General features: G+C 39.0%; 1 protein-coding gene and 1 long non-coding RNA gene across 6 annotated transcripts; both read right to left on the reverse strand.

Annotated features, from left to right (window-relative positions):
* Nucleotides 1-493: 493 nt before the first annotated feature.
* LOC147870713 (paired box protein Pax-2-like) lies at nucleotides 494-120,810 on the reverse strand. 4 transcript variants are annotated; one of them, XM_087342110.1, is made up of 4 exons: nucleotides 111,660-120,810; nucleotides 38,799-38,964; nucleotides 21,542-21,739; nucleotides 494-725 (listed from the first exon to the last, which is right to left on the reverse strand). In XM_087342110.1, the coding sequence occupies exons 1-4, from the start codon at nucleotides 111,739-111,741 to the stop codon at nucleotides 701-703; spliced, it is 471 nt and encodes a 156-aa protein (XP_087198236.1). In that variant the 5' UTR covers nucleotides 111,742-120,810; the 3' UTR covers nucleotides 494-700. The 4 variants fall into 4 exon arrangements, with proteins under 4 accessions (XP_087198236.1, XP_087198235.1, XP_087198234.1 ...); XM_087342109.1 differs by lacking the exons at nucleotides 494-725; nucleotides 111,660-120,810 and adding exons at nucleotides 13,079-14,304; nucleotides 82,525-83,789; XM_087342108.1 differs by lacking the exons at nucleotides 494-725; nucleotides 111,660-120,810 and adding exons at nucleotides 13,079-14,304; nucleotides 82,519-83,789.
* A 12,441-nt stretch (nucleotides 120,811-133,251) lies between these two features.
* On the reverse strand, nucleotides 133,252-144,085 carry LOC147870714 (uncharacterized). 2 transcript variants are annotated; one of them, XR_015533225.1, is made up of 4 exons: nucleotides 143,308-144,085; nucleotides 140,833-140,975; nucleotides 137,780-137,926; nucleotides 133,252-137,170 (listed from the first exon to the last, which is right to left on the reverse strand). It is a non-coding gene; the product is annotated as an uncharacterized LOC147870714 (long non-coding RNA). The 2 variants fall into 2 exon arrangements; XR_015533224.1 differs by lacking the exon at nucleotides 143,308-144,085 and adding an exon at nucleotides 142,207-142,297.
* Nucleotides 144,086-144,179: the final 94 nt, after the last annotated feature.

The raw sequence follows: 144,179 nt of genomic DNA on the forward strand, positions 1-144,179 counted from the left end.
TGTAATTACTCTACGAAGACCGTTGATCTATAATTTAATTATCGTCCTTTAACTACAAATACAAATTATGAACATTTATTTAACCTTTATAGCCTCAGTTCATACATAACTAACTTAATATGTCAGAGTTCAAAATAAAAATGCTTTGAGCCCTATTTTATAAGATAGTGTAATTGCGTCATATTGTGAATATTATAACAATTATTTATTTTAATCCGTCTTATCACAATATTTAAAATTTCTTATAATTAAGATAATAAAATATCATTGATGTTCCATATCGATTGATCGATTTACATTTCGGAACATTTACACAACATGTTTCAGTTTTTATAAAACCATCATCAGGTGTAAAATATCTAAGAACTTAAAACTCAAATATGATTCCATTTGGTGAGGTTTTCATTACGTTTGTTTTTCCATTTTGAAACAATCACTCCTACATCTTTGGTATGTTTTATTTTAGATTTACTTTTATTTTATTTCATTTTATTTTTATTTTATTGTTACTTTCTAACTATAATTTATATATTTTGCATTTTATTCTCTAAATTCTTTTATAAATTCTTTCAAATTCTTTAGTGTTTCTTTCAATCTTCTACTTACAGACCGATATGTACATCTAATAAAAACTTAAGAAAAACAACACCTTCGCCCAAAAATGGAAAATGGGTCCGTAAGATTCATCACAGACGCCACATTAGAAAACGAAACTGGACTCCGTTCTGGAACAAATGTATTCAGTCTATAATCTCATGCCCGGTTTCCTGTACTCGTAGGAACATTTTAATATTATACTGCAATCTACATCCAGGTTACTCAAGTGATATCTTCCGTTGAGGTTTTCGTGCCGAAGATGTAACTCATTCTTCTACATATGTCTCTGGTGTGCTACATGCTTCTCCTATCTTATCCTTGTTGACTTAATTAACGTAAGAAATAATAACGAAATAGACTATTATAACTACGGCTTCATGTAACAGGAATTTAATATAAAATCATGTCATTGATTTGAACGCACCTGTTGTAACTTATATTATCTGACAATTGTAATCGCGTGTCGTAATTTAATCACGATTTCATCCACTCTAATTATCCACTTGTTCACCAATCTGTCTGTCACCTGTTGACTTCCGCTCACGTGTTGGGCACCCCTAACATCTGTCCCACCCCCACAAGCACGCACCAATGCGTGATGAAAGGCCTTAGAAACGAGGGATTTTTTTCTGAAATTAAGCTCAGAAATAAGGATTGCGTTGAAAATTCATAGGTCTAGCACATATAACCATTCAAAACTCCGAAGATCAGGGTATATAAAACATTAGTTTTGTCGGGTGTCTTGTATGGTTATGAAACATGGTCTCTTACTTTGAGGGAAGAATGTATATTACGAGTGTTTGAAAACAGGGTGCTCAGGAGGATATTTGGACCTAGCAGGGATGAAATAATTGGGGAATTTAGAATATTGAATAAGAAGAAGCTGTGTGAATTGTACGGGTCACCTAGCATAGTGAGGACAGTGAGATCTAGGAGGCTCCGATGGGCTGGACATGTACCACGCACGGGGAGAAGGCAAGGGGGTGCACACAGGACTTACGCAGGGAATTCTTCTGGAAAAGACCACTGGGAAGACCAAGGAGGAGATGGGAGGATAATATGAAGATGAGCTTTAGGGGGGTGGACTGTGAGGATGGCAAATGGATGGAGTTGACTCAGGGTCGTGTCAGGTGGCGGGCTTTGGTGCTGTCGGTGTTGGACCTGCGGGTTTTGCTACCAGGGAGATAGTTAATACGAATAACCTAAATATTACAATACTACACAAGGCCCAATACATATACAACGCAGCCCTTGCAGACATATACCGAGGCGTGTGTTCTTGGATTCCCACGAACCAGAGATTGACCTTGAAGTTCAATTATCCATCTAAAGGTCTTTACTGCTATATAATTTTATACTCGAAATGTTACGTAAAATGATATATTAAAACGACAAAATAATCTGCAAGTCAGTGTAGCAAAGGAAATGATAGTTAGGTTTAATTAAGTACATAGTACGGTAAGGTAAATGTATCATGCGAAGCTGAGATTCATGATTCCATTTTAGGTTATGTAATTTCTCCATGAAATCCATGAAGTAAACTCATAAATTAAAAGTTAAGTCTGTCCGTCTGTTGCATGTTTTGATCTCCGAAAATAACAAAGGAATTCTGTGACTAGACTGGATTGATGTCCCAGTAATGAACGACCTTTGATGGTTTCTTGTAAACGTGGTAATTAGCAGAGAATTTCTTAACAAGTTGAGAAACTAGTAGATTTTAAAAAGGATTTTGTTCCTTGGTGTTGGTTGGATATTTATAATACTATATGCGTATACACAATATGTTTGAAACAAAAATTGTATATCTTAAAAAAAAAACTGTTTCCTACGTCATTTTATCTTACGCCTTCGTTGATAAATGAACAGTTTTTATACAAGTCTTTGTTCCAGATTCATTTAAAGTAAGTAGTATGTGTACTTACTTAAAATTAAGGAAACATTTTTCCGATTAGTCCCAATTAAAAGTTTCAAAAATCACAAGGTTTAGTGTTTTAGACATTATTCATCACCTAGATTTGTTATATAAAGAAACATCTTTGGAAAAATGGATTTTAGCATCACGAGGCGTTTATGAGAACAGGAGCATCCACCTTCTCTGACTGGACTAACAGCTCTCAGGAGTAGCGTGAGAGGGAATTTGTTCTTATAAAAAAATATTATGGGGAATCCCCCCCCCCAAAAAAAAATTATAAATTGTAGTGCACTTTTGTCAAAATCAGTCACATACTTTTAATCGGCCACATTGATAGTTGTTTGCTCTCTTTAGAAACAATTAAGTAGGAATGATGTGAAATTTATTCCTCTTAAATTTAATCTTGCAAAATCTGAAATCGTGATTATTTCTGGGGGGCGCGTTAAATCCGTTCATCTACAGGGATTATACCATTCGAATTCTGATGACGTTGTCTGCTACCAGATGTTGATACTAAGCCTGTACACTGCACAGTGGCGTCTGGAGCGGACGTGGAGAAATAGTGAGGATACTAAATTAGAATATTTTTATATAAATGTGCCGTGTTTTATTGGCCAGTGCATTGTTTCGGCTCCGAGCAGGCGAGCAGTGAACCGTTTCCACGAGTGTTTTGTTTAGCTGTTTGCTGTTCCGCTCGGTTCAAAGTTTGTAAATTTCAAGCGTCATTGCCTTCCTTTCTACCCCTCCCCCCTTGAACCCCGACCCCAATATTTTGCTCATTACCTATGCCTAATTCAACCGATATTATATTACAACGAATACCAAGCACAACGGCGAAAACCGTTTAAGTCACAACGTAATCCTCCTCCAAATTTCTATGTAAAATTCAGTCACACGTTTTCAAAAAGACAAACATTTATAAAATAAAATTCTTCCTGCTGTTTTGTATGGGTATGAAACATGGCTTTTCACTCTGATGAACAAAATATGAATGTGCGCAGAATAATATTTGAATCTAAGACAAATTAAGCGAAAGAATGAATCAGAAACTTCCACAACCATCAGCTTTCTTCGCGTAGTGCTGTTAGTATTATGACTAAATCTAGGAAAATAAGATGGGGAGGACATGAAGCACGTACAAAAACTTGAAGGGAAGAGATAGCTAGGAAGTAAACGGGATGATAATATTAAAGTGGATCTTAAGGACCTGATTCTTTTGACTCAGAACTTGCGAACATAGTAACGGATCTTGGAGAGTTTCATGCAGAGGAGGGGATTTACAGTTCTGACCACGTGAGCGGCTGTGAGGGTTTCAAGAAAAGAATCTGTCACAAGACGTGAGTTAGTAAGCCGGACAGGATTCTATATTTGATGTTGTCTTTTAAAAATCTGTAAATATAGCGACATGTCACTATACGGGTCAAAGTTGCATTACAAATTTCAATACGCTTACTATGTTGTGAATATATAATTTTCTTCCTTAGTAATTGCATGTATTTTGCCTAAGAGATGCGACATAACCAGTGCAATTGATATATCGTCGTTAAAAGAATAATTGTTAATAAAATATTTTCATGTGGAGCATTCTGTTCGTTTGATCCTGGAATCAGGCGAATTGTACGGATTCTATTTCCTAAAGGGAAGCATATCTTTTTAACGACACTGTGTCAGAACTGATTCTAGTGAATATGGAGCCCCTATCGAGCCTCTTTCTCAAAATCAAAGCAGTTGACTTTGAAAATACCGGACGTAAGTTCTTCGCCAATTGTTTGTATTTACCTAGCATTGCTCAGCAGTAATTATTAAAACAGACAACCGCTTCTATGGACACTTTACCATCCAAAACAACAATATTAACATCGTTTCGTGGTGCAAAACGTCAGCAGCTGATACGATGTCATGAAATAGTCTAATACAAAACCAGGATCCCGTACAACACACATTTATTCTGAATTTTGAAATGGACAACGACATGTGTCGCTGTTACGCCCAGTGGTCTATTAATGACATTAATAACTTTTAATGATCGATGTGGCAATGTATCCTGGCCGCATGTAAATTTTCAACTTCCCACGCACAGAATCTTCTCTTCCCTTCACCAACAGTTGATTTCCGTTTGCATTCCATTACGTATCGAATTCGCATAAATCATTTCTCTACACTGAAGTACAGAGTCCGTACAAAACAATGGAATTTGTGTTATCTGCTGGCTTTTGTAATCTGACAACAACTTTAATACATTCAAATCATTCAGCTAACAATAAAATTAAATTATTATAAATTTCTCATTATTTGTATAATATATGACTAAATATATTGGATGCATTTATTCAGTAAATCCAATAGATTATAAATATCAAAGCGAAATTACGTTTCAGTGAGAGATATAAGGAGAGAGTGTGTCACATTAATGGACAACCAATTTTTGCTCTGTTCGTATTAAGCCTACTCGTATTTCATAAGAGCACCAGGTTAAACGTTAGAACAAAGGGTTATCAAACCACGGCCAACCGGTATGATTTATGCTACCCGCGTACATTTTTTTTAATATTGTACGACTAGTATAGTGAAAAATAAATAGTTCTCACAGAAATTTATATTAATTTTAAGTGTATAATAAATATAAATTAATATATAATGGTGCTCAAATTAATAACTTGTGTTGGGTAAGGCCGTGGTCTAGGCATCACGGAGTTTTCCTCCGGGGGCTTCCCCGGTTTCTCCGTGGCATCCCAACAATTACTCCACTCACACACAGAAGAAGGCAATGGCAAATCACTTCTGATCATCTCTGCCAAGAATGTATATATGTATGAGCAGGTCCCTGACAACCTGAAGAGGTTGGAAGGATCCTGTTCATAATATATGGACCTGTCGTCAGACAGAACACTACAAATAATAAATAAATAGCAAATCAACAAATTTATTGAAGAAAATTATATCCATATGTTAACCTGTTTGCGATTGTAACACACAGAAGTATTTTTAATAAATTCAAATAATGTTACAATAAACTGGAATAAACTAAAATAGATGTACAAGTAGCGACAGTGAGTCGTTAAGGGTAAATGAGATATTTAGGAACTTCATTAAAAACCACGTCATGAAGACATATGGGGGGGAGTGGAGGTAGCCCATAACTCCACGAATTTTTAACTTTGGCACTAGATGTAGGTGAGTGTTCAGCTTCAAGCCTCCGCCTCTAGGCTATGAGTTGGTCGACCGGGGTTCGATTCCTGATACGAACAGCGATTAAATTTAAATTTAATATTTTCGCTAATGTTCTCACCCCTCCTCCAGTCCAATGATTGGCGACATCTCTTTCTCTGATGATAAAACTGGAAGAGTACGGTGGACTGCCATTAACACGTGCGACTACCGCTCCAGTAATTCCGCTCTGTCAAACTGGTTGGAATACCTACACTCTCCTCGAGAGGAACCCGGTTTGAATATTGGCTTGGTTATTGGTTATCTTGACAAGACTTCTGAGGATCTATTCAACTCTCTTTTGTGCAAATTCGCTGTCGGAACGTTTAAGTAGGCCTACGCCAGAATCGCCTTATTAAAAGCCTTTTCTACGTGCTACTTCCAACTCGATCTACCATTCTACTCGCATAACAAAGTAATCTTTAAATACTTCAGATCGACTTTTGGAGATGATAGAGTGTCATTAAATAAAATAAAGTTGTTCTATCACCTTTCCGGGTGTAGAATTCGCTGAGATGACTGTTTTTATACGTAGTTTCCGAATACCCAGCGAGTAGAGGGCCCCTGAAATTGCAAAAGTCGACAATCTAAAACCCGAGGATTGTCAGAAGAATGTGAGAAAGCCAAGAGTCTTAACGCCAAGTGGGTGGCTTTGGGGGGGAGATCAGGCGAACTTGAGCGTAATGTTTCCCCCCGGTGCTGTTTGGGGGGGCCGATATTGTTCCCCCAAGTCTACTCAAGACTCATCTTTTGGCAATACTTCTCTTCCTTTCGCGTGAAAGCAAGAAAGTAAAGTTTTGGCTATTCGCATATTTCACCATCTCAACTGCCTGTGTTACAACTCGAACGAGAACGGCTTGAAATTAACGGTTCATGGCCAATGATACATTTGAACCTTCTATTAACATTCATTAATGGAAAAGCATAATTGGTGTCTTTAACCTGAGCTACACTCATTAATTTTATACGGTCTTTGCACAAAATGCGTAGAACGAAAACAGGACAAAGAAATTAATTTTCATCCATTTAGTCTATTCAAATATTTTATCTCGATACTTAACAAAATATTTCGATTAAATAAGATACACGGAATCTAAATGCTTCGGGGACAATTTCACATTTGTCTGTATTCACAATCAACGCTTCTTATATGAAACTCAAATCCAATTATATCAAATTTCTCCAAAAACTTTCGTTGTAAAACTGCAAGACACAAGTTTGTCATTATTATACATATCCCTTCTATTGAAAGTTTTTTCGACGTGGTATAATAGTGGCATTCTGTGAATACTGTGATGAACTCAAGAACTTTATGGCTAGTAAAGCAACTGTCAACTGCTCAAAGGTAAGCGGTTTCATGCAGACAGGTCCCAGTACAATGTTTACTTAAACATCTACAGTATTTTAAAAGAGGGCCTTTCCACATGTGAAAACAAATACATAAGGGACACAATGGAGCAGCGTAATTTCTGAGAAGCTGATAGTAGCTCGAAAATACCCCGACTTTTACGGAAACCGAATGCTCATTGCAGTCTGTCCTTACCCTGAGGCAAATTAATCAAATTCACATCCACTCACTGTGCTCCCCTAAGTTCCATTATATTTCCGTCTACATCTAGGTCTTCCGAATAGTCTCTTTACTTCAGGATTTCCAATTAAAATATTGTACGTATTTCTCACATTTTTATAAATCCCACATGTCTCTCTCAACTTATCCTTCTTGATTTGATCATACTAATAACAAAGAGATACAAATAGGACTGTTTTAATATTATATTTTAAAATTACTATGATTGTCCGCTGAACTGAAGTTAGCTTTTTATAACGGTCATAGCTAAACAGTTATACTCCACATTTCTTCACACAGGACGGAAACACATCCAGTTTCCAAAAGGTGTTACTTCCAGAACACTTGACGATAGACAAAGTCCAGAAATCCAGCAATATTAAATGTAATGTACGCTTACTACAGCCAGAAAACTTTAGAATTAAATTCTCTGTTGTTACAGGATCCAAAGATTCGCTATCGTCATCAAAAAAACCCATTAACGAACAAAGTCCTAACATAATACAAACCTGTCCACGTTTTCAAAACTTCATTTAACATCAGTTTCAATATTTCCATTGGAGCAAATATATTTTGTTGCAGAAATCCCGCGCATGCAAAGATGGTGTTGCAGGAAGAACAAAGAGAGACTGTAATAATTACGCAATTATGAATGTGACAATGTTTTCCCAGCATCTACAGGGCACTCCGACTGGCCACTGTTTGCTTTGGCACTTATGACGGACGACGAGATAAAAGTGACGAGGCTTTAGGTAGGGAATCTAGTTAGCTACTTAGCAAGCTAACTAAGCTCAATTCTAAAGCGTTGTGACGATGGTGGATTACACTTTAAATTATGGAATATCTGGGCTTTTCTCAGTGACGGAGACTAGCTCTACCCAACGGACCCAACTGAATAGATAACTCTCGCCTGAAGACGGAAACAGAGCCAGCCTCCGAAACGTCGTGTTTTTTTTATTTTAAACAAGGACTATAGAAAAAGTCCAGATAGTGCATAATTTTAAGTGTACCTAAGCTTACTTCCTTGAAAAGTTAATAGATAAGAAGCTAGTTAAAAGTACGTGTTTATATCTGAAACACTGTCATATGATATGATGCCATCAAAACGCGCGCAACTCATTCATATAAATCAGGTATCGGGATTAATAAACACCTGTTCTGAACAGGTTTACAGCTGACGAAACAGGAAGACCGATCAGACAGGATTTTACATATATTACTGGACACGGCATGTATGGTATTTGTTTAAGATCGGTGGCGTTCTAACTGGAGCACCCTGTAGAATAAACAATGGTTGTGATTTTTACCAGAGCTTCAAAAATAATTAAAGGTGATCTGCAGTGATCAGGCTTCAGACTGTCAACTCGTCGTCACCCAGAGAGCGACATATGGTTACCTGGCTGTTAGCTCGAAGCGCTGTTTGCTAAGGGCTAATCAAACAGCTCATAGCTTTAATAACAGCTGATGGGATGCCACCTGCAAACTGACAGCGGACACAGAACTCTTCAGGTTCTTACGAATATTTCAGGAAATGAAAGCACAACAGGGAGGGGTAGCAGCCGTCAGTTCGAGCTTTGTACGCTTACATTTCCACAAACTACTAAACGGGATTCAAATAAATATATTATTGAGGCTCTACACTAAGATCTTCCGGGAGAAATTAATTTTTATTCATATTCACAAAATTAGTCCTACTTAAAAAAAGAAAGAATTTGTGTGTGTTCAATACGGTATAACATATAAAACTGATTGAGCTTGTTATATTACATTACTTCTATTTCATTTTTCAATGAGATGATCAGGGTGTCTTATGATGGAGGCAGCAAGGACCTCTGAAACGTCGGTAAACTTCTACGAGACTACACGGCGCAACGACCCAGAAGACAGAAATCTTCGGACTCACCGCTGTGACAACTTCAAATTCTTCTAAGGGTAAGAACAGGTTTCACATCACGCGTTTACGTAAGGCGTATGAGGTCTCCATCGGACAGCTCCATGTATTTGTAACCTCGACACTAGATTGATGTAAGTGACCGGCTTTACCTCAGGGGAGGAGCTCCAGTACGTAAGGTTGAAATGCCCCACATGGGCAGGACGGCTAAAAAAATGCCTGTAACCCACGTAAACCGAGAGCTGATCAACACATGGCCTGTTTACTTACCGACGTCTTCCGGCTCCATTACGCGAGTCGTGCAGTTTTAAACAGTTTATATTCCCGTTGATTTTAACGGGTTTTGAAACATGATATATGCCTACTTGACTTGTCTATTAATTTAAAACACGATTTTTTTTTTTCTTCTAGAAGGCTAGCGGCATTTCGTTGGGGACTGAGCAGGTACGTAAACCCCCAGACGATCTGCACATTTCAATGTACCAAGGACAGAGGATAACAAAGCTTTTCTTGGTGTACAGTCCCCAGAGACACCGTACCTGCCTTTTGTACTATCAGCTCTCTATTCTTCGTTGTCACCTTTAAACGTTTTTAAAATGTTTGTAGCCAAAAACCATTCTGAAAGTCTTACATGGTTTCCCTAACGCAGGAAAGAATATACCGCTTTGTTAAACACATAGACATTCTCATAATCGCTTAAGTCCATTTCGTCCTTGCACAAAGATAAAGTGAAACAAGCCAGCAGGTTCAAAGTTTTCACATAAAAGAGAACCCTTACCCCAGAGTAGACTCGTATTAAGAAGCTATCTGAGAACAAACTTACTTCTGCAAATAAATCTCTACCTTCCTCGCAGCGAACAGAACTGAATATTTTTGGGGGTAATTATCGTTCTGCTTTCTTTGTGTTCTTTCCTCTGGTTTGTCTGTAAGCAGTCTTCTTGCAATTATTCACTCCTTACATCCTCCAGCTCTCTTTATTCAGCCCGTCCTTAAGAATAGGTGAGGACGATAAGAGACCAAACCAAGATGTCGATGGTAAAATATTATTACTTTTAAAGACAAGAGAACATGCAAATATCAACACGACGTGGTTTTCTTAGAACCTGTGACCAAATAAACTAAAACCAATTTACCGTAACAAGTAGTAGATATAACCCATTACATCTGCTTCGTTAGCAACCTGAGGTACACGGTCCATACACGGTCCGCAATGAAATTATACCAGACCATTCTGCTGGGGGATACTTTCGACCGAACCTATTAAATTACAGAAAAGCTGCATCTAAAATCCTCGCAAAGGAGGAAGGCAGGGGTAGGCTATTCAGCCATTTACAGCTGCCCCTGACTGAGAGACCCACGGGGCCGTGAAGTCGAGTTCATCAATTGCTTGTTTGATGGATGTACTTCAGGTACAACAGTCAGAGGACAGTCGGTTCACGTTGAAAGTAGTACTTAAATGACGGTGTATTCTATCAGAAGAGCACTCTGCATCATCGGATAAGGTAGTACCAGCTTACAAGACAACATAAAAACACTTTCAGGCAAAAAGTAGTATTATAATACTTGAAAACCGTGTAAAATTGTAGGGGTATATTGCACAGGCTAATGCTGACAGATATTTATATGACCAGAAGCTGACAAGCGAAGAATATTTATGTAAGTAGGCACTGAGAGTGGTCTAAGAGACTTAAACCAGTCTGCGACGAGGTTTATAAAATGATAAGTGTTGATAGAATTAAAGCTCACAGACGTCATGAAAAGAGGTGAATCATCATTAGCAAAATCATCGTCATCAAATTCAGGCAGTAGACGTACCAGTTCGGTGCGACGCCAAAAGAGATTTTCCTTTATTCCTCGCTTTTCATTTGGAGGGTACACACAGAATAATTCTGTGAATCGATATTTCTCAAGATTATGATGATGAAGGTGTGCGAACCATTCGCCGGCAACGTTCATTATTAATGAGGTCATCATTATCAGCTGCTGGAAATTCTCGCCCATGTGACCAGTTTCAGTGTCCAGGGTACTCGTACTGATACTTCCATCTCTTCGATGGTCGATCTAGTTCTCGTATTCCTTTAAGGTGGTAGTTAAACAAATATTTAAACAACGGTCTGATATCAGATCGCAAATATTTAACACTGCTAACACAAACCCAACAATTTTATATGATTCTGAGCCATCCCAATCCAATCGACGTACATCAACAAAATTTGTTCCCTTAAGAAGTATTTAAATATTATGGTCATACGAGGTGCGATCGGAAAGTTTCAAGACTGCGCCTATAAAAACCCGTACACTTATCTCAGGTATTAAATTCATCCATCACCCTCGAAGTAGTTCCCCTGGGAGTGAACACAACGATCCCAGCGCCGCTGCCAAGCCTGGAAGCATCCCTGGAAATCTTTCTTTGTCAGCCTGTCAAGCACCATCTGCGATTCTGCCTGAATCTCTTCTATCGTCTCAAATCTCCTTCCCTTTAGCTGAATTTTCATCTTTGGGAAGAGGAAGAAGTCACACGGAGCTTAGAAAGGAAGTTGGGGTCGGTTCTTGCAAGATCTTTGAGCTCCTGACAAACGAGAAGTCGATTCTGCTTCTGGTCCTCAGACAGGATGCGTCGCATGTGGAGTTCTTCCTTTAGAATCAGCTGACAGGTCCCATAGCCTATCCCAACAATGTCGCACAAGTCGTTGATGGTACGACGTCGATCTTCGTGAATGGCCTGCCGAATCTTCGTAACATTTTCGGGCGTTGTGCTCGAAGATGGTCGTCCAGAACGCTCGTCATCATCGACAGAGATTCGGCCATTTTTAAAACGTGAATGCCACACAAAAGTTTGTGCACGACCCATTGCGGACTCCCCAAATGCTTGCTTTAGCATTTCATAGGTTTCCGTAGCCGTTTTGGCGAGTCTTTGGCAAAATTTGATGCACACGCCATTCCGAAATCGCAGGAGGGTCGGTGTAATGCACTACCAAAACGCCCGTAACTAAGAAACAAATACTAATTCGATGATGCCGGCTGGCACACTGATTCACTATGAATGTAGGCCGCATCCCCTAGCGGCAGAAGCTCGTACTACATCCGGTTCGCCCTCTATTGACACAGTCTTTAAACTTTCCGATCGCACCTCGTATGATAAGTAAGATTTCAGATTGTAGTCTGGTAAAAGTTTACAGACGTTTCAGAGGTCCTTGCTGCCTCCATCGTCAGGGCGATGAGTATAATAAAGCATAGTAAATTTTTCGGGAGATATTTGGGAAGGTCAGGTATAGCATTCTCGAACAATAACCCCGTATTGTAATTGGAAGACGACTGCGTTCTGAGAGGCTGAGTAGCCCTGTTATACAAGACATTGCCACGTTCTCATACATAACCAAGTGACGGGGTGGGTCTGTCCACTTTCATTTAGGCAATCAATAGATCTACGGCAGCTAAAGTTGCGCTGGGGGTGAGGGGAGGCCTTGTTGTTTCCATTAATTAATTTCGATGGGACCTGCTGCCTCTTATCGCTAGTGGGGTAATATGTTGTGACATTACATAGCTTGCTTACACGTTGGGGCGGGCTTTCTGCGCCAGATAAGGGGATTGGATTTTGCTGCTATTATAAAGCCGCTCGGTACACAGCGAAGCTGTAATCTTGTTCTGATCACTTTGCTTCAGGATACACATTACGCTTGTTATGTATTAATCAGAGTGAATCATCGACCTGAACTACACAAGTGGACCGATAGGAGGACGTTCTGATGGTAGCCACAGAACTTCGACGCACACGAACAAAGAGGAACGCCTTGTCTTCGCGAGTCAGGCGACGTAATCCCTGCACTTGGCGCAGAATCTACTTTTGGATTCCTCAGGTTTACGCGGATTTCTGTCATCCAACCTTCGCCCATTCTATCTTCACATCTCTTCGTGGATGTGATATCTTAACCCTTTAAGACCCCAGTGGTAACTATGTGTACCACACAGTTAATAACTCAGCGTTTTGTATGTTTGGGTTTCGGATTGTTCTCAGAGTAGAAAGGGATTATTTCCTTAAACAGCGTCAACCACTTGCCATTTGTAATGGTGAAGTGTAGTGTTTTCTTCGCGGTTCGGACTGATTTATTAAATAATATTTAGACGAGCTTCGGCTTCAAAGGGTTAACTAGTTGATATTTGTAATGGTGAAGTGTTGTGTTTTCTTCGCGGTACGGATTGATTTATTAAATAATATTTAGACGAGCTTCGTCTTCAAAGGGTTAAACTAAGTTATGTTATCGACAGGAAGTTTATAGCATTTTGTGTTCGTCTAACCGTAAATCTGCCATGGGTTTGCAATTTCTGTATCTGTCATTCTGTTCCTCCTCTGTCCTTTACAACTGCATGTCATAACTAGAGAACTACAGTTTAACTACGTATTCCTCTGTATCAGGTGTGCAAGTTTTTGATTGTTTTGTAGATACGTAATTTGATAGCAGTGACAAATTAGTGAAGTGAGTGACCAGGTTGTGAAAGTCAGTGCTTCGATTCGTGTCGAATAGTTGACATTGTCTAATAACTAAAGCTGTGGTCGAGATTCCTTAAAATTTATTGCGATAAGTCGTGGGATAAAGATGGTTGGGCGTACGATTAACCTGTACATCTACACAAATAAAGATACTAATTTTTAAAAAAAATCTGCGTGTATAGAGAGACATACATACATACATTAATAGAGAAACTGAGATATAGAGAGGCGGACAAAAAGGCAGATACTGAAGACCTAACAGAGATGAAAAAATGTAATCGACGAGATTGGGCCCATGTAGAAAGAAGTCTGACTGAATTTCGAAGCCCAGCCCGTGGCAAGTCCTTCCCTAACTTTGCCGTGGTTTAAAAGCACTTGAAAGCAGAGTAATATATGATTCTGGAGTCAAGTAACACATTCAATAGTTTTTCAAACCTTTAGAGCTTTATTTGGATGGAAACCGGTCCCAGTCAAACGCAGACAGGAGGCGACATCTGTCGCTGTGCCCTTAACGAAATAAATATGCAGCTGGGACGAGGAGGTTCTCGTGTTCAATGTACTAGAAGTAACAGTGCCGGCTTGGAGAGGGTACCAGTAAGTGCACTGGGGCGCTGGCCAAGTGTTGACGTCTGCATTGACCCCTGTGGAATATTATAAATGATTGCCCATCTCTGCCAGTGACAAGTGAAGCAGAAATCAAAGTTCTTCAACATGAACACTTTGTTAAACGTGACGACAAAAGAAACGTTGATAATGGCTCTTGTGTGCTATTTGCACAAGGTGCATAAAGTGAACGCATAATATGGAGTTCGTGGCTTTATTATGTCCGATTTACTGTGTCTCTTGAAGGCTGTGACGTTTACTTTAAATATAATTATAATTTAATTTTATAGAATTCTACAAAAACTGTTAACGATACTTTGTATAATTTTTATACAAAACATACACATGCCTTTGGGATTCCTTATATTAATATATATATTTTAAATATCGCCTATTTTCATTTCCACTTGCAAAGCCATTGAATTTTACCTCTTTTGAAACATAAATTTCATCCAAATCATATTTAAAGACAATTAGAAAAGGTCGAATGCAATTCAACGTGAAATGATATCTTTCGTATCTCAATTCATTATCCCATTTGTTCCCTTAATTTATACCACTTCCTATTTTATCACGTATTCCTTTCCCATACATTTCAATTCAGAGCGAGAGGAGAACTAACATCCACAGTACTTGATACGTTGTTTCAAAGTTTTCGACACACATATTTTAAGTGTTCATAAAGGCACCTGTTGACAGCAAAGCTTCTAATAGAGAACACTTTGCCTAGTAACGCCAATGCAGAGAGCTTTAGGCCTTGTAAACTAAACGAAACTTGCATCAAAGTAAGCAAACATCAAACAAGTGTTCTTTTGTGCAATACAAGTTTCATTCTTACCCCCAAGAAAACACAACGCATCTCTTTAACACAAACCAATCGGTCAATTACCGTTTATACTTATTTTTTTAAATAAAAAGTCACATATAAAACCATTCCATGATCAAAACGCCAAGTAAGTGAACCGAAGACTAAGTAGAAACTGTGGTGAACCCGGCTACACCGGAAAACCTGTCTTCAACGGAGTAACGTTTCGGTATATGCGGGTTCCGTTATAAGCAGGTTTTTGTTTTGCAGAATCGAGTATGAAGCTGAGGGTCACCCGGTGGTAGGAATGGCAGAGTTGCTTCAGGCAAGGAGAGCAAACCATTCCCAGCAGACCGACTATTCCAGCATTGCCATGATCTGACTTCTCGCCATTTACCCCGCTAAGAACCTCTTTGCGCCATCTTCTCAAGTTTTACTCTCGTTTCATTTTATTCCATCAATCCGCGGTCGATGTGGGAAAGGAAACACGCAGGAGAAGGAACGGGATATTTTAAGGTGTCGGCGTAACTTCTATCCCGAAGTTTCAATTCCGAAGTGAGCGAGAACTGATGATAAATGAATGTGTAACAACTGATCCCGACTCGTCTTGAAATCTTTCGAGATATGCAGTGAAGGTACAGACCAGCTGCTAGAGAAAGGACGCCGATGAGCTCGTGCCGAGTTGCAGAACGCGCCAAGTTTCAAATTATTCTTAAGAGTTTCATGCAAGGAATAAAAGAAAGATTTGTATCAGATTTGAATATTTTATAAAAAAGGGTATAGCATTATTTCAAAATACAAACTAAATATTTCGGAACACAAAGTCACCAAGGCAATCGAAAATAAGTTATACGAATTCTTTATGCTTTAGACCAGTGTTATTCAACCTGGGGTACGCGAAGACATCTTAGGGGGTACGTGAAATTTAAAAAGAAATATTATTTTATGATAAACACTGAATAATCAGTAATGTAATTTATTTAAATTATTTTAGATGTAGATTATATACTATGTATAACTCGAATTATACACCAACAACTTTGGGGGTACAAAGTTGAATAGAAATTATATCTGGGGGTACGCGAAGACATCTTAGGGGGTACGTGAAATTTAAAAAAAAATATTATTTTATGATAAACACTGAATAATCAGTAATGTAATTTATTTAATTTATTTTAGATGTAGATTATATACTACGTATAACTTGAATTATACACCAACAACTTTGGGGGTACAGAGTTGAAGAGAAATTATATCTGGGGGTACGCGAAGAAAAAAGGTTGAATACCACTGCTTTAGAATAAGCGAAGAATGTTTTATGGACATATCCTATCCGTCCGTCCGTGCGTCTTATCTTTCAGCCGAAAATATCGCACTGCCCTCTATCAATGACCGTATCGGTTACACAGTAAAGGAGGCTTTTAAATCTCTTCTGCATTTCTGCACTGCATTGTACACCTTATCAATATTGTTATTAATAATTATCGCTCATTCCCTGCTGTTTTGTCCGAAATAAAAAAAACAGTAACAAAGCAGTCAACGATTCTGACTTGTATTCTAAATGTATCCATTTCGAATCTCGGTGGATTGAGTAGTTATTTTATTTAGTTAACCATTCATAAATAAATTCTCATCCAATCCATGTCATAAATGTTCCAGTTGAAACAGCCCAGTAAAATATCCCATCAGTTATGTACTAAATTTCAGCGGGGTGCCATATCGGATACATTTTGGGGGCTGTACGTGAACCAAACCTCGCGTCAGGCAGCTGCAATATCGGCTAGATTATAGAGATGGGAACTACAGAAGCTTCCAAAGCCTCCATAACCCAACATAAAATCCCTACAGAGTTCTTCTTGAAGCCAAGGAGGAAACCTCCCCCCTCACGACGTCTGGAGCGCTCGGAAGGGCAGGGGGAGGGGGTGAGAGGATCGATAAGAAGGAAGGTTTCCTGTAGGCTGCAGGCAGCCACTTCGCTGTAGCCGTAGACATCAGCTACCAAGGTACAGGATAAGCCAGTCTACAGTTCATTCACAGAGGCCAGCAATTCCAATAGCATCGTACCTGGGTCCTTCTTTAGAAACTTACAGTCGCTTACCTCGTTAAAAAGTGTAACTCGAAGGTTCGTTATCGTTTTCACAACACTCCGAAATTGGACCGTATTCTAAGCCAGCTGAATCCACTTGTTTCTATTTTAAATGCATTTATTTTGATATCTCCCACTAGACACTACCAATTATTCTAAACATCTAAATTCCCAACTCGTGTTATATGTTCCGCTCATCTCACATTCCTTCATTTCATCTCTTTAGCAACATTAGAAATGGATACAAACTATGAACGTCCTGATTTGAACCTTTCACGGCGATCTGATTTAATGCGTAGATAAATAACTGCAAAGTTTTAATGAAGAATCTGTTTAGTTAACTGTTTCATATCAAACTTTATAACGCAACTTTTTTGTTTTGTAGTGTTCTGTCTGACGACAGGTCCATATGAACAGGATCCTTCCATCCTTTTCTCTTCTCGGACTGGGACCTGTTCATATACGTTCTTGGCAGATGATCCAGAAGTGGTTTGCCATTGCCTTCTTCTGTGTGTGAATGGAGTAATTGTTGGGATGCCACGGAGGAAAACTCCGTGTTGCCTAGACCACGGCCTTGCCCAACACAAGTTATAAATCGAACCCGAGACCCCAGGATTACAAGGCCAGCGTTCTAACCGCTAGACCACCTCATCTTATTATTATTTAGTGTTCTGTCTGACGACAGGTCCATATGAACAGGATCCTTCCATCCTTTTCTCGGACTGGGACCTGTTCATATACGTTCTTGGCAGATGATCCAGAAGTGGTTTGCCATTGCCTTCTTCTGTGTGTGAATGGAGTAATTGTTGGGATGCCACGGAGGAAAACTCCGTGTTGCCTAGACCACGGCCTTGCCCAACACAAGTTTTAAATTCGGGCACCGCCGGGGATCGAACCCGAGACCCCCAGAATTACAAGGCCAGGGTTCTAACCGCTAGACCACCTCATCTTATTATTATTTAGTGTTCTGTCTGACGACAGGTCCATATGAACAGGATCCTTCGATCCTTTTCTCGGACTGGGACCTGTTCATATACGTTCTTGGCAGATGATCCAGAAGTGGTTTGCCATTGCCTTCTTCTGTGTGTGAATGGAGTAATTGTTGGGATGCCACGGAGGAAAACTCCGTGTTGCCTAGACCACGGCCTAATTTAAAGTGAAATTCCAACTAATATTACACTAAACATTTGGTAAACGTGGAAATAGACGCAACACTCAGCCTTAAACCGGAGATTTTAATACACAGACCGATAAATAAAAAAGATAGAAACAGCTATAATCTAACGAACGAAAAGCTGTTTTAGTAAATGAGATGACGAAGGAAACCGAACAAGGTCTTGATACCACCAGACTCTGTGAACTATCGTTAAGACTGCGAAAACGCAATGGAATTAAAAATATTACAGAGACAGCCGGTTACGAATCAGAGGACATAGACTAGCCTTGCGGTTGCAGAGAGGTCGCTGGGGTAGACAGCCGATGATGTAGGACGTGAGTGTACCGCGTAAAGTGGTGTACGATTCTAAGAGGATGAGTCCCTTCAGGAGAGGCGGAGATAGAATGGAGACGTGGAGGAAGGAATGCAAAGCGCGGGGGAGAGAAATGCAGAAGCAGGGGGTGAAATGGACGAGGGGGTAGTAGATCCATGATGAGGTAAAGGCGAAGGAGGGATGAATTTTCTTCTTTAGGGAGTAAGAAGAAGAAGAAGAAGAATTGTGCCGTGCGACGCCTCGCCCCCCCCCCCTTCGCCGCCGCGGTCGACATTTCACTCGGTCGTCGCCGTTTCGCTCGTTTGGGTTTCTGGAACCACAAAATGGCGGTCTACTCGTCTGCCTGTAACGCGGATGTGTGTGAGGTTTACGAGTGCCTGCTCCAGCTGCTTCTTGCAGAGTTCATAAATCTGCCACCACAAAGTTTAACGTTTAATAACTTAGTATTTGGCCCACACTGTTACCTGCCGCGTTCTTTACGCAAAGTGGATAAAACGAACACGTCATTTTGAGGTTATGTCTAAACCAACTGCATTGACTGACGGATGACATTTCATGTTTGTGGATTTACACACTGAACGTTGTCGTGCGAATTAATTTTGGTTAAAGTCATCATGGTCCCTGAGAATCTGTGAGCATTTTTCTGGACTTTGTCTATAGTCTTAGGGGGTACGTGAAATTTAAAAAAAAAATATTATAAACACTGATTAATCAGTAATGCAATTTATTTTATTTATTTTAGATGTAGATTATATACTATGTATAACTTGAATTATACACCAACAACTTTGGGGGTACAAAGTTGAAGAGAAATTATATCTGGGGGTACGCGAAGACATCTTAGGGGGTACGTGAAATTTTTAAAACATATATTATTTTATGATAAACACTGAATAATCAGTAATGTAATTTATTTTAGATGTAGATTATATACTATGTATAACTTGAATTACACACCAACAACTTTGGGGGATACAAAGTTGAAGAGAAATTATATCTGGGGGTAAGCGAACAAAAAAGGTTGAATACCAATGGTCTAAATAACAAATAGAAATAAAGATAAAATATGTTTCGGAAGCTGTAACTCCTTCCGTCTTCAGGTAAAAAGGAAAGGATAAAAAATCTCATTATTGGGCCCTTTGGTTGAGCTACCACGAAAGCTAGGGTTTCAACCCTTTCCTTTTTATCTGAAGAGGGAGTCGTATTTTATTTTATTTCTATTTTATTTATTTATACCATAGACAAAGCCCAAAAATATTGATGCTAATTAATTTTGTTGGTTTCTGTAACTGCGTGACTGTTCTGAAATCCGTGAGCATCACGGCGACTAGACGTGCAATAACGTTACCATATTTCAAGTGAACCAATCACATCCTATTAACATATTTGTAATCAAAGTACAAGAAGAGCTTTTATGCCCTTCCAAATGTGCCCTTCCCCAGGGTCCAGTACTTTCCGTACAAATGTTCTCTGGGGACAGGCTACCCCTTGTATGTGCAGTGATGGGGGTAGAATAACCCCCCCACCCCACCCTCCTGACACCTCCGTCACATGTAACATCTGTGATCGCGCCCTTTACAGCTGAAATCGCTTTTAATAAACTTAATCATTTGTAGAAGCACTACAGATTTACCCGCTGATGTGGCGTAATAGACTGGTGTCTTGGGGATTTCAGATTTTCCAGGCTTCAAGGACGAGATTAAAACACATCCAGTCAATACGCAGGACTCTAATGAAAATTTCAAATAAATCGTTTCAGGATCTACAATTTCCGAATGAGTAAGTAATTCCGTTGAACAAACTGTTACTTTTTCCCTCGGGGTAAAGCGGCCGGAGCGTAAAACACACAACTTACCTCCATGTTCAGTCGAAGGTTTGTCACCTTCCCGTTCCTAAATGGTTCCCTGGCGTGATTAATATTTAGGATATTTTAATATTGCGACTCACAGAACAAGGCTGTTGGAAATGTAGGCTAACACGGCGTAATATATCTTCCTTGAACATGTAAAATTCAAAAGAAATTCTTCCATGAACCCTAATCTAAAATACTCGTAGCTGTGTCCCCCCTCCACCCCGTATGATTTTTGAAAATTCGTGAAAAATAATAATGTATCTTTGCAAATGTACTGAGGGAATACAATTACCATGAGAGATGAAAATATATCAGAAATTTCTATCTCAAAAATAAATACATTCAGTGGACGGTTCTTTATTAATTAACGCAGATTTGAGAGACAAATATGGTTTCGTTATAATAATTCTTGTTACGTCAGCTCCGTTGAAGCAAAATATATAATACATAAATATATATATTTTATTATCCACTAGAAACAATCTCAATTTTACTCATACGCTGGATCATAGAGGTAATATGTTGCAAAGATAATCTAAGTTTATTACCCGAAATGTTTTGTAGTCATTGTCATCATCAGGGGCGGCTTATACAATTTCCCGAAATATTAAAATAATTCCGGTATTCCTTATAGTTCTTAAAACATGTATCACTGTTTGGTTGACGGAATCGATGCCAAAACATGCTGGAAAATCTTAGATAAGTTTTGAAACGTATAACCCTGCGAGATAAACATGTAAAACTGATATTGTACCTGGCAGATGATGAAATATATGGACATGTGTTAAGCAATTCTGTTATCCCATCCATAGTGATACGATATAATTTGAGGAAAATATACGATTCGACACTCCTGCTATTTCATAATCAACATTTTTAGAACTTTACAACATGCAAGCCTTAACGAGTCTTGAGGGACACGTAGAGACTTGTTAATTTTCTACTATGTCTTGTAGCAAGGTACGTATTCTTTGACTCTTAACAAGTGACTTCTCTACCATCGAAAATATATCCTTCGTCCTTTTTATATTTACAGACTCACCTATTTATGGAGGAGACGCTGGGAACATTGTCTTGCGAACAGATGCCTTCAGCCAGGAGTCGATCCCGAATCTCCCACGCGAACATGGTGGGATTCTCACGCTTGTAGTTCGCAATGGCGTCCACTACAAGAGGTGTCGCTACTTTGGGCTTGCTTCCGCCGATGACGCCAGCTTTGAAGCTCCCCGTCTCATAATATCTGCAGGTCGGAAACAAACAATCACGGCTGTAGTTTCGTGTCCATTTCATTAACTGGATTAAAAGAGTGCAATTAATTTATTTATAAACTTGACAACGGCCAAACAAATGAAAGTTGAGGACAGCACTAAAAAAGAATAGTATAATATAAAATAATGTAATAAAACCCACAAACGGCGTATGAAATCAATAAATAACATTAAGAAACAAATGAAACGCAGTCCGTATGTAAAATACAAAATCTACATATTATGAATAGAGGAAATTTAAAATTAAATTGGTTGTATGTAATGTTATAAAATGTCCGGAAATGAAATATAATATTTATTGTAAATGTCCTTACAAAAGCAGAAACACGTGTACTTAGTTAAGGTAGTGACCTTGAAATGTGATTTACCATAGATGTAGAGTCGTCTCTAATTATCCTACTAGATATAAATATATGAAATTATAATTATTGTTATTATTATTCATTTAAAATGAGTTAATCTCATTTTAGTGCCAGTAACGAAGCAGTTGTCACATTTAAATATATCAAGACTGTGTCTAAAATATAAAAAATAAAACTTTAATTAAAAAAGTAATTTTCTTGCTGGTTTGTTAAATTCCATGCTGTCTGGACAACGGAATATGTATCTGTACCAAATTTGGAAATTTTAATGTCACAGGCCTACAGCCACGATCTTCTTACTTCAATTACATTTTCTTTTGAGACTGTTTGCCCTTACGATTAGAAAATGTATTTTTATTATTTTATTTGTAGTGTTCTGTCTGAGGAGAGGTCCATATGAACAGGATCCTTCCATCCTTTTCTCGGACTGGGACCTGTTCATATACGTTCTTGGCAGATGATCCAGAAGTGGTTTGCCATTGCCTTCTTCTGTGTGTGAATGGAGTAATTGTTGGGATGCCACGGAGGAAAACTCCGTGTTGCCTAGACCACGGCCTTGACCAACACAAGTTATAAATTCGAACCCGAGACCCCAGGATTACAAGGCCAGCGTTCTAACCGCTAGACCACCGTGGCTAGAAAATGTATACATATTTATATTTATGCTCTCCTCGGTAGTAGGTAGTTCTTTCCTCCGGCCGCAGATAAAAAGCAGGGCTTTAGCTCCTGATACGTTTCCATGGAGAGTCCTTGGACAAGACGTTTAATAGTATCCTACCATCTCTTTCTTATTCTAAGCGGCAGTTTTAAAAAATCTGTGTTTCTTATTCGAGATCCAACCAACGCATTTGTAACCGATACAGCGTCTTTAAACAACCTTAAAAACTGCTGAGTGTTGCCGGTTAGCTCAGCTGTACGTCTGAGGAAAAGGGGCCGATCCCTTCATCTGGTTCCAAAGCGGCGAAGACCAAAGGAAATCTCGAAGCAGCGGGAATCTGCCTTAATTACTGCGTGACAGGATCAGTGCACAAAGGCAGCGTTCACAGACAAGAAAGTCGTCACATGTGGCCATTGGGGGGGGGGGGGGGGGCGAGTGTGACAAACATTTCCGATGTATATTCAAAATAGCCCCACACACGGCTGACACCTACCTGACTTACGCGTAATCAAATTTACATGCTATTCCTGGTTTCCGAACGTACGTTCCGAGGTATCACTGAGTTTTACTCAGTTGCTCCATATGAATGCCCACAGGATCCTTACTTACATTACGACAGTCTCCTTCCAGATCCTTATCCAGTAAAAATTCTTGGCTATACTCACGTAGTTCTCGACTATTTATAATCTTTTCAGTTGTAACAGATTTGGTGCCTGGTAATGAACTGATATGATCTGGCTGTTTAAAAATAATATAGTCAGTAACTTTTAGAATGCGCTGTTAATGTATTCACGAGCAGGACTTTTTGAACGAAACCATTTCGTGGCTTAGTTAAGTTGCCAGTCAGGCGCGGCCTACACCACAGTGCTTAGGCCGGCATTAGCTTCAATGATTGTACGAGAAGTCGGTTTGTTCCCCAAGTTTCGTGTCTTGCTGTGTTGTTAGACCAAGTTTCTGTTCCGGCAACATAATTAAAGTTAATGAAACGTTAAAAAACAAAGTATTAATCGTCTCGTCGAGCAATTACAAACAGAGTGGTGGGTCCCTCGTTTAACCGCGGCTTCACCTAGACAGAAAACCGGGCGGCATTCAAAGGGAATATACACGAAGTAGCACAATGACGTTCGTGTTACTGGAAACTGGACGATTTTAGTTTTTTTTTTAAAAAAATTATATGAAAACAAGTTAAGGTAAAATTATCCCTGATATTAACTGCGACGATAATGAAGACCTGTGGAGGAGTTGTGTTAAGGTCGGGCGGGCGTGGAGACGAAAAGAAAAAATGTCTGCCTCTGTCGCGAATCGAACCCCGGTTACCGGGGCTTAATCAGCCCCTTGATTGACTCAGATAGACAACCACGGCTTCCATAAGAGCAGGGATTACTTGATATTCTGAGTAATAATCAGTTTTTGAATAAAGTCTCTGTATACCAAATAGCTCGCCACGGTGGTCTAGCGGTTAGAACGCTGACCTTGTAATCCTGGGGGTCTTGGGTTCGATTCCAGGCGGTGCCCGAATTTTTAACTTGTGTTGGGCAAGGCCGTGGTCTAGGCAACACGGAGTTTTCCTCCGTGGCATCCCAACAATTACTCCATTCACACACAGAAGAAGGCAATGGCAAACCACTTCTGGATCATCTGCCAAGAACGTATATGAACAGGTCCCAGTCCGAGAAAAGGATGGAAGGATCCTGTTCATATGGACCTGTCGTCAGACAGAACACTAAATAAATAATATAATACCAAGTAGGTAATGCTAGATTGTTAATTATTTACCTAGTTTTAAGTTGAGGCGAGAACTTTCGTAGTCTATACAGATTAAATATGTCATTGACATATAATTTCTTATTTACGTTCCACATTAAGTTGATATAAATTCCAAAGACTATGAATAAGAAAGAAACCACAGTTTTAACTAAGCTAAACCAGAACAATTAACAGTGCGCGTCCCATAACATGAGTCTTCCTCGTCTAAGTCCACCCGAGTCTGTATAAGAATGGACGGCGTTGTACCCTTGGCGGTATAATACTTCAGACTTTTTAACTATTCCTTTCTTTTTTTCTTATTAACAAAATGGAGCGTCTCCACCCGAACATTCCTCGCGTTCTGGGCGATAGTCAGCAGCGCAAGTGGCCATGAAGAGACAGAAAGACGTAAGCTCTGAGAACAATTAAGAAACTACCGAAACAAATGAACGTTGTCGTTAGCATCTGTGTCCTTCATATGTCGCAACGGATTTATCCGCGAGAGTTAAAACAGTTAATACTGTGCACGCCACTGAAACAACTCACTAAATGGCCTCCAGACTTCGCTGTGCAGTTCTGATCCGTTTCGTATTACGCTGATTTCAGATCTGAATCTCTCCCCGAAAACTAACAATCCCGACGCGGCCCATTATCAATTCACACACATATAAGAAGACATTTTTTGTGATAGTACCTTAAAGTAAGCCACAGCCTTCATAATTCATTAGTCACTTATCTTACTGTTCTATACTACATGTCAATAAACCTAATCGAAGCAGTTTAAAAAATAACATCGTTAAACAAACAATTAAACGCAAGTAATGAATAGTTGATGAGTATTCATTGTAGCGGGATGTATTCAATTAGCAGATTCATCACAGTCTTTACAAAATCCTAATATTAGGACATACCCTGAAGACTATAAATTCGGTTCACACATACACAACATTTGAGTAATATCCTTCCATCTTAGCTTTGTTCTTAGAAGTCTTTTTCGTCAGTAAGACAAAGTAATTGTATCTCTCGTGTATCTTTTGTGTGTCTAAACTCAGAATTTACCACAATTGTTATCGTTGTAGGAAGCATGTTAAAATGAAGGAGATGCTTCCTTTGGATTGACTTCAATGACGCCAGATAGCATATTGTTCTCTTAATGCTAGCAGAAATTGCACAACGCCTAGGAGAATGTACGATGCTTATATTCTGTAACCCATTGTCGTCCGTCACGGTAAATTCAAGACCTGAAGCGCTCGGACTGATCCAGCGTTTCAAATCGAGAAAATGGAATCAACTCATTTCGCTGACAAAGGTAGAAAAGGGATTTTGTTTGTAAACGTGAAAGATAAATCGTAAGATCTGTTAACAATTTTACAGTCAGTGCACTGAAATTTTTTTTATATATTTATGGAAAAACGGGAAGGTTGAATTTAGATGAAGGAAAAATTTATTCAACTGCGAAAAACATGATTTACACTCACGTCCGTAAACGCCATTATGATCCTTAATAATAAGTTCATATCAGTTAAATTAAAGGATATTTCACGGCGTTAGGTCATTTATTTTTGCAATAAAAATTACTGGGGAATGACAATGTAAAATTCCATAATACGAAGCATTTAAAATCTTCCTGACTGACAATAATAAATACATATTTCATTCTCCAGTTGATCTCTGTACTTAGTAATGACATCACATTCTCTCTAAGTATAATATGACTCCTGACGTAAAAAAAATGCTACCATGGGATTAGCTGAGGTACGAATACGAGCTCAAAGCTACTTCTCTCAAAATATCGCGTATATTGATAGGATTATCTGTCCTTTGCGTTAAAGGTTTAAACATGTCTTTAATGATTTGTAGGGTGAAATTGTGACAAATAGTAGTCTAACTGAGTAGAGACTGTCTTCCTAGTACATCGGGAGGAATCGAGGAGATAAAGGTTCTAGGTTCTGTACCAGGATGGGTAATAAAGACTAGAAGGAATCTGACGAAACACCACAATCACCGAATGAGATATGAATCTGCTACGGTCAGACAAGCTGCAGTTCAAGGTATTAGTTAATAACCACCAGTTTTTGTTGACGACCAAGGCTACGAACTGATGCAGCAGACTTCGATAAAATCATCCATTTCCTTGAAATTTATTTTATGATGTGCTATTCGCTATTCTGAAAGTTTGACTGAGTACTTTTAAATGTATTTAATATTTATTCAAATAATTCTAAGAATGTGCGCTATTATTCGGTTCAAAACGTATGTCATTCTATTTAAATCATTTACAAAAAAAACTGAGAATTTGAATAAATAACACAACAATTTTGCAATTTATTTTAAATGATTGTAGAATATAAGTCACTTTTTTGAAGGGAAGAACTTAAATACGTTTCTGAAAGCAAAGTCGTCAAAAATAGAAATTTGAGCCGCAGATGGATCAAGTCAGCACAGGACAAATACTAAATGGCGATCTACAGGGTTACCTGGAATTTTTATTGTAATCAAATCTAAGACATAACGGGATTTGTTTAACTGTGTATCAACATATGTCTCTCGGAACAAGGAGGAAGATAATATTAAAGTGAACGTTTAAATAAATCCCAGGCTGTTAATATACGAACACGAACAGAATCGAGTTAAAGTATGGACTATTTTTATTAGCGGCGTTGAAATTTTAACTTGTGGTAAGAGACAATTATATGCATGATGTGTTGATTTGGAAACTATTTAACAATCGTTTTTCAACTTAGTTCGTCACGTAAAGACTGATGTCTTAACGTTTCCGAACTGATCTGTCTTCTGGACTGCCATAATGCCAGGAATAACAATATAATTAAAAACCACCAGTTACATTTATCTAATAATTAACAATTATGACAGAACACGGTGTCGGCATATTTCCCTTTTAATCAACCAGCACTCTATTTCTAAATAACCATTATCATTACACATTTGTGATAATCATTTTCATCTGCCATCAGTATATGCCTACTCCATGCCATTATAAAACCAAATAAACACAAAACAATCCACTTTCCACCCCCCACCCCACAACCACGTATCATTACACCAATATAACCAAAAAAAATTGATGTCATAAATATCCCTGTGTATGTTCCAAACTCCCCTCTCCAGCGTCTGCATCCCATGACGATCTATGTCATCAGCATATACTCATACTACCCCTTCCATCACTCACTTTGACAAAATTTACCCCCACCCACCCCTGCTACCACACCAACCCCCCTCCCTCCGTCAAAAACAGCAGTAGAATCCCCGAGAGACTATGATAATAGAGAACGGGAAATATTGAAAACAACAGACAGAGACCCGCAGCCCGAAACGAATAACATTACAACTTACAAACGATATTATTTACAAAAGCTTTGACGTACATACACACAGGCAGCGTTTTCATCATCCCAAACTCCGGAGCTGCTGTCGATTTTCATAACAAAGCCCCGCGTTTGAGTGAGTGGATGGTGTTTGTTGTATCCCCAAAGGCCTCGTCTGTTCAAATGTTATTATTAGTCTTGTTTCTAGGATAGGGAGGTACAGGCCACGAACAACTCTCTCTCTCTCTCTCTCTCTCTCTCTGTGTGTTTCGTCTACACGGACGTTCTTTGCTGAGAAATCAGATGCCAAAAAACTCGTTTTTGCAGATACGATAAACTTTTGCTGGAAATACACATTATAAAGTCTACTCTTCCACACTTTTTTTTTAGTAGACTATGACATAATTTACAATTCTAAGTACTGTATTATTATAAATATTTTAATGAAGTATTGTTTATATTCTGGTTATTTTAATTTGTCCTGTCATTAAAACCAGGTTTACTGACAAATGTCAAAGCTGTACTAGTGTTGTAATCCATATGATGTCCGGGATTTACCTCTGTTTGCCTTCACGTGATTGGTTGCTATTATACGAACAGAACTGAATTGTTTCTTACATTAAAATTTGTGTTGACATTTGGAATGAAACTCGAGTTACTTTATAAACAGAGATGGGTCTTACACAAGAGAAATCATTCGAATTTAACCGGCTTCATAATAATAGAAACTAAGGTTTGACTGTTTAGCAATGTGTTTGTACAGCAAAATAACAATGTTGACGTCATGTACCCCGAATTGTCGCTCCCCCCTTTTTTCGATGAATTATTAAATCGAAATGACGTCGAAGTAAGAAGCAACCTTTTAAGATAATACATAGTCATTTAAATTCAGTGGAAACCGTCGGCCAGAATACACTCAAAAAAGGAGCCATACAATTTCTACCACAACTTATGTTACTACAGAAAAAGGCCTGTTCAAACTTAAAAGGGGAATTATACATTTTGCATTTTAATCCCTTAGCCCTCCTTTCTCCGTAATCCCCTTTCTCCCTTCCCTGCATCCCTTATGTACATTTGTCGTCTTTTAAAACGCTTCTAAAAGCTGCATAGTGAAGACATGGCATTAGAAATAGAACATTCTGCCATCTAGCGCCATTGCTGAGAACTTTGCCTATCATGCACAACACACGATATATTATTATATTATTATTATTCAGTGGGTACTTTCATAATCCATAGGTTCGAAAAAGTTACGTAATGGGGGAGATTCATAATTTGCAATCTTCCATAGAAGAATTAAATGGGCGAAGCATTAACGCTTATGGGGAATCAAAAATGCATGTAGAACCCTCGAGGGAACAGATCACTAGGGACTCCCACACGTAGAAAGGAACATACAACTAAAACGGATCTTAAACAGGGCAGAAGATTAATAGGTGGAATTGATCTGGTAAAGGACGCGGTCCAATGGCGTGCTTTTTTGAACACTATATACTGTATAGTGTTCAAATGAGAGGATGATAGTGAGTAATGAAATTGAAAGAATGTGTAAGGAAGCGGTCGTGGCCTAATTTAAGATACTACAACGGTAGTTGCCTGGAGGGACTGAGGAAAACCACGAAAATCCCGGTCAGGCTAGCCGGTCTCCGGGCCGAGATTTGAACTCGCGACTATCACGCACTGTTCGATAATAAGTCAATAGGAATTGATATTATAAAGCTGGAGAGACGCAGATACCTGGAGACGAAATGTCATCTGATCTGACACTAACTGTACCACAGAGCTCCCCCTCTCCCGGTCTCGACTCTCACCACTTTGCTTTTTGAACTTCCTACGATAAAAGCCGCGCGGCGTTACACTTTGTTTAGCTTAATTATTAATGTTATCAATTCAAGAGATTAAGGTGAAACGTGTACCCCCAACTCTGTTTCAATAAAACCTGCATTGTCTCTGTCTGTCCGCACGCCTTCTACACAGCAAAGGAAGTACCGATAATGCTAATTAGGATACACTGTAATTATGTGTGAGTGTTTTGCTACTGTGCTCAAGCGTTTGGTTTGTCGGCCTGACGGATACGTCACAGTAAAATACAATCCGAGACACACGAATCTGCTCGTTTGAAACCGGCTTCAACGTAAAGCCGAACCTCCCTCCCCAATAATTTCGTTAATAAAATATCGAGACTTGCACTTTCAGAGTTTATGTCTATGGAACGTTGCTGGTCGAGCAGCTTGGACTGGGATTTATCGTGATTTTACTAAGCCACTACACGTGCATGCTGAAACAGTACACTAGAGAAACCAGTAAGGTTTTGTAGGATTTGAGGTTTTCACGACTCTGATGATGGAGGCAGCAGTAGCAGTATGACGGTTTCCTGTCCTGCTTCGTACTGCCCCCACCCACGTAAATACAGGATGCCTTAAAGTAGGCAACGACCGTTTCTATCCACATAAATTTTAATTAATTATTTTCTGCCATCCTCTCAGTAGATAAATAAAATAATATATAACAAATTTTCTTATAGTCTATACTAGCAAAAATATAGAGGAAAGGAGCGGAAAGGTGAACTTGGAGTAGAAGAGTCTATGGAAATGTAGATGGTACTAAATTTCGCATCGTATTTAATGATATATAACATTGATTTGTAGGAATCTCAAATATAACTTGATATTATGTAGATTTCCTACAAAAAATTCTCATCTCAGAAATACTGCAACAGAAACATTTAATAGAAATCTACACCTTTAACTTCAAACATTGTTTGATACGGTAAATACTTTAAAACGTGAAAGGAAAAATCTTATTTTGTCGCATTATAACCTCTACGTATATCTGATGCTTAATACACAGTTACAATCAAAAATTGTTTTATTTATTAGTGTTCTGTCTGAGGACAGGTCCATATGAACAGGATCCTTCCATCCTTTTCTCGGACTGGGACCTGTTCATATACGTTCTTGGCAGATGATCCAGAAGTGGTTTGCCATTGCCTTCTTCTGTGTGTGAATGGAGTAATTGTTGAGATGCCACGGAGGAAAACTCCGTGTTGCCTAGACCACGGCCTTGCCCAACACAAGTTATAAATTCGGGCACCGCCGGGAATCGAACCCGAGACCCCCAGGATTACAAGGCCAGCGTTCTAACCGCTAGACCACCGTATCTTTAGTTAATTTATGAAATGTGATTCATTCAAGTTTATTAACTGTGCAATGACAGATTCGTAACAAATTTGATATTAACGCTAAGAAGTTACGCAATATAACAAATAATGCCCCATATTTTTAATGGAAATGAAGCACCCATAAACGGCTAACTTAATAGCACTGTTTCTCTAACAGTACGTTGCTGAGACCCTTAGCGTAAAAAAGCGCCTCTGGACCCAATAATGGTTATGATCGAGACGATATATAAGAGAATTATGATTTAGCTGTCATCATCATCCGACCCTCGCTGCCACCAGCATGACAATCCTGAATCGTATCGCGAAATGACTCCACTTCCGTTTTCAATTCTCCATGCACTTCCGGTCTACACCGCACGCGGCCAGCATGCTATTAGGCTTCCCGCATTGCTCTTAAGGTTGGAGGGTGGTCTCTATTGCAGGCGAAGAACAATGTTCGCAGAAAGTCTCCTTTTAAACAGAAGCGACCAAACTTAGTCTCTACGCATGCAATGTGGTTAAAAATATTCTCTTTTGTGTGTCATCTTTCGTAACGTTGTTTAAGGCAGAATAAAAAATGGGAGATGAAGCATTACTGGGAGTCTGACGGGGGTGGGGGGGATCTGTAATTGTGTTCAGAGCGAAGCATCACGTGCGACATGAATCAAAATGAAGCTGGATCTATGTTTCAAAAATTAGATACTTACGTCGCTGACCTAAAACTTAAAGGCTCACAGGCGTGCGGGTTCGAATTCTGCTCAGTACATAATTTTTGTAGCCATATTTTTTTGTTATCCAGAGTTGTCTTGCTATGCTCTGGTTATATACGCGCTAGACGAAAATGCTAAGAATCTTATAATTAATTCTAAAGCTTAAACTAACAGACCGGACTGCACTTCACGAAAAAAAGGTTAAATATTCATCCGCCCTGTTTCAACTGCAGACGTTATTTAAGTGATATTAAATGTGCCTATTATCACAATTTGAGAGTAGCGATCAGGTGTCATTTAACTGAGGTTACTGCCCCACACAGTGACAGAGAAACAAATAATTGCAGGTTGATTTGTACCAATGCTGGTTCACAATTTATGCTCCCTGTGTGATGTACTGACGTGGGATATAAGACAAAGGTCTCCCTGGTGCTTAATTAAACACAAAGACACGAATACGTATGGGAAAGTGGACGAATAGATCAGCATATTCTTACCATGGACACTAGACAAAAGTGAATGGTCCACGTCGTACGGAAATTTACAACGATGATAATAATAATAATAATAATAAATTTAGCTAATATGGAACACGAAATGTTTTTGTAATGGCGGTAATCATCGGAGCCATAGGAATTACAACTAAAGGTACAATGCATCTGGAAACGATACCAGGAAACCATTAAACAGATTCTCTTTCTAAGAAAAAAAGACAGCCTTACTAGGAACATGACATATTATGTAAAAGTGGTACAATCAGAAACTTGAAGCATCAATGGTGAGGTTCACCACTGGGAGGAATAATAATATTAATTGTACATAGAGCCCTGTGCCTTTTGAGAAGCTGACAGTAGCTCGGATTGTTAAGAAACTCCCCGCCTTTTATGGAACCCAAAGGTACATTGTAGAGATCGCAAGAGCTCCGCCACTGGCCCCATCAAGCGGCAATTTAAACCAGTCTTTATCTTCATGACCTATTTTTTTAAAATCAATTTCATTTTAAAATTATCCTCTCATCCACAATCATATTTTTCAAACAGTTTGTTATTTATTTCAAGTTTAATCATCAATGAAGTAAAGTTTGAATTTCTCGCCGTACACTGCGTGCTACACGGTTCAAATATTTGACTCCAATTAATTTTATCACCCTAAAAATAACATAACGAAGAGTACAACTCATTAAGTTTCTTAACCGTTAATCTTCTAAGATATTGAATAAGGGACGGTAGCTTTAAAGATGATAAATAAACAAGTCCTGCTGGATTTACGTGCCTTGAGAGTCTGATTCACGAAGTACAAACACTGGACTGAAACAAGAACGAATCAAAGGAAGGAGGAAAACAAGCGAGAGATGACGCGAGGCAGCCGACGGGGGTTTCCCGGCGAAGGATGTCCGGATCTGTTGTTCCGTTTCCGGTCCGGAACTGAGGGGCCACAGTCCCGAGGACGATGGCTGCAGTCAGCGGCGAACATAACAGCATTTCGCACGCAACATCAGGCCATCAGGTGACATACGTCTCCTCGGCCCTGTAAGTTCCATGTCTGTCGCAGTTTGAGTTGACAGCGTCATTCGACACTGTTTGAGTGACGTTCAACTGAACGTATATTACGACAGTCATCAAAATGCCATTTAAAATGAAACACGGACACGGAAGTTTACTCTGTAGGAATTAGTGGCACAAAATTCATAAGTGTATCACTCGAAAGTAGGCTTAACTCTGAACTGATAAAATAAATCGAGGTGATATCTAGGTTAAAACTCCTCATCTGAGTCTGAAGATTTCTGTCTTCTGGGTTGTTGCGTCGTGTAGTCTGGTAGAAGTTTATGCCGACGTTTCAGAGGTCCTCGCTGCCTCCGTCATCAGGGTGATGAGTCTCTGAAACGTTGTTAAACTTCTACCAGACTACACGACGCTACAACCCAGAAGACAGCAATCTTCTCACTCCTGATGACAGTTTGCAAACTCCTGGGCTTGAACCTCGGTACCGACTCGGGTTTACACGACTAAGTGTCTCAAAACACATATCTCATGGTTAAAATTACCTACTTCTACGTCAAGAATCAAACGCGACGTCTCCCGATACGAACCTGGCTTATAAACCACTACGCTGGTTTCAAATTCTTGTATAACGCATAATTTAATAATTTCAGTAATTTCAGTGACTTCAATGCTTGTACACAAACCAGCTATCATCCAACCTGACACGGAATACACTACGCCGTTAAACAAAGATACGATAAATAGGCTTAGACTTAAAATCGACTTGCATCAGAAGGAATTGACCTGGAAGTAGAATATAGTCTATAAACCATCGCCACAATAGACACTGTGGAAAGAGGGGAGTGACCGGTTAATTTAACAAGTTTCCGGGATTAGTTTGTAAAAGAGATGAGGAGAGAGCGAGTCTGGAAGAAGATTTTCAATCCATACTTGATTATAAATCACTGTCAGCAACTTGAACAAAATACTATACAGCTAGTCCCTATGGCACAGTGGGAGTGGTGAAGCGTCTTCCTGCTTTGTGGTCATTCTTCAAGGTTGGCTGCGCCAGCATAAGAAGTTCTGCCCGTCCATCTGGCCGCCTCTCAACACCTCAAGTCAATGTAACAAGTCTGACAGCAGAAAATTTTATCTATTTTCTGTCTGATCTTCTGACAGGACCAATACAACAGCCATCACAAATCCAAGAAATCCATTACACGGATTAATGTTGGGCTAAACTACTTTATCAAAACTTGGCAACTCCGTCAACGAGTCAGGGCCTCAAAAATAATTCTTCGGGCCATTTTAGTGGCAATTTCTTCAGTTGAATATCACTGCGAAGCTGAACATTAATCACAGTAAATGAGTATATTCAAAATTCCAATGCAGACAATGGAATCTAAATGACTGAGGGGAAGAAGAACATTCTGGGTGCCATGAGAAAATATCAGCCGACTACACCTGACGGGTTATTCAGGAATAATTCATGTCGAAATTAATATATTCTTACAACCTTTAAAGTGTTATCTAGAGTTTTAGCTTTTTTTGATTACGTGAAATCGATCTCAACGACCTCGTGGTCTAAGATGTCCACAGCTCGTGGTTTTCGATCACAATCAGCAGGTAGAGATCTTGAAACACGCTAATCATCCGTCTGAGGAATCCTTTCAAATATCTACAAGGATTCACAGTTTCAGAAGTTAATTTTAAATATAAAGAGGTGACAGCCTGAAAAAGATTGGTAATGAGAATAAAAATGAATTAATAATCATTATATTAATTTCTCACGGTGGTCTAGCGGTTAGAACGCTGGCCTTGTAATCCTGGGGTCTCGGGTTCGATTCCCGGCGGTGCCCGAATTTATAACTTGTGTTGGGCAAGGCCGTGGTCTAGGCAACACGGAGTTTTCCTCCGTGGCATCCCAACAATTACTCCATTCACACACAGAAGAAGGCAATGGCAAACCACTTCTGGATCATCTGCCAAGAACGTATATGAACAGGTCCCAGTCCGAGAAAAGGATGGAAGGATCCTGTTCATATGGACCTGTCGTCAGACAGAACACTAAATAATAATAATAATAATCATTATATTATTGTCTGAAACTTCAGTCTTACGTCGGTTGTAATGGTAACTAAATTCCCACTAGAAAATGTATGTATTTAATTAATCAAAAATTTATCTTTATCATCTAATCATCATAAAAAGGTTATAAAATGTCTGTGTTCATGATACCTGAAAGGATTCCAGTAACGTGATATTTACTTGTGTCTAAACGCTTATAAATCACACGGAGAGAAGGTTCTGAGCGTGCGCGTACAAATTTTAACCTAACATAATCGCTACTAGACCACAAAACGGGTCGGAATATCATCTAAGCAGTTTATCAACTTTACATTCGCCTCGCTCGTTCGCTCACTTTGCGATGTGTGTTAAAAGTATTAAAACGCATCATTAAGAATATTGTACTTTACTTTTTATAAACAAAAGATGTGTGATTCGTCACAGTTTTTCCGACGTCTGTACAGTCACTGTATAACAAACGTTGTACTTGCAAGATTGCAGCCAAAGAAAGGCAGATAAATATAAAGATGAGCGGAACATGTAGCACGCATGGGATCTAAAATATTTTGGTCTAAATAAGTCACGGAAAGTAACGACTTGGGAGACTGGAAAGTAGATGGAACAATAATATCGAAATGAACCTACATCAAAATATCTGGGAAGATTTTAAACGTTTTGAACCGGACTGTATATGCTACTATCATGAGACAGTTAAAATCAGTTCACGTACCGCAAACCTATTTTCTTATGATCCGACTTCACAGTTTCCCAACAAATGTTTCATTCCTATACATCGTTTATTCCTCCCTAAGTCCTAGAATATTTATTTAACTAATGTAAACTTCACGACTTAGTCTCTGTAATAGTTTCGATTGAAGAATATAACGCGAAATTCCTTATCAAGTAATTAGTTTTCTATCTTTGTTTTCAAGAGCGTTTAATTAAAATTACTTCAGTAACATCACAGTAAATAGTATACCGAATTACTGGCATTAATTTCAAACTAAAACTTGACGGTAACATATTCTTCACTAAACGATAGACTGCATTGGTTCTGTTGAGTGGTCACGACAATGTTCTATTCATTACAAAGCAATTACGAGAGCAGAGCCTACTGTCTATTATAATCACAAGTAATAACCACAACGTTTGAATTTTCTGTATTCATACGACTGATTGTCACTGTCAACTCAATGGGCTCATTTCAGCTTCACAGTGGCAGCGCGCGGTATCGAACCCAGAACACTTTAATTACAATTCTCGTATGTGGACCACTGAGATAGCCACATGACTGTTGTCTATGTTAAACAAATAAATATACTGGGTCTTTATGTATTTTAGGTTTATTTAACGACATTTTTCAGTAGCTCAGACTATAAAACGTAAGTACTGATTAAAAATATGGACCAGAGGCCGGCTTATGTAAAGAAAGTAATGAAATTTTATATTCCAAAACCGACGGGAAGTTTGTTGACTAACCAAGCAAGTACTGGCATCTCAAGTAGTCACATAGTTAATTATTTTTAACTATTACGTCGATTAATTCTATATCAAATAATAATCGATCTTATGAAAAACGACTCCACTGACGAATTAGTAATGTAGGCCTACATATCAGATGGTGCTTGACAGGCTGACAAAGAAAGATTTCCAGGGATGCTTCCAGGCTTGGCAGCGGCGCTGGGATCGTTGTGTTCACTCCCAGGGGAACTACTTCGAGGGTGATGGATGAATTTAATACCTGAGATAAGTGTACGGGTTTTTATACGCGCAGTCTTGAAACTTTCCGATCGCACCTCGTAGAATTATTTCAGATATCTATGATTAATGAGTATTAAAGTTGCAGTGTAAACTGAAGAATACGGCGACGTAATTGTTAACACTTATTCTTCGATTCAGAAGTCCTGGGTACTAATCTTGTCTCGAAGACTGTTAATTCTGATTGGTATTTCCGTGGTCTTCCACAGTTTTCCCAACAAAATACTAACATAGCAGCTTAAGGAAGGTCACGATCGCTTCCTTCGACGTGTCCCAACACATGTCTCACAGGCATCTGGAGATCCGTAACCAATGAAATGGTCGGAATACAAATAAACATTATTGTATAATTAATTATGCAGACCTACTGTTAAGATGAAGACCAAGGCACGTAATTGAATTACGAAGAAAGATTAGTGATGCCCACACTTGTACCATCGTGAGTGTACCAAAGAGGGGAGGAGCGTTAATCTTATCAATTTGCACGGAGAGTTGTACGCTAACAAATGGCTAGAACACGAAACACAGATCAAACACATGAACCTAATTTGTTATGGCCATTTCTTCACCTCTCACACAAAGCATCGCTGTTTACTGCAGAGCCCGAGGTTTCTGTAGAGATTCTGGTCATGCTGATTAGAAATTTGCTTTGAGATATTTAAGTTTCGGATGGAGTGTGTTTTCATCTTCGTGCAGGGGCTGGACCACATCCTGCCCCTTCTATTCACCAGCTGTGGCTCTATTTTCATTAAATATCAATGGGCATAACTTAAGTTTCAGTTATTTTTGTGATATTTTATTGTATTCAAGTTTAAGCTTTTGTGCTATGTGCGTATAATACATTGAAATTGAAGATAAAATGCCAAGGAATGTAAAATATTACGTTTTTATGAGTGACTTTCCATTACGTAGGAAAGTCACGAAAGAGATATCAATCAGGATAGTAGGTAACCCTGTCCCGACTCGAAACAGGGAAAATTACTAAATATTTAGTCAGGACAGCCAACTTTTGAAGTTGTAACTGAACCCAGAACTTCCCGATCACAAAGCAAACATGCTAGCTGATCAACCGTTGCATTTGATTTTTAAGTTAGTTACATAGTAAGAAAAAGGTAATTATGGTCCTATGTTTAAGAACCACGTAATAAAAAAACATACGCATATTTGGAGGTAATATTCCACAATACTTGTCCTCGGCAACAGATAAAACGTCCAAGTATATAATATTTGGCAAAGAGACAATGTTTTCGCAGTTAATAGTAACATTACCCCCACATTTATACGGCCAAATTTCTTATTTGAAGGGGTAGATATCCTTATTTACATCCCGAGTCTTAGACATTGACCCTGTGACGCCATGTTAAATGCTGCCCTGAAAACATTGCTCCTTACTAAAAAATGTTTCCACTTTTGGAGCAATCTACATGGTAATGGATATTATGGTCGTTTTACCAGCGACACTACTAAATTCTGTATAAACTCTGAAATACCAAATATACAAGAATGAGATCAAATACCAGAAAGATAGAGAACTAATGGAGAAATGAGAGTCGATGTTTCTCCACCGCATAATAGAGTGTCTGTGGGCCTACGCAGATGGGTAGTTGTGTTTCAAGGTCAAGTACATTCTCCTCTCAGACAGACAGTAGTTTGTAAGTAATTTCTGTAGTTTCATTGGTTTGTTATCGGGAACAGCTAACGTACCGAAACGGACCAACTGCACGCGTGTATATCACGGCGAAATATTCAGATGCGCTTACCTGGAGAGAATCTTGGACACACAGCCGTGGGAGACCCTCAACTGCCGGGAGATGTCGCACGGTCGTACGCCGTTGTGGGCAAGCTCCACTATTCGCTGCCGAACGACGTCAGGCAACGGCCGCCCATTCACAAAAACGCCGCCCAGCTGGTTCACACCGCCGTGGCCTGAAATGACAGCATCGGATCAGATACTACCACACAGACTCACTGTTATAAAACCACTGAGGGAATGGAAGAATTTCGTGAAGTTCTGTCCCCACGTCTGCTCTGTGAAAAGACATTTCGTGGAATTGTTTTAAAAAACGTAACGCAATCCCGTTACGCGCCACGTAGGCGCGCAGGGGGAGAGGTTGTATAGATCCTTCTCATTCTCAACCTCGGCACTAGATGGGAGTGAGTGGTCAGCATCACGTTCCGGTTGCGTTTTAACCCCGGGGAAAGGACTCCCGGTACCCATCGGATAGGAAGCTGGGTGGGCCCCATATCCGGTCTAGATGAAAAATCCTCTGCCCCCGTCGGGGATCAAATCCCGATTGTCCAGCCCGTAGTCAGTCACCATACTGACAAAGCTATAAGGCTTATAAATTTGTTTCAAACATATCATTATTAGGTTAAAGTAATACTGTTTACTGTCTTATATAAATTAATTGTGATTCCTGTCACGATCGGCATTAAAAAAAATTTACTCTCATACTTCATGTGCATGGGGGGGGGGGGGGTCAGCCAATTGCAGAACCTCCAAAATGGGATATCACGACGAGTACGGGCGTTTGAACCCACATAAACATTCGGAATTAGGGTCACCGATCTCAGCTTTCGCTCGACATAAGCCGTGTGTAGCAGTTCTGATACGCATTCCATTAAAATTCTGTAAGATAAGCAGTAGTTTACAGAATATTGAAAAAAAAACCTCTATAAGGTAAACAGCATCAGTAAACAGTTTGCAGGCTGTAAAGAAACTATGATAATGGACGAGTGGATAAAACTTCTATGGTTTTAAGCAGCCAACTGGTGATGCCAATAACCTTTCATAATACCAGTTCTAAAACGAAAATAGCAACAGTATTATCTAAAGTGAGCTTTCGCATTATGATCCTCAGTTGTTTCTATTACCCTTCAGCATTGGGGTGGTGCAATATGTTCCTGCCCTCAGATTTAATGACACCCTGCAGTGCAGCCCCCCAAAGAAATGCTCCCTTTGCCCTCCACGAGCAAAGCTTTGTGGGAGCAGAGGAGAAGGGGAAATAATCCAGCCAATTGTTTGAAGAAGTGGCTGGAGTGCTCATGTAACAAAGTTTCGTGCACACAGACTGTGCAGTAATATGGAAATATGCTTCTGGGGAGTACAGAAAGGTTACTGCAATGTGTGACTGTCAGTGTTAAGTGTGAGGAATTCAACAGTGGCATAAGATGATTCGTCCACGCCACCATTAGCTGATTGCAGTCCTGATTTCGGGATTCTATGATTTTCTTTTCTCGCGTGGTCCGTCGACTGCAGGTTCGAATTCCTTTCATGTCATCGTTGTCTTGCCTTGTGATGTTCTGAGGTAGCACCAAAGGAGTTTTAGAAACTGCCTAAAAGACGCAGAATTTACTGATATTAGTTCAGAGGGCATAATCGATCACAAATGAAGACATTTTCTTCTGGTTTTAACTATGTCATTAGCAAAGTTTATCTAAATAACGAACAAACTAAATGATAAGGAACTCACCAAACAGCTAGCTGATTAAACTTACCTCGCATTTAATTAACCAAGCAACCAAATATGCCCAACCAAACCTGTTTCCACTTATGTTTAGTTCTACACGTTAATGTCTTTCCTTTAGTGTTTCCGACCAGAAACCAGTGCGAGAATTTTTCCTGTGGCTTACATCGCCTAAGAAGACGTGGCAGAGTGTGAATTATTATGCTCCATCTGATGAAGTTTTATCCATCACGTTAAATGTGTTCTTATTTGGCTCAAATATTCGCCTGCAATCTTCGGTCCTCTCTCGAAATTTGTTAGCGAGGATCATGTTTGTATAAGGCAACGCGCAGAACATTTCATTATCCATTTTAATTAGTTGCTTTATATACAATTATAAAGAGAAAAAACGAGTTCATTCCATTCTAGGCAGACCTGTTGCATTATGGGTTCCGACTGAACACAAGTAATTCTGAGAAAAAAAATTACCCCTTACTGAAACTGAGATCTCAATATCCCAGACACAAAATAATAGATTTTCGAGATATTCCTTATCATCATTACGGCACTGGAGACCTTCGAAAATTTATATTTTAAATGTCATGAACGATATCAACATGGTGGCCCTGCGCACTCACCAGAATGAAGAACGCTACCGTCGACCAGGCTAAAGTTTTGAAATATTTTATAGAGTATAAAGAGTGGGAGATATAAGAAATGCATACAAAATTTTAAATGGAAAAACTGGAGGGAAATAACTACTTCAGCTTCAAGGTTTCGGCACAGAACACGTTCCATTTATTACGTGTAATTTTACTTTAGTTTAAATTCGCCCAAAATTTAAATATTCGTCAATGTCAATGAAAACCCGCGTTCTTTGTTCACTCTTGATGATGAGTAATATATATATATATACAGAGCTGGTAGTAAAAGTGAGTTACGTTCACAGAAGATGCAATGACACATTCCCAGTCACAGAAATGTGAAAATTGTAAGCTGTAAGCTAAAACGTGTTTTGAGTAATGCACAAGTTGTATATTTACGGCAAGGCCGCGTTTAATCCAGTTTCCGTATCAGACAGGTTTAAATTTTAGTACAAATTCCGTTTTAGACACTTTCCTTGCATTTGAATTAAGTCAGATTCTGAAAGAGTTATTTGGAAATAATGATCGTGACGAATTGTGACCTGGAATGCGAGACGACACTAAACAAGAAACAAGCCGTGATAATTTTCTGCACTCAACTCCATGCTCCAGTCCGCTCGTCACGTTCTTGCAGTAGCATCGACTATCCGGCCATATTTAAGTGCAACTCCCAGTTGAAGTCATTAGAGGAACAGGCCATTTCATCCCCCTTCTTGGGCCGATGAAAAGCGAAAAAGAGATGCGATGGGTATTGGTGAGGGAGTCACTAAAAAGAGCAAGCGATCACCAACCACGGTCCCTCCCTTCGGTATAGGTTGATCCTAAATTCTCTACACACATAATTAACAAATCTATTCAATTAACATTCCTAATTCTATAGAATAACATCGTTTGTATTAGGTAGGTATGGGGCAGATACTGATTAATCTGATATATTCCTTAGTTCCTTCATACAAATTTTTGGAACAGTTATTTAAATATAGAATATTTATATTATTTTATCCTAACTCATTAGTAACAAAAACACAAACTTTCTTCGCATATGTCAACTTTGCATAGTAATTCGAGATGTGGTTTTTACCATTAGCTTAAAACTGTCGTACATTGAAGGCTCATCTCAGGAAACTTACAACCAAAATATGAAAAGCTACAATGTGGCTTTTGAATCATGAGTGTGTGAAGTAAGGACTCTCACGCTGGAATATTGAAACGTCTAGCCTTTTATTATTGACATATGTTATTAATTTAGTTAAATTCAAAAGGGCGAGTTGCGTTTAGCACACAGCATACAAAATAACCAAGAACCACACACAATATTTTTCTGTAACAAAGCCGAAACTCATGACTAAAATAATCTCTGGAAGTAAGTAAGTCTATTGACTATTTACCTCACTTATTACTTACATGGTTAGTAATAGACCTTCAACTTTATCAAAAGACACACAAAAATTTTTCTCGAAATTCTTTTATCAGAACAATAATTCACGCAAGGAATTAAATAAGCCCTTCTTATAATTTACATATCAATATTTTACCTGTAATGAAATGTTTCCGGCAGATGACTTAGAACCAAGTAAGACTGATAAGAAACACTAATTACTCACCTTCATTTCCTTCTTCTGTGTTTGAAGAAGCCGAGCACCGATATACTCGTACAACGATTTGTAAATGTGACAAGGATTCAAAAATAATTTTGTGAATCAACTAAAGACCAAATCATCATTTCAAATATTCTGGAGTATAGAAAGAAATGGATTTACTACGTATACATAATTACTAAGACAAATGCATGGAGACAAATGCTCATGTTATTGGCAGATTGGAACATAAACCAAAAGAAGATGACTGAAGGAATGTTTATAAAACTAAAGCATGAACGGGCTACAAGCAGCTCAACTTTATAATGAATAAGATTAGTGCCTCAGAAATGTACGCTATTTCTGAAACCCCCTGTGTCCACATAAAAAATTGTATTATGAGTATAAAAATGCACTTATTTAATGTCTTGATATTGTATATTATATTAAATAAATTGCACGGATCTAATGCCCAGCACAGAATATGTTTGCAAAAGCCATCGAAACTTTTTTTTTGTGGGTGGGGAGTAGGACCATGTAGATTTGTGCTCTGTATCCGCGTGTCCGGTTCATTCAATTCGTATAACAAAGAATGTTGTACCAAACACAAAAACCTACTACTACGGTCTGGCCAGCATTAAGAACACAACGCATATTGAGGATTACGCTGTTCATTTCATCCTGGATTTAAAAATTCCTTTTCAATTAGTAGTTTTTTTCTGGAGAGGGGAGGTGGAAGTTTATGGAAAGAGAGGATTTGAAACTTTCGAAGCTACTGTCTTTCTCGGCCGATGGGTCACACACAAAAATTGATGGTCGGATGGATAATGTAATATTTGTCTGACAGTGTCACGTGTTAAATACAGATTTTTTTGTGTAGTCTAATTCATTATGGCAATAAGTGAAAGCAGGGGCAGCCTGCAATATGTTTTAAAGTAAGTTAAATCTGTAAGGGTAAACAGAATAAATTAGAAAATTCAAGAAGACAGTGGTCCCTGGCGAGATAATTAAACAACAGTAATATGTACATTTACGAATTTTGCAGTCAGTGAGTCGCGTTGCTGACAAGTCGTAAGCACAGAGTGAATAATACACGGTAATTGAAACGCACTGTTTTAAACTGGTTCAATAGAAGTTTCATGAATAAATTTACAGAGGTGCTACGTAAGACATCTAGAACAGATATCTTGTTTAACGTCTGACTTGTGCTGTACTGGACTCTAACATAATCGCCTGTCTTTTATAACAAGTCACAAAAATTTATACGAGGCGCGTCCCAAAAGTAAGTTTCCCACTCGTCCCACAGCTAGCAAACCTTATATTGAGCGAAGCGACTGTGCGTACGTGATAGAGCAATGACGTAGCATGGCGCATGCACTAACGGTACTTCCCGCGTTCTCACAGTAGCATCGTTGCAGCTGTTGAAGATGGAGGTTCTTATTCCAGCTCCCGCCGACTGTGAAGTGCGGTCAGTGATAACGCTAGGCCGCACACGGCTCGACGGACAGCAAGTCTCCTGCAGGAGTTCAGCTGGGAGGTGTTTAATCATTCACCCTACAGCCCGGACCTCGCTCCCAGTGATTTCCATCTTTTCCTACACCTCAAGAAATTCCTGTCCGGTCAGCGTCAGCGTTTTGAGAATGACAGAGAGGCGGAGATGGTTGTCACACAGTGGTTCCAATCCCAGGCGGCAGACTTCTACGACGCAGGTATTCAAAAGTTGGTCCCACGGTATGACAAATGTCTCAATTCCGGTGGCGAATATGTTGAAAAATAGCTGGACACTTGCTGTATCTGTTGCAATAAATATTTCCATGAAATTGTGTTTTGTTTCTGTAAACGGCCCCAGGGAAACTTACTTTAAGGACGCGCCTCGTATATTACTTGTTCGTGTATAGTTTTATCCTCACTTCAATTTCATCACAAGACTTTCAAATTACCACAGTTTTCGCCACTAAATACAAAAGCCGATAACGACAAGTATACACCGCAGAGTGTAAAAACATTTGTGTTATCGTGAGTGTGCATTGACTGTACGGTGAAATTATGGTGAGTGTTATCCCTTAATAGGTCTGAAAGAAGGGGGCCCAGAGAGTAGGTTTTCAACCTATCACCTGTCGCCTGATGATGGAAGCAGAACCTACAACCGAAACAGCGTGATATGAAAAGAAATTAGACAACAGAATAATCATACGCGATGTACAACGAAATTGTCAAAAACCTTTAACGTTATACTTCACTGCGCTGTTCGTACTGTAATCTGTGACCAGAAAACACTCATAGAAGCAACATTACTCTTTCTTCTGAATTAATTTTAACCAAGATTCTAATTTTTAAATCCATATAGCAGTAATGACCATACCTTTTCAAACTTTCAGAATGTTTATAGTTTAGATACGTCATGTTTGTGTTTAAAATTCAAATATATATTTATTATTATTATTATTATTATTTTTATGACAATATCCAAACTCATTTTCATATAAATAATAAAAAAAATAATATTAATAACTCAAATGTTAATTATATTGTTAATAATTTCACAGAATAATGAACAACTAACATAATATGCAACATAATATGCAAAATAATAAGAAGATCAAAGGAACACCCACAACAGTAATCTACATCTACAATCAATGAAAAGCTTGCATTAATAAATATAGAATAGTTTTAAAGATAAAAAACCTGAAGATGATGCTATGACATTGAAACATGTAGTAATATATAGCGCAATATTGTAACATCGAGATAACGATGAATGGCGCAGAATATTAATATTAATTTTAAATTTTAACATCAACAATTTAAAAGTTTGTGTATAGACTTGAATAATAAATATATATTTGAAATTCAGAATGTTGTTCTCTGTGTATCTTTATATAAAGAGTTCGCTAAAAATTCGAAGAACTTAAAATGTCTCCGTTTGTCACAAGTTTTTAGTCGCGTATACATAAACTTTTGCGTGAAATAATTCTTCCGTATTCACATATTTACATTAAAGAATCAAAAGTAAGAAGTTAATCATATACATATCTATAGATCCACAACATAGTAACTTAGATATTTTCTCATTTTCAGTTTCGTTCTACTGTCCTCTTCTCCTTCTTTTTCCTTTCGTTTCTTTCTTTATTTCTGTACCTTACTTTTCAATTTTTTTTCCCAGCAGAACGTTAACGAACTAAACAGACATTTTGCTGACTCAGTCCTTCCCCACTTATGACGAGAGTATTCCAGGATAAATTCCAAAAAAATCGCAGTGCAGTCCGGAACAGAACTACATAAACATAAAGCTAAAATTATTCAAAACATTATTTTCCGTTAAGCCATCTTATTTACTTTCCGAAAATGCCTAAAATAACTTTCGTCTATTATAATCAATTTTACAATCGCTGTCGGTCCAAAATCCCATGAAGACAGACATTTCCCAACAAAGACACGTTTCGCTTAGTCCAGGTCGCGAGGTAAGACGATCCAAGGTAAGAAACAAACACATATCTACGCCGCCGGACTTAAAATACTTGTTAATGTAAGAAAAATAAGAACTCTCTTTTTTATGTGGAATCCATGACCATTTATCTTCATTTTGCACCTTATAGGCTTACGGTGGACGTGTGATTCTTTTGTTTAGGCCTCGAGGGGGTGGGCGGCCGACCACAACACGTAGAGAATCGACCTGAACGGATGTTCAGTAGCCAAACCGCAAAACCACCGCGGAGTGCCCTGCACTTGTTTCTCTAACTACCAGTAGACGTAATGGAGGCAGCTTCCAAGATATCTGGCGCATTATCGCGAGCAATAGCGGCCTAACAGTACACCCGCACTCTTGTCTGCTTCATTATCATTATCATCCCATCTCAGTCATCAGCATTATTGTCATCGTCCACATTTATCATCACATTAATTACAATTTTCGTCTTCAGTAATTCCTTCTTTTCAATTTTATTCAACTCTTTGCCTGTATATTTAATTATTATTGTCTTCGTCATCATTCCATTCAACATCAAAATGGGAGCCTTCCAATTGATCAGTTTTCTACGAGACTACGCGGCAAAATATCCCATAAAGCTGCCACCTACCTTCATATTCGCTGCCATGAAAACCTGAAAATAAAATCACTGTCCGATTCAGAGACAATCGACCAAAATTAATGCATAAATGACAAGGAAACAACTAATGACTTAAATATTAATATTTATTTATTATTATTATAATCGCATTTATCATAATTATTATAATGTATGATCTGGAGCTTTTACGGTGAATTGATTTAATTAATTTATCTCAGGCTTACCAGCAGCGTCAGTTGGTTAAAAGGCGAAAAAATATTAACGTTTCGCAAACCATCTCCGCCCCCTTCCTCAGAGATGGTTCTCGAAACGTTAATATTTTTTCACCTTTTAACCACCTGACGCGGCTAAAAGCCAGACAGAAAACTTCTTTATATCATAATCACAGTTGGCATTGTTTCTCTTATTATTTATTTTCGTAATATTTCACACTGCAGTAGTTTTACTAATAAATATTTATAAAGTCGATATCGAGGACCACAACAGCTCCCTGTAGAAACATTACAAAATATTTTAATGTGAATAACATGCCCATGGCTGGCGTTAATAACCTACCGATCCTACAAGGTCATAAATATATTTTGCCTTTTTCTAATCAACTTTAACTATAAGAACAACTATAAAGTGTTAGGAAACTTTTTACTTTTTTTGGAAGTAAATGGGTTATAGTTTCTTCATAATTCCAATTTTCGTCATTTATGACAAACCAATCTGCGTCTGTAACCATGTAATTGAATTAGAGGCGTCCCTTGGCTTCTCAACATTACGTCGACGCTTAAAAACAGTGAAATTAAAGTTCTTGCTGAAGAATGTAACAGCAGACGTTCGCAGTGTCCAAGTTACTAAGTAAATGTCATTATCTTAAGATAATTTTATTCATGCTTAAACTGAATTATTCCACACAGCTATAAGATATAATGCGATGCATTTCACATCAATTTTTATTTACTTTAATAAACAAAGGTCTACTTGGAAGGTCGAGATCCATTGTAATGATTGGATGAGAAAAGAAAATTTAACTATCGTAATAAAAAAATAATTTTATTGTAAAAATATATAACTAATATAAATATACTTAAAATTTTACGATAACAATTTTGAAAAATAATTGCACTGTTAAGCATAAGGTAGGATAATTTAGATATAAAATCGGTAATATAGTTAGAACCTAAATAAAGATCATTACGTCTTCCTATCGCGAGAATATAAATACAAACTAAAAATAGAAACGAAGGCTATGTGCTTATAAAAATAATCTTCTGTGGTGAGTATTAAATTACACACGACATCCCACGTCATTTTATTCTAACTTACACATTCATTTCACGGGGTGTTCAAACAGGATTTTTGGATTTGTTACAGCTTCATGCAAAACAAATGCCAGCACTGGAAACAGTAAGTTTCTTAGAAGATGATAAATGTCCAGACGATGCCCAGGAACGGAGCAGTCCCAGTAGCTATTCGGGACTGCTGAGTCGCACAAAACTCGCAGACGAGAATATATGACGATCACCTTCCTACCATTTTGTGTGTACAGAGAATAGCAGAAACACAGATTAATATTTAGATGTGAATTTAAATGAGTTATCTGACTCATAATTATATCTGTACGTATTTATATTCCTTCAAATATGTCAAACATATCCGAAGAAATTAGTGTAAGCAGCATCTCCGTATTTGCCCGAATGTGATCAGTTTGTTCAAAATACACACGGAAAATTTTGAAATAATTTCGATAAATGACGCGATTGTCAGTGGTACTTTCAAGCAAAATATCCAATCGAATTTCAACATAGGCTACTCGAATATAATACGCAATAAATTTCTAGGGATGCATTTCAAGGAAAAAAATTAGATCAAAGAATAAGATTAATTTTATACTTATAAATTTATAAAGTGGATACATGACAAATTTTATGCAATGTTATAATGATTCAATAATTATCGTCATTAAACTGAAAGTTGAATATGAATTTCATGCGGTCATTATTCTCATGCGCAATGTCAACCAAAGAATAGTATCTGCATCATCCCAGAGCCCATGACCTTGAATTACTGGTATTAGAGTCGTTTCCAAATAAGATATTTATATGGCCTACGTGTTGGTATTATACCTGAGGTGGAATTATAAAGTATAAAGGTCTATACCAGTGGTATTCAACCTGGGGTACGCGTACCCCCGAGGGTAAGCGAAGACATCTTAGGGGGTACGTGAAACTTAAAAAAAAAATTATTTTATGATAAACACGGAATAATCAGTAATGCAATTTATTTAATTTATTTTAGATGTAGATTATATACTATGCATACCTTGAATTATACACCAACAACTTTGGGGGTACAAAGATGATGAGAAATTATATCTGGGGGTACGCAAACAATAAAGGTTGAATACCACTGGTCTACACGACTATGCGGATAGTTGAATAAAAATCCTTACAAGGGATTGTGGTTGTACCAAACAGACCTACGTTTTCAGTCCTTGTTTAAAGTTTATATTTATATTTCCTTATAATTTAATTATGTTTGCTTTTATCAATTAATAAATGTCTTATCCGCTTATACGCGCATTAGTCTCTAACGTATTTAAAGGGTAATTATATTCTTTTGCTGTTCAAACCTGTGTAAGTTAACTAACTCAGAATGTTACTAATGCCCATTTTGCTGGAGATACCTATTTCAACAGATTCCTAAAGGTAAAAGGAACACCAAGGAAAAGTGTCGAAGCGTTTTTATCTTGTGTTCTATTAAAAAACAATACCGGGGCTAATCTTTTTCGGGTTTTTGAAAACAAGAAGTACAAAGGCTGGGCGAATATCGAGTAACGCGCATGGCATATTTTAGCAGTCACAAGTTTTACACAGGTTTTGTTTAATATATATTAAATCTGTGCTACTTCACTCTTGAGTGTGAGAGGTTGCTGGCCTAGCGAGAAAAGACTCTCTGCTTGCGGTGAAATGGGTATCACCACGCCCACATATGGTGCTCAGTTACAGAGTTTTTTGTCGCATTACAACCTCGGATTACATTTCTTATCGCAAAAACAGACAGACATAGCATAAGTGAGATTTGGAGTTCTCACGACGTCGAATATGAACATGGCTGTCTTGTGGGTCGTTGAGTCGTGTATCTGGTAGAAGTTCACCTACGTTTCAGAGGCCTATTACGTGTACAATGACTCGGAAAGCATGAAACAATCACTCGTTGATTGTTGATTAAACGACCTGCTTCACATGTGATGTTGCTTCAGGTCTCGATGGATTGCTACTGTATACATTTAAGTTGGTGGTGGATATGTTTTGAGTAAAAACTTTATGGTGAGTGTATTAACAACGATCTAACGGAGAAGGGTTTTGAGGACGAAAGAAACTGTATTCGATTAGAGTCCAATGATGATCTTTGGTTTAGCTGTGATGTAACACCGGGTCGGATTCTCTTACTATATACTGTATACAGTTATTATTGTTCTTATTGAATTATTAATGTGCTTGATAACAGAGAAAGTCGATAACAGACAAGCGCATAAGAGAGGAAATATTTTCTCAAATAAAATATTTATTTTCTACAGTAAAAATCCAATTAAGCGTAAACAAAATACATTAAAAAAACTAAGACCAAACTCAACTAAGACGAACTAAAACAAGCAGACTAGTCTAATCATGCCAGACTGCAGGAAAAGTGTTCTCAAACGCAACGATGTTTTTATGTCAAAACCCAGCGTATGGTATTTGCAAAAATGGCGCAACTACAGGTGAAGGACTTTGATAATAATTCAATTCAAATCATAATAATATCTATATAATACATGTAACTGTGCCAGTCCAGGTCTGTGGTTCAATTCCCGAACGGACTGATCCTTGAGATGAAAGGTAAACCAGGCTTCGGCATGTTGATCTGGCTTATAAGAAAAACGAAGAAGGTGTAATTACATGATTTCTGGAACGCCTTACTTCACCTAAATTAGACTGAATGATTAATTTTGGCTTTGTTAAAAACATTGAGTTGAAGGAATGTGGCCCAGCTGGCCACTTGCGGGTCACCCTCCTCGGCCTTCCTTCTGTCCCAAGGGAGCCTGAAGTAGAAACAAAAAAATGGGCAAACATAAACGAACAAAGAAAATACTTAAGCCACCCCACACATGGTGTGCATCCCTTCCAGATGCGGGGTGATGACTGCATTACGACCATCGCATCATTGCGATGGGCCAATTGACTTTGAGCTCAGCTTAAGGCGCGTTCCCGCCGTTGTGGAGGAACGAATCAGGTCGCAGCTGTTAAGCCAAATTCAATGACAAATTACGTAATGCAGGGGTATTTAAGCGCGACCGTGGTTGCGGGGCGCTCTCAAAAAGTTTTGGTCCTTCGGTTGAGCGGGGGTGTTTTTCTTAACAAACGTACGACAGAACAAAGGAACAGCCGAGCCATCCAGCTGCCTCCGTGAATAGTGCTTAAAAGATATATATGTTCCTGCGCGTATTAAGGAAAAATAAAGTGTCGTCGATCAGTGCAACACAGAAAGACTTTGTTATCCATTTGTGCAGAAACCTGCTCCACCTTCTAATTCCCGTATATTCCCAGGGAGTCGGAAACTCGTGCTCACCGACAACCTCACACCACATCAACAATCCCTTTCTGTATCTTTATACATCCCACGTCAAGAAGCTGTAACCAAATGAGCAAACCAGGCTACGACTACGAGTACACTAAACAAGCAGTGTGACGTGTGGTGGAAGGAAAGGGACGGTTACATAACATATATTAAAAATAAAATGTATTTACAAAATAGCTGCTTCACTACGTACCTTAGGGGCAAGGTTTGTCTCGGGTACATGGAAGTAAATACCCTATAAAGTGATAAATAGATGGAATAATAATTCTAACAAATATCCGATATGTATGTTCATTATTTGTAATGCGCTAAGAAGTTGATCAACAGCTTCTGTCATGTAAGAAACTTTTAGCGTCGTATTCATAATATACCGCCACCGGAAACTATCTTAAAACTCTAATACGCCTCCCAAATGACCTCTTCAAAATTTCCGTATACAATTTTGTTCAAATTTCTCATATTAATAGCGCGTGTCATTATATCTCTCGCCTATCTGATGAAAGTGTGTAATTTTACACTTAAAACAGTGTGCAATGTTCGATACAGAAATACTTTAAAGCTCAGTGATTAGCCTACTATACGTACGACTGTACTTATAAGTTTTGTGTGATTTTCAGAATATTTAGTGTTTATTTACCTCTTGATCTTTGTAACGGAGACGGGTGTTTTCTTAGAGGTGAAAAATTAATTTTTAAAAATTAATTAGACGAGTTTAAAGCTACGAGTAACACCAGTATTAAAACTGTTAATAAGCACGACGCTGTATTAATTATAAGTCTGAACAGCCTACACACGCCTTGTTTTATCTAACGCTAGTTCAAAGCCAATGGCGCTGTTTGTACGCAACAGTTGAACCGTTTAGCGACAGACATCGTACATTTAACTCATTACAGGTCTCAGAGAGGATGCTAACTTTGTGTCACTACGAGTGCTTGGGGTTTGAGTATCGGCCAGATCTCGGGACAGAGCGTTCATTGTACGCAAGGCTTATTCTAAGCATCGCCGCCAACAGGCTGTAGGCAAACGGATTGGGCTCGACTCGCGGGCAACTCACGTCAACCAAGAGCGGCGTAAGGGACACACTTTACAATTCATAATGTTCTGGTCTCAACTTGATATTGATAACTAACTAGATGGCTTACCGAACGCAAAGGTTCATCACCGAATTAACCAAAGCCATCCACCAGATTTTCTTAGCCATAGACAGATTAAAATACATACAGCTGAACTGTTAGTGCCAGAACCTAGTTTAGATGAAGTTGAACTAGCCATTTGGAAGTTGAAAAGTTATAAATATCCAGGTATTGATCAGATTCCAGCAGAATTAATTTAAGCAGGTGGCAAAGGGTTGTATATGAGGATCCATAATGTTATTCAGTTGATTTGGGATAAGGAAGAGATGCCACACCTGGATATTAATAGGCTAATTAAATCAACGAACGGACACAGTCTTTACTGGAAATCTTCAAGTAGTAGACGACCTTGAAAACCTAGACAATGTAAATACGAGGTTAATTATAAAACAAATAACGAGAACAAAATCAATCTAACACTGTGCCGGTAAGTTAATATCTCTGAAAGAGATCACTTGGAAGACGGAATCGAAATAAGTTTCTGAGAATATAAATTTGCATTGAAGTGGGCTCAGTCTAAAATGCAACGCGATTGGTCTTAGCTGTTCTTGAGATGGACATTTATTATCCTATTTAGAAATCTAACCCTTGTTGTTCACCTCGTAGTCTGACAAACAATGTTGATATCGAGCCCTACGTATTGCCAGAGTGCCCTCCTTCCCCGAATAAGACGGCAATTCTTTTCAAAAATATGCACGGCGTATAGAAACGAGCAGAAGAAATTTTGTCGATAGGCCAATAGACCTTTGGATATAAACATGACTACAAGCATTTTAAAATCTGTAAATCTTGATTAAGTTAATCGAAATTTTCAGCCATATTTTAATACCGAAAAGGTTAGCAAGTTGGTAAAGTTTCTGAAGCGTGTAGATTATAGCGGTCTTTAAATTTAATCGCCGTGTAGTGTTTTGGATGTGCGCCATCATTTCGGAGGAACATAGTACCTCCATCATCAGCACTGAAATAAGGAGTGTAACAAAGTAGATGACTTCTTTATTTGGTCCAGGAAAAGTATCGGACCTAGGACTGACCAATCACAGCCATGGGATTAAGAGGGGATGATACAGCCGTGTCTGGACCAATGTGAAAGAGCCCTTTAAGGGCATCAGCGGGGTAGACTGAGTCAGGAAACAGAAATATCGGTTCTTTTGAAGAGATGAAAGGAAGGTAGGATCAAGTTTTATAAAAAGTATTTCGGGTTGCATCCACCACCAGCCCTGATAAGGGACACAGTATGTTCTTGTGACATGTTAAAGCACAGTCAAAATTCTACACGGCCAAACAAAAACATTTACATTGTCGTTAAAATACATATAGTTCTGATCTAGCCTAAATCCTATAAAGCGAATGCTCGTACACTATCGTGAAATAGGCCACGTCCTTTTACTTCTACGTTAAGCCAACTTATAATTCTTTACATGTATTTAACGCTATTACATTCAGTACTATTAAAGCTTGTTGAACTGCACGGCGTAGAATTAATATATATGGTTCCCAATGAATTAAAAATTACATGGAAGAAAGAATTCGAGAGCTATTTTTGTAAACTGCACCAGAATTTGCATGATGTGGTTGAAGAAATCTACAAAAATCTCCAGGACAGTCATTGAACTTCGATTTCAGGTTTACCACCATAACTCATAACATCTGCAGTTTCTCTAATAATTTTCCTCGATTATACCAACATCACGTTGGACACTACTCATTCTTTGACGCATCGTCAAGTTGGTAGAACTACGTCTCGTGAGTTTAGTCTAGTCCTGCCTTCAGGTGACTGACTGTCATCAAGCTGAAAAGCTTTGTTGAATTTTTAATTCAAAATTTAGAATAAAAAAAACCTTTAAGAAATGCAACCACTCACCACAAGACGGAAATAAAACCTTTCCCAAAATATGGAACATATGAAATATATCTGAGACAACAGACAACTTCTATCATCATCAGCTTCTCTAGCAGAAATGTTTAGGACTCCAGAGCCTGTTTAGAATCTCAAAACTGATCAGGCCACATCATATTACTGGCAAAATAACCAATGCAGTCGATACAGCGCCATTTTTCTAACATATTATTCATATATGGCATAAATGCATACAATATCATCTTCCTTCAATGTAACAGATTGTAGTATTTCGCTTTGCACGTTATAAACCGTGAAGAACATCTCTCTTCAGTTGCCTTCAAGTTACAGTGGAGGCTGCTAACGAATCAAAACCCATTTACTCCAGATACCGCCATGCTGTACCAACTCCCTGCGTTACAGAATCTGTTAATTATATGAACCTGATTACATCCTTACACTAATAGGCGTAGTCCCCCACAATCCGAATACAGTCACTGCAACTGGTATTGGCTACCGGTATAGAGCAATTTGTTAACTTATGTACGTACAATGTAGACATAGAACACTTTTACTTAATGAAAGGCGCGCAGTAATCATCACGTGTAAGGAATATTTCAGAACAACAGTGAATTAAGTGATAAATAACGATTGATTATAGTAATAAAGAAGATTTATATGACTAACACTTAGAAGGCACAAAACTTCTTTGACTGCTTTGGAGTATCTCGACAATACTAACAGAAACAGCCCCGTAAGCTAGGTTTCAATTTGCACATGAGCATTATGGATAAGCTACTGCAGATTTAATAAAATAAACGTGTATCAGTTGAGCCACTTTTGCTGTTTAGTAGCTCACAGAAAAGTATAAAACTAACCTCGTTTTTAAAAAAATACCACAGAGAACAAGACAGACGTTGTGTTAGCATAGGTAATGTCCAAATTAGTGACGAACTGAAAGCAGAGATTCAATTCTAACAACATTTCCTTTCCCCCCATATACATATATAACATAGAACGTGATAGAAGGTTTTGTATCTGTTGCCACGAACAGCTGGAAGAAACTAGTCTTGATTACATACATAATGTTAAAGTCAGCTGTGAACATATTTTTGTAGCTCAAAATCAAAATTATATTTGTGTAAAAATGATCTTTCTATCACTAAGACCAGCGGGACAAAGTTTTTTTATCTGCCCGTCTCCCATCTGAAAATATAAACAAATATGTGAAGTTTAATTTTACATGAATTTTTTATGGTCGTGAAACTTGTCTCCAATTTGATGGAAGACGTCAATAGATATTATTTATTTGAGAAAGTACTGAAGAGTAAGAGGGACATTGGATAAAATTACTTCATCAGAAATCTCTAATTTATAATCTTCAGAAATAGTGTCGCACTTATTAAATCAAGAAAGACAGAAGAAAGTCCTTATCGAAATTTAGTCGGAAAAACTTCGGAAAAGCTGTATCTTGGGAGACCTAGACGTAAATGGTAGAATAATATTAAAGTGAATCTTTGAGAAATAAGATGTTAAGGGTGGAATAAATTCAACTAGCTCAGAAGAGTGTAAAATTGCTAGTTTCATGTTTCCGAATTCAAAAAAGGGTGATATTTTTTACCATCTTAAAGCAACTGTTAACTTTTAATAAGCATTTTGAACCATTTAATCTTCATACTCATCGCCCTGATGACGGAGGCAGTATGACCTCTGAAACGTTGGTTAACATCGACCAGACTACACAGCGCAATAACCCAGAAGACATAAATCTTCATACTCATCGCCCTGATGACGGAGGCAGTATGACCTCTGAAACGTTGGTTAACATCGACCAGACTACACAGCGCAACAACCCAGAAGACATAAATCTTCATACTCATCGCCCTGATGACGGAGGCAGTATGACCTCTGAAACGTTGGTTAACATCGACCAGACTACACAGCGCAACAACCCAGAAGACAGAAATCTTCATCGCCCTGATGACGGAGGCAGTATGACCTCTGAAACGTTGGTTAACATCGACCAGACTACACAGCGCAACAACCCAGAAGACATAAATCTTCATACTCATCGCCCTGATGACGGAGGCAGTATGACCTCTGAAACGTTGGTTAACATCGACCAGACTACACAGCGCAACAACCCAGAAGACATAAATCTTCATACTCATCGCCCTGATGACGGAGGCAGTATGACCTCTGAAACGTTGGTTAACATCGACCAGACTACAGAGCGCAACAACCCAGAAGACAGAAATCTTCATCGCCCTGATGACGGAGGCAGTATGACCTCTGAAACGTTGGTTAACATCGACCAGACTACACAGCGCAACAACCCAGAAGACATAAATCTTCATACTCATCGCCCTGATGACGGAGGCAGTATGACCTCTGAAACGTTGGTTAACATCGACCAGACTACACAGCGCAACAACCCAGAAGACAGAAATCTTCATACTCTGATGACGGAGGCAGTATGACCTCTGAAACGTTGGTTAACATCGACCAGACTACACAGCGCAACAACCCAGAAGACAGCAATCTTCATACTTATCGCCCTGATGATGGAGGCAGTATGACCTCTGAAAAGTTGGTTAACATCAACCGGACTACACAGCGCATCAATCCAGAAGACAGAAATCTTCATACTCTGATGACGGAGGCAGTATGACCTCTGAAACGTTGGTTAACATCGACCAGACTACACAGCGCAACAACCCAGAAGACAGAAATCTTCATACTCATCGCCCTGATGACGCAGGCAGTATGACCTCCGAAACGTTGGTTAACATCGACCAGACTACACAGCGCAACAACCCAGAAGACAGAAATCTTCATACTCACCTCTGTGAAAACCTCAAATCATGCATCATTATCCTGATGATGGAGGTAGCAGGCATCTGTGAAATTTTTCACAGGCCACAATTTGCAAGTCCTCGACTAACAAGCCGTGGGCTGAGTAAACACAAATAGGTATATGTTTTTTTCCAGCCTTTTTTATGACGGAACAAAAACGAACATCAGATATCTCGAACTGGCATTACTAGTAATAAAAGCGTTGCGAAAGAAGAGAAAGTGTTAGTCACCAACACGGTTTCCTTTTCCACTGGTTGATCACTCTCACGGACAAAATCATTTATCCGGATCAAATGTTCTCCGGAAACACTCGAAATTGTCATTTACAATTACGTGACAATAAAAGGAAAACCAAAAGAGAAATATAAGTTTGCCAGTGGGAAAGAAAATAAATTAGTGGTTATATCTATAACAAACATACAATTAATAAAATTTGACAAAGATCCCACATCGGCGCCATTATGTCCTATTTATAACGACCTCGAGAAAAACACAAAGTCGATGTTAGAAGAATCCTTGCACACACACACGAACACACACCAAAAACCCGCTTCATTCTTCGTCGATTTGGGAACAAAAAAAAACCAGTTTGAGCAATGGTTATATCATAGCCCATACACATGGAGTCTTCAGACAGAAACTTTTTTCTGCTATATTCGGTGAAATATTGGATAAAAGTCGTGTGGAGTGACGGCCGGGAGGTCTGGGTAGGTGGGAGTACATACAGCTTTTATACGGATCACAATTTTCAGACCAGATATTAGTCGAAGCAATTTTAGATTACATAAAATTACGACAACTGGTATTACTGGTATTATATTAATAATGTTTTGATTTATCATTTATTATTCAAAATGCTGTCTCTTGTACCAATGACTTTACACCATCGAATTCGTTAACATGCACTAATCGACACATGGCCATTTGCGAAGCTCTTAAAATTTAGGCTGAAAGAGTAGTAACTACTGTTTCAAAATACACGTGAATACAGTTCAATTGTCAAACCAAACATTATAGAGCAGAACACAGATATTAATAGATAGATACAATACTTTACGTGCCTACTGGAATTATCAATACGTAAAGATAATATAAGATAAAAGATTAATATAAAATCACATCGGTATCAGACAAAATTGATATTTACAATATTTCAATTGTAATGTCTTCCTTGAATCTTGACTTCGAATTATGAAATTACATTAAGATTATGAAGACACGTTATTAAAATAATTTTATATTGTTTTTTTTAATGCAGCAACAAATAATAAATTATTCTGACCATAAAGATATTTCGGTTTCCATGGTTTTTCATAGATGGAATGGGTTTACGGCAGATAACGAAAAACGTATAGGTACTGAGGCTTTACATTGAATTTGTCAGGCAGGTTTCATTTTGGTTCAGACTTGATGAATATGAAGCTTACTTAAAACGCTATTCGAAACTGAATCTTAACATCTTTATCAGAAATTATCACAGTACAAAAAACTGGTAATTTTACGTGTCATGTTAAAGAAATACAAAATTCATTATTACTTCTATAATGTATATCCGAGATGTTTTACTGCCTTACAGTCATATATTTGTATCTACAGTAAATTTAAATCGAACTGAATTCGATATGTAAAATCGAAACAAATGAATTTAAAAATCTGCCTACTCCGTTGAAGTTCCCCAGTTCGTATGTCGCACAATGTTACAAACGGAAGACATTGAGTGACAAAAAACCCAAAAAACACGTATATATATATAGTTTTTGGTCAGTGAAATTCTCTGAAAACACATGCGGTCCTGTCGGCCACTTACCACTCACCAATGAGCGAGATCGTTATAACACGAAGGAAATTAGGAACGATATCTGGATCAGAAATTATAAAAGTGTGCTGTGACTTATCTCGTAAATTAATCTTCAAATATGCGCACGATCGTCTGCTATATGTACGAATCATGTACAATTAATATATTGATATTTTAGAACTAATTTAAAACTCGTGTTAGGTGAAAATCAGAATGGATTCTAAGAAGCATTTATCTGATGGGGGGGGGGAGAATTGGAATCATGTCGTTAGCGGTGTTGGGCCCGCGTTCTGACATTACTCCACACCAAATTAACACTTTCTGATGCCTAAGATCTGCAAACTGTAGTCTGCGGGACACATGTGGCTCCAAGTATCTTAATTTTGAAAGCAATTCATAAATTTGTCTTTCTCTTTAGTTTAACTCCTTCATTTTCTCTCTTTTCCTTAATTTCTTCTCTCTCTCTGCATTCTCCCTCCCTCCTATTCTTTCGTTTTTGTTAATGTCTTTCTAGTTTGTATCCACTGACGACTAAAACGAATTAAGTATTCCCTGTAGTTAAGAAACCCCGTAAGACGTCCCTTTAAATTAGAATCAAGTCAAGTGTCCGCTATATTCCACAGACTATATGTGTCGCCAGCAATTTATGGGCAAGATATTAATACTCTTGAAAAGGAGACGAATTCTCACTGAAGAATAAATGTATTCTGCTGAATGCCTATTTAGATAATATCAGGTACCACTCTTACGGCCGTATTATTTTATTTTATTATTTATATTTATTTAGTGTTCTGTCTGACGACAGGTCCATATGAACAGGATTCTTCCATCCTTTTCTCGGACTGGGACCTGTTCATATACGTTCTTGGCAGATGATCCAGAAGTGGTTTGCCATTGCCTTCTTCTGTGTGTGAATGGAGTAATTGTTGGGATGCCACGGAGGAAAACTCCGTGTTGCCTAGACCACGGCCTTGCCCAACACAAGTTATAAATTCGGGCACCGCCGGGAATCGAACCCGAGACCCCAGGATTACAAGGCCAGCGTTCTAACCGATAGACCACCTCATCTTATTATTATTTAGTGTTCTGTCTGACGACAGGTCCATATGAACAGGATCCTTCCATCCTTTTCTCTTCTCGGACTGGGACCTGTTCATATACGTTCTTGGCAGATGATCCAGAAGTGGTTTGCCATTGCCTTCTTCTGTGTGTGAATGGAGTAATTGTTGCCTAGACCACGGCCGTATTAATACAAGCAAATTATAATGCAGTTTCTCTGCGAGGTCAGGACAAACGCAAACATTACGTAACAAAGCGTGCGAAAATGTCCGCTGGGTATGAAATTGGATCAGGTAGCCAGAGGTCGAAACCACTTATCAAACGAGACACTTGGTCTGTTATACTTCTTGCAAATCATGATCCCTTTCCGAACACACAACTGTGGATTATAACAAAAATAGAAGTGTGTGAATTAATTTAGTATCCTCTTTGATGTTTTATAAATCATTTGTGTGTTTTCGTCTTAGTGTAGGCAAATCCATTATTTCATCTCGAGCAGATATTGAGGTTTTCAAGGTAGTGAAGATGTTCTTCTGGGCTGTGGTGCTATGTAGACTCAAAGTCATATTACACGATTACATTCGGATGCAAAATCACTCAAATGTCATTATGCATCCAATTTGTTAATTTCACATAAATGAACGTTCTCTTGCATCGTATCGTCACAGATTTATCTCACGATTTTAATAAGAAAAGCAGGACACTGTTTTAAAACAGCATCCTGCATCCTTAGAGTAAATTATTATCTTCTCATCTTAGTCAATATTTGGTACAATGCGAATAAATATGACGTAATGTAGGATCTACTCATTACATAACTGCATATTACAGTTGGTACTTTCGAATCAGTTATCAAGCCTCTGATAAAATGAGTTCATCTCTTAAAAGTATGTAAGGTGAAGTTGGCAGGACATATGGAAATAATACAGGCCCAAATGGAGTATGATATACGAATAGGACTTGCAGAATTAAGTCATAAATCCGAGAGAAATGGCCCAGTATCATAGCCAATGGCGAGATTTTGTGAACAAGATCACGGAATTTTTAAGGGAAGTTGGTTTGTTGGCCATCTGGGTAACTATCTAATTCTGAAAAATAATATTGAATCACGGAGTGAGATATCCTATATTAAAGAGTATTGAATGAACACAAAATGGAGACGATATGTTCAAAAGTCTGTGTGTCTGCCTCTACTTAACGGGTTTACCTGAAATGTGTACTGAAGTCTGATCTATAAGCACCCGGATAAAGTCGATTTCATCGTATTAAAATTACTATTTTACTTAAAGTTAAAATCGTACTTGTAAAATGTCTGAGAATAGATCACTGGACAAGAATGTTAAATAATATTTAGATAAATAATATTTATTTAAGATATTTCTTGAAATAGTGCATGTTTAGATAAACACAGACTATGGCAAAATCTAAGTTAACGAGTTTATATACTACTGAGGTAGGCAAAAATCTAAAGAAACCAAGCTAAATAATGAGGTGCAGAGATACCACACACAGATGTTGCAATGGCCCCATTATGCCAGCCTGCGAGTTCAACATGGCAGCCGAAAAACAACATTCACAACGCTTAAATACACGTCACGATCTTAATTAGCCCAATTAGGTAGAAATACATTTATGAAAACGACTCTTAACTGAAAGTTAATCTACAAAACGCCAATCCGGTCGCCTGTAACATTATTTAACAACCTTAACACATTTACCTTGAGGTCAATATTTTCATAGAAATGACAGCGCACTTAAAGTCAAAATAATAATTTGTAGAATGTTTGTACAACCTAAGTTAACACCTTTCTCACTTTGGAACGTTGTATTTACTTATCGAGAGAATTACGCCCTCCGACCTGTTAATATTCATTACGAAACAACATATCCTTTGGACATGTGATATTATTCCCTGCATTTTAGATACACTGCAAGGTTTATCGTTTTTTATCTTCATTATTATTATTATTATTATTTAGTGTTCTGTCTGACGACAGGTCCATATGAACAGGATCCTTCCATCCTTTTCTCTTCTCGGACTGGGACCTGTTCATATACGTTCTTGGCAGATGATCCAGAAGTGGTTTGCCATTGCCTTCTTCTGTGTGTGAATGGAGTAATTGTTGGGATGCCACGGAGGAAAACTCCGTGTTGCCTAGACCACGGCCTTACCCAACACAAGTTATAAATTCGGGCACCGCCGGGAATCGAACCCGAGACCCCAGGATTACAGGGCCAGCGTTCTAACCGCTAGACCACCTCATCTTATTATTATTTAGTGTTCTGTCTGAGGACAGGTCCATATGAACAGGATCCTTCCATCCTTTTCTCCGACTGGGACCTGTTCATATACGTTCTTGGCAGATGATCCAGAAGTGGTTTGCCATTGCCTTCTTCTGTGTGTGAATGGAGTAATTGTTGGGATGCCACGGAGGAAAACTCCGTGTTGCCTAGACCACGGCCTTGCCCAACACAAGTTATGAATTCGGGCACCGCCGGGAATCGAACCCGAGACCCCAGGATTACAGGGCCAGCGTTCTAACCGCTAGACCACCGTGTCTGTTTATCATCATTAGTGCCACTTAAATTACAGCATTATATTTGTGTGCTAATCATAATATTTTTGTAACTTTACTACATAATTTATATATTTAAGGAAGGAGCTAATTATATCGACGAGTTCAGAACCATCATTATAACATGACATAATTTAAAAATTGGCCTATATTATTTTGAAAGTGATGTTTAATGTGTTGAACAGGATTAAATAGGGAGACGTATGCTTATTGCCTCACTGACGTGTTCTGATAAGAGTCAGTTTGATGAAACACAAAGTCTTGACCACTAAATTAGTCACCCACTCATGGAAGTGCGCACAGCAACCGAATTACTCCAGAGTACACCGCTCATATATTATCTCTAACACGCACATCGGGTTACTGAATTTTCTCAAATGAGAACAACAGATTTCCTTCTCTTCTGCACGCTGCTGGTTCTTAAATATTATTGCTGTAATTATTATTTTCCTTCTGCTAAAAGCGCATTAGCTGCTAATGTTACCAGCAGGGACTTCGATGAATTTAAAACAGAAATTGTTTCTCTTAATCAAATTCTATAATAACCGCGGTACTATACACATATTTTACATTAATTAAATTAAATTAATTTTATATATATTCTTACCCTTTCTCACGTCCTCTACAGATCACTGACTAACAATGTGTTATAGTCCTAATTTGTTTGTATTTGTTATGCAAATTTTCTTCTTCTCATAACCTAATTGACTTAATTTAATATTTATTACAAATACATCGACATATCCAGTAACAAGTTGCCTTCTTATATTAATTTTTGATACAACCATGCAAATCCTCGATAAGCTGATTGTTGTAATATTTATTGATGAGTTCCTCCCTTGTGTTCTGTCTGTAATTAGCCTTCTGGCTGTTGATACAGCAAACTAATAATTATATTAATTAAAAAGTAAATCCTACGTTCTTTTCACGATACATTTACTGTAATAGATTGTGAGGATGGAAAGCGTACTGAACTGGACCAAATGGTGTTGAAACTTCGGGCTCTATTTCCAGAAATATAATTAACAAGCTGGTGGACATTAACTCCTCTTTGCATTTCATACACTCCGTGCGAATAAAGCATAATACGATTAAAAGGACATGTCTGAAAGCGAGTTTACAACACAGTAAATTGCAATCTGTGAGCAATCAGTGAAAACACCCACTCAGGTCAAAGCATTACCCTGGTGTAGCTGGTTGCCAGGCAAATCGCGGGTGAAAACTCGCTTGCTGCTGAAGCCTGTATCAGAATCGTGAATCTGTAGAAGATCTTATCGAGAACAGGGCACTAACTGCGGGAAAGAGCGTCACAAGGACACATCACACGGTCGGCCAACCTTGCTTATTTATACGTCATAAACTGTGAATATCAGGTTCAGATTTCGCTGGAAACCTCGTTTTGTCGGCAGTTCCTAGCTTTCACAACCTCGATCGGATATTTCGATAATTATAATTTTTTTAGAGGTCGGAATAAAGACAGATAGTGGTCACTTTTATTCCCTGAAGGCTCACCAGAGTCTTTCCGGTATCTTAAACCTGAAAAAAACTACAAATGAGTCAAAACTCGTGTTTTACGTGGCTAAAACATTAGAAAAATTATTTTCATCAAATGAACGTCTTTTCAAGCAGACTACAAATGACTATATAGTGTTGGATATTCCCTAAATGATTGCCAAGTAATTTTTCTGTTAATGGGACCTGAATGACCATCATCGTATTGAGAAAACCTCACGTTCGATCCCATAATGATCCAGCTGTATACGGGTTATAATTTTGTTTATTTATGTAGATCTATTCTGATGCTATTCTCATATTTATGACTTCTCATTTCATGTGGTCTGTTCCTTTCAGGTTTTCAGGCCAAATTTTTAGGCCTACTTTTCTGATTTCCCCCACACGTGCTTCACCTCGATTAAATCACATTATCAAAATTGGGCAAAGCGTTCAAACTATGATGCTAGCAGATAAGTCGTATGTTGTTTTCAGTTCTTTGATTTTTTTTCGCCTCTGAAACGTCGGTAAACATCTATCAGAAATACGGCGCTACATCTCAAAAGGCAGCCATCTTTAAAGACAAAAACTCTTCATTTCAAAGAATGAACATAAAATGTCGATTATAAAATAAATGGAAGAAACATGTTAAAGACATAATTAAAAGTTTCGCTAGCAAAATATTTTTTTAGTAATACAAAAACAATAATACAGAAATGACCAAAATTGTCATTATCAGACAACGACCTCTAATACAATCGCTTCGAAAATTGTAAAGTATAAATCCAGCGAAAATACCTTCGGAGAAAATTCTACGTATTTCGTAATAGGCCTATCCATAATAAGACAACCAGTTCACTAAAACAGCATTGAGTTAGCTTGCCCGTTTAGATTAAATTCAATACGCACAAGATGGGTTACAACATCACATTATTTATATCTACAGATGATTCGAATTTCAAAACCAAGTAGCAGTGTTCTGCTCTGTAACCATAATTTGTTAACCTATGACGTCACAAAATTATAAATACTTCTGGACATGAACTGCTACAAATTTTAATAGATAAATATTTCTGATACCGACCGCGTTGTACCGACATTAAGATGAAGATGAACTTTGACTCATGTAGATAAGAAAATAATTAAGTTAAAAACGTTTTAGTAGTTTATCATAATTCTATAAGATTTTTACAGCCTATATATATATATATATATATATATATATATATTTTTCATATAATAAATTTTGCTAGTGGTACATTCTTCTGGCAGTCCACGTGATAAAAATCGTATCTCCATTGAAATCCTATTACGTATATAACGTTATGAAACAATGCAGACGATTCATAAAGCTTCTGATACCATTTATATTTATACGGGGAGAATATTCTTTGTGATACAAATTCAGTATATAAATCGGTCAATAAAGCAATAATCAGTGTTAAAATAGTTAAATATTTGAGCAAAATCACTGCTCTAGGATAAATGCATATGGATATATATTTGTGGACCTAAATTAATAACTATTGATGTTAAATTACGTCATATAATGATAGGAAACCGCATTATTTTACATATCGTAACATCCGTATATACTAGATATGGTGGATATCTTAAAAATGTTTGCGACGGGCTGATCATTAGTCCAAGGAGACCTGCCAAGGGTCTGAAAGGAGATTAAGAAACATCGCGTATTTGAAGAGGCCAGGGTCTATCAAGGTCTGTCGAGCCACTGATAATAACAGTCTTAAACATGTCTTAAAACGTGTGTTAGTTAATTCTAAAATTATACACGTAACATAACGAATGCATTGGAGTCGAGAGAATTCGAGTTGCCGTCGGCCTGGAACGGGCGAGGTACCGACGCGCTGTGGCGGGGAAGAACGCGACGGTGGACGGCGACAACATCTCTGCTTTCCCGGTCTACATTAATAGTCAAAGTTTTGCGTGCGTACGCGCGTGGGATCCTGGACTGTCGACGGTATTGTTAGTTTCGGCCTTAGACGAGATTAGAAATTCATTTTTATCACATTTAGTATTACGTTTAGCTATAACTAAACATCATTAAATATTTATTGACAACCACGATTATTACATAAATAGTTTGTAAGATTCACATATATTTTTCATATGATGAAGTCTTACGAAAATTATGCTTGTATACTTTCACGTACAGACAAATTATTTATTTATTTATTTTATTTTATTTATTTAGTGTTCTGTCTGACGACAGGTCCAAATGAACAGGATCCTTCCATCCTTTTCTCGGACTGGGACCTGTTCATATACGTTATTGGCAGATGATCCAGAAGTGGTTTGCCATTGCCTTCTTCTGTGTGAATGGAGTAATTGTTGGGATGCCACGGAGAAACCGGGGAAGCCCCCGGAGGAAAACTCAATGTTGTTTCAAACAGGATTTATTCTACGAATTTTTTTTCCTAAAGTTACAAATTTAGCGGATTTTCAGTCTTTGTTTATTCAACGAAGTCTTCTCAAACTCACACGTTATACAAAATAAAATTTTGGGTATACAATGTGTTTTAGATGGCGATTTACGAAGGACGTGAAAGGCATTGGTGGTAAAAGGCGTAACTTAAGTAACTGAGTAAAATCACAAAACCCTCGGTCGGGAAAGCCGTCTGATATTTAAACCCAGAATATCCCGGGTACTAAGAAGTGTCGTAATATGGATACATGCACGTCCGTAATAATCGGATTTATTTCCAAACCAGCTAGTTCTGAGTACTGATTATTTTTAGACTTATATATCGCCCTATATTCTACAAAGAGAACACTGGGTTTGGTAGAATATACAGGCCCTAACACAGATTTGGAACCAAGAAATTTTCACAACTCATGGGAAGACACTAGACCGAGAAATAGATTAATACAATATACTTTAATCCTAATCACAGGTTCTGAAAATCAGAACTGGGTTACAGTGGCTGAGGTTTGGAACAATGCCACACGTTACTGATAACACAAACCATTGGTTTAAAAAACGACACGGAATATCGTGAAGTGATTAATACCAGTAAAGTTTGCAGTGGCGTTAGAGTTAACGATGACACAATTTCTCCGTGAATGAGACCCCGAAATGCTTTTGGAAGATACTGAAACATAAGCAACACGACCCAGTTTCGAGAGTTATATAAATTTATAGTCATTGATAAGAATTAGCGACAGGCATAAATTACGTGGCGGAGAGATCACGCCACCAGGAAACGAGGCCCCTACCAAAACAACACATGGCTCGGGGCAGCTAGATGTCACTAATCGGATTTCAACTGAATCCACCCCCGACCGCTCTTTAACACAATTTGTCCCCTCATTAATATCCACGCAGAAGCTGTGCTCCTGCGTTTTATCTGCGCCCGCACGACCACCAGTCACCTCCTTGCAAGAGTGGCTTAAACAATTCATCTTTCTTTATCAGCGAGTGTTACAAAATATATAAATATAATTAGATTCATTGTATGATTTAATCATAACTGCATACTAAACACATTTTAAAAGAGTTATTCACTGGATATTGGTTGGGAAGCCTGAGGGGAAGAGACCGCTGGGGAGACCTAGACGTAGATGGGAGGATAATGTCAGGCGGGATCTATGGGAGATAGGAGTCGAAGGAGACTGCATTTTGTTGGCCCAGGACAGGGTCCGGTGGAGGGCTTTGGTTAATTCGGTGATGAACCTTCGGGTTCCGTAAGCCATCTGGTTGGTTGGGTCCACTATTTGGGAAGCCTGAGGGGAAGAGACCGCTGGGGAGACCTAGACGTAGATGGGACGATAATCTCAGGCGAGATCTATGGGAGATAGGAGTTGAAGGAGACTGGGTCCGGTGGAGGGCTTTGGTTAGTTCGGTGATGAACCTTCGGGTTTCATAAGCCATTTGGTTGGTTGGGTCCACTGTTTGGGAAGCCTGAGGGGAAGAGACCGCTGGGGAGACCTAGACGTAGATGGGAGGATAATCTCAGGCGGGATCTATGGGAGATAGGAGTTGAAGGAGACTGGGTCCGGTGGAGGGCTTTGGTTAGTTCGGTGATGAACCTTCGGGTTTCATAAGCTATCTGGTTGGTTGGGTCCACTATTTGGGAAGCCTGAGGGGAAGAGACCGCTGGGGAGACCTAGACGTAGATGGGAGGATAATCTCAGGCGGGATCTATGGGAGATAGGAGTTGAAGGAGACTGGATTTTGTTGGCCCAGGGCAGGGTCCGGTGGAGGGCTTTGGTTAATTCGGTGATGAACCTTGGGGTTCCGTAAGCCATCTAGTTAGTTAGTTATTTGTATAAAGTTGATGAAATAAACGCATAATATTAAGATTTCATTCTCAAAGCTTCTGAACGAATCTGAAGCATTATTCATTTTTCTCTCGCCTTGCTTCAAAAATACTAATATCTCCAATGGGAGGTCCTTCACTTCATGCTGCCTCTCCTCAGACCATTGCAAAAAGCGAGGAATAATTTGCCAGACTGGCAACTTGTATCGCCAAGCGGCTCTTGGCAACACCACTAAGCGGTGAAATGTGTTGCAATAATTCGGCCACGCTCCTCTGATCACCACCCTACTTACTGCCACTGTCATAACTCCACGCATGATAATCATCAGACAGCACGAGGAGTGAAATCATCATGTGGTCCATTAACACAAAGAAAAACAGATCATCTACAAATAGGGCGAAAATTTGGCCCCAGGACGGCTATAAACAATAACTTATTTATCGGCAGGGGGCAGGGTTATGGATCCAACATCCTCCCTCTTCATAACTGCCCGTGCAGATGTTTTCTTTCGTTATCCTTAAATTATTAAGATGGACACAGCACAACGACTGAGATACAGGCTATTAAATAACCACGGAAGTCTCACTTTTGGACAGAATTGAATGTTTTCCTGTCTAGAAGTGACTGACCGCCATTGATTTTCTGTAACTGTACTCTGGTGTTATGTTGGGCTATTGTCTGAGACACTGGCAGCTAATATTTAACTAAAATGACGTTCTGGATATTTGCTCTACTCCAGTTACGAGGCCAAGGTTTGTCATTATACGGACGTGTTTGTACCGGAATTATATCGTTTTGGACACAGGCCGTTATGCGAGACATCGGAACATTTCGTGAATAGTATCGATGAATTCTGGATTCGATATTAATCGCTGATAATAATACCGGTATCGAAAATGAAATAAATTTTCATACCCGTAATCGAATTGGATGAAGAGATTGATTAGAAAATGTAAATTAGAAAAATATACCGTATTTGTGTGAACTGTCTATTGCTAAAGGTTAGTACAGGTTAAGAAAGACTGAGCAATGTTGTAGATTAGTTAGTCTAAGCAGCAAATTTTACGTGTTCTTGGTTCAGCGGTAGGCCTGCTGACCATATAGGTTTCCCAGTTTTATAATCCACACTCATAAAGGTAGACGGACTCTTCAGATGAGATGTCCGTCCCTCTTAATGCTTATAATTTCATACCACACAAACACATTGCCCCCAATGGGAATCGACCTCACGATATAGAGTACCAGAGACTGCGCGGACAAGGGACTCGACTAAATTTAGTTTTTACTCCTAACGACTGACAGACGAGAGCGTGTTGTCGTCTACCAGTGACCAGTGTACGAGAAGCGCCCTTATGAGGTCTATTTAGATCTAACATAAAAATTAGCTTTCAGTAAAAATAAAAATTTGGCTTTAAACATGTACACTTTTTTACACGGTAAAAGGTTTTCAATTAAAGTATAAATAAAATATATAACTGACAAGATAGTATAATTGCGTCATATTGTGAATCAAATATTAAATTAATTATTCGGTTTTGTCAGTCTAATCACAATTATGTTTAAAATTTACAAAAAAGATAATTAAAATATCATTTTATGTTCCACATCGAATAATCGAATGTTCCAAATGTAAATCGATTATTCGATGTGGAACATAAAATTATATTTTAATTATCTTATTTGTAAATCTTAAACATAATTGTGATTAGACGGACAAAACCGAATTAATTTAATATATAACTGACTTCTAAATAAGATATAAATGTGGTGGGCTTACGGAAATTCGGGTAACTATGATTAACAGGGTAAGAGAGAGATAGAGAAATACGTATTAACATTGACGTAGGTAACATCGATCAAAGATCTAGGTAATAGTTCGTCTCTCTTCCTTAAAATACAGGAACCAAAGCTCAACAGAAATTTTCATACGATAATCTATCGACGTTTGCTTTTAATCGAATAACTGGTGTCGATAAACTTATGTTCCAATCTTTTGACATAGTATCGTACAATTTATCGCTACTCGATTTACTTTCCAGTTAATCGGTAAGAAACATACTACGTCATTAATAAGAGACCTATTAAGGTATTAATGTTTTAGAGGAAATTTTACTAATTTAAAGTGTTTTCTAATTAAATGTATTCATTTCCATGGACGTAAAACGGCCGAAATATATAGAAATAACTACTCACCTCTATATTTCTGCATGTTGGGGCACAGTGAAAACTTTATATATTTTAAAATCACCCGCTGGTATTTAAGAGACATTCACGTAACTTAAGTAAGTATATAAGTAAGTTCCATCTTTATTAACGCGTAATTTAAAATGTACTTACTCAAATCATGGAAGTGTCTGTAAGATATTCACCTAAATCGCTCAAGTATTTGAGAGATAGTCAGATGACTATCTCTCAAATACTTGAGAGTGGATTTTGTTCAACTTGAGCAGATATTTGAGGCATTCACTTAACTTTGCAATTATATGATAGATATTCACCTTACTTCAGCAGGCTTTTGTTAAGATTTACAAGTACATGAACATGTATTTGAAAAGAATAAATCAAAACTGAGCAAGTATTTGACATTATTTTCACTTAAATTAAGCAGGTATTCACCTAATTTGAGTAGAGTTCGATGCACTGCAATGACGTAACCGAAATAACAACTCGCTTGGGCGACTGAGGAATCTCGAGGTTGAATTGATTCCATGTATTTAAGATCTTTATGTTCTCAGCCAACTCTTAAGTTCTTTCACTTACAATATTGGCTACTGAAACTCAGACACTTGTAATGCTTATATTAAAAAACGAGGAAGATAGCAAAATGTTATTCTAAATGATTAGCCAACTCATTTCAAGGCAAAACTACTATAATATTTATTAACAAACACCTGCATAGTGACTGAAATAAATATTTTAATGTTGGCATCCTATTTAAATTAGAACCAGATATTCAAGTTATTAATTTTCGGTATATAAAACTACTTCTATCTACTCCACGATTAAGTCTATACTCGTCCGTGAGTCAAGTCTAAGTTCTTCATTGTTTGAAAGTTCGAATGACTTGAAATAAATATTTTCAGATTCTTATGGACCTACGTGTCATCAGTTTTTTTAATTAAATGTTGAAATAAAAATTCACTGGTATTTGAAACTCTTCATTAATTTAGGAGAAAACGTATAGGACTAATCAGTTCTTATAATTTATATTTCAAACGTTTTAAGTTAAGACTCATTTATATTATACACGTATTAAATTAAGTCTTAAATATAGCATTATTAAGCTAATTCCATTGATTAAAAGTGCAAGTCATCGATAAAATATAAACAAAACCGACTAATAAACTTGCTCTCGACTACAGTGTGTTTCTGAATACACATCGTTTTCGGCGTAATCCAAATACCGGTGATTAGTTAAACTGATAGAAAATTCTACACATTTTTTACAACACTTAATTTTTGAAATCTTGATAAATCTGTGTAATTTTCACGTCAAAGTCTCCTATCACAATCTGGTTTGAATAACAACCGAACAAGACACTCGAACACATTGAAACGAGGTACACGCCGAATACAGTAGCCCGAAAGCGACTTCTTAGTGTGTTCGTGTTAATCACACGCGGATGACAATGGTACATAGCTCTTCCGTCTTCTCCGAAAGCGTTAAGACTGCTAGGGAGGGTTTGTTGCCCGGTAGGGGAGGCAGCGTCATCCTCCCTCCCTACTCTCCACCCCCCGCGACACTATAACCCCCTCAAGAACAGCTTCCTGGTGACCACACGACCCTGTCACTTACAATAAGACGCCCCCAGAAACTTGGAGGTTCTTATTTAGAGTGCACGAAGTGACTGAGAAGTTCAAGCACTGGGTGAACGAAAACACACGCAGACTCTCAATTCCGGGCCCCTCAGGACGACAACCACGTGGGACACGAAATAAACTGTGCAGTGACAGGATAACATTAATGGATAATAGGGATATTAATATATATCACATAAGAGATAGGGCTACATGTATTTTTCATTAAAAACATAACACGCACATAAAAATTAGGTTCAAACCTTCATAGAACAGGTTAAAATTTGGAGATCAATGTGTAAATGGTAGGATAATATTAAAATTGATGTTACGAATGTAGGCCTATACTATAGGCGGGGAGTTTACCAAGTAAGGGGTAAACAGGAAATTAGTAGAACTTACAATAATTTTATTCACCGTCTTTACACAAGCTTATAGATTGTTAAAATCACATAAAATTATAACATTTCTTCATTTGATATTGTTACATTTTAAAATGACGACATGTTTCGATGTTCATTCCATCATCGTCAGGTCTATCAATTAAAATTAAAATTAAAATTCGTTGCACTTGCTGCCCTGCGTATACTGATTTTTTCTACCCGTTTGATTTTATTTGTTTAACCTCCAGGCTTCTTCCATTAAATTTGAAGAAATGTTATAATTTTATGTGATTTTAACAATCTATAAGCTTGTGTAAAGACGGTGAATAAAATTATTGTATTGAAGAACACAAGCATGACGCAATTAAAATATAAAAAAAAAGAACTTACAAAGCTTGCTTTCTTTACTTAACACAAGGCAGGCTAAAAATATTCTGGAAAGTTTTATGGAAAGAGATCAAAAAATGGGTGTCTTCAGACTCACCGCCGTCAAAACCTCAAATCCTAGATAAAAATAGATCACTTGGATGGATTTTAATTTTTACCAGATAATGAAGAATCGAGTTTTTGGAGTAATGTACAGCATGTCCCAAAAATATCTATTCACATTTCAACCCAAATATTAACCTTGCTGTCGATCTCCCTGTGTTGTGTGTATGAGGAGAAGCTAACGGTGGCCATTTCGAACATCTACACTAAACTCGCTAATTCGGTAAGTGTCAATGTTACATATGTAATAGTTTAGTATATTAAAATGTCTTTATTTCATTCACCGAATATGTGTATATACAACTTTTTTTGGGCAACCTGTATGTAACCTATCACGCATTGAGAAACAATAAATTAGCTTAGCATTTCGATTCGAAAATGTTATGGAAAGATATTATTTAGGAGATCAAGATGTTAATATGTGAACAGTAGACTTGTTAATCTTTATAGACTTGTAAGAAAATAGTCTATGGATATAAAAAACTGGAGTTAATATGAAAAACGATACATTTAGCCTATCAACGGTGATTGCCAAGGGAGCAACACTCAGTTCTCTCTCTGTGGCATTTTGTCGTAATGGTAATGCTATTTCGGGGTTCATAACAGCAGCTTAAAAATTAGCTGCTGTTATGGCTAATTCCCTTGTTTAAAGCTGAATGATAGTTATTATGCTCCATCTGCTTTAAGAATCAGTACGATTCTGAGTGTAAACAGAGATTACTTTCCTAAATAGCATCAAACATTTGATCTTTATAATGGTAAAGCGCTGTGTTTTCTTTGCGGTACGGACTGAATCATTAAACGCTATTTGGACAAGTTTCAGCTTCAATACATTAATTAGCTACAATCAGGTCCTTTTTCCTTAAGCATAAATACGAACACATATCGGGCAGATATTAAGAAAATATTCGTATCCTATTGGCCGCTGTCCGACGAAGTTTCCAGAAGTTTCCATCACGCAATGCCCCTGTTTCTTAGGCAGAATACGCTGTCAAGAAATCAGTACGAACGCATGTTTTAGCGTCATGAAAACAGTGATTGACCTCCATAGACATATCGAAAAATATCTGTCAATTACGTATTTAAAGTAGTGTAACATCGAAACAGGACAGAGATAAAAGAAACTACTGTCGACTTGATATTCTGAGAAATTCTGGTTATAAACCATGGAGTCCACGTCTTCTGCTCATTTTGCCAATAACTTCCTTCTCTGTCGCTTTAGAAAGTCTCTACTCACTGGTCTGCAGATTATTCTAGCTCGTCTCCATGAGCGAATCCTCAGAATACCAATAAGCAAGCATCCAGTGACGGTGTACCTCGTCTTGTAGAGACATCACAGCTCCGCTCCCTCAGTGCAACAGTGGCTTATCGTACGGCAAACAACAAAATTCATTACTCTATTACGTACTAAAACAATTATTATCTCTGAGACTGCGATTCTAACATATTCTTATAGGCGGTTTCGGAGGAACATACCCCGTTCGTCTTCAAGGTTGAAGGTTCCAAGGGAGCCATGCCTTGAATATATCGCATCCACTTTTGAGATAGACTAAGGTTTAAACACTGATGATTGAGGCGTTACGTTCTTCGAAATTTTGGTAACCACCTACAGGAATGCTCGACGGGGCCAAAGGAGACCACAGTCGACAATTATTTATCTTTCTTATTCGGGAAATAAAATAGTATTACAATTTTGGTGGTTAGATGTTAAGATTCCCTGTGATCATTTAGGTTTGACTCTGAGAGTGATTTTCCCCAGACCCCAAAATTCTCGCCACCGACGAGGAGACCCGATCAGTCAGCACGAAAAACATCTGTCCTTAGTTGGGGGCTTCACCTCTGACTCGGTACGAGACTCAGGTCATTGAAGAAATTAACTGATCTAAAAAACGTGAGGCACGTAAACCTGATTAATTAATATTTATATAAATTAATACGTTATAAGGCAGAATCTGGAAGGAAAGGGGTGGGTGGAGGGTGGGTTTCTGGTCACAAGTAAGGGAATAGTTCCATTAGAAATAGTTATATTAGGTTGTAGACTGAAAAAACGGGGTGTTAGACACGATGTGCCATCAAAGGTTTTCTGATGCGTGTCAGATGTGTTTTTTTATAAGAAATTACATGATCACACGTTACAGATAGAAAATGACCATTCTTATCATTCATCATAGATAGTTTTATCCAATATGTGTTACGTTTTGTTCTCAAATGTCTGCATTCTTATAGTTGCTGATACATATTTATGGCCATTTATAGCTTTGAACTCTTTTTTCTGAGGCGAAATATATTGTGCTGTCACGTGCCTTTGACAGATCAGGGTGGTCGGTGTAAAGAGGTTGCGGATAACTGTGTTAGACGGACATTGTCCTCTATATAAAAAATTCAACTCAATAAATTTATAAATGTAAGCCTTGAGGTTCTCACAGCGGTGAGTATGAAGATTTCCGTCCTCTGGGTTATTGCGCTGTGTAGTCTGGTCGATGTTAACCAACGTTTCAGAGGTCATACTGCCTCCATCATCAGGGCGATGAGTATGAAAATTTCTGTCTTCTGGGTTGTTGCGCTGTGTAGTCTGGTCGATGTTTACCAACGTTTCAGAGGTCATACTGCCTCCATCATCAGGGCGATGAGTATGAAAATTTCTGTCTTCTGGGTTGTTGCGCTGTGTAGTCTGGTCGATGTTTACCAACGTTTCAGAGGTCATACTGCCTCCATCATCAGGGCGATGAGTATGAAGATTTCTGTCTTCTGGGTTGTTGCGCTGTGTAGTCTGGTCGATGTTAACCAACGTTTCAGAGGTCATACTGCCTCCGTCATCAGGGCGATGAGTATGAAGATTTCTGTCTTCTGGGTTGTTGCGCCCTGATGACGGAGGCAGTATGACCTCTGAAACGTTGGTTAACATCGACCATACTACACAGCGCCACAACCCAGAAGACAGAAATCTTCATACTCATCACCCTGATGACGGAGGCAGTATGACCTCTGAAACGTTGGTTAACATCGACCAGACTACACAGCGCAACAACCCAGAAGACAGAAATCTTCATACTCATCGCCCTGATGACGGAGGCAGTATGACCTCTGAAACGTTGGTAAACATCGACCAGAGTACACAGCGCAACAACCCAGAAGACAGAAATCTTCATACTCTGATGACGGAGGCAGTATGACCTCTGAAACGTTGGTAAACATCGACCAGACTACACAGCGCAACAACCCAGAAGACGGATATCTTCAAATTTATAAATAATTATAATATATATTTAATCTTGTGCATAACTTGTTTGCTGATACTTCTGTAATGTGAACTGATATGTACATTTTAACAAAAATTATTTTTGTGACGGTCTCGAAAACTGAACTTTAATGTCACTGTTGCACGAAATAGCAGTTCTTATTCGTCTTTGCGATCAGAACTTCCTCTCTCCTAGCTGATGCGTCCATTTCTGTTCCACTAAATTAGATCTGCCTTGTCTGGTTTTCTTTTCGGAAAAAAAGATCCCCCCCCCCCCCACAACTGTTTGCAGCATCAGGGTTAGATCTACCCTTAGCTGCAGCGGCTCTGTCACTATGGTGACCCACCGCACACTTTGTGGGGGCTGGAAAAACTTTGTTTCGAACCAAAGAAATGAGAGGATAATTATGAAACTGTAATACAACCCACAATTAGAAAACCTTTAAAAGTAAAGCCCACTACAAATAAAAATTCTATTATATGTCACAGTTATTGCAATGATGGATTTCCAGTATCACAAACACAATCCTGGATATGTTTCTATTCGTGCTACATGCCCAACTCAAATATAGCTTTCGCTGACATAATTTGAGGGTTTAAGGACCGTCGTGACAGTGGATGCTCGTCGGCTGTGACAAACGACGTTCGGGTTGTCCGAAGTCCTTCGATAAAACTGTAGCTCATTCTGAACTAGGTTTTCATGGTTTTGCAATCGATATCGTTTGGTAAAAACTGAATTTTTAGATATTATTTTGGTAAATTTAATGTTTCAAAAGTACTTAAACCTATACGTTCCAGTGAGCAATAGAAATTATTGTATGTCTAAAAAATTTTTTTATTGAAATTAATAATAAAGCCTACGGCACACACACGTTAGATGAAACTCAGTTGGCCACTGCATTATTTTAATTGCCTGACTGCTCGCTAGTGGTCAGTGTGCATCGGAAGGTCCTTCGTTCGTCCATCTTGGCACAGGATTTCTTGGTTTTCATTTGTCTTCAAGAAAATTCTGGCGGTCTCAAATTTCCAAGTTGCTATTGCATGCTTCTCATGGAGCCCTTTGGGTCTAAATAAGTCAAAATTACCCATTTCCTGTGGAGGTCACCAAATTACGTAAATTAAGAAAGCACCTTCTCAATATGCATTTATCAGAAAATGTAAATTTTACTGTTTACCACCATAATTCTTCACTCTGATTCTATCCTTATTACAACGAGCTGTCATTGCCTGGGAATGTTTCAACAAAACGATGTTGTTTCTCCTTACAGAAATCCTTGCTTCAAAAGGTTAAAAGCTTTGGCTGCAAAATTACCATATAGAGTAACAAAAACGTGAATTGGGACAAAGATATTTTGGGCAGCCAAAGGAAAGACAAATACTTCAAGATATATTTCATCCCTCGATGTTTGTGAGTTTCAGAAAATAATCACGTTTGCTCACTTCCAATAAGATACACGCGTCCTAGTAATATTATTGCAAGTTGAGAAAACCATTAATGCCCCTGTCATATCTTAGTTCCCTATACTAATTTAATTAAACAATAATTAAACATGAAAATTAACGAAATGAAAATAAATTAATGTGTAAAATTCACTCAATTGAGATAATCTATCCGACAAGCACTATCAGTGTGGAATCACAAGATGGCGGAGCTGATGTTACCAACAGCAATGGTCAGACGCGCAGGTGACGAACCGCGGCAGTTAGTGACGTGTTTCCAAAACTTGGACGGATATTTTGGAAAACTGTGGGATGAACTGCAGAGGATCGAGAAGCAGGAGCAAATCCTCAACCTTCCCATCACTCTGCAAAAACGCCTATCTCAAACTTCTTGTGTGCAACCTGCCTGCTCTCAGCGTTCAGCCGAGGCCCACCCAGTCAGGGTAGTCTACTGTCGGTAATTGTGTTAAAGAATCTACAGCAAGGCGCGAGAGCCTCTCTCCTCTCGCTGCGAGAAGAAAGCTAGCAAACCGGGCATAACACAGTTTGGTCGGATGAAAAGATTCGCTTTTTCAGTCCCATCCCTTTAAGTCGCTATCTCGGAGTTACCAAGCGGAGATCTCCCGAACAAGGGAGGGAGAACGTTTTCATGCTGTGTTTGAATATAGGAACGCACTCGAGAAGACGAGGGCGTACATTCCAATACAAATAAACCCCGAGCGTAAAATCTGCGACGGAATAGGACAGAAAAGTGGATACACATGTAAATAAAAGAAAAGTGTCATCGAATTTAATGGAAATCTATTCAACACGCGCTGAAGATAACAAAAAATAAAGGAAATGTATTCTCCAGTGTAGAGTTGAAATAGTTTTCACGCCCTCTACAAAATCTTGTATAAATTATTTTAAATAAATTTGATATATATTATTTAAACAATTATTTAATATCTAATAAGACTACAGGTATCATATTATGCATTGCCACAGATATGTGGAATAAACTCTTATCTATAAAAACTAAAGTTTGTTGATGAATAAAAAGTCTGGCTGAAACATACTGCCCACAAGTACAGTTACAAAGAAGAAAGCATCTCATTTGGATCCCTACCAGACTACACGGCTCAACAACCCACAAGACAGCCATTTTATTTTCTTTACGCGATCGTCTCACAGAGTATTAGACCAAAGTTCACAACTGCATGAAACAGGAGACAACATGGCCGAGTATGTTGGATATGACGTAATTTAAGTTGGGAAAAGTTTTAAAATAATCTTAAATAGCCTGCAATAAGGCTCACAACCTGGGACCATAAACAAGGCTATGCTCAAAATATGATTCTCTAGAGGCTTGTTATAGAGGTTGCTTCATTATGCTAACATTATGCTAGACATGCCCCTTGTGGTATAATTTAGTTGATAATTTATGCAGATGACATGCTTCAGTCAATGAGTTCACTCCTTACCAGACGTGACTGAGTATCGCTATATTGAAAGATTTTTTATTTATTTATGTCTTTTGGTTTGTTAGTGATTATGGTTCCGATCGAACACGAGGTCTTCGAAATTAGAAGCTAGCATGCAAACCACAAGAACACTAGAGTGGTTTAGTGGTTACCATGGTTCTAGAAGCCAAGTATCCTAATGTATTTAGAATTTTAAAAAAATTCGAAACTTGAGAGAAACGTGTGGGTTTACAAAACCTCGTTTAATACATTATATATTCCGCCCCATCTCCGTACTAAATTTGATGGGATCACGTGATTCTGACTTTACCATACAGAAAACACTAAAAAATTGTAATTTTGTTGATACTGTTATGACATGGGCTAAGAACGGGTATAACTTCTTCGTTCAGGCTGAAATGCCTGCAATATAATATTACATGTCGATTGTAATGGTTCTTCGTCAGGTCGATATAATCAAATTATTTCGTCACAAATTGAACTGTACGAAAACAGCTTAATTAAGCCAAAATATGGGTTTAAAGTGGTCTACGTATCTATAACAACGTAGCGGAATAATACAAAGGGCATTTATTAACAAGCAGACAGGCATACAGCAAGAAACTATTGATCTATTCCAATAAGTTAATTTTATTTTTATTTTAAAAATGACAAGTCTGTGTGTGGAAGGGAGTGGAGAATTAAGTTTATCATTTCAAATTTCAATAAAAGAAACCTTTTATAATTTTAACGCAGGTGTGCTGTCCCAACATCTTTAGTTTAAAAGAAAGATATTAATTAAATTATAAACATTTAAACCCAAGCCTGCAATGAATCCTTAAAAACTTTATTTATTGCCAATATTAAACAAATATTAAGTTTTACTTTTTAAAACATCTATCCAGAAATAAGTAACCAGTCAATGTACTCTTTCTTTTTAAAGGCATAATTATTTATACCGGCATACAACTCAATATATTGTTATTAAACGACTAATGTTTTAATTGGTGCAGTGAATCTGGAACACGATAATTTGACTCACTAGCCACTGGACACTGTCTTCATAATTTCCATAGTTACGGCGCAGACTGCATCAGACATATTTTAAAGTGTAACAGTTTACATTTTAAACAATACTAAAACATTTGACAGTGTTGTATATTAAGGTAGGCGTCTTCATGCAATAACCTTAAAGCGAGAGAGCGTTGCCTAGACCTATGGACTCCTAAACTGAACGTCGTAATTGGAATTCCAGAGGACAAGTTTTGAAATGTCAGACCGGAGAATGGAAAATTGTGGTTTTATGATTTCTCACGCAAGTTCTGCATTAGCAGCATATCGGGGTCACTTAATTCGATGTCCTTCTCAGTTTCTGGTTTAAATGCGTCATGTTTGTGTTTTATAATTAAAATATATAGTAAAATTCAGGTCAATACACAAACTTTATTTACAGATGTTAAAACATCTGTAAATAAAGTTTGTGTATTGACCTGAATTTTACTATATATTTTAATTCTCAGTTTCTATATTTAAGATAATACCGAAAACAATGCAAGTAACTTTAAAGTAATACCTTTCAGTCGGCAACACGTGGATTACTTGAAACAGGAAATTTGTAAGTAATAATTGTTTATTAGTACGTATTAACCGCATGGATTTTTTATTTTGAAACGCGATAGGCTATTATCGCTTGTGAGTTATACGGCACTCAAAATAGACAAATTTTAACAAAACTGGAATGCAGAATACTCAGATTTCTAGTCCGCTGGAAAATTTTATCCTGCATTCGTTGGTAACTGGGAAGTTCATTAATGAAAATTACATTCAGATATATTATTAAAAGTTTATTATGTGTATAACACGAACCTTTGCGACATCGTCATAAAATGTTTCTTTTAAACCAAATTAGGAAAGCATTTCATGCTATTTAACACACCTATAAGGAGAAGGGGGCCAAACCATAAACCCGCTTATATCCCTAAACATGGTCTTCTTATTAATTTATTATTTTGATAAGAAAACAAAAGATGAATTAGCGTTTATGGGAGTTTTATGATGAAATGCTTCACAAAATAATTTATTATGAAGCTGATAGTCGTTTAGCTAGTTAACTATTTCTCGGCATTTCATGGAATCCAGAATTTTTCGTAATCTTGTGTAATGGTAAACAGGTTATATAAATCTTATTACTCACATTTTATGGAGATAATTTATTCAGATTTCATTTAGGCCTACCAATATAAGATAATGTTGTCGACGTAAGATTACCAATTAATATCGAAACACAATTAATACAGGGAAGTTTTATGTCGTTATTATAAATATGTCTCTAAGTTAATATTTCTTGCTTCGTGTGGAATTAAAACATGGCATCCATTATATCTCAAACATCTGGTAATTTACTTACAGAAACAGAACGATAAACTAAATAAATATCTCAAATTAAACTAAAAATTTTTAGGCCTAACTTATCACGCGATAGGTTAAATATCTGTAATTTACTTCATAATTCATACAGGCACTGTGAAAATTCTATAGGCTCAGGCATCAAAGTTTAAAACGCTGTTACTTATGACTTTAAAAGTTGACAGCAAAACCTCTGACACTTTCCTATTCGTTTCGCTTTTGTTAAACCTGACCTTGGCTCTCTCTCTGCCGTAGGAATTCCAAAAGACTCTTCCGACAGGAGACGAGACCACCGGAAGACTTATAGCCTACTTCACACGGCAACACTAAGCAAACGGAGGGGTCTAAGTACATGCGCGGTCCCCAAATACCGTCACAATATTATCACCAAACTTACTGACAAACTAACAGACGGAGTAATTAACCGACAGTCTACACGGAGAATGGGCTTCCTTAAAAATCTTCGTAGCCATCTGATTAAGAAATCCCTGCATTTTTGGGAAAAAAACTTTATTTCTCAGTTAAAACAAAAAAAGTCATCACCGTAATCATAAAATCTCACCATTAGACCCTACCTTAAGTTACTTGAATATATATAGTTAAATTTATTTTAATTTTAACGTCTCAAATACGAATCATAAATTTTGATTTCCTTTGAGGTTTTCTGAACAAAATATTTGAATAAATGTCACTGTTTCTTATACATTGTTTATGCGCCGAAAATTTCCTTAGCCCCGATTAATCAACATAATAATATCTGCTGAAAGGTGTGCATCATGTAGATTCTCAAGATGAAGATTTTGTCAGTCTTACCTGAGCACGATCTAGGAACGTAAAATTCACATCTGACGTGACTTGCGTTTGGGATAACTCGAAGCACCCAACCTCTCTCTATGATAAAGACTTACTCTTACACGTATAATATTCCATCATGTTCTGGTTGTAGCGGTAAGCGGTGGTGAGGTCCATGGCGGGAGGCCGGAATGAGAAGAGACTGAAATTTGATGGATCCAGGATGGCGGCTTCAAACTGTACCACCAACAAAAATCCTTCAAGGCCTACAAACACAGCTGCATTGTTGCTATCCAACAATGCAACAGCATGCTCGCTGCTGCACCACGAAGCCTCAACGTCACTGAAGGTTCTGCATTTCAGTTTCGAAGATACTTTTGGACAAGTCACAAGGTAAACGAAACACAGCAGAACTATAGGACTCAACTTTGTCCTTGGTGTTTCACACAAATAAAGCACAAACTCTGTCCGACATTCTGAGGTCCTTCTCAAAGTTCTATCACCACACTTGAGGACACTCTCCAACAGTCTGCACTCTTCTGGTTCCGAGGCACTTCCAGGGCACTTCCTCACTTCGGAGTCTCGTTTGATGCAAAATATCGTGATTAGAAATCCGTTCTGATTATCTGATAACAACAGAATATTTCGATTAGAAAATTCTGGAAACCAGAATGACGCGATGGCAAATCTGGACGACCATGGGCACGAATTTTGGAAATTTACTTTCTGGCAATGCGTACACACTGGAATAATCGAAAGTAGATGTCGAAACGAGTGTTAATTGACTGTCAGCTGATCTGTCGGCATTCAACTGCAATGAACCTCTTGTTCTACCTCAAAACAAACAATTCGCCAGACGATAATCATCGTTGTAGGGGCTCACGACTACTTCGCGGTTGGTGACATTCTGGTACGGCACTTTGTTGCCAAGGGTTAGTGGTGTGAAGTGGGTGACAGTCAGGGTATGGGGTATTTTACGAAGGAGTGGTATGTACAGCAGGGAGGGAGGAGGTGGTGGTGGTTACAACGAAGAAATGGGATGGGGGAACCTAGGCAACCAGATAATAACAAAAACCCTCCTCCGCTACCACCCTTCTGGCTTTCTACTCCAACCCCACGTCATGTGGGCTTGCTGAGGACTCCGGTTGACACACGGGCTTATCGCGGCCCTTCCCGTACGTCGTATAATCCCACACTCAGGCGTCAGCGACCAAAACATCAAGAGCTCTGTCTCTCTCCGCTCTCCTCGTGTCGATCCACACAAATCCCTCCACTACCAGCCCGCCATGCTTTCAGAATTTACACACATGTTACTGGCACAAACCCCAACTATGATATTGTCTTCTCGACGGCTGTGTCAGGAGCGACGGAGACAGACCCCATCTGTCTCCGTCGCTCTCACATTCCTCTCGTGGTCTCTCATTTCCTACTTTACTTCAATGGCACCGAGGAGGCGTAGGGGGGGGAGGGGGTTGAGGTACCAACGCGGACTACGCAGACTCTGCCAAAGCAAAGCATCACAAACCAGAACATGAAAACTGTAGGGGGTGTGATGGCAGAGGGGATATAGGGGTTGTTAATGCGTGTCTGTCTAGCAAGGTTTTCTATTGGCTAGCCACAGTCAAAGATCAGATCACGTGGTAGGGTAAGGGAGGGTTGAGATGGGCGGGGTTTTGGTTTCGACCCGTTCCTCGCCAGCTTTGGCCTGGACATGGGATGCTGTGGGCTACAGGCCGCCAGCTGGCGTAGTCATGACGACAAGGGATCGCGTCGAACAAGCAGGAAGGCAAATGAAATACGAAAATACTGACCGAATAATGATGCAAATCTTTTGCTGTCACTTCGGAAGAAGAAAAATGTGTGCGTAGATCCACAAAGTAATTTACAGACGCTGATAGAAAGAGTGGAGTAACCTCTATGTATTGAATTACAAAAGATAATAATTTTGCAGCGAGTACCAGTCTCAAAGATCGGGAGGGAGATGAGAAAATAATACGCTGGCTTAGACAAACAAAACAAAAATGATAAATATCAGGCATAAACAAAGAGGGTAAATATGAATTAGTAGCAAAAGGAAAAAGCTATTGAGTGGTTTGTATCTTTTATACTTTCCTGAACGGTATACGAGAATTTTATTAAACAGATTTTCCTGATATACTATTTAGATTTCATACACCGCACGTAAAAATGTTAGGTCGATTATCTATGGTAGTTGAATCGATATATAATAGGAGAAGGAAAACAAATCAGGTGCTGAGAAGGGACTTTTCAAATTACCACTGGACCAATCTGCTAAAAAAAATATTAAGCGTTATTTCTTGTTACTGCATTTATAAATACTTATAGACTAAGTCTAGCTTTGTAGTGAGCACTACAGACATTTCTCCGCATTATACAGGAAAAATAACACAATTATTTCCGTGTAAGATTTGAAGTTTTCACAGCGGTGAGTATGAAGATTTCTGTCTTCTGGATTGTTGCGCCTTGTAGTCTGGTCGATGTCAACCAACGTTTCAGAGGTCATACTGCCTCCATCATCAGGGCGATGAGTATGAAGAGTTCTGTCTTCTGGGTTATTGCGCTGTGTAGTCTGGTCGATGTCAACCAACGTTTCAGAGGTCATACTGCCTCCATCATCAGGGCGATGAATATGAAGAGTTCTGTCTTCTGGGTTATTGCGCTGTGTAGTCTGGTCGATGTTAACCAACGTTTCAGAGGTCATACTGCCTCCATCATCAGGGCGATGAGTATGAAGATTTCTGTCTTCTGGGTTGTTGCGCTGTGTAGTCTGGTCGATGTTAACCAACGTTTCAGAGGTCATACTGCCTCCGTCATCAGGGCGATGAGTATGAAGATTTCTGTCTTCTGGGTTGTTGCGCCCTGACGACGGAGGCAGTATGACCTCTGAAACGTTGGTTAATATCTACCAGACTACACAGCGCAACAACCCAGAAGACAGAAATCTTCATACTCTGATGACGGAGGCAGTATGACCTCTGAAACGTTGGTTAATATCTACCAGACTACACAGCGCAACAACCCAGAAGACAGAAATCTTCATACTCTGATGACGGAGGCAGTATGACCTCTGAAACGTTGGTTAACATCGACCAGACTACACAGCGCAACAAACCAGAAGACAGAAATCTTCATACTCTGATGACGGAGGCAGTATGACCTCTGAAACGTTGGTTAACATCGACCAGACTACACAGCGCAACAAACCAGAAGACAGAAATCTTCATACTCTGATGACGGAGGCAGTATGACCTCTGAAACGTTGGTAAACGTCTACCAGACTACACAGCGCAACAATCCAGAAGACAGAAATCTTCATCGCCCTGATGATGGAGGCAGTATGACCTCTGAAACGTTGGTAAACGTCTACCAGACTACACAGCGCAACAATCCAGAAGACAGAAATATTCACAATTATTTCCGCTCAAGAAATCATAATTAACGTCGCATGAACCTTAGAGAAACTTTGAAATTGGAAGATACCTTCAATTTATTCTCTTCCACCAGAGGAACATGTCATGACCATTCAAATATACTAACTAAATTAACCAGCTGGTTTGTTCTGACTGATTTAAGATGTCCTATCGTACTGATAAGAGTTATTTTACTGCCAAAAATGCCACAAGACAGAAACATACGCAGTTTTCTTAGGCCCACTGGGAAAATGATATATTATAATTATCACATCAATCTTTTGTGATAGCATTCATTTTCAAAAAATTATATAAATTCAAAGAGCTGCTTATTCAAGCAGTGTACATGTCAAGAGGTTAACATAAGACAGTGAATTTTCGTGATCGGTATTAAAAGTGTTAACTACTAAATTTTCTACACGTTGATAAATTCCTCGATCTCGTAACAAAAGATTTGTAGGTTCAGAATGTCTTGAGCCAAAACATGGAATCTTGAATGCGTCAGTTTTCGAAATTGTGGGTAATGTGTGCCATCAGTATTCGTTTCTCGGGCGTGCTTATAATTTGCATGCGCCACGGCGGGCAGGCAACCCGCGTGTTGATCCATCAGGCTGACGGCTATTTGGCAATCTCGTGTGGGAAGACGCGGCCCTGTGTTGCTGTAATCGTACGTGTGGGGCATCGGCCCACACACGGCGAAGTCTTGCGCCCCACAATTCCCACATTTCCCATTTTGACAGGTTAATTGCCTAATAAACCGAGTAGGCACACGTAGGTCTGTGACCAAATCAACTGGTTTTATTAAGTTAATTAGGACATTTAATTACTCGTGTTTTTTTCCGTCTAATCACAAATATATATAAATAAAATTATACATAAGATATTATTTATTTTTACCTTATTACATTTTGTCTTCTATATTCTTTCTTTCAAATTCAGTAATAATTAAAAATATTTAAATTATTTACGTTAAAGGCTAATGTTAAACCACTATCACTTCACAATATACCCTCACTCCAATGAATTTGGAAGTAAACATCATCAGAAGTTACACAACAACAGTAATTAAGTTTTAGTTAATAAGATTATAATTTTAACTTTTAACTTTACACCTGAAGATGGTTCAATGTAACCGAAACATGTAGTAAGAAGTTGTACCAAATATGTAAATGATATTTTAATATCTTATGTATAATTTTATTTATATGTATTTGTGATTAGACGGAAAAAACACGAATAATTAAATTTTAAATCACAATATGACGCAATTATGTCAACTTAATTAGGACAATTAAATATTTAATTACTTACAACAACGGTAATTGTATCAACTTGACATTAAATAACGTTATTTTAAGTCAGTCAGCAGGTAAATTAATAAGTAGTCGGCAACCAATCAAAGGCTTAAGGTATTTTGGGACAAACGTCGAAGCCTGTACTATATTTAAGTGTGGAGAGAAATCGTAAATGTGTTCTGGGAGACTCCCACCAACTGGAAGTCGATACCTGACTGTCAGCGTAACTTACACCATCCTGCGATGTCTACTGTGACGATTCCCATGCAACGCTGCGGGCGAGAGTGGACCGAGGTGAAGCCAGAGCTGAGAAAAATGATTGACAGAATAGAGGACATTACGTAATGGAGACACGTTATTCGCATAGCCACGTGAAGGTATCAAGACGGTGAGCACACAGGCGCAAACATTATAGATAATTACGCCTGTTTCGAACACTTCAAAGTCGGAAGTTATTTCAAACACAACACTTCGGAAAATGGATTTGTTTTCGTCACGAGGTGACAACTTTGACGGATCCTTTGGGCACAGATACTCTCGACCCCTGGGCATATATGCATATAACCTGTTATATTACGAAGTATGACATTGGCGACACTTAGGCTTTTATATGTAATGTGTGTGTCCATAGCCTACATAAATTTAATCACAAAACCAAACAAATAATTACTTCGCAGATACACGTGTTGATGTCAGGATAATATTAAAATTGCCAAAGATTATGAAGATGTGGTATAGATGTTTTGATTGACGGATATTTCTGGTGACGGTGACAAACCTTCCGGGTCTTTCAGAATGCATTTATGGCACGCTGAATAACTGGTAGTTTCTCTATCAAGTCACTATAAAATAAACTGATTATATTTAATGACGGTGGTTCTACTGCTGAAGTTAGGGCTTTAGGTCTATAGTGTTAATGAGATAGGAACTTCAGTGTTAATTTTAAGTAAATAATAATTTATTAACAGACAATTTCAATGTAGTATTCCGGCATTCACCTATCTACAAAAATCATATGACTCCTCACCATGACAATCGATAAACAAGGAGAAACTCATTCGGGTGCCTTAGAAATTTTCCTACAAGTTCAGAGCATAAGGCTATAGGATCCTTGTTCGTTATAGCTTGCAGTTAGGTTAGTCTGTTAATAAACGAGTCGATCCATTAGTCAACAGACTGATTCAAAATCAGCTGTGCTGATGACATGCATTTCGATTTTTTCAATAACTTTTACTTTATGCCGTCGTAGAGTTGACCCCGTGAACTCCCTTCCGAATACAACGACTTTTTTTAGAATTATTGATCAGTTATGATCCCGTTAAGCCACTCTTCTGCTGAAGAACAGCTTCCTATGTTACAGAAAATCACAAGCCAAGTTCGTGCGCCTTGTGAACATGGGACCTCTCCGTATCACCTACTCTCACACGGACAGACTTACAGCAGCTCCTCACAGTAATACGATATCTATCGATAGTCCGTCCTTTGCCAGACTGTCTTCATCCTCGTCGGTAAATTGCTTATAATGTTTTACTTTTTGGCTTGTGAATTCTTTGCAAATATAATGTCTGAAATAACGGGGGAATGTATCTTGCGTACTCTCAGATTGATTTATCTCCAAAACCACTGGATTCGTTTAGATTAAATTTCATACTTACAGACTTAACTTCATTCGAAACCTACACTACAGGTGTTTAAGACATTTCACATGCGGTACGGTGATATCACACATCTCGAAATTGTACCGGTATAATATTTTGTATGTAGCAAAATGCAGACATTAACATACGAAAATTTTACTTAAATATTTTATAAGTTTAATGCTTAATGCGAAGTAATAGTCAATAGAGCCACGGTGGTCTAGCGATTAGAACGCTGGCCTTGTAATCCTGGGGTCTTCGGTTCGATTCCCGGCGGTGCCCGAATTTATAACTTGTGTTGGGCAAGGCCGTGGTCTAGGCAACACGGAGTTTTCCTCCGTGGCATCCCAACAATTACTCCATTCACACACACAGAAGAAGGCAATGGCAAACCACTTCTGGATCATCTGCCAAGAACGTATATGAACAGGTCCCAGTCCGAGAAAAGGATGGAAGGATCCTGTTCATATGGACCTGTCCTCAGACAGAACACTAAATAATAATAAGATGAGGTGGTCTAGCGGTTAGAACGCTGGCCTTGTAATCCTGGGGTCTCGGGTTCGATTCCCGGCGGTGCCCGAATTTATAACTTGTGTTGGGCAAGGCCGTGGTCTAGGCAACACGGAGTTTTCCTCCGTGGCATCCCAACAATTACTCCATTCACACACAGAAGAAGGCAATGGCAAACCACTTCTGGATCATCTGCCAAGAACGTATATGAACAGGTCCCAGTCCGAGAAAAGGATGGAAGGATCCTGTTCATATGGACCTGTCGTCAGACAGAACACTAAATAATAATAAGATGAGGTGGTCTAGCGGTTAGAACGCTGGCCTTGTAATCCTGGGGTCCCGGGTTCGATTCCCGGCGGTGCCCGAATTTATAACTTGTGTTGGGCAAGGCCGTGGTCTAGGCAACACGGAGTTTTCCTCCGTGGCATCCCAACAATTACTCCATTCACACACAGAAGAAGGCAATGGCAAACCACTTCTAGATCATCTGACAAGAACGTATATGAACAGGTCCCAGTCCGAGAAAAGGATGGAAGGATCCTGTTCATATGGACCTGTCCTCAGACAGAACACTAAAAAAAAGTACTATTCGACAGAACGCTCACCGCTGGTAATCACCACGTGAAGCGCTGCTGGTTATTTGTTATAATACATCTGTGTTAGCTTCAAGCAAATTTTGTTACAAACTTTATGCCCCCTGAAAAGTGGGGGGTGGAAGGTGGCGGATGCTATGACGACGTAGAGGAACCACCAATACCGGAAACGAGTGATTTCCATAGAAACAAACGGAACTGTTACGAAACACAGCGTTAGACGACTGACTGTTAAACATACATACTATGGCGCGGGAGTCAAAGACCAGTGACCCAGTTAACCCTGACGTCACTTGCAAAATCGCAAAAGGTCAAATGTCAAATTCTGACCCTTGTCAGAACCGTTACGGTATGCGTACATTTCCCAGCTTGTTATACTTGTCTACCACAAAAACGCTAACTGCATTGTAAAACTCATTAGAGAACACGGAAATATCCAGGTCAAAAGAGCGTCTGTAATGTGGTTAGATAAAATCCAGGAACACTAACCTAACCTAAGACAAACACGAATAACATTTTTTGTACATGTTTACTATGAATCTTAATTAAAATCCTTTTCGGGAGCGAAATTAATAATAAAAGCACTAATAATAGACTATTGAATAGATAGAATTATTATCCGTTTGGATATAATGACAAGCCATTCAACATTATCAATAGATAAAACGCATATATGGATTTTCCTTTTGGTTATTCAGCGATATGTTTCAAGAGAACTGATCAGGCATATATGGCAGAAAAGATTTGCTTTAACCGATTGTGGCTCGAAAATAATTTTCAACCATGGATCACACCAAAACGTGTGTTGAATTTTATTCAGAGAATGTAAAACGAAGAGATCGTTTAAGATATATGATACTAAAATGGAATTTAAGAAAAAAGGATGTTACGGTTTGGAATGGATTCATTCTGGGTCAGGACATAATCCAGTGGGGCGCTGTTGTTTCCACGGTAATGAACCTTCGGATAAAAGGCAGGAGAATTTCAGCTTCTTACGTAGGATTCTACTCCATGGAGTTTATCGTAGAATTTGCTTGGAGGGAGTGAATAAATCTCACCATCAGTCATAACGGAACAGTCTCCGAGCAAAGTTCAAAAACGCATTGTCTGGATCACGAGAGCAAGCCATCAGCTTACAGCTTAACGTTCTAGTATTCGATGTGAAACACAGACGTCTGAATGCGTTTTAATGAAGCTCTCCAGTCCCGTCTTTGCATCAAGTTCAATCCCTTGAAGGGCGTAGGTTTCTTTTTAATTCTGTAACTCTGTGCACGAGCCAAGATGTCATTTAAGTCTGTTTTTTTTTTACATCTGAAACTGTATGCTGAAGTTTCGACTGCGCCAAGTTTTGAAGCGCCTTAGGTTAGTTTCATTTCTAGAATATTAAATACTCAAGGATATCAAGAATATTCAGACGTCCGAACCAGTAATCCATTGTTTCCTCGAATTCAAGATTCACTTTTTTTTATTTTTTTTTAAATTTTCTGAAATCAGGGTGTCTTATATCAGATGGCGTCTTACAATAGGGGAAAGACGGCATTTCTCACAGAAGCTTCTGGAAGTTCTCACATGTAACAAATAGACCTCTGCATGCTAGTTTTGTTATGGGCTATTAAAGTGTCCGGAATATTGATTATTCGATATTCCTGTCCAATAATGAAATATCAGAGTTATGGTTACGGATATGAGGTAATTACAATGAAGTTCCTTCCTTGTAAATCATTCACTGAAACATATGAAAACTGTGGCTGAGAATAAAAGTGTTATACAGGAACGTATACACAGTCATGAAGAAAAACATCTTTAAACTCCTTGAATAACCAACCACCTGTAATAATAATCAAAGCCGTAATAAGTGTTTTGAATTAAATAATCTACTCTTGATATAATAGCCAATGTCCGTCACGCTTGTGCGATACGGATATAACTGAAAATAAGTTCTGACGGTGGTGACTCTGGTAACAAAAATTATAAATAGGAGTCATCGCATGGCAAGAGTCTTGAGGCAGGAGGTCGATTTTCACTTTTAATTTTCTTTGCAAATTTTGTACATTCAACGCGATTCTCAAGACAATGCCCGGATAATTTGTGTTTTGTTTCAACATAAATGTTTTCCCCCAATAAACTTTAGGTACCCCGATGATGGACGTAGTCAGTACCTCAGAAAAATTCGGAGAGAGTACAAGACGCAACATCCCTCAAGGCAGTCATCTTCATAATAGCCGTTGCGTGAAACTGGAATCTTGCGTGACGATGTCTGGTGGTAAGCGCGGTGTTTGATCGGACCATGACGTAGAGAGGAACGTGACGAAAGAAATGTACAAGATCGGTCAAGGAAGAGGACTTTTAATCCCCTTTCGTTCTAAGGAATTTTCATTTACAAAGACAACGGAAGATAAATTCGTGGCAAAAAATCTTTTGAGAGGTACGAGCTCAAGTGTTTTTGAAGGCACGCAGATAACTGAACTCGGACCTAGGTTTTAACATCGATATTAAAATTCTGCCGGTCTACAAAGAGAGGCCGCTTGGGATGTCCGACATTCCTTTTAGCAAGAAATAGAGGATACCCCGTGACTGTCACGACGCAGGCATCTGTCTGTCTGTCGGTCAGAGGCAAACATTACGCCACATATCGGAGAGAGAAGATACAAAATAATCATGAAAACAAAGTTTTCTAGGAACACTAAAGGTGACTTTCGTTTCAGAACAAAGTGCTAAGAATATTTGGAACTCAGAAATAAGAAGTAACATGAGGATAGAGATTAATATATAATAAAAAAATTATACTATGTATTCATGAAATATGCAATTAGAATTATTGAATGATAATTATTACACAAACGAGATATATAATACTTATACGTGATTTAAAAATATTATTCCAATAACCGACACCTTTCCTTGGTCGTCGCAGGTGTAAAAGCGCAAGAGGATATTATTAAAATGCATTTTAGTAGTGTTGAAGTACAAATTTCTCAGGTAGAGTCAATGGTGGGCTTTTGTGAACACGGTACTAAACCTTCGGACTTCATAAAAGTAAGGGGAGAATTTTTTAACTTATTGAACAGGCCTGTAAACGTTTCAAGAAAAACTTGTTCCGTGGAATGACTTACTTCTTCATTAGTGTCCCGAATACTACTAGAAGTTTGCGTGCGTCCGTTATTTCGTCCGTCAATTCCACGATTAAATAAACAGATATATATCCACCATAAAAAATAAATGACTTATTTTTATGGAGCAGAAATATTCGGTCGTTTAAATTTGTGAGATGCAATGTAAAGTAGCTTAATTAAATATGTTAATGAGATATCCTACGATATGATGCATATTTTAAATATATTCAGATTGTATTAAACAGTTATATTAACCCTTCTACGTGCTGGTATTTATGTAACGTACGTTCCTCTGCCTGCAAGATTGTAAAGTAAAGTTTCTGCTGTTGAAAAGAACAGGGGTTGTCTGCAACTTTGGAACATGTTTCCCTCAGCGATCTTTCAAGAGACTGAATAAGTCGAGAGTAGAGGATCAGTGCTTCCTAGCGAGATATCTCGTGAATAGCATGGAAAGGGTTAAAATATCTTTCGAAAATACAAAGCAACATGGAGACAGTCTCAAATATTGCAGTGCATGGTATGACGCCTAATTCTTATTTTATATGTGCAGTTTTACGATGACATAACACAGATACATCCGTTCAGTTCAAACTTGTACACATTATTAATGTGTCTGACTTCGTCTAACAGACTTCATGAAATTAATTAACTTTAAGGAATTTGAATATTTGGAAATGTAAAAATACACCATAAAATATCGAATCGTATGCACATTAAACCCATTCGCATTGTGTAACAATCGCTTCAAAAAGCTTCCTCAGAGAAAATAGGATCCAATACAATGTCGTATTCCGTACGCTTTAGACTTTACACTGCAAATGGGAAACAGCCCTCTAGGGTTTATTCTAAGTACAGAGTGTTGGTAACATAAGTCTGGCCTGAAAGGTTACTTCCCCCGTTCCCACCGCGATGTAATTCCGTTATTTGTCAGGATTTCTCGCAGAGTCGCGGAAGGACTTGTTAAAACATTCGTCAGGACAAACGTCTTTACGCCTTAGCATTTGCAACAGATACAATTATTATCTCTGCCTTGAGAGTAATTTACACCGAACTATACAAAAGCTTTGTATAAAAGTTCACAAGTTGGAAACCAAGCTCGTAACTTTGTTATGCATAAAATCAAAATTCTTGTTTCCTGAGTTACGAGGTCGCGTATTCTTGTAGTCCGACGTTTAGAAGGAACTTGACGCTGGTCGGTTGTGACGTCGTGTCGACGTTCAGCAACATACCGACGTTTCGAAGTAACAGTCTACCTCCATCTTCATCCGCTATTATTAATTCAACATAAGTAAACATTCCTATTTCTACAAGCATTTTCAGTAAAGAAAATGAAGGACTTCTCTTTAACAAATTCCAACAACAGCGTCTGTTCTGATTCGTTCTGTTTCATTTTCATTCCCTCCTCACAGCTGGCGTCAGGAAACGCCAATTGGTTTCACTCTAGAAAAGATTACATGACCTTACTCCTCAACCGACGCCCTTGGTTTATTTTTAATATTATATCACTTTTTATTAATCTTAAGAAGTTTAAGAGGCTAAGATATTTGTGTCGTGTAACGTCCCGGTGTCTTGCTTACGAACTCATCACCTTATCATCACTGTCTCTTTTTCACACACTTTTCACTACCCCCCCATGCGTGCTACATGTCCTGCCAATCACACCCTTCAGTACATTTTCACACTTAGAATACTAGTTGAAATATAAAGATTAATAACTAGTGAGAAAATATAAATTCGATCGGTGAGATTTAAGATTCTCATGGCGGCGAGTATGAAGATGTCTTATGGTATATTGCGCCTTGTAGTCAGGTAGAAGTTTATCGACGTTTCAGAGGCGCTTAGTACGAGGTGCGATCAGAAAGTTTATAGACTGCGCCTATAAAAACCCGTACACTTATCTCAGGTATTAAATTCATCCATCACCCTCGAAGTAGTTCCGCTGGGAGTGAACACAACGATCCCAGCGCCGCTGCCAAGCCTGGAAGCATCCCTGTAAATCTTTCTTTGTCAGCCTGTCAAGCACCATCTGCGATTCTGCCTGAATCTCTTCTATCGTCTCGAATCTCCTTCCCTTTAGCTAAATTTTCATCTATGGGAAGAGGAAACCTTAGAAAGGAAGTTGGGGTCGGTTCTTGCAAGATCTTTGAGCTCCTGACAAACGAGAAGTCGATTCTGCTCCTGGTCCTCAGACAGGATGCGTCGCATGTGGAGTTCTTCCTTTAGAATCAGCTGACAGGTCCCATAGCCTATCCCAACAATGTCGCACAAGTCGTTGATGGTACGACGTCGATCTTCGTGAATGGCCTGCCGAATCTTTGTAACATTTTCGGGCGTTGTGCTCGAAGATGGTCGTCCAGAACGCTCGTCATCATCGACAGAGGTTCGGCCATTTTTAAAACGTGAATGCCACACAAAAGTTTGCGGACTCCCCAAATGCTTGCTTTAGCATATCATAGGTTTCCGTAGCCGTTTTGGCGAGTCTTTGGCAAAATTTGATGCACACGCCATTCCGAAATCGCAGGAGGGTCGGTGTAATGCACTACCAAATCGCCCGTAACTAAGAAACAAATGCTAATTCGATGATGCCGGCTGGCACACTGATTCACTATGAATGTAGGCCCAACCCCTTAGCGGCAGAAGCTCTTACTACATCCGGTTCGCCCTCTATTGACACAGTCTTGAAACTTTCTGATCGCACCTCCATCACCACGGAGATCATTAGGATTGATGTTTAGTCTACTGAGATTTGAACCGGGGACCTCCCAAAAAGAAGTCCAGGTCATGATGAGAACGGGACACAGCTAAAAAACACAGGTAACAAGGCGTCGTCAAACAGAATACAGAGTGTAATATATTTATAAAGTCAGTTGCTTAATAAGGGGTGAAGTGCTTCGTTCTTATTCACACTGGCTGGTCGAGCTTTGTCATCCCTAATGTATACAGAATGTAGCATCACAATAACACTGAAACCTTCCTTTTGTGTTTTTTTTGTATGAATTACACTGGGTTAGAAGCACACACCGCCACATCCCCTGCATCACGTCTCATTCATCTTCATGTAAACAAACTACTGTTTGATTTCTGACACTTCTTCTTCAAATCTCCTATTTTCGTATTTTCTCTCAGCCCCTATCCACACCCCAACACACACCCCACTTCCTCTTTTATCTTGTCTTACCACCCTTGTATCTTCACAGAACCAGTTGCTGATACTTTCACGTGTTTCTTTTAACCAAAGTGTTTGTGAGTGTTCTTGAAGAGTTTTGAAAGACATTACTACCACAGCTGAAAGTTATTAACCCTTTGAATCTCGAAGATCTTCATTTCCGAATTCAATGAAAACACAACGCGTCTCCCTTACAAAGATAAGCTGGTTAATTACTCTTATAAAAATAATAGCTGTTTATTACGGAAGGCATACGAAGTCGATGAATACAATCAGCGGGAACAATGCACAGTTAATTAATTTTAAAGTTTACGGTATATAATATGAGAAACCACTGTGATTTATAAGGAGTTAAGAAAAAATCTGCACAGTGAAAGAGCTACCACATTTGGCGAATCGTCCTCCAAATGTAGAATATAAAAATAAAGACACTGATGTTAATTGATAGCTCGGAATGAAAATAGTTAATTTAGCGATATGAGAAGGTGAATGGGTTCGGTAATGACTGATTAATATACTATTAAGCGACGTTTCGAAAAGATATATCGCCTTTATCTTCCGGAAATTCCAAGACAACTGGTGACTGCATGGTGTGACGCGGTTTCCAGCGAAATAAACTGACATGGAGTTCAATTACGTATTAAAACTCGAACATTACGAATCTAAAACAATATATTGTAAATTGTGTAACACCTTTGCCATTCCTTACAGGTACTCGTCCTTCGTCCCATCTTGGTCTTCTTGTGGTTACTATCATTCTATAATCATTCTACATTTTATAAAATTTTCATGTCTGTATGATTTTAATGACACTAGAGACAAACATTTCTGTGATCCTAACCTCTGAGGCTGGCTTAACAACATTTGGACTATCCCGGCTATGTCCCGTGCTCCAGAAGACGCCCTGAACACGTCAGTGTATAACGGGGAAAAAACGTCCCTTATGTCACAGATTCCCAAACTTCTGACAGTCTGTCCGTGGTCCCACGTTTTATCATTCGTTCCTTGTCCTGCAGCCTTTATTACACAAAGCTTTTGTGAACTGCAAGAGATCGAGACATCCATAAAGAATGGCGAAATTAAGTGGATGGAGAAAAGAAAAGTTCAAGAAAGGGGAAAAGTAGGAAATGCGCGGATAAACGAGAAGTAAATAAAGTAACACCATCCGGGATGGAGTGACAGCTGAAATGGGGCGCGGGTTAAAAGGGCGGCTAACAGTTGAAGCTCACCCCAAACTCCTACAAGACAATCCACTTAGTATCTGAATCAGGTGGGGAGTGGCCAAGGCGAAATCGCTATCAGCAGTGACTGTCCATCCTGCCTAGACATCATCCCATTCCACCTAACTGATTACTTTCTGTTAACAACAATTCAGGAGCTCCACACAAGAAGCTGTAGGCTGAGACCTGACGTAAACTTTCATACAATTTCAACCCTTTCCACAATATGTAAGATACATCGTTTTTCTAGTATGGGTTTACCAATGAAAAATGTACTTTCCAAATAACTCTTAAACAATTAAAGTTACCCGTGATTTTCTAAAAGCGTTGAAAACAACGAAACACGGAAAGACACGACAATTACCTTTAAGCTTAAAGGTTTCTAACCTTTGTAGGAACCAATTTATACCCAAACATTAGGTCCCAGAGTATAACATTCTCCCAAACACAGAGTCCTAATTGAAGAAAAACAAATCTTAGTTTTTGAGAACAAGATTCATTTGTTATTTTTAAAAATCGGTAAATATTTCATTTACATGGTTTATTTTACTTGTCCTCTCTTCTTCTTTATTTTTTGAAGCTTCTTCTGTCTTTCGTTTCCTCTTTCCAGTCCCTTCGTCTCATTTGCCTTCTCTTTTAATTCTCAATCAACCTTCACATTTCCTTGTACCCTGATTCTTTCTCCCTCACATGTTTTTATTCCTGCGTAATTATCTCATTCTCCCCCCATTTCGTTTCTTCCTTTGCCCACGTATTTACGTTTCCTTCTTCCACTCTGATGCATGACGAACTTGCTGTCTCCATTTCCATGCTGACGTTTCACTCAACTGCACACACGCACGCAAAGTGCCGCGAGAGGAAAGTTTTGTTTGCTTTGATTGTGAATGTTGTCACATATGGAGTCCATCACTGACGTGAGAGCAACAGGGCGGGATATTCAATGGGGCCAAAGGGAGAGAAATGTTCGTGATATTTACCCTTGGGGCTTCTTTTTAAGTAGACCTGTAGAATTTTCAAAAGAAGATTACAAAAAAAAAAATAACGACGTGTTAATAATATTAAACTTTAGGTAAAGTGAGAAGACAAGTGAAAAAACAGTAACGCGTCGTTCAGGTAGCGGTCGTGTTTTATACCTTCATTTGATTGGCCGCGGTGTTCAGTGTTTCAACATGAATATTTTCGTGCGACTGAATCGAATGAGCCGATGGTTCAGGTTATGACAGATATGCAGATAAAAGGATACTTGCTCTCTATTGCATGTAATCCACTGCTGATAAAAGACCACTGTTTGTTAGGCTTGGCTGAACGCGTGGGTTTGATCGTGCGATACGGAAAATTTTGAAATGTAGTTCTGACGAAGGCGAATCTGGTAGAAAGAAACGGAAATAATGCTCCGGTGGGTTCTGGCGGATCTCCAATCAGGAGATCAGTTATTATATGACAATCGTTGCTTATTCGTAGTTAAATAACCTAAGAAATCATTTCATACCGAGATACATGTCTCTGTAAAAACTTTTGACAGCGCAAATGAAACTGAAAGCTAAGTATAGATCTAGTGTGACGAATGTGTTATTTTACTTTTTACAAGAACTGTACCTGAAAGATGCATATTCTTTTTACCATAACACACTTTAGAGTAATAAACCAAGTGACGGTAGTAATGTTCCGACCTCATCATGCCTTTATATCGTAGCCATGTTGGTTTTAGCAACGCGAATATGAAAAGACTGCAGTGGCATGATGTTCATACCAGATTTCATGAAAATCCGCCCGTTTGCTCATGACTTGTTTCGTGAGATCAAATACACACCGGTGAGTAATACTTGGACCATTTAAAGAGTGTCTGGACTTTGTGAGTTACGTAGCTTTAAATAAAATTGAACTCTAATTATAAAAAGCAAATAGATAAAGATTTGAGGGAGGAGCGTGTGGACTATTTAATTTGCTCTGAAAGGGCTGATAAAAATTACGAGAACTTCAGTAAAGAGAGCAGATAACTTGAACGAGTTTCAAACTGGGTACCTCCCGACTGCATGTCAGTGAACAAGGGGATAGAAACAGCGTGTACCTACATGACTGACAAACTATTTTATGCAAAATCTTGTAAAGAAGGCTAGAAATTTACCTTCTGTGAGGGTAAAAACCACCACACATCTTATGATATCTTTCATTCCTTTCTTCAAAAGATCAACTCAATACTTTTTACTTTAAGCGGTTTCATAGCTTATAGATTACATACGGAGTAAAATAACGCAATAAATCTGCAGCAGTGCGGCTTACCGACCATTTTCTGATACAAACATCCCTTCCATATGCACCCCCTCTGCCCCTCCTTGCTGTCAGTCATTCATCACCCCAAAGATGTGAGGGGGTGCATTCCGTGTGGATTCACCAGCCGCCAAACGAACTATGCCATAGGATTTTCCCTCCGTGATCGTCTTGGAATGCAGAGGCCGGAAGCATTCCGGTGTTCGAGGGTTAGATCAACATTGGCAGAATCGGATCTGCTCTTAGTGGGTTTATATCTGTCAGGGACTAGTGAGGGAGACACCGCTAGCTAATGGGGTAGATTCTGTTTGCTTCTTTGACAACTATTGCAAACATTACTCCACGTGGACATATTTGTACAGGATATTCAAATATTAGAGACATGAATCTTGTCCCGCTCAAACACGGCGAAAGAAGGAAAAAAGAAATAAGACGAACATTTTACGAATTGTTTACGTGAATGTATAAAGGGCATAACAATCAGTATAATCGGAAATTGATTACATTAAGAAAAATAAGTGATTGATAAGGGACGGAATGAGTGAATGAGTGGACATCTGTAACCTTCTTCTCTGTGAAGAATTTGCCTAAATAAACATAAAACGTTTCTGTGAATTCAACAAGTATTAATAGGCCTATTTAATTACATCTCTTAAGCAGATAGTTATAAAAATACACAAAATAAAGGTAAAATATACCAATAATAATTATAGCAGAAAATTATTTTTAAACGATTGAAGAGAAGAGTAATTTCAGATTCAAAGTACAGTTTTCTAAGATTTAACATCATGAATATATCTCATCACAGTGTAAAATGACAAAAACTAATAAAGGAACACATAGAAAGATATGGGGATAAAAATGATACAAAGGCAGAGAGAATTAAATAAAAGTAAGACTGAATACAAAGGTTAAAATATAAACAAGAGGATATATAAATAAAATTAGGAATAGGATAAGATATTAGTTTAACTTAACAATGGAATAGCAGTAATGACAGTCTCTGTTAACGTAGCCCACTAACTTTACCACTGTGGCCTGTAACAAGTGGCACTCATGGTCACAAATGACCCTCCACGCACGCACCTACTTACAGACACAGCGCGTCACCACACAAACAAACAAATACACGACTTAGCGTTAGACAACAAAATGGTTTCAAACGTAGGACGTGAAAAAGTGGCCTGAAGTCCTAACTCAGGCACAAAAACCTAACACGCGAAACTTTTTAACCTCGATTTACTATGGTTGTTTTACTGTTACAATCAAGTAGAAAGTTCTTTATTTTTATTTTAACGAAACACGTTAGGCGCCATGATTTGTGTGTTTAACAACTTAATGTTACGATACAAACTGCTGTAAAGGTCTGTTCTAGACGGAACGTCCTCTGTAATCGCTGATTGCTTCTAGTTTGCGCTACATTTTGTGCCTAGAATGAAAACTGGTCGTCAAAATGGGGAACCTACCAGTGGCCTCATGTTAACAAGCGCATTACAGGGTGTTTCGAAACAAATCACGTCTTATGAGATGTTAGGGCTTTCACAGCGGACCACATAGCACGGTGTAAAAATAGTTAGTAGTACCGACGTTTCGACAGAATTCCTTTCTCGTCCCTTTTAGTTAAAGTATAGAAAAATTTATATAAAAATGTAGCCGAGGAGTGGGCAATTTCTTGACTAGCCGACGGACTATTAGATCCTCAAGAATGGAATCGCTTCGGTGACTAACCAAAGTCACGGAAGACGAGAATCATGACGAATTTCAGGATCAGTAAACTTAGGCGTAGTAAAAATAAATCTGTATGCCATAAAATGTGTTTACGATTCATCATTTTAACACTGAGTTGATAATTTAGATGTAACATGCGTAAAATTAATATTGTTGCAAATCTTTAACTTTCGAGAGCCAGAGGTACAGGTTTCTTTCACTGATCAATTTACATCAGGGTTTTGCAACGACAAACCTCGTGTGTAGCATCGCAAGGGTTAAAATATTACAATATAATTCATTCACGAAAGTTAAGAATTTTCAATTACTTTATTTCTTAACTTCTGGTGGAGTTCATAAAAGGGCCATATCCAAGACAAAATCTTCCAGCCTGAAGAAAAATAAATAAATAATGTAACAGAAAGTCGATAGGAAAATCGTGGACGTTTTTGAGCGTGCAACACGAAAAATCACGTGCAGTGTGAAATAGAGGCAGCCCCCTGAGCGGAGAGTGGGCGATTGTCCACGTTCAATAATTTATATCTAATTTACTATTAATACGTCAAACCGAATATAACGGACTCCACACTCAGTTCTAGGCGTCTGAAAAATAAAGGAACTGAACATACAGGAAGTAATTCATGAGAGAAAGAGAGAAACACGTTAAGAAATGTACGCTTAGCGTACGAATTACGTAGAGTTCGCCAGAATCTGACCTTTTACCTTTGAGAATATCGTCTGTGACGTCAGCGTTATTTGGGTCAATTAGAATTTTTTCTACGCGGTGTGCCGATTGCCTGTCCGACTCATTGGTGACGTCACACCGGAATATTTTCCGGCTATCCGCTCGTAGTTATGCGATCGATTTCGACTTCCCACTTCGAAATTATCCAGTTTTCGATTCCCCGGACGGGAATTCCCAAACCAATCACTTGTAGGGTTTCATGTAATGTGTCTGGTATGATTGAACGTTGTTAAATTAATGTAGAATAACAAATTTTATAAAATCCCCTTCAGTCGTTCTAGAGTTGTTATATACGGACAGACAGACGCCTATTTTTGTAATTTATAGTTGCGAACGCCCCTAAAATGGGAATAAAGTAAAATAGGAACAAGTTTAAAAAAGATATCAGATAAAGAGCAGTTTACAGTAGCACTCCAACAGCAGATGTCCCGATATGATATGTCTAACACACGAGAAGTATTAACTTGTCGACTGTAGTAATTTGTTTTTATGTTACGTAATGAATCATTCTGGTAAGACGAGCTTCCATTTGGAAACTCGCTGTCTATCACATCCATCTACATTATTAATGCGCGCTATATTTCAGAAATGCTGATTTACAGACCTTTTTACGTGCTGTACATTGGGAAATTAGTTCCGATTATTTCATTCGTATGCTACTTAGGTATACATTACAAGTTTCTAAAACTATGAAACGTGAAATGACATCAAAGAAACAAATGGATATAAGATACACGCCCTATTTTATTTTACTAGTCTTGAAATGATAAAAACATATTTATCCGGGAAACCCCTTCAAGATTGATACGGATCTCAGGCAGTGGCCGTGCGTCTGTCTTATCACATTGTATACAATCAGGGGCAGAACAATAGCTTTATCCTTTTCGGAAATTTGTATTTTAAAAGCAGACGTAATCTATAGTAGAATATAGATATATGTACGTAATAAATTTAAAAAAATGCCCCCTCCGAGGGTCTCCTCAACCGTTATATATTGGAGTGGAGTAACACCGACAGGTAATAGTAGGTCTAAAGCCAACGCTGAGGTCCAGACGAAGTATCTCCAACTCGTGTTATCAGCGTTTCGAAGCACTGGTATGTATTTCCTGTCTTTTAAACAATAGAATCTATGATATTCGTGGTTTTAATACCGTGTGTACTTGTCGGTAGGTACCAACGTTCCGGAGGAAAATATTGTCTCGACTTTTAGTCCTGAAGACGGATACACTGCATCTACGTACTTATACGAGGGTCGCTCATTAAATAATGCCCCACATTTTTTTTCTCAGCCAATAATGAAGATAGAAAAGTGCACTTTTACATGCTTGAGATTTGATGTTTCTCGCGTTCGTGTACGGAGTTTCAAATGATTCCAACCGATAGCGGAGCTGTAGTGAACTGTTAAAATGGCGTCTGTGAACGACTCTCGTTACAAGCAACGAGCTGTAATTGAATTCCTTGTTGCTGAAAAAGAAACTGTGGTGAACATTCATAAATGTTTGTGTGCTGTGTATGGAAGCTGTGCAGTCGATAGGAGCACCGTTGGTCGCTGGGCTAAGAGAGTTAAAGCTTCAGGAAGTGAAGAAACCGAGCTCCATGATCTGCCGCGCTCTGGGCGTCCTGCCACAGCCACCACTCCAGACATGTTGAACCGCGCGGATGCCATTATTCGTGAGGATCGGCGCATCACAACTCGACAATTGGCCCAACAGCTTTCAGTCAGCAATGGAAGTGTAATTGCAATTATCCGGGCTCTTGCATATTCGAAGGTGTGCGCAAGATGGGTTCCACGAAGTCTCACAGCAGACCACAGGATTCAAAGGAAAACAATTTCTTCTGAATTGTTGGAAGCGTTTTGATGCTGAGGGATCATTACAGGTGACGAAACCTGGATAAACCACTTTGAGCCGGAGACAAAAAGGCAGTCAATGGAGTGGCATCACCCTCAATCACCGAGAAAGAAGAAATTCAAGACAACTCCCTCCGCCGGAAAAGTCATGATGACTGTCTTTTGGGACAGTGATGGGGTCATTCTTGTGGATGTAATGCCAAGAGGTGCGAGACGCGTACATCGGGACCCTGAAAACCCTCAAGAAGCGTTTCCGACGAGCTCGGCCTCACAAGCATCCAGCAGAAATTTTGCTCCTGCACGACAATGCACGCCCTCACACAAGTCCGAGAACCCGGGAAGAAATCACCAAATTGGGTTGGACGGTGCTGCCCCATCCACCCTCCGACTTTCATCTCTTTGGGCCACTCAAAGATGCTATCCGCGGAACAAAATTTGAAGATGACGAGAGCGTGATTCAAGCAGTGAGGACATGGCTACGTTCACAGGACAAGAGCTGGTACCGGCAAGGCATGCACGCACTTGTTCCACGATGGCGTAAAGCCGTACAAGTTGATGGGGACTATGTGGAAAAATAGTATGTGTAAGGGAAACATTGATTTATATTGTCACTAAATTTCAGCCATCTTGAATAAATATATTCTGAGGAAAAAAATGTGGGGCATTACTTAATGAGCGACCTTCGTAGTTTATTTCAAGTGCAATTTTCCGTTTTCGTACAAATAAAATAACTCACTAAAAGTGAAATCATGCAGAATATGAATTTATGCAGTAATTGCATGATGTAGATAAAGTTTCGAGGAATTTAAGTATTTCCTTATCTCAAGTTCTCTTCCATATAGGCATTTCTTAAACTGGTTTATGAACAAGAAAGAACCTACAGATTCAGATACGCTCGTAAATGATCGTCTCTTCCCATTATAATGAGAATTAGGTATATTCTTAGGTACAGATGCCCGACCTCAAAACGATAACTTACAGTAGCTGAAGTGCGGGATCTTGTATCAATGTCCCATACTTAAAATCGCTATATCAAATGTTTCATAAAATACAGATATACAGCAATACTTAAATGTCAAGTTCTGGAAAAGAGAAGCCGAATCACAACGCTTTACGCTTTCGTCATAAGTTTCGGACTAGTAGACATTACTAGTCTGAATTAATTTCACTTACACAAACGAATTAGGAATGAAACTAGCAATTTAAAGCAAGATATGCAAATAGAAATTTTAATTATACACTGAGTACCCATGTTCTCTTTCAACTACAATTTTCTTCTCTTACTACGCATTAAAACATGTATATCAAACAGCGTGGCTGTGATACCGGCACAAAAGGGAAGCAATTTGAAAGCATTGCTTCACGAAATAAGAGTTGCAATTTTGATGAACTGTGCTGTCAACCAGTAAACAGAACTGCTGCAACTGTACTACTCTCTAATCCCCTGCAAAGTAGGCCGAACACAAGACAATATTTCAAATCGCTTCGCTGTAGTAGACATTTTGCAGCCAACTCGTGCACCGTTGCCACTTAAAAAGATTGTTTACTTTCCTTAAGGCTCTTCGTCGTTTTCACTTACATCCGAATATTCTCCTCGGATAGAAGTTTGATGAATTTAAGAATCGGTAACGAGCAAGTACATAATCTGTACTCTTCACTGATTATCACAATAATTAAACCCAGAAACAAGGAACGTAGTACACACGCGGAAATAAAAACAGGACACAAACTCTCAATAAATCGGACATCTTAAATGACTTTGCTGAACAGGGAAAAATAATATTAAAATTACTAAGATGGTAAAGTTGCGTCATATTGTGATATAATAAGTATATATTAAATTTTGTCCGTCTAATCACAATAATTCTTATTAAATATTAAAATATTACAATAATTAACATTTAAAATATTTAAAATATTAAATGATGTTCTTTATCGAAATTTAGGAACTGAAACATGTCGTGAAACATGAAAAATGATGGTCTAATGTAAATCGAATGTTTCGATAAATAACATAATTTAATATTTTAAATATTTTAAATGTTAATTATTGTAATATTTTAATATTTAATAAGAATTATTGTGATTAGACGGACAAAATTTAATATATATTAAAATTACTCTTGAAGAACTGGCGCGTGAAAATTTAGAGACCCGCTAAGCAACTATTAGCTTCTGAAAAATATCCTATACCATGAAGTTCGTTCAAATATTACTGCGTTAGTGCTGTTTAATTTACATACCAAGGCAATGCGTCTGGAGATATGGTCTTCGGCTATACTTATCTTAGAAAATGAAACACAAACCTGTGCATGCTGTAATTTACAATTTCTGAGTTAAATAAAAATGTGTTATTCACAACACACATATCCCTCCATTATCGCATTCGGTAGAATGTTTCACAGTTCAGCCTGATTAATACGCGTTTCGTTAGTCGCATTTGTAACATAAACCTCTTTTTTCAACTTAATTTAATACAATCTATAGTTATTGTGATTCCGTAAATATATAACTCAGAGTTATTGGAAATCTCACAGAAACTTAATCGGGAGTTGCAGTCTACCGTCCCTTAATATCGGACACACAACACATCACTTACAACCCGATATAAAACATCCAAGCACAGCCTCCAAATTTAAAGGAAGAGACAAAACTTAAAACCAAACAAATCAATATACGCAACGCAAGATGTACAACAGTTTTTAAAATTGATAGACCTGATGATGATGTAATACACATTGAAACATGTCGTCAATACAAAAAATGTAACAAGATACAGTATCTACTGTGAATGTTATAATTTTAAGTAATTTTAAACAACATTATTTTAAGTTTGTGTATAGACGGAAAATAAAATATTGGAGTAATAAAAAATAATTAAAATGCACTTCATACAGCCACAAATACTGCTGTTGACAAAAATAATTAACAGTAAAGACGCTCACTGCACACAAGCATGAATTATTTTCCTTTTATTTCGTTAAATATAAATCATATCACAGAATGTTTCAAATATAAGCTGTCAATTTTACTACGCTCAACTTTTTATATCATGCAGAACACGTAATTTATTGTACGATGAAATAATTCTTAAAATTTTACAAAGTACTAATTTAGCTGAATATAACGTACGGATTCTACTGGACTGAGCAGGACAAAATTAATTTCGCTTAACTTTCAGTGTAGACCATTCATATCGAACTTCATGAATAGCCAGTAATTTGTTGATCATATAAAACTTTCCGGCGGACAGACACACAGACATTGATACTGTGAGTTCAGACACGTAGTGCAAAGAATTTATAACTCCATGACGCATAATTCTTATCGAGGAAAAATAAATTCCCAAACGTTCGCTACAGTTTTAGCAAGTGTCCCCCAGCGGATATCTTCATACACTCATACCTTATTTCCTTACGATCAATTTTAATAATGTCTTCCTTTATTATCCTAATTCTTACAATTGGTTCTTCCCTTAAGGGTCGTCACCTAATATTTCGTGAAGACTATGAATTATAGAGTTCCCAATTATGCAATTGGTCTCATCGCAAAAGAAATATAGAATACCAATTCTTCATTTGCTTTAACACAATGGGCGCTGTAAACGTTCTCAGAGTTTTATTAAAATTGTTCATTCATGATGAGAAAATTAAGTTGAAGACGGAAAATTTTCTAACGTGCATTTATTGAATTCGACGTATCCAAAGCTGGATTTACTGCCATCTTCGGGCGGTCGGATGACCATGGTCACAAAGTTTCCTGTAGTAACAGCCCTGAGATAGAACCCAGTTACGGTTTAAACTCAGGCCACATTTGTTAAGCGACTGACGAAAACCAAGAAATTTTCTGTTCAATCGAATGGAATAGCTCATGAATGAACGTCAGAGAGTTTAACTACTTGGCAATTATAATGACCAATAGTGGTCGTCAATAAACATGATTTTTCTCGTGATTGGAACATAGAAATGTCAGGTTCGTTACAAAACCAACTTCTGAGATTAAATCCACTTAGAAAAATTGTGATAGTAGGGATATTTTATTGGCAGGTGACTAGATTAGTTGAAAAGTACAATCAATACAGTAACTCAAACACAGACAATTCTTAACATTTTTCAAGCAGACTACAAGAAATAAACGTCAAACCTGTGACCCAAAACACAAGACGTTCTTCAATTTTCCAAGTACAACTTTATTTTCTTTAGATTATCGACACGTAAAATTTCTGGGAACATGGTAGTGTCAAAAGATCATCATGAAGTTTTGTCTATATTCACCGTAGTACCACAGAAGAACATGAGCCGGGATAGCTCAGTCAGTATAGTGACTAGCTAAGGGCTGGACGGCCGGGATTCGATCCCCGACGGGGGCAGAGGATTTTTCCTCTAGCCTCTGCGTACAGACCGGCTCTGGGGCCCACCCAGCCTCCTCTACAATGGGTACCGGGGTCCTTTCCCGGGGGTAAAGCCGGCCGGGGCGTGATGCTGACCACTCACCCCCATCTAGTGCCGAGGTCAAGGAAGGGAGGAGCTATACCTCCTCTCACCCCAAACGCCTACATGGCGTATAGTGGGACAAACTTTACTTTACTTTTACCACAGAAGAACGCTTAGTATTTTAAGCAGAGAAAAACTGTTACTCTCTTAGACCAGCACCCAATTCTCAAGACCCCAAAGACTCAAGTCCCAAAGACCACCCATTGTCAGTTCTTTTCGTAAAAAGTCTTATATTTATTCGTAGCCACCGTAAGAAGGCTATATTCTGGATCAATAAAGACGTGTGCATTTGTTAAGATAACATTTTACGGTAAAACGTCTCAAGACGAGACGAAATAAGAAAGGTAAACATTAGCATACTGATTTTGCCTCGATTTTATATTACATATGTTTATTTTAGAAAAAGCAGAATACAGAATATTGCATATGGGGCCCCGATAGCTGAAACAAGAAATGTATGAGATTTGTATGGCTGTATTCCGGAAACCGGCCATATACATAACCGATATAAGAGCTGACGGTATCCTAATAAATCGGCACGTAGTCTTCTGAGTTATATTTTGTAAAAACGTCTACCCACAAGATTGAAGCTGTAGGTTCATCCTTAATATCATAATCATCTTCTACAGTCCATCGTGTAATATTGTTGTACATTCTACACAATAGGAAAATGAAGTAGCGCGTTTCTCCGAAACGTCGAATGCATCTTTCAAGTACACATAACATAAAAGTACAGGAGTCAACAGTGAAAGACCACCTTGAAAACGTTAAATATTAAACGAAATAATAACATCAATCTTTTGATAAATAAGATTGGATTAAACTAGCTCCGGGTCATATGACACGATATGTTGTTGGCAGATTTGACCTTCTGGGTCACACTGCAGCATAGGTAGCCACTTGTAATTGACGTCAAAAAACATTTCTTGTAAACGCATAAAATGAGTGCGTTATGTCCCTCTTGCAGTATATGTAATTTTAACGATCACGTACAACTGGCATTTGTCACCTGGAAATGACGGATTGCAATAACATTTTGAACGCGACTGTTTTCATATATATTCATACAGTATCAGATTAACTTACTGTTATAAAATGCGAGACGTCAGGGCACAAAGAAATCAAAGGACGCTTACTGAAAAATGGAGGTATGTCTGTCCTCTGAAGACAAGAATCCTCGCATATAATATCTGCATTTTTAAGACAATATCATGCAAGGAGAACTGTGTGTCCAAGCAGTTACAAGTTTTTCGTTTCTGCTGTACGATCTTGTAAGAAACAGGCCAAACATATTTACTCAAGATAATCGCATTCATAAACGCTGCAGATACCACCAACTCGCTCCATTCTGACTTAAAACAGTCTACATCACAAATATCAACTGATTATGACTACTTAAGAAAATAATTGCTGTTTATTCTGATAATCGCACAACATCCATAAATACTCTGTGTGTGTAAAACGCGTGATGAAGAAGGTAATGTCACCGAGTTTCTTTCAAAAGGTTCTGGCATAATATTACATACTTCATCATAAGTTTATTATATGCTTTGTACTTGTCACAAAAGCCCAACTACAACAACAAATTAATAGTCTCCAAGACGAGACGAGTAAAATTAACTTTGTTACCATAAAACCAAAAATAAATCTTGCTGTATGAGTTATACAAATTGCGGTACATAAATGGATGTCATTTATCATTACGGATAAGCAAAGATAATGAAGCAGTTAGTGTAATTACATAAAGAGACGACGTAATGCATTACGTGTACCAGGAGACATGCCTGCAAGAAATCGATACGTTTTTAGTCAAGAGATAAATTTGATGTACTCGACATAACATACAGATAATAATACCAATTTGATAACAACACAATTTATTATATTTATATTTATATGTTAACTGCTATTTCCCATATCATGATGATTCATTTTCAAATTAAATTTTCTTTGGATAACGTCGGCATTCACAGATGCAATTTCACCGAAATTAAATATAAGCCGAACATGGAAAAATATCGAGGAAAATCAAGGAAGGTGTGAAGTTATCCGAAATTATAAAAGTACGGAACCGATAACGGGAAGGCGGGAAATACGTAATTCACCGTTTTATTTCAAATAAGTTTGTAGCCAGTCTTTTACAACAACAAGCATCCAAGCTTTTTCTGAATATTATTAAAGTTACAGGTCGGTGAATAAGGAGGTTCAGAAAATGGGGTTTTAGGTCCACGGATAAGACGAGAAAAACTCCGTTTGATTTATCCTACCATTCAAGCAGTTCTACTGGAAGTTTAAATATTTATTATTTCAGAATTAATTATAAACAGATGTGGGGAGTTACTATAAACACGCGTACTAGTAAAATGAGTGCTGTTAAAACGTTGTTAAGCTCCAGACCTTAAGAAATATAAAAGGTACCAGTGCAACGCTAAGTGCTTCTCACTTTTTGCTAATCTTTAATGAACACCGAAGACTTCAAATTCTCTTTAATCGCTAGAACATGAGCGTAAAAAGTGCGCGTTCGGTTTTGAGTGCATACGTTAAAACGACGTCTTTCTTGCGAGTTCACGGATTACATTTAACTGATGCACATTTACTGAAAATACAAACACATTTTTTTTAAAAACCTAATAATAACACAGACATCGGACTGTAATACTTAAACATTTAAAATATTTTACATAAATGTCATGAAAAAATCATAAAGCATAATTTATGCCATGTATAATTTTATTTGAGAAAATCTATACCAATGATATTACACGCTCTCAGTGTGTAATTGGCTGTTTTCCAGGATTTTACGACGTGTAGTGTGACATACGTTTATCAAAACGTCCGTCATCAGGTCACTCTGATGATGGAGGCAGTAAGGATCTCTGAAACGTCGATAAACTACCAGACTACACGACGCATATCGTAAAAGACATTCTTCAGAACAGATACAGCTCTATGCAAGTATCACGTAAATAAAGGACATCTTTCGACTGGTGTTTAGTAAACAGCTAGTTCCGTTGTTATCTTACTACGGTAACGCAACATTTTTAGTGTCGATAAGTTAAGAAGTTCGGAAGCTCAGGAATGACGCAGACACAACTAATGTACTTGCAAAACGCATTCAATCTCTAAATGTCTCCTAAGATGAAGAAAACAACGAACAATATAAATGTGCATGTTACAGACTATTACTAAAAGCTTGGAATTTCTTGGACATTCTGTATATTATTACTTACTGTCTCTGGCTGCATCCGAACTCGCTGCTAATGCGAAGATTACAAGAAGTCGAACTGCGATAACTGAGTAGTTGAAATACATCCTGTTACTTGTTGAGGTACCAGTAGCCCTGTCTTCAGGTCCAAGAAGAATTCTCTTACAAAATGGTGGCCGAGTCACACTGAACGATTGAATTGCACCCCGTCACAAAAAACACGACAGAATATAAAAAAAGATTCTTCCGTTTAATTATATCTTGATATCAACACCGTAGCACATGCAAATTCCACTTTTACATCTGTAGTTACTTGTCTGTAAAAAAAAATACAACTCTCCACTACTGTGCGAAAAATTCCTGTTTAATTACTATTACAGGCCTTTCGCTTTAATAATTCACTTGAAACGCGTAATACGGAACTACAGGAAAAACTCTGTTAGAACAGTTCGGACACTGAGAATTGTTAATTAAAACACGTACATATCTTTGTTACAAAAAGAGTTCACTAATATTTCAGATGCGTTTGGCGAGGGAAAGTTGGTTGTATTATACATCCCGCTTTGCAGTAAAAACCACTCACTTTTTACTTGCAAGTAGGCCTAACTATCAATACAGTTCCTGAGTTGCTGAGTTCACCAGGTACGAATGATGTAACGACGATATTACTGTAACTTCATTTTTAATCACTCAAAACACTTATTTACTTTTAAATTTCTAGATTAACATTGAGAAATTACGAATTATGCAAAACACGGAATAGTATTCACTTTTATACATTGATAAATATTAAATGTTTAATAAAAGAAAACGATTTAATTTACTTTGAAAGTTTAAATTCAAGTACAGTATCATACAACTTAGCACTGAGACACTGACAGAGTATAATGTCATGTTTGTAATTCAAAACGTATTTCGTTACTTCACATCGACTAAACATAACCATTTCAGTTGACTGCAACATCTATTTTAGCGTGCAGTACGTAAGAATTTGATTTATCACACCTGTTCCTTCAGTCACTTATACACTCACACATCATTTAACCAGATCAGTTATTTAAATACAAATATAAGGTTCTCAGAGACACACGTCTTTCGTAAAAATATATCCAAAGGTTGAAACTTGCTCGTCAAATGAAACGCAGGTTCACACCAGAATACAACAAGTGACGTCATCACTCGTGCTGGCAGCCTCCTCTCGGCAAACTGAGTGCCTGACCGAGGCACAACCACTTAGATACCTGGCCGCGCAGCTTTGCGCATGCGTATTCTGCAAACACAAAATAATACATTTATTGTTACTGTCCTGTAGTTAAAACATCGAATTCTTTTGACGGTAACACAAAGTTACATTTTTAAATAACCTATATTAGCATAAATATTACAAAACTTTTTCGTATTAGCTTATGTCCTACACGCAGAATTACGACTCTAAAGAAGTTTTCGTATATATTTATAATGATTAATTCTTACTTTTTTAAACGTCAAAAGAATTCGGAAAAAACAGCTATGTCTCGCGTGGGATTCAAAACCACTATCGCAGTACTGGATCGGTCACAATGGTGCCTGTTACGTGCCTAGAAATTACCACAGACCGCAGTTAATGTTTCCCATGAATGAGCATTGGATGGGATGATGAATGTCCGACAAGGCAGATCTCTTACAGCGCCTCTTCGTTTAGAAAGAACGTTCACTTTGCGTGGGGACAGTACAAAACGGAGTGATTGAAGACAAATCTCCCGATCTTGGCGACCAGATCTCTAGGTGCGCAGAACCAGAATAAATGTTTATCTGCCTAATGTCAGCAATCCATCACTGTTACCAGAGCGCACTGAAGGAAGAAAGAGATTGCCTCCAAAGAAGAAAATGAAACGATTAAAGGATTACAATGCGACGTACAAAATTGGAAGCCATTTTAACACTGAAAAGTAATCAGAATTAAATGTATTTGTGCCAAAATTTATGCTAATCGGAAAATGCTTACTGTCACTCATTTGAGAACCTTCTATATACCCGCGTTCTATCTGAAAGCCAAAATGTTAAACCATAATAGACCTGAGTCAATATTTCCGTTGCTCCATCCATGCTGCGTGTACACTCATCACTGGGAATGAAATCTGACAACATTCCATCAAATTTATCAAACTAATCAGCCTGGAAAAGCCGCTGATACTGACTGTTATTCAGAAACGTAATTTCAGTCAATTCATTACGAGAGAAGTTGCAAATCGTGGACGACCACCGCTAGGTGTCGCGCAGGTAGTGCGCGCGTATGACGAAGCGCCGAGAATATCACGCTCTGTAGTTAGCCAAAATTATTATTTCGGGCAGTCTATCACTGCGTTTAAAACGTTACGATTATGCATACAGCAACATCATTACAGGGGCGCGGAATTCAAAGACACGACAATGGTATCAAAATGTAACCTGACCCACAAACCCCAGTAGTAACGTTAAACAATCCAATTAGGAATGGGTATTGTGTGCATTTTGGCGTAAAATTCTATGGGATTCTAATGAAAATTCCTAATGCCTATGTAAAGAAGAGGTGTTGTTTAATTATAGATTAAGCTCGCAAAGAAAAAAGATGAAAAATTGCATAAAACGTTTTAGTCATTAAACCTGAAGGGCACTTGGGAAATCAAGGCGTAGTTGAAATTACGCGTTAAATCCGATTTTAAAGACTGTACTGCATAATATACGGCGAAGGATAGGGCCCACTGACGAGACTTTCGAAGAATGTGACGAGATTTGCGATTTTAAAAATTATTCCGTTAAATTTGAGCAGACAAAACAGTCGAATGCTGTGCTCGCATCTTGCTTGCCCCCATTCGGTGTTTAATGCGCCCACCAAGTTCTCAAATTACACGCGATGTGAGACCCAGAACGTAACAAGATTTAACAAATTTAAAGTTTCAAATACCTACTTCTGTAGGCCCTATGGCAGTTTTATACTTCAATTAAATAAAGTGAAAATGTGTTTCAATAATATTCACATTTGTGTCTGCTTGCGGGAAAACAGACGAACGAAAAATATGTGCAGAGCTTAAGCTTAAAATTAGTAAAAGTAGGCGGTTGTGATTTTCACGTAAACACGATGGTTCCCAAAACAGTCGCCTGTTTGCCGAGCGGCCCTTATTAGACAAAGAGTTTGACAATCCTCATACAGAGGGATGGTCTCCGCGAACGAACAGTAGCAGATTGCAGACCTACGGAAACTAGGGACCTGTTAGGGACGGCTGTTGAAGCTAATAGAGACCTAAGTTTGGACGGAAAAAGAATTCTCCACCGTCGGATGACGGCGGTAATAAGAAACGGTTTTGAATTTTCAAAATTAGTGTTCATGCAAGAAAATTTGGCTTGCATTGTTGAAGTCCTAAGTTGTTCGTTCAAATATCTTCAGTTTGCGTCGATGCAAATCAGTGTTATGTGTTCGCGCAAGAAACTTCAGACTGCAATGGTAAGATTCTATATAAATGTCAATGTTCTAATTACAGTAAACGACCAAATGACGGAATCATATAATTTTTTAAAACTGATACAAATCAAGTACGTCCTTCAGATTCAGTGGAAAACTAATATGGCACTTGAAGCTCCGGGATCTTTTGGAAATGAATTCTCATCCGTCCCCTTATGACATCGAAAATCATAAAATGATTTGGGCTATCTATCGCGAATAAATATCAAGTTATCCCCTGTTGCTTTTCTCTGTACAGCTTCCAGGTTCAATATACTGTTTTGCCTATGTTCCTGTAGAAGCTTAATAAAATTCATTTGAAATGCTTTATTCCATATAAAACACAAACAGTTACTAATTAATTATGTGTTCGTCTCATAGGAAATTTGTTACACAAGCGGTGAATGTTTATTTTAATGAAAGTGAAACACGTATGCATGTTTGACTAAGGATTCATATTATGAAAGCAAGTACAATTACAATATTAAATCAAAATGTATACATTGTTAATATTTCAAAAATACTCCGAACCACGCAGAATATAAGAAATAAGGGATGCAAATCATACAACATGCCATAATTAACCACTACAGCATAATAATTTCGCCTGTTTTGACGCTGGAGAATCTTGTATAATACAGAGTTTCATCATTTACTTACCACAAATGCTGCTAAGATGATAATTTAATGATCAGGTGTGGAACAGGGTGTGTAGTACGGAAGGGGATTATAATAAATTTTACAAAATTTAGTTGAGGAACCTAATGGGGAAAGACATATTCGTAGATATGATGACAATGTTAAAATGAATCTTGAGGGAAAAGGTGGGATGTGGAATGGATTTATCTGGCTCAGAAATATTGTAAACTTGATATGAGCCCTCGAAGGTGAGGGATTTCTTGATGAGGCAGCAGGTGCGACAGCGCCTAACCGCGGTGTCCAGTTGCCCCTCAAAATAGAAACTTTGAATTCGTCACCGATATACTTCATAGCGTGTCAAAGTAAAGCATGGGTTTACAGATGCTTGAGTTACTTATAATTTTTTTTTCTGAGAGAAAAAGTGTGATAAAGAACACTAACTGGTTAGTCCTGTAAACGCCCATCCGATCCAAAACGAAAACAAAATGTCGCTGGTTTTACACAAGAACACAGAGCAGAGTGTTTACTGAGTATGCAAGACAGAAAATAGACATACGGACTTTCTGCAACTTTTCAGAAACAGAACAACAGATTGGTCACGCGTAGGTACATATGAGGTGCCTCTCACTCAAATTTGTTATGCAGAAAATGTGTGTCGGGGCGTAGGTTTATAACCTCCCGAATGCTAAATTTGACTACCGTGTTAATTTTAAAATATTAAATTTCCGAAATAAAAGATGTACATATACTAGAGATAAAATTAATTAAACTTACTATTTAATGAGAAGCTTGTTGTGTTGGACACTCAAATAGTCGGAGGAGCTGACGTGCAATAGAACAATCAGATAGGAAATATATACAAAGTTTTGGGAAGGAAACCAACTGTAAACCACACATACGGAATATCGAGAAAAATATTAATTTGTTTGTCGACTCTGAATATATAGGTCTATACGTCGTGTCGGATTAAATTTGAATACCATCATGAATAATGATTATAAAACAGAGCGTGACTGCCGTGGTCGATTTTAAGTTACCACACCAGGATCTACATAAACGGGTTGATAAAAACTATGAAAGGCATAAATCCAACACCTAACATTCAAAAACCGAGTTATCACCTAACTTTACGCTACAGTGTTACTGTCAACCTAACCGTTCAGTCACAATCCAGAATTTGTTGTAACTGTGCTAAAAGGAATTCTTATTTGTGATACCACATGAATAAAATTTAAAATTCAAGGATTCTGCATTGAATCTTGGCTAGCAGGGAAGGAGGGACAAGTTATTAAACCGAAACTTATGGAAATTGGACGTAAAAACCCGAACTGCATTTTCTTGGCTCAGCGTCACGTCCGCTTTCATTGTCACTGTTCCATCTCCTACTGTTGTCATCAGCGCCTAGTACAATCCCCCTACGACCCCAACAGCCAAGTGCCCGAATGTCAAATTGAAATTCTGGCAACTGTATTAAAATAAATCTACCAAAGTGTGCATCACATAAACACATATCTAGGACAAAGAAATAAGTTGGTGTAAGATTTGAGGTTTTCACAGCGGTGAGTATGAAGATTTCCGTCTTCTGGGTTATTGCGCTGTGTAGTCTGGCGATGTTAACCAACGTTTCGGAGGTCATACTGCCTCCATCATCAGAGTATAAAGATTTCGGTCTTCTGGGTTGTTGCGCTGTGTAGTCTGGTCGATGTTTACCAACGTTTCGGAGGTCATACTGCCTCCATCATCAGGACGATGAGTATGAAGATTTCGGTCTTCTGGGTTGTTGCGCTGTGTAGTCTGGTCGATGTTAACCAACGTTTCAGAGGTCCTACTGCCTCCGTCATCAGGGCGATGAGTATGAAGATTTCTGTCTTCTGGGTTGTTGCGCTGTGTAGTCTGGTCGATGTTAACCAACGTTTCAGAGGTCATACTGCCTCCATCATCAGAGTATGAAGATTTCGGTCTTCTGGGTTATTGCGCTGTGTAGTCTGGTCGATGTTAACCAACGTTTCAGAGGTCATACTGCCTCCATCATCAGAGTATGAAGATTTCTGTCTTCTGGGTTATTGCGCTGTGTAGTCTGGTCGATGTTAACCAACGTTTCAGAGGTCATACTGCCTCCATCATCAGAGTATGAAGATTTCGGTCTTCTGGGTTATTGCGCTGTGTAGTCTGGTCGATGTTAACCAACGTTTCAGAGGTCATACTGCCTCCATCATCAGAGTATGAAGATTTCTGTCTTCTGGGTTATTGCGCTGTGTAGTCTGGTCGATGTTTAACAACGTTTCAGAGGTCATACTGCCTCCGTCATCAGGGCGATGAGTATGAAGATTTCGGTCTTCTGGGTTGTTGCGCTGTGTAGTCTGGCGATGTTAACCAACGTTTCGGAGGTCATACTGCCTCCATCATCAGAGTATAAAGATTTCGGTCTTCTGGGTTGTTGCGCTGTGTAGTCTGGTCGATGTTTACCAACGTTTCGGAGGTCATACTGCCTCCATCATCAGGACGATGAGTATGAAGATTTCGGTCTTCTGGGTTGTTGCGCTGTGTAGTCTGGCGATGTTAACCAACGTTTCGGAGGTCATACTGCCTCCATCATCAGAGTATAAAGATTTCGGTCTTCTGGGTTGTTGCGCTGTGTAGTCTGGTCGATGTTTACCAACGTTTCGGAGGTCATACTGCCTCCATCATCAGGACGATGAGTATGAAGATTTCTGTCTTCTGGGTTGTTGCGCTGTGTAGTCTGGTCGATGTTAACCAACGTTTCGGAGGTCATACTGCCTCCATCATCAGAGTATAAAGATTTCGGTCTTCTGGGTTGTTGCGCTGTGTAGTCTGGTCGATGTTTACCAACGTTTCGGAGGTCATACTGCCTCCATCATCAGGACGATGAGTATGAAGATTTCTGTCTTCTGGGTTGTTGCGCTGTGTAGTCTGGTCGATGTTAACCAACGTTTCAGAGGTCATACTGCCTCCATCTTCAGGGCGATGAGTATGAATATTTCCGTCTTCTGGGTTGTTGCGCTGTGTAGTCTGGTCGATGTTAACCAACGTTTCGGAGGTCATACTGCCTCCGTCATCAGATTATGAAGATTTCTGTCTTCTGGGTTGTTGCGCCGTGTAGTCTGGTCGATGTTAACCAACGTTTCAGAGGTCACACTGCCTCCATCATCAGGGCGATTAAAAATATGAAGATTTCCGTCTTCTGGGTTGTTGCGCTTTGTAGTCTGGTCGATGTTAACCAACGTTTCAGAGGTCATACTGCCCCCGTCATCAGGGCGATTAAAAGTATGAAGATTTCCGTCTTCTGGGTTGTTGAGCTGTGTAGTCTGGTCGATGTTTACCAACGTTTCGGAGGTCATGCTGCCTCCATCATCGGGGCGATGAGTATGAAGATTTCTGTCTTCTGGGTTGTTGCGCTGCATAGTATGGTCGATGTTTACCAACGTTTCAGAGGTCCTACTGCCTCCGTCATCAGGGCGATGAAACGTTGGTTAACATCGACCAGACTACACGGCGCAACAACCCAGAAGACAACAATCTTCAAATCTGTTGGTTTTTGAATCCTAAAAATTATAATTAATTACCAAGGTTCTCTACAGACGAGTATTCAACAGAATGTCTGTCAGTTTCGCAGATGTGCCGTGTGCAGTGTTGGACTCCCCCTGGCGGAAGTAGACTTAGGAGCTACCGCGCCTCTAAACCCACAAACACACACATACTCCATTCGAAAACACGGACAGTATTTTAAAATATGCCACGGCCGTCTCCTTTTAAATCAATGACGTCGTCATTTGTGAACAACGTGATTTTCTGTCGGACCAAATCCAATATTCGAAAATTCAATTTTCAGTACAAAGTGGGATCCAATTCAAATGAGACAAGTTCTGAATTGTCCGTACTCCATTCGTGGAAACAAATGAGGCAAAGAAAGATTTTACTTATTAATATTTCAAACAAAAACTTTAATCCTGTTGGGACAAGACGCCTCAGTCATGTAGCAGGCAGTCGGTATTATAGCCGCTCAGTTTTATAGGAGCTTCGCTCCTTGGTAATCACTTGACTCTCTTCAGGGGTGTTAACGGTATGTAACTCCCGACAACGAGAGGCTTCCTTTATCGCTGAATATAATACTTTATTTATAAACAATTTAATTATATAAGAATGAATACATATGTGCAGATGATAATACTTGGCTTTAGCCACAAGACGATGATCTCAGAACTGTTGGGTTTGCGTGCGGCTACCTCAAAAGTTTGTTGAAGAGTCCCCTCTCAACCTATTTAATGCATAAGGTCCAGCAACATTATCTGCTGAGTCACAATGAATCATCAAGTCTAACTAACTTTCTACACATTTCCGCCATAATAATATGACACTTGGGACTACACCCAATTCACGACAGTTTATTGCCCAGGTGTAGAAACACAAGACTCCTGGGAACCGAAGGTCCTCGGACGTCTTTGTCTTAAACAGTTAGGTATATCGTATGCCATGAACTAGAAGTAAACATCCCAGTATTACCCTCCAAACACAACAACAAGTTAGAATTTTGAAACGAAAAGTAAAAAAAGAAATTCAGCCTAATAAAATAATAAAAGAACTAAATGGTAGGATCAAATTACCTCAGCAGAAGATGTAATTTGGACCGTTACAGTATTGATAAACAGTACTTTGTTGGACGTATGATTAAAGGCGGCTTTGCTCAAATGATAGGCTACTTGTGTCCACCAGAAAAATAGACAGACATGTCGGAGCTTTATTTTCATTGCACTATTCACAGCGGAGTACGGCACTGGCTTTATTTGCAGACAGAAAGAAAGAGAAACAAAGCAATGATGGAAAAAATCCAGCTGAAATCGCCGTGAATCGTTGAAATAAAATCTTTGTCCGTGTTAGTGCAGGTGATCATAGTTTTTCACCAAATGGCGGTAAAAATTAATTCCGCAATTTTTCAGAAACACGATGTGAACTGTGAACTTCTACGCAGTAACTAGTAACACTAAGTAACGGTTTACTTAAATAAACTTGAAACTGATATAAAAACATAGGAAAAAATTTTCTTATTCCTAATTCCAAGGAAAGTCACGAATATATATATATATATATATATATATATACATATATAATGTGTGTGTGTGTGTGTGTGTGTGAATTTTATAATCATAATGACATTTTGAATTCAAATCTGACAGAAGGGACAACAGACCTCAGTATGGGGCATACATGATGTTCCGGTGAGACGTTCTTAACTTGAAATCTAAAATTAGATACCTTGTTTTATTTCGTAACAACGGATTACGCCAACTTTGCAGACAGATGTCTGTACATACCCATGGTTCCTACTTATATCTGCATGTGAGAAATGGCGCAAATCATGCGTTATTTTCGGGTTAAGTGTTTCGCTGGAACCCGAAGGGATCTCTAGAGGATATAGGTGCCACATTAACAAGGGCAAATCAACTTTCGGTCCGTGAGCGTCTAATTTATAATCTAATCATTGAACTTCAAATTTTCATGGCAAGAGTGAGTGGTCAATACCATTTCACGGGAGAAAATACAACAGGAAAATTACGTAACAATCCCAAAACGAAATACAATTACAGTTATGGCTACAGAATTTCTGTAGTAATACAGTATGATTCCAAATTAAGTACCTCTTCAAACTTTCAATTTTGCTTAAGAATGCATCATCAGATACGTCAAAGAAAATCAGAAAGGCTGGAACTCAATGCTTTAAATCAGATTAGTCATACAATGTCTGGAAAAAATACATTTCCAGGCGCGTTTGAATCCAGTAGCTTTGACAATATATTATTCCATCTGTCTGTCTGCGTGTAACGACTCCATAAGGGCTGGACGGATATTCATGAAATTTTATATAGGCCCTTTTCACTAAATTTTATCGAATATTTAAATCTTTGTTAAAACCACACAACAATAACGATAACTTTACACGAGAACCTACAAGCATTTCCGATCAGAACTGACTCGGTGTGGTATTCCCAGATACCTTCACTACAATGTTCACTTTCTTTATCATGGCTTCTATGGTTATTCCGTTATATCATGAAGGTTAGAGTCTTCTGGGATATTGCACGCTGTAATCTCAACGAAGTTAACCGACCTTTCAGAGGCAGCCTTGATAAAGAACCTCTGGAAATAAGAAGATTTCTGTCTTCTGGGTTGTTGCGCTGTGTAGTCTGGTCGATGTTAACCAGCGTTTCAGAGGTCATACTGCCTCCGTCATCAGAGTATGAAGATTTCTGTCTTCTGGGTTGTTGCGCTGTGTAGTCTGGTCGATGTTAACCAACGTTTTGGAGGTCATACTGCGTCCGTCATCAGAGTATGAAGATTTCTGTCTTCTGGGTTGTTGCGCTGTGTAGTCTGGTCGATGTTAACCAACGTTTCAGAGGTCATACTGCCTCCGTCATCAGAGTATGAAGATTTCTGTCTTCTGGGTTGTTGCGCTGTGTAGTCTGGTCGATGTTAACCAGCGTTTCAGAGGTCATACTGCCTCCGTCATCAGAGTATGAAGATTTCTGTCTTCTGGGTTGTTGCGCTGTGTAGTCTGGTCGATGTTAACCAACGTTTCAGAGGTCATACTGCCTCCGTCATCAGAGTATGAAGATTTCTGTCTTCTGGGTTGCTGCGCTGTGTAGTCTGGTCGATGTTAACCAACGTTTCAGAGGTCATACTGCCTCCGTCATCAGAGTATGAAGATTTCTGTCTTCTGGGTTGCTGCGCTGTGTAGTCTGGTCGATGTTAACCAACGTTTCAGAGGTCATACTGCCTCCATCATCAGAGCGATTCTTAGTATGAAGATTTCTGTCTTCTGGGTTGTTGCGCTGTGTAGTCTGGTCGATGTTAACCAACGTTTCAGAGGTCATACTGCCTCCGTCATCAGAGTATGAAGATTTCTGTCTTCTGGGTTGCTGCGCTGTGTAGTCTGGTCGATGTTAACCAACGTTTCAGAGGTCATACTGCCTCCATCATCAGAGCGATTCTTAGTATGAAGATTTCTGTCTTCTGGGTTGTTGCGCTGTGTAGTCTGGTCGATGTTAACCAACGTTTCAGAGGTCATACTGCCTCCGTCATCAGAGTATGAAGATTTCTGTCTTCTGGGTTGCTGCGCTGTGTAGTCTGGTCGATGTTAACCAACGTTTCAGAGGTCATACTGCCTCCGTCATCAGAGTATGAAGATTTCTGTCTTCTGGGTTCTTGCGCTGTGTAGTCTGGTCGATGTTAACCAACGTTTCAGAGGTCATACTGCCTCCATCATCAGAGCGATTCTTAGTATGAAGATTTCTGTCTTCTGGGTTGTTGCGCTGTGTAGTCTGGTCGATGTTAACCAACGTTTCAGAGGTCATACTGCCTCCGTCATCAGAGTATGAAGATTTCTGTCTTCTGGGTTGCTGCGCTGTGTAGTCTGGTCGATGTTAACCAACGTTTCAGAGGTCATACTGCCTCCATCATCAGAGCGATTCTTAGTATGAAGATTTCTGTCTTCTGGGTTGTTGCGCTGTGTAGTCTGGTCGATGTTAACCAACGTTTCAGAGGTCATACTGCCTCCGTCATCAGAGTATGAAGATTTCTGTCTTCTGGGTTGCTGCGCTGTGTAGTCTGGTCGATGTTAACCAACGTTTCAGAGGTCATACTGCCTCCGTCATCAGAGTATGAAGATTTCTGTCTTCTGGGTTGCTGCGCTGTGTAGTCTGGTCGATGTTAACCAACGTTTCAGAGGTCATACTGCCTCCGTCATCAGAGTATGAAGATTTCTGTCTTCTGGGTTGCTGCGCTGTGTAGTCTGGTCGATGTTAACCAACGTTTCAGAGGTCATACTGCCTCCGTCATCAGAGTATGAAGATTTCTGTCTTCTGGGTTGCTGCGCTGTGTAGTCTGGTCGATGTTAACCAACGTTTCAGAGGTCATACTGCCTCCATCATCAGAGCGATTCTTAGTATGAAGATTTCTGTCTTCTGGGTTGTTGCGCTGTGTAGTCTGGTCGATGTTAACCAACGTTTCAGAGGTCATACTGCCTCCGTCATCAGAGTATGAAGATTTCTGTCTTCTGGGTTGCTGCGCTGTGTAGTCTGGTCGATGTTAACCAACGTTTCAGAGGTCATACTGCCTCCGTCATCAGAGTATGAAGATTTCTGTCTTCTGGGTTGCTGCGCTGTGTAGTCTGGTCGATGTTAACCAACGTTTCAGAGGTCATACTGCCTCCGTCATCAGAGTATGAAGATTTCTGTCTTCTGGGTTGTTGCGCTGTGTAGTCTGGTCGATGTTAACCAACGTTTCAGAGGTCATACTGCCTCCGTCATCAGAGTATGAAGATTTCTGTCTTCTGGGTTGCTGCGCTGTGTAGTCTGGTCGATGTTAACCAACGTTTCAGAGGTCATACTGCCTCCGTCATCAGAGTATGAAGATTTCTGTCTTCTGGGTTGCTGCGCTGTGTAGTCTGGTCGATGTTAACCAACGTTTCAGAGGTCATACTGCCTCCGTCATCAGAGTATGAAGATTTCTGTCTTCTGGGTTGCTGCGCTGTGTAGTCTGGTCGATGTTAACCAACGTTTCAGAGGTCATACTGCCTCCGTCATCAGAGTATGAAGATTTCTGTCTTCTGGGTTGCTGCGCTGTGTAGTCTGGTCGATGTTAACCAACGTTTCAGAGGTCATACTGCCTCCATCATCAGAGCGATTCTTAGTATGAAGATTTCTGTCTTCTGGGTTGTTGCGCTGTGTAGTCTGGTCGATGTTAACCAACGTTTCAGAGGTCATACTGCCTCCGTCATCAGAGTATGAAGATTTCTGTCTTCTGGGTTGTTGCGCTGTGTAGTCTGGTCGATGTTAACCAACGTTTCAGAGGTCACACTGCCTCCGTCATCAGAGTATGAAGATTTCTGTCTTCTGGGTTGCTGCGCTGTGTAGTCTGGTCGATGTTAACCAACGTTTCAGAGGTCATACTGCCTCCGTCATCAGAGTATGAAGATTTCTGTCTTCTGGGTTGCTGCGCTGTGTAGTCTGGTCGATGTTAACCAACGTTTCAGAGGTCATACTGCCTCCGTCATCAGAGTATGAAGATTTCTGTCTTCTGGGTTGTTGCGCTGTGTAGTCTGGTCGATGTTAACCAACGTTTCAGAGGTCATACTGCCTCCGTCATCAGAGTATGAAGATTTCTGTCTTCTGGGTTGCTGCGCTGTGTAGTCTGGTCGATGTTAACCAACGTTTCAGAGGTCATACTGCCTCCGTCATCAGAGTATGAAGATTTCTGTCTTCTGGGTTGCTGCGCTGTGTAGTCTGGTCGATGTTAACCAACGTTTCAGAGGTCATACTGCCTCCGTCATCAGAGTATGAAGATTTCTGTCTTCTGGGTTGCTGCGCTGTGTAGTCTGGTCGATGTTAACCAACGTTTCAGAGGTCATACTGCCTCCGTCATCAGAGTATGAAGATTTCTGTCTTCTGGGTTGCTGCGCTGTGTAGTCTGGTCGATGTTAACCAACGTTTCAGAGGTCATACTGCCTCCATCATCAGAGCGATTCTTAGTATGAAGATTTCTGTCTTCTGGGTTGTTGCGCTGTGTAGTCTGGTCGATGGTAACCAACGTTTCAGAGGTCATACTGCCTCCGTCATCAGAGTATGAAGATTTCTGTCTTCTGGGTTGCTGCGCTGTGTAGTCTGGTCGATGTTAACCAACGTTTCAGAGGTCATACTGCCTCCATCATCAGAGCGATTCTTAGTATGAAGATTTCTGTCTTCTGGGTTGTTGCGCTGTGTAGTCTGGTCGATGTTACCCAACGTTTCAGAGGTCATACTGCCTCCATCATCAGAGCGATTCTTAGTATGAAGATTTCTGTCTTCTGGGTTGTTGCGCTGTGTAGTCTGGTCGATGTTAACCAACGTTTCAGAGGTCATACTGCCTCCGTCATCAGAGTATGAAGATTTCTGTCTTCTGGGTTGCTGCGCTGTGTAGTCTGGTCGATGTTAACCAACGTTTCAGAGGTCATACTGCCTCCATCATCAGAGCGATTCTTAGTATGAAGATTTCTGTCTTCTGGGTTGTTGCGCTGTGTAGTCTGGTCGATGTTACCCAACGTTTCAGAGGTCATACTGCCTCCATCATCAGAGCGATTCTTAGTATGAAGATTTCTGTCTTCTGGGTTGTTGCGCTGTGTAGTCTGGTCGATGTTACCCAACGTTTCAGAGGTCATACTGCCTCCATCATCAGAGCGATTCTTAGTATGAAGATTTCTGTCTTCTGGGTTGTTGCGCTGTGTAGTCTGGTCGATGTTACCCAACGTTTCAGAGGTCATACTGCCTCCATCATCAGAGCGATTCTTAGTATGAAGATTTCTGTCTTCTGGGTTGTTGCGCTGTGTAGTCTGGTCGATGTTAACCAACGTTTCAGAGGTCATACTGCCTCCGTCATCAGAGTATGAAGATTTCTGTCTTCTGGGTTGCTGCGCTGTGTAGTCTGGTCGATGTTAACCAACGTTTCAGAGGTCATACTGCCTCCATCATCAGAGCGATTCTTAGTATGAAGATTTCTGTCTTCTGGGTTGTTGCGCTGTGTAGTCTGGTCGATGTTACCCAACGTTTCAGAGGTCATACTGCCTCCATCATCAGAGCGATTCTTAGTATGAAGATTTCTGTCTTCTGGGTTGTTGCGCTGTGTAGTCTGGTCGATGTTAACCAACGTTTCAGAGGTCATACTGCCTCCGTCATCAGAGTATGAAGATTTCTGTCTTCTGGGTTGCTGCGCTGTGTAGTCTGGTCGATGTTAACCAACGTTTCAGAGGTCATACTGCCTCCATCATCAGAGCGATTCTTAGTATGAAGATTTCTGTCTTCTGGGTTGTTGCGCTGTGTAGTCTGGTCGATGTTAACCAACGTTTCAGAGGTCATACTGCCTCCATCATCAGAGCGATTCTTAGTATGAAGATTTCTGTCTTCTGGGTTGTTGCGCTGTGTAGTCTGGTCGATGTTACCCAACGTTTCAGAGGTCATACTGCCTCCATCATCAGAGCGATTCTTAGTATGAAGATTTCTGTCTTCTGGGTTGTTGCGCTGTGTAGTCTGGTCGATGTTAACCAACGTTTCAGAGGTCATACTGCCTCCGTCATCAGAGTATGAAGATTTCTGTCTTCTGGGTTGCTGCGCTGTGTAGTCTGGTCGATGTTAACCAACGTTTCAGAGGTCATACTGCCTCCATCATCAGAGCGATTCTTAGTATGAAGATTTCTGTCTTCTGGGTTGTTGCGCTGTGTAGTCTGGTCGATGTTAACCAACGTTTCAGAGGTCATACTGCCTCCATCATCAGAGCGATTCTTAGTATGAAGATTTCTGTCTTCTGGGTTGTTGCGCTGTGTAGTCTGGTCGATGTTAACCAACGTTTCAGAGGTCATACTGCCTCCATCATCAGAGCGATTCTTAGTATGAAGATTTCTGTCTTCTGGGTTGTTGCGCTGTGTAGTCTGGTCGATGTTAACCAACGTTTCAGAGGTCATACTGCCTCCATCATCAGAGCGATTCTTAGTATGAAGATTTCTGTCTTCTGGGTTGTTGCGCTGTGTAGTCTGGTCGATGTTAACCAACGTGTCAGAGGTCGTACTGCCTCCGTCATCAAGGGGATGAGTATGAAGATTTCTGTCTTCTGGGTTGTTGCGCTGTGTAGTCTGGTCGATGTTAACCAACGTTTCAGAGGTCATACTGCCTCCGTCATCAGGGCGATGAATATGAAGATTTCTGTCTTCTGGGTTGTTGCGCTGTGTAGTCTGGTCGATGTTAACCAACGTGTCAGAGGTCGTACTGCCTCCGTCATCAGGGCGATGAGTATGAAGATTTCTGTCTTCTGGGTTGTTGCGCTGTGTAGTCTGGTCGATGTTAACCAGCGTTTCAGAGGTCATACTGCCTCCGTCATCAGGGCGATGAGTATGAAGATTTCTGTCTTCTGGGTTGTTGCGCTGTGTAGTCTGGTCGATGTTAACCAACGTTTCAGAGGTCATACTGCCTCCGTCATCAGGGCGATGAGTATGAAGATTTCTGTCTTCTGGGTTGTTGCGCTGTGTAGTCTGGTCGATGTTAACCAACGTGTCAGAGGTCGTACTGCCTCCGTCATCAAGGGGTTGAGTATGAAGATTTCTGTCTTCTGGGTTGTTGCGCTGTGTAGTCTGGTCGATGTTAACCAACGTTTCAGAGGTCATACTGCCTCCGTCATCAGGGCGATGAGTATGAAGATTTCTGTCTTCTGGGTTGTTGCGCTGTGTAGTCTGGTCGATGTTAACCAACGTTTCAGAGGTCATACTACCTCCATCATCAGGGCGATGAGTATGAAGATTTCTGTCTTCTGGGTTGTTGCGCTGTGTAGTCTGGTCGATGTTTAACGTTTCAGAGGTCATACTGCCTCCGTCATCAGGGCAGACTAGACCAGACTACACAGCGCAACAACCCAGAAGACAGAAATCTTCATACTAAGAATCGCCCTGATGATGGAGGCAGTATGACCCCAGAAACGTTGTTAAACATCGACCAGACTACACAGCGCAACATCCCAGAAGACAGAAATCTTCATACTCAGCGCTGAGAAAACTTCAAATATCGCCCTGAAGATGGAGGCAGTGTGACCTCCGAAACGTTGTTAAACATCTACCAGACTACACAGCGCAACAACCCAGAAGACAGAAATCTTCATACTCACCGCTATGAAAACTTCAAATATCGCCCTGAAGATGGAGGCAGTATGACCCCCGAAACGTTGTTAAACATCGACCAGACTACACAGCGCAACAACCCAGAAGACAGAAATCTTCATACTCAGCGCTAAGAAAACTTCAAATATCGCCCTGAAGATGGAGGCAGTATGACCATCGAAACGTTGTTAAACATCGACCAGACTACACAGCGCAACAACCCAGAAGACGGAAATCTTCATTCTCACCGCTATGAAAACTTCAAATATCGCCCTGAAGATGGAGGCAGTATGACCCCCGAAACATTGTTAAACATCGACCAGACTACACAGCGCAACAACCCAGAAGACAGAAATCTTCAGACTCACCGCTTTGAAAACCTCAAATCTTACAACCTCTGGGAAGCCTGCCAACTTCTGTAAGACTACACGGCGCAATATCCCAGAAGGCTGTGATCTTCATGCACGCCGACTTGGGAAACTTTATTTTCACTTATTACATCTTCTTCTCATCTAAACCTCGCTGTATAATCCTCCTGTATTTTGTGCCACAATCTAATCATCGTTATACTACCAGGCGAAGAATACAAATTATAAAGATCCTCATAATGAAATTATCTCAGATCTCCTACTACTTCCTTTATCTAAGGTCAGACATTCTGCTAAAGATTTTATTCCCGAACACAATCAAAATGTTCCAATACGTTGCACCCTTAGATTTGCAGAGCGACACATACCTCTGTTTTGCACTGTGCCACAACACATGGCGTGCGTACTTTATGGACGTGCGTGAAGGAACAAAACCAAGTGGTTTTGCTCGTTCAGTCACTAAAACACCACAATTAGGGGTGCTCCCCCGCTGCGCGGGGGAGCAAGACGGTGGGCTCATAATCCTGTCAGCATCAGATCTTTTCGAAAGCTGGAAAGAAAAATCCCATTACGTTTAACCTACGCATTCTCCACTGAAACTGGAATGTTTTCTCTAATACACGTTCCAGAGGGCGGTTCTCGCCTTATTTATTTGCTTATTAGTGGTATAGAGTTTGTTTTAAATGGACAATTTAAAATAAATTTTAGACTCATTTTCCGCTCTGTGAAATTTCGCAAATTTTAGATGGAACACAACTATTCGGAATAAGATGGTTGCCTTCTGGGTTGCAGCGCCGTGTCGTCTCGTAGGGGTTTACGTTTCAGACTACACGACGCTACAACCCAGAAGTCGGCCATTTTCTTACCCATCGCCGTGAGAACCTCAAACTCTACTATTCGGAAGACGTACACACACAGGTGGGAAAATAATATTAAAATTTATCTTACAGAAATATGGTAGGAGGATGAGGACTTGGCTTTATTTTGATCAGGATACGAATCGGTATCGGGCTTTTGCGAACACGGTAATGAACCTTCAGGTTCTATAAACGGACTATTTGCGCTTCTTATATGAGCATTAACGAACTGAAAATAAGATTCAATAATAAATTGTATGCTGTAGAAATGTTACGTTAAGCGTAAACTTCCAAATTTTTCATGAAATATTTTGGTCGTGTGACAGCAAAATTGAGCTTCATGAAAAGGTATTTTCTCTCTTCACCATCAGTATTTCCACTGCGTCAACCCAACCCTGGCGTTAATAATCAGTGGCCGGTAAATGAAATTTAATATTCACCTACAATTACTACCAAGAAAAATATCCCCTACTTACGAGTTCATGGGTTTATGTCACGACAGATACGGTTGGTAACAACTCAAATAAATAAACTTTAATACTTCTAGTGTTACTAACGTCATATTGCTAATCATTGGTTTATTTCCATTCATGTCTTCTCAGTCTCTTTATGCCAATAGTTCATAGCGATCCCAGTTTACATGAAGATTAAAATGGAACATGTTCCATCTTCCCTTGAGATCCATTATACCTTCTGTCCTTGCTCCGTCTCTCCATTTTCGTTCTATTATTGTACATCTTCTGTATCCCGCCACGGTGGTCTAGCGGTTAGAACGCTGGCCTTGTAATCCTGGGGTCTCGGGTTCGATTTATAACTTGTGTTGGGCAAGGCCGTGGTCTAGGCAACACGGAGTTTTCCTCCGTGGCATCCCAACAATTACTCCATTCACACACAGAAGAAGGCAATGGCAAACCACTTCTGGATCATCTGCCAAGAACGTATATGAACAGGTCCCAGTCCGAGAAGAGAAAAGGATGGAAGGATCCTGTTCATATGGACCTGTCGTCAGACAGAACACTAAATAATAATAAGATGAGGTGGTCTAGCGGTTAGAACGCTGGCCTTGTAATCCTGGGGTCTCGGGTTCGATTTATAACTTGTGTTGGGCAAGGCCGTGGTCTAGGCAACACGGAGTTTTCCTCCGTGGCATCCCAATTACTCCATTCACACACAGAAGAAGGCAATGGCAAACCACTTCTGGATCATCTGCCAAGAACGTATATGAACAGGTCCCAGTCCGAGAAAAGGATGGAAGGATCCTGTTCATATGGACCTGTCGTCAGACAGAACACTAAATAATAATAAATAAATAGGTTACAGGGTTACATCTCTTGAACTAAGGGTCCGGTAAGACTATAATATGACAGACAAAGACAGAGAATGCGTGTCGAGAGAAAGAGTGAGATGAGGTGAATCTAAGAAGGGGGACAGATATTATTAAGACGGGTCACAGGCTAAAACGTTCCCCAAAAAACCTGTTCTATTTCCTTCCTTGTCTTGACCGACAGAGGTCACTGATCGAGACCCGAACAAGATTTGTTCCCTGTTTATCTTACGCAGAATGACTTTTAGTGAGGTTTGAGATTCCGAGGGCGAATGGTATGTGCGATGGTGCCAGCAAGAACCTTCGAAACGTCGGTAAACTTCTACCAGACTACACGGAGCAACATCCTATGAGTCACCTCTGTTCCCTGCGTTGTTATGACCTAAAAACAAACATCGATTAAATATCATTGCATGAAATGAGAACTGTGGCTTTCGCGGAACATAAAAGGTCGGAGTAAAATCACGAAATTTGTTTTTGGAAAATCTCGGTCTCGGCTGAAATTCGAAACAGGCATGTACGTAAGAAGTGTTACCGCTTCGAGCATGAATTAGTTATCTTTCACCATTAAGATGGTTTCATAAAAAAGCAGAAGATATTTGAAGTTCGTTTAAAAGTTTTATTCTTAGATTTAGACCGAAAATAGAGTTTATTTCTTCCCCTTATGACATTTCGCGGGCGTGTTTAAGGTTTTATTTATGTGCAATGTATGATTCTCAGAATAAACACAGATTATTTACCTTAAAAGCATTAACCAGTTGATCTTTGTCACAGAGACAAGTTGTGGTTTCTTTGAGGAAGAAGGGAAGTTTCCATTTAGAACTTCATCCTTTCATAACAACGCAAACCAACGTACACTCGTCTGAAGTTCCCTGTCGGTCCAACCCGACTTTTTATAAGACATCACCAAACGTCCGCGTTCACGAACTGAAAATCTAGAAGTAATATAACATTTCCCAAGATGTTGTATAATTCTATATTGAATCTTGGGTAGAAATTACAAGACTACACTCTGTTTCCCCGCTGGTTGTACGACACATTCCATAACCAGTCTCATACATAGGAGAGAACTACATCTCCTGCAATATAGGCATCCCTTTCTTACAATGTACGTGACTGTAGTGATCAATGGCGCCCGACGACTAAACCGCCTATATATATCACACCAGTCTTCCCTCCGCCACATACTCGTACAAACAGACGTGATGGAATTTGTTAATTTTCGACACTGCGCGTAGAAAATAAGTTTAAATATTGCAGAGCCGAGTGAGAATTCCATATTTAAGCAGCGTTGAAATGTTCCTTGTCCCTTTGAAGCGAGAAAACCAACCAACCAACCAAAGAAGCTAACTGAGGGCAGAGGCCTGCGCAAGCGCAAGCATCGTCCCTACCTAGGTGAAACCATTCCTGCGCACAAGACGCATTGCTGGAAATGGTAATCGGTCGTAATATAAGAACGGAAATTTTGCTAACGCTAACGGGGTTTCGTCGTGGCGGGAGCCTCGACCATTCAAACTGGGATTTGTTGCTGCTGATGGGAGGTTATCCTGTCAGGCAAGTTGTCGAAGGAATTTGGTTGGTTGGGTCTCTGGGGTATGAACCCAGAGAGGGAGGGGCCGTTTCGGCTGAAGGCCTCTGCGGCATGGGGGGAAGATCACTTCAGCTGATGGCCTCCATGATCGGGGGGAAGGGTGGCGGGCCGTGCCCCTATTAAGTTATACCCTGGCATTCGCCTTACAACTGAGGAAAGCACGGAAAACCTCAGTCAGGGTAGCCGAGTAGTCTAACCACTCGTTGTGCTGACTTGGCCGTCTTTTGGGGATGGCTTCGGCTGGCCTGCTGAACATCAGTCGCCCTCGGTTGCCCTTGGGTGAACTCTGGCAGCCCTCATTCGGCACGAGTGTCTTCCGAGTTGCCGAACTAAGGGGTTCCCCACACCAGCTAACCTCGAGTCAAACCTCTCGTCTGAATCGTATTTAAGAATTCGGTCCGTACCTCGAAGAAAACACGTCACTTCACAGACGCAGAAGTAGCGTGAGGTGCGATGCGCCTTTGTTCGTATAAACAAATGTTTGTAGAACCTAAACCATTCGTGATATGTAAAATCTGAAAACAGATTTGGAAAGCTCATGACGTAATACGTACTTCGTACGCAATATGTCCAGATCCATCTCTTACGGTTTTCGAGAGGCGGGAGCTTAACGCGCCAGATACATCGAAAATTGCACACATTGGTTTATTAAAATTACAATAAATGTATAAACAATTATAATTACAACAAAATACGTTACAGATTCTTAAAGGTCTTCATTTACTGATCATTTTACATATAAGTTACATTACCCTTACTCTCAGCATTCAGGAGGAATGAACGTTTAAATGTGTCTCGGCGCTGGATCTTACACGTGTTCGCAACTAACGCTGATTTGCCGAATCACCCTTCCGTATGGACGTATTTACGTCATTAAAGTACACGCTCCTTCTCAACATGGCAACGCTGGAGACTGAAGGCCAAGCAGAGTAGCGAAGCGATTCCCCCCCCCCCCTTCCGGTCAGCTGACTTAGTGATTCATGTGCGCAGAGCAGTTTACCTTGACACGTGTTGCAACAAATCTGGGCTTTGCCGGCCGTGAGATAAAATCTGGTTGAAAAATAAGAAACACGTACACGGCCCAACAAAGCTGAGGACCACCATCTGTAATTTTAACACTTTACGAAAATTATTGTATAATATACCTCGTGCGCCTGACTGCTGCGATCGTGGGTTCGAGTCCCACTCAAGGCCGATCACTCATGCAAGGAGTTTCGAAATGTAAGTAGACCAACTTTGGCAGGACCGAAGGGACTTAGGACAGCGAAATGATTACGGGTAGGCCACGATCTTGCGATTCATGGAAAATAATGTTAACAAATTGACCATAGTGAGTTTTCAGCGAACCCTCTGAAACACGAAGTAGATTTGTAGATATTTAAGACTCCAGTTAATACTTCAAAGAAAATACCAAACATCACCACTATATCAAGCCTCCCCCCCCCCCCAAAAAAAATAAATGCACAGAAATAACAGCTACTTTAACGTTCTTGACGAATACATACGTACAAATACAAAGCGAGAGAGAAAATAACCCAGGAGTGACCAGAATGTCTCCCATTTTATTATCCGTCAGGCTGCCTGTTAAAGGACGTGATGCAGCTACTAACCAGTGAAATGTAAATGGCTACTGATATAACTGTTATTGTCAGTTACCAGTTCCTGTTATTTAAATAACAGCAGGAAACTGGTTACTGGTAATTCAGCTGCCGACCTCACGTACTGTTCAGTGAAAAGTGATCGGGATCTCCACTAACAGCGACATGGCAGTTATCAGTTCCACTAATTCAAACAGTTGCTACAAATAACCAGTTATTGGAAAGTGCAGCTACTAACCACTGAAATGTAAATGGCAACTGATATAACTGTTATTGTCAGTTACCAGTTCCTGTTATTTAAATAACAGCAGGAAACTGGTTACTGGTAATTCAGCTGCTGACCTCAGGTACTGTTCAGTGAAACGTGATCGGGATCTCCACTAACAGCTACATGGCAGATACCAGTTCCACTAATTCAGAGAGTTGCTGCAAATAACCAGTTATTGGAAAGTGCAGCTACTTACCAGTGAAATGTAAATGGCTACTGATATAACTGTTAATGTCAGTTACTCTCTTGAAGTAGTCGCGACGAGTTTTCCATAGATGGGAGCAGTAGCCTGTAACGCAGATCTTCCATCAGGAACGTTTCCTTCGGTAGCTCGTGGGCCAGTCTTGATGGCGCGTATTTTGAAATTCCAAGAGTAATTTTTCAGGAATCTTGCCTTGACGTTTTCCAGTGATTTTACGTCTTTCAGACTTAGGTTCGACCATGCGATTTCGATTCCATAGGTTAGCAGTGGGACATTTTTAGCTTCGAATAGTCTTACAGTGGTTTCAAGGCTAAATTGTAGTCTTCAGTGTTACTCCAATAGCCAGGCTTTCATTTCGTCCTTCTTTGATTAAGACGTCGGTGGGTTTTGTCTGTCTGAGTGTTGTGATACGAGGCGTTATCAATGACCAGAAAGGAGATTGAACGAACAGGTGGCGTGTTGTTGACACAGACTGTACTGACCGGCGGAAACTCGTTCCTTCCTTCATCGAGTGGTCCGCATACTGGGCACTCCGTACAAGGTCAGGGGCCATAATCGGTGGATCCAATTCTATTTGCATGGCACATCAGAATGGTTAGCAACCAGCAGCTTGACTTGGGTCCCATGGTCCTCTTTCCTTCACCTGGTATCACAAGGCAGCCAGCTCTCCCCTTCATGGCTACCTCCCAACACTGACTTTATGTACTTTTGGAAAGAATTTGGGCACGTCTAGTCCTACACATGCCATCGGTTCACATCCCCTTTCCAAGTTGTTTTACATTTTGAATGTCCTAACCTATGGAAACTGAAGTAGCGATAACTAGTCTCACTTCGATTACAACAGCTCTCATGAATGTCTGTGGATTCTATTATCAGACTTGAATTTGCTAATTTTATGGCTTTTGGCCACAACAGCTCGCATTTATGTCTCTACTAGCAATGCCCAGTGAAATTCAAAGCAATAACACGTAGCCCTCGATTCACGCCGGGGATGCGTTCCTGGACGAACCGGCGTAAATTGAAACTCTTTTATAATGTAAATCAATGGGAAGTCAATGACATGCGTTCCCAGCACCCAAACATTCACGAGTAATATAATGGCATTACATTTAAAGCTCTGAAATAACGTACATAAAATAAAGGGAATTTAAAAAAAATATACATTTTATACACTTAAAATCGGCAATTCGTTGGTCCCCACGATTGACTGCGATTCTTTCATGTGATTGATGCGTGCAGTCATCTCTGCTGTTATGCGACATTTGCATTCTGTAAGACGCCGACCTATAGAAAATCGTGTAGTAAAAATAACCTCGGTACCTCCGCAGAGATTAAATTAGTCCTTTGAAAGTTTAAAGCGCCAGGAATGAAATTGCGTAAGAGCAAACTCGCATATGCAAAAGTTTGCATTTCACAAACAGCTTTTACCGATTCATCGATCTCATTGGAGCAAATTCGCGTTGATGAAACATACGTAATTGCAGAGATGACTGTATTTATAACTTTTATCCAAAATCAGCGATGTAAGAATTACGATTTAGTATAAGAATCAGTACGAGACACATTGTAAAACGTTATAAATAATAGTAAAATATATTTTTCTTTTACGTTTTGACTTTCTGGTTTCAAAATTGGCGCAAATCGAGGCCTACCTCTATTTTCTACAATGCACCATTAAACAATCTTCAGTTACTTATGATGAAAAACTTCATAATGTGGGAAACTTAATTACTTTCTTCCCCTGCGGCATGCCAAACATTCTGGATAATTCTGTTCCTAATTTTAAAAAACATAATAAATTAATAATTATTCCTACGATTGTATCTTCAAGATGAATAATGTTTTGTGCACCAGTTGTACATGAATTTTCAATAGCCCTGCGCCTAATTTCCAAAACTGAGAAGTCGATAATTTTTCTGATATTATCTCTCGAAGAGGAACATTTTTGTACTTATCCCGTTACATATCACGCAAAATGTCTGGCACATCTGATCCGTCTTCATTCAACCCTTTACAGCCTAGAGGAAATCCAATATGCCACATCCTTCGGTATTCAGTGACTCTGCATTTTTCCCACCGAGTATATCTGCGTACTTTTTATGATTCTCGGAACAAACAGCAAGCATTTCCGTAACAGCATCAACGGACTGATCCTCGCAATGGTGGAGTGCCGCGTTCTCTTTGAGGTAGGAGCTGATATCTGAATATCGTTACAACCACCTGGGGTCAAAGGGTTTATTAGACATAGAATATAAATACCCCATAAAGGAAAATCCAATAAACAATTTATGCGTATGATTTCAAAAATTTTTCCTGTTAATTCCTCTCCAAAAGACATCAGTTATTCTTCTTCTTCTTCAGAGTTACGTGGACTGGTGACTTCCCTCATAACCTGGTTGCGTGACGAAGCCGTTTGTGCAAAAGAAGAGCAGGAGAGTACATCTCTTTCCGAAGTCCCAGATGTCTGGTGGGCTTGAAATGCTCTTCTCAGAATCGCCGCTCCTTTTCACTCTAACTGGACCGGTACCAACGGCAGAACCCTGGAATCTTTGTTACCAAGCATAAACATTGATTACAGTACAATCATCATTCTACACCTATAAATATTTTTAATTTTATTCTAAAGGGTTTTGACGACGGGAGTTTACATCAAAAATTATTCTCTGTCAGGACGTTTTCCACCGCCTGTTCTTTAAAATCACGACGTTTCGGAGGCTGGTTCTGTGACAGAGACTATCTCTATCTAAGGGAACCAACAGAGTAGGTACCTCTCGCCTGAAGACGTAGACAGAACCAGCCACCGGAACGTCGTGATTTTAAAGAACAGACGATGGAACAAATAATTTTATTAACATAAGGGCACATGTACTCGAAAATATGCATTCATTTGTTAAAAATATAACAGTGATATCAAGCGACAGGTACACTGGAGAAACATGACGAACCATATAAACGCTAGCAATTTATGCAATTCTATTTTGCCAATGACGTAACTAAACATTATTTACTGGAAAAACTACAAATTATATTGCAAGATAATTTTGAAAGACAAACTGCGTAGAATGTTAACTCAGGTCTGACAACCTATTTAATTTAATATCCCGTGGAAACCCACAGGAAACTTTCGATAAAGAGGCAAAATTAACGGGTACTTACCACTCTCCATTGCTGGGTTATGTTCATCAGGAAACATATTAGGTCCATGAAATGCACTGTTTCACCGATCTGCGTACCTTGGGACCGCTGCAGAATCATTCATCTCTTCGGATTCTTCAATATCCAACTTCCTCGATAGACACGAATCTGTAAAATTTTATGAACGCTTGAAATTGTCTGTAGAATATCTCCTGATAAAAGTACATGACATTTATTCTTAGGATGAGATTGGTGGGGCACGTAGCATGGCAGAGATAAAAAGCACATACAGGATTTAGTTCAGAAGCACTGATTGGGCAAGACTGAAGACATGAAGAGGTGGATAATATTAAAATGAATTATGAAACACTGAAAGGAAGGGGAACCTGGATTGATACGGCTCACAACCGACACCACTTGTGGTCTCTCGTGATTCTTACGGTAACAATAGCAACTGAAATCCTTGACAAAATGATGGATAATTTTTCAAAATCTGACATGTCTCATTCCCGATAGCCAAAGCCGTTGAAAACAACACACTAAGATTTCATCTTCTTTGGAAGCAAAACTTATTCTCTAACTCGGATGTAAGAACAAATTTTGGGAGCAATTGCTTGTAACGTCTTAATCACATCTGTCTGGATAGAGATCGTGGCCTCATGCTTCTCCACAACTCATTTCTGAAATCTCACTTCGTTCTGTAGATCCATATCTGAAACATCTGCTAAATTCCTTGCATGACAGAATTTCAAGAAACCACGCGCTACAGCACACAGTCTACATAGCTAAAATTTTAAACAAAGGATTTAAATAAAGTGAGCATCTTCTTTGAACACCCTTTGTCTACATTACTGGATCCCAAAAAACTGTCGAAATCATTAGATGGCAAAAGACCAGTGCCTTTTCCAATTACGGTGGCCTGATGTCATACAATATATACGCCCTTTCATCACCGACGCAATCAGTAGGGACGTGGTGGATGGAGCATGTAACAGGCTTCAGAAATGAGAAATTCATAAAGAATTAACTTTGTAAGGAAAATGTCACTTTGACAGCCCGGGGATAAGAAGCCGAGTAATATTAAAAGGGTATAATAAACACAGAGCGTCTTCAGAATATGAAAGTAAAACATCTTCTTCTTCTTCTCTGAAAGCAGAACTTTATCTGTAACTAACTAAAGGGAGGCGAATAAATTTTGAACAAAATTCCAAGCAAAATATCAGCGCTTCTGAATAGACATGCAGTTACATGGTAATTGACAAAATTTCATACTAAGAAGTGTCTGCACTATTCAACTTAAAACAGCTCATTCTCCTGCATCTGGAAATCGAAGTGCGTCCCCATTCTTCTTCGCAATAAATTTATGGAGTCTGAGTTCATTCCGCAGCTCTGTCACTGTAACATTTTGTGACTACATTACTTCATCTTCTTAGTCTTTTGTAGCTCGAGTTAAGATTATAACAACGGCTTCCAGGAATAAGTATTGACGAATATCGAGAACCATCCCGCGTTACAGCTTAAATATCTGCCAAAATCATGGATAAGTTTTAAAATTTGACAAGATTCGTCCCAGAGAGCCATAGTTGTTCAAAATATGACAATAAAATCTGTTCTACTGTACAGCAAAACTTCATCTTGAACCCACTAGTTAGGAAATTTTTTTTTAAGATAACTGGAACAAACTGCCAAGCAGAATATCTGCACTTCTGAAGAGACAAGTAGTTAATACGGTAATTGACAACATTTCATACCGCGGAAGTATATAATCTGTACTCTTCAACTTTGGACATAAACACAATAAAAACATACATTCTCTCTCGCCTGCTCTGACAACATTTCTCGTAATTTCTGATTCTCCTGTATCTGAAATCGAAGTTCGTCTCCATTCCTCTTCGCACTAAATTTATGGCATCTCAATTTATTCCGCATTTTATGACCACGTCAAATTGTGAAATTCCTCCTGTGAGGGTATTTCAGGAAATAAGAAATCAAGCATTACAGTTAAGAGCAAAATTTATACACAGCTATTTGAGTCCACTAGTGAATCATACGAATTTCTGAACCATTGTGAGGCAAACAAGCAGTGGCTTCTCCAATTACACCGCGTGACATCATACTAAAAACATGTCTCCGAGAGAGACATAAAAACAACTGGGATGATGTGTGTGTCGAGAAGGCAGCATTGCATGAGCCAGATGAGAAATTCATCAAGAAAATTATATTGTAATAATGTATGGGAAATATCACTTTCATGGGCTGGTAATGACACTGTTCGCCGCCAGGGGCGATATGAGAGAAAATGGCTGCCATCGAAGACAGGAGAGACTTTTGTGTCCTAGATTTCCACGTTCACCGGTCTGTTATTAATGCGCAACGGAGGTTCTGAACCAAGTTTGCGGCAGATCGAGCCAGTGGGCATACAATTCGTAAGTGGGATTCCGAATTTAAGAAATGGGAGAGATGTAAGAGAAAGTCAACCGGCAGCTCGTCAGTAAGCGAGGAAACAGCGGAGCGGGTCCGAGCAAGTTTCACACGCAGCCCGCATAAATCCACCGTCAGAGGCAGCACAGAGCTTGGTATCCTGCAGAAGACTGTGTGGAAGATTCTGCGCAAACTTGGAGAGTTTCTCTTTCCATTGGTACCAACTCTGTGCATCTGAATTTCATTAAACGGGAGTAGCATGTCTTTCAAATCGGGAACTTCATTTAGAATTGGACCTAAAAGAGAGTCGCTGATAGATGAAGGGAGTAGCGCGTAATGTAGAACACCGTACTATGCAGTCTTCTACAACAGGAATCAAATCAAGGGCGACGAAGCAGGTGAGGCAAGTAATACGCATTGGGAAATGAGAACATAAATAACTCTACGGCACACACAACTTTCAACGTGCGACAAGGTTCACCCCGGAAAGCTGAAGTCAACCTATGTTCTTCTTTGGAGGCAAAGAGCTTTGTCTCTAAGCGAGACAGAACAAACTCTCAACGTAACTGGAAGAGAGTACTGGGGAGAATATCAGGGCTCCTAAAGAGACACGCGCAAACACAGAAATTGACATAGAATTAAATCATACATACTGTCTGCATTCAGAGTCCAGATCTCTTTCCCCTGCCTAACGATCTTCTCTTCTGACCATCTTTTGTCCTCAATGTGAGTTTCCAATTCCCTCACAATACAGCCACTCTTTGTCATTGACTGGGCACACGTGAGCCGGTTTTGACTGGAAAAACACAGAGGAAAAAATGGGTCATTCTACAGACTAAGAATTCTCTGTAACATAATGAAGTTAATATTTAATCTGGAAAAATCTGTTTCAACTTTGAACCATTACAGCAAACAAGAATTAAATTTAACACAGGAAACCAGGCCCAGGCGTCTAACCGGTAAGCTGACCATAACAAGGCGAGCTCGTGACATCATCCACCAGTCACACGGGGCTGGAGACAGTACCCTGAGGACAACGAACCGTTGGTCTTTTCATGTTTTAACCACTTGGCGCGGCTGATAACCCGAGAGGATTTTCAAGAATTAAAACACTGAAGGCCAGTCTGCCTCATTGATGGAGACAAGCCATCATCTAAGAAATGTCTGCGAATTTCTACCAGACTGCGCAGGGCAACAACACGGAAGACAGCCATATTCCTCCGCAGATGGTTAGACAGCAATCATTCAGGTGAAAGAAACTGTGTTGACTAGTTCAAATACGAGAGAGTGTTGTATTCAAGGAACTCGTATATTACGGCTCTACGACATTGCCATTTTGAAGGCATCTGAACCTTGCTACAATGTCACGTACACATTTGCCATGCAGAGACTTCAGAAGCAAATTTTCACTAACATTTATCTTACAAGTGCATGTAGGAAAATACGGTTGCTCAGAAAGAAACATCACTAATGTCTAATGGCCTTATGATTTATTTACGTCAGTGTTTAAATGTCACATCACATATTTGCTTTGTCTTCATACTTACTTGTTTGCAAAAATCTTTATAAACAAATGTGTTCTATTTTGTTGTTTTGGTTATGTTTCCTTACATGTTTGCATACTGATTAATTCATTGTCAGGATCAATGTTAAGATATCAGGTAAAAGAAACAGTTGAAATTCTGAACCCACGCGGATGGTTAACAGAAGGAACTATCTAGATCCATTAAAGAAAAGATAAATTGTATTTTGTTTTGTTCTATTTACAAAGCAACAAGTGAGATTTGAGGTTCTCATGGAGGTAAGTATGAAGATGGCCGTCTTCAGGCTTGTTGCACAATTCAGTCTCATTCCCCTGATGATACAGAGAGCTAGCACCTCTGAAACATCGGCAAGCTTCTACTAAACAATGTATTCCAACAACGCACAAGACAATCACAAATAAAAAAAAAACTTTCTTAAAAACAATTTTGAATAGTACAAAAAATAATCCAATTACCGGAGGTCAGATTTCAAGTCAAACTTACATCAGCTTCCCAAAATTAAGCCAAAATAATCTAAATACAAATTCCTTTAATTTGACAGTTCATCTTCTCTGCTCACAACTGAACGATAATGGGTTCACATACACCAATCATCACAAGGCATCACATTACAGATATACGACAGACTTCATTTCCCTACTGACGCCATATTGGGAACTTCTGTGCAAAATGCAGAAAAGTTTAGTCACAGATGAAAACAAGCATTTTATATTTCTCACAAAACATACGTGGCCGTGATTCTTTTAGGTTTCGAAATTAAACTTGTGAAGGATAACAGACGCTTTATTTTACGAATTACTTGTCTTTAAATTGGGAGCCAGGAAACATTTCAAAGTATAAGATGGTAAAGTTGCGTCATATTGTGATATAATACGTATATATTAAATCTTGTCCGTCTAATCACAATAAATTCTTATTAAATATTAAAACATTACAATAATTAACATTTAAAATATATCAAATGATGTTCTTTATCGAAATATTCGATTTACATTAGACCATCATTTTTCATGTTTCAGTTCCTAAAAGAACCATCCTCAAGTGTATATAATGTAAATCGAATATTTCGATAAAGAACATCATTTGATATATTTTAAATGTTAATTATTGTAATATTTTAATATTTAATAAGAATTATTGTGATTAGACGGACAAGATTTAATATATACTTAATATATATTTCAAAGTATGTTGTAGGCTATACATTGCATTTGTTGATTAGTACTTAATACAAAGTAATGGCCATGCAAGTACGAAAGAAAACTTTTAAAAATCGTGTCCACATATTTCAGTGAGAACTATGTAAAGTACGAGAATTGCATTGCAATAACCTCTAACTTCATTTGTGAGGAAGGTAAGTGGGATAAACGTGCATAATTATATCGTATTGATGAGAAACATGTGTACATCGCCTGTGGACGACAGTGTTTACGATTAATATACTGCTAATTTAATTTTGAATGCAATGATACAAAACATAAGACAACTGCGTACTCTGTTACACAGCCTTAACTTTCCGGTATCGTGTCGAAGTAGGCAGATACCAAATACGTTACCCCAATTAAGGGCGAGTTCCATACTTACTTTGTTCAGCGACTTTGATTTGTGACTTCCTTTTAAGTATTTTATAAAATTCTTCATCTTGCAGGGTTCGCTTTCACTGATTAACTTTTGTCTTATCTCACCACTTCGTTAGCTCTATGCGGCAAAGAAGTGAAACCAAGATCCGTTATCAACTATTTGTAAATATGGATCGACACCATTGGTCAGCTTTCATATGCGCGCACCTGTTACGTAAGAAACTGATTGTTACGTCATCGCTCTACTCGGCATCGTTGTGTTAAGGTGGCGACTGACTTGTAACATTTGCCTGTAATGTAACGTGTTGCAAATCGAGCATTACACAAGTGAAGACAGCGAACGGAGCCGCTCGATGCGAGCCGCTCACGCTCGCGGGCGCTCCATCGTGTTGTCGGTTTTTTCGCTACGTTACAAGTCAGTCAGTCAGTCGAGCGGCGTCGTAACGAGCATTCACGAGTTCTTTAAATAAGAGTAGCGTATTAAATGGAACGCAGATAACACAACCTCCACGTCCGACATATTGAATGAAATGAATGGAGCACACACGAGCACAGTCGAGCCGAGCGTTCAAAACGAGCATTCGATGCGCCTCACCAGTTGTGGTGTAATGTAACATGCTCGCCGCGAATGTTACATTACGAGTAAATGTTACAAGTCAGTCGCCACCTTTAGATTGTAGCGGAAAGAGCCGAGCTGCGAATCGCTTGTACAGTGTGTTCAAAAAGTCACGCAACCATATGGGGAAACGCATGTAATTGGGTTTTTTTTTTGTCCAGGTGGTGAAGAACACTGAGTAGCCATGGGGTACACGTTGCAGCAGCTTATATTTATTGTCACGCAGTTATGCCAGGACGCCTACGCAACTCATCCGCACA

Source organism: Zootermopsis nevadensis, unplaced genomic scaffold, assembly GCF_977971745.1.
Source record: "Zootermopsis nevadensis isolate Lab colony 2312 unplaced genomic scaffold, Znev_1.0 Znev_ptg000210l, whole genome shotgun sequence".
Classification (NCBI taxonomy): Eukaryota; Metazoa; Arthropoda; class Insecta; order Blattodea; family Termopsidae; genus Zootermopsis; species Zootermopsis nevadensis.

What these genes read in the sequence shown, in the direction of transcription:
- LOC147870713 (XM_087342107.1), bottom strand. Translation starts at nt 111,741, where the DNA reads ATGTATTTCAACTACTCAGTTATCGCAGTTCGACTTCTTGTAATCTTC. An exon ending in TTCGGATGCAGCCAGAGACA is followed by an intron (nt 38,965 to 111,659) that starts GTAAGTAATAAT and finishes CTGTCATTTCAG; the next exon opens with GCCACGGCGGTGTGAACCAG. An exon ending in AGCGTCTCCTCCATAAATAG is followed by an intron (nt 14,305 to 21,541) that starts GTGAGTCTGTAA and finishes AATATTCCACAG; the next exon opens with GGGTCAATGCAGACGTCAAC.